The sequence below is a fragment of the Mixophyes fleayi genome, chromosome 12 (genome assembly GCF_038048845.1).
Source record: "Mixophyes fleayi isolate aMixFle1 chromosome 12, aMixFle1.hap1, whole genome shotgun sequence".
Taxonomy (NCBI): Eukaryota; Metazoa; Chordata; class Amphibia; order Anura; family Limnodynastidae; genus Mixophyes; species Mixophyes fleayi.
Window position 1 is genome coordinate 81,234,895 of NC_134413.1, and position 127,500 is coordinate 81,362,394.

At 41.8% G+C, this 127,500-nt stretch overlaps 5 protein-coding genes and 1 long non-coding RNA gene across 9 annotated transcripts in view; 1 reads left to right on the forward strand and 5 right to left on the reverse strand.

Moving 5' to 3' along the window:
* Nucleotides 1-9,998: 9,998 nt before the first annotated feature.
* Nucleotides 9,999-20,863, reverse strand: LOC142108555 (cocaine- and amphetamine-regulated transcript protein-like). Its single transcript, XM_075192303.1, has 3 exons — nucleotides 20,668-20,863; nucleotides 11,228-11,308; nucleotides 9,999-10,723 (listed from the first exon to the last, which is right to left on the reverse strand). Exons 1-3 carry the CDS (start codon nucleotides 20,824-20,826, stop codon nucleotides 10,616-10,618), a joined length of 348 nt encoding a protein of 115 aa, XP_075048404.1. The 5' UTR covers nucleotides 20,827-20,863; the 3' UTR covers nucleotides 9,999-10,615.
* Nucleotides 20,864-22,658: 1,795 nt separating this feature from the next.
* On the reverse strand, nucleotides 22,659-38,204 carry CREB3L4 (cAMP responsive element binding protein 3 like 4). 3 transcript variants are annotated; one of them, XM_075192302.1, is made up of 10 exons: nucleotides 38,149-38,204; nucleotides 28,708-28,912; nucleotides 26,834-27,101; nucleotides 25,784-25,923; nucleotides 25,618-25,704; nucleotides 24,803-24,909; nucleotides 24,645-24,713; nucleotides 23,946-24,030; nucleotides 23,768-23,867; nucleotides 22,659-23,330 (listed from the first exon to the last, which is right to left on the reverse strand). In XM_075192302.1, exons 2-10 carry the CDS (start codon nucleotides 28,876-28,878, stop codon nucleotides 23,014-23,016), a joined length of 1,344 nt encoding a protein of 447 aa, XP_075048403.1. In that variant the 5' UTR covers nucleotides 28,879-28,912; nucleotides 38,149-38,204; the 3' UTR covers nucleotides 22,659-23,013. The 3 variants fall into 3 exon arrangements, with proteins under 3 accessions (XP_075048403.1, XP_075048401.1, XP_075048402.1); XM_075192300.1 differs by lacking the exon at nucleotides 38,149-38,204 and adding an exon at nucleotides 32,146-32,220; XM_075192301.1 differs by lacking the exon at nucleotides 38,149-38,204 and adding an exon at nucleotides 29,464-29,578.
* Nucleotides 38,205-38,330: 126 nt separating this feature from the next.
* LOC142108443 (uncharacterized) lies at nucleotides 38,331-75,169 on the forward strand. 2 transcript variants are annotated; one of them, XR_012680150.1, is made up of 4 exons: nucleotides 38,331-38,377; nucleotides 40,598-40,679; nucleotides 54,434-54,642; nucleotides 75,092-75,169. It is a non-coding gene; the product is annotated as an uncharacterized LOC142108443 (long non-coding RNA). The 2 variants fall into 2 exon arrangements; XR_012680149.1 differs by lacking the exon at nucleotides 75,092-75,169 and adding an exon at nucleotides 59,650-60,623.
* LOC142108947 (uncharacterized) lies at nucleotides 47,903-54,162 on the reverse strand. The gene is made up of 3 exons (XM_075192919.1): nucleotides 54,156-54,162; nucleotides 53,334-53,363; nucleotides 47,903-49,776 (listed from the first exon to the last, which is right to left on the reverse strand). The coding sequence occupies exons 1-3, from the start codon at nucleotides 54,160-54,162 to the stop codon at nucleotides 47,903-47,905; spliced, it is 1,911 nt and encodes a 636-aa protein (XP_075049020.1).
* On the reverse strand, nucleotides 61,296-73,060 carry LOC142108425 (nuclear receptor ROR-alpha A-like). The gene is made up of 9 exons (XM_075192051.1): nucleotides 72,806-73,060; nucleotides 72,416-72,557; nucleotides 66,507-66,956; nucleotides 66,157-66,278; nucleotides 64,460-64,592; nucleotides 63,976-64,083; nucleotides 63,601-63,711; nucleotides 62,471-62,580; nucleotides 61,296-62,046 (listed from the first exon to the last, which is right to left on the reverse strand). The coding sequence occupies exons 1-9, from the start codon at nucleotides 72,938-72,940 to the stop codon at nucleotides 61,900-61,902; spliced, it is 1,458 nt and encodes a 485-aa protein (XP_075048152.1). The 5' UTR covers nucleotides 72,941-73,060; the 3' UTR covers nucleotides 61,296-61,899.
* Nucleotides 75,170-125,766: 50,597 nt separating the features above from the next.
* Nucleotides 125,767-127,500, reverse strand: part of LOC142109173 (C2 calcium-dependent domain-containing protein 4C-like) — a 15,602-nt gene continuing 13,868 nt past the window's right edge. The window contains exon 2 of the mRNA XM_075193258.1: nucleotides 125,767-127,500. This exon is cut by the window's right edge and continues 1,001 nt beyond it. Coding sequence (XP_075049359.1) covers nucleotides 127,335-127,500 — 166 coding nt within the window. The 3' untranslated portion in view covers nucleotides 125,767-127,334.

Here is a 127,500-nt window from a genome sequence, read left to right on the forward strand (position 1 = left end):
TTGGTTATATTTGATCTCCCACATGGAGCTCCTCTTAGACTGAAGTTTATCCAGAACGTCCTGTAGCTCCAGCAGCTGCAGAGAAGAGATATTACAGTCGGACACAATAAAAACACAAATACATTACTGTCCAATCTCTGGGACCTTTATAAGGACTGGTGCAAAGGGAAAAAGTTGCTGGTAACTATGGCAACCGTTCAGTGCACAAGCAAAATAAATACTCTAATTGGCTGCTATGACAACACCCCCATCTTCCTCTACACAAACGTTCCCCCACTGTCAGCCTATCACGTCCGGTACGCAGTCGTTTCATCATGGTAACGCCACATGCACTGCGCCATTCAGACGCATTAAAGGATTTTCCTACCTAAATATATCATTGTCTCTACCCCAACCATTAATAAGTTCCACCCCTATCCCCGTAATGGACATTATTTTGAGGGGGGTTTTACTGGGGTCTGAGTGTCTGCTGTACTAATTTTTTTGTTATCTCCTGTATGTCCGTGAGATAGAAATACCTAGTAGTCCATTAAATGATTGTAATGCTCACAGCGACACAGAGTATTTCAGGAGCCGGGCATCTTCTCAGACCTGTACATTGAGGATCTGCGTATAGCGAAGTTATGAACGTGTCTCCATAAAACTCACCAGCTCCCTCTCGCTGACTCTCTGGATCCCCGTATCAGACGTGACATCCCAGGAGTCCGCTTCCCATAGCGCCAGGGTGGTGAGGAGGGAGACTAGAAGGCACACGGAGGGGGGTGGCAGACAGCGAGCCATGGCAGGTCCTGTGGGCTGTGTGCTGGGCTCTGTCACTGACTTCTCCTCTTACTGGTGGAGATTATAAGTAATCTCTGATGTGTTAATTACTCAGCACAGGGGGGGTAATGAGGGTTCAACATCATTACTTGATCTCTATAAACCTCCTTCGCTCTCACCCCCTCCCATGCAAAAGTGAGACGGCGAAATATCTGCATTATTCATCATCAGGGATTATTCTCACGTTATTCTTCTACGCACAATCCACAAATCATTCTGCATAAAGGGTGTGATTTATATGTATAATAGAATAAAAAAAAAAGAGTGTAAGCTGTCGTGTTATTCGCTCTGTCAGCATAAAGCTGTATTTGTTCAACAGAAGGGATGACACAGTGGTTAGCATTGCTGGACCACAGCCCTGGGGTCGTGAGTTTGTGTATTGACTGTATATTCTCCCCACAATAATATTAATAATGCAATGGAACAGTGCCATCTAGTGGCCACGTTATGAATTTAATTTACTAATTAGCATATATATATATATATATATATATATATATATATATATATATATATATGTATGTGTGTGTGTGTGTATATATATGTGTGTATATATATATATATATATATATATATATATATATATCTCTATATATACAAGTTAACCCGTGCATGATACTCATGCATTCTAGTCAAATCAAGCTACTTAAGGTCTTAAAAAGGTTCTTGTCATGCATTTTGACCTAGCCCAGGCCTCCTCAGAGGAAGATCGTTACTCCCCGACGCAAGCACCCTTTTTAATGTGTGTTCATGAGGTAAAATTGCCTCACGAAAATGAGTTTGACCCCTCAACTCGTAAATTTAGCCTTTACTACCCCTCCCACGGGGGGAAGGGGGGATGATGGAAGTTAACTGACTTGACTATTCTAATTTTTTTGTCAAATAATGTCAGTATACCAAATTTCAGGTCAATTGGATGAGCCCTTTCTGAGAAAATAGTTTTTTCCACACACACACACACTAACGCACGCCTCTACACATGTGTGTTCATGAGGTAAAATTACCTCACGAAAATGAGTTTGAGCCCTACCAAATTTCAGCCCTTTTTGAATTTTTTTCCCCACACACACTACGAATTTAGTAGGTCAGTGTATAACTCTGCCCAGCAGGTGGCGCTGCAACTTGGTTTTTTTTTCTTTCACACACACACACACACACACACACAGACGCCACTAAGCATTTATATATTAGATATGTGTGTGTGTGTGTATATATATATATATATATATATATATATCCTGATTACTGAATGGAAGAGAAATACAACTTCTTTATCAAGGCATAAAGCTATTCGTAGCAAAACACGCGTTGGAGCTTCTCGCTTTGTTAGTCCTTAAACTCGATGCCGCTACACGTCTTACCTTATGTCGATATAACATACTAATATTCTAATGAAGGATTAGGGGGGACGCTAAAATTAAAGAATATCAGAGCCCCAAAATCACTATAGTCAGAGGCAAGAGAGTATACATAGATGTTTTATATTATAGATTATTATGTACTAGTTAATATTATAAATAGTTGTCAGAGGTACATTCAGTGTGATTGCTATAATGATACCATAATTATTGCAGGTCTCTGTACTGATTGTAATAAATGCAAGTAGATTGGAATCTGTAGGATTATAGGTCTCATATAAGAGTCTATACAGTGCAAACATCCTACAATCATTTCAGTAACTAGGGAGATTATATTTGATTCCATATTTTTAAATCCAATTCAGGGACGTGCAATAAGGTCTGTTAAAGGTGTCAAATTATAATCAGTATTAACAGTTCTGAATGTGAGATTGAAACATTGTATTTGCTGATATTAACTATAGCCTTTTATTCCCATTATCAGATAAATTAAGTGGATTTACAATCATCCAGGACAAAAAGCGCTAAAACATCATTATCCATTGATAATAAAAGTGAGTGTCAGACTGTACCCTAATGATATTGTATCTGTTAAGATAACTAAATGGATATTTTATGGTAAATAAATTCACGCTATTTGTTACACTGTATCCTGAAATTATCCAATTGGGACGTTATAAATAATTTTGTGAACTCCGGATAAAATAATTGGATTAAGGTAAACCTGGGAGTGCGGCTGTATGTTATTCAGCCTACGCCCCCTTATGATAATTATGATTAACAATTTAACTCTCACGATATAACAGTCAATTTAACCAAGTATAGAGACCTATTGATTATAGAGGGAGAGTGTATTGTGACCGAAATTCAGATTCCTTCATACAAACTCAAGGGATATGACCATTGTTCCCTTATAGATCATGACCTCCTATAAAAACATATTATAGAATTATTCACTATTAGTTTTCTTATAAGAGGATTCCTGTACTTGTAGTGGCGGATAAATACACAGTCATTATTGATACACAAATATAAGTATTTATTTCAATATAGATACAGACAACAGAGCACCGGAGTCGATGGCTGCAATTTTAATTCACTTTATTTAACTTTATTGCGCTGTCACAATATGTGTCCATCAATTTGTCTATATTTCGCTACCATTCTGTAATCGGGATATATGAATACATTAACAATAGCAAATACAAATTGTACATTTTATTATATAGAACATCAGAGAGAGCCCCGATAACACACATTCTATCGTCTCTTCTCTCTATAACTTGTACAGTTATATGTGAGCACCTCCCACATTAGTCAGATACTTAGGGGGGGGTGAAATCATTCTGACAATTCTGAAGGACGTTGGTTACTTGGTGATGTTGGGACCAACTGTTACTTTATGCTGTGATTAGTACCACAAACAGTGGTCCAAGGAAAGACATCTGGTGAATCGGTGACAGGGTCATGGGCGCCCAAGGCTCGAGGATTGAAGCCTAGCCCGTCTGGTCCAATCCTACAGAAGAGCTACTGTAGCACAAAGTGCTGATAAAGTTACTGCCGGCTATGATAGAAAGGTGTCAGAACACACAGAGCATCTCAGGTTGCTGTATATGGGGCTGCGTAGCCGCAGGCCGGTCAGAGTGCCCATGCTGACCTCTGTCCACTGCCGAAAGCACCTACAATGGGCACGTGAGCAGCAGAACTGGACCATGGAGCAATGGAAGAAGGTGGGCTGGTCTGATGAGTCACGTTTTCTTTTACATCATGTGGACGGCCAGGTGCGTGTGCATCGTTTATCTGATGTATAGATGGCACCAGGATGTACTATGGGAAGAAGACAAGCCGGCGGAGACAGTGTGATGTTCTGGGTAATGTTCTGCAGGGAAACCATGGGTCCTGGCATTCATGTGGATGTTACTTTGACACGTACCACCTACCTGAACAGACCAAGTACACCCCTTCATGGCAGCGGTATTCCCTGATAGCAGTGGCCTCTTTCAGCAGGATAATGCGTCCTGCCACACTGCAAACATTGTTCAGGAATGGTTTGAGGAACATGACAAAGAGATCAAGGTGTTGACTTGTCCTCCAAATTCCCCAGATCTCAATCTGATCTTTGGGATGTGCTGGAGATACAAGTCCGAGCCATGGAGGCCCCACATCGCTACTTATAGGACTTGTAGGATCTGCTGGTAACGTCTTGGTGCCAGATACCACAGGACACCTTCAGAGGTCTTGTGGAGTCCAAGCCTCGACGGGGCAGAGCTGTGTTGACGGCACAAGGGGAACCTACACAATATTAGGCAGGTGGTTGTAATGTTGTGGCTGATCGGTGTATATTTAGTCTATCATCATCATCGCCATTTATTTATATAGCGTCTATCATTTACATTACACCTGCCATGTCCCCATTTCCCCACAAAAAGTAATTTCTGGAGGCAGAACAATAACCACATTCAGTTTAAAACAACTGACACTTCATTATACACTTGTGGTTCCCCAGGATCTCTGGAAATAGTACGATATGACCATTTTAGTGTATGAGGCATCCACAAATAATCCAGTCACCCATAGGCCCTGTGACCCTCACCCGGGCCTCGTTCTGCTTATATTAAAAGAAAATGTCACCCCGAGATATCAGGACATTTCTTCTCCCACCTCCTCTGTGTTTCCTCTCTCAGGTTTCCATTTCTAACCCTCTGGAGAGAAGGACGTTTCACAGAAATGATAGAGCAGAGAGATATATTACATTTCTGTGGTAATTTTGTCCTGGCAGCGGCTGTCGCCTCTCTCATCGGTCATTTCCCATTAACGAGGACCTTTATTACGGCAGCGGATTGTATGGCTGAGTAAGATGGGAGCAGAGACCCGGCTGATTATTCTCATCTCATCAGATATCCGTCTATAGGAAGCGTCTCACATTTCTCGCTCAGCGTCTTATCTCCAACGCCGAGGATCTGATCTCCTCCGACATACGGTCCCTCACTTCTAGATAACGATATCATTTAATCCTATCTCAGCCCGGGGACAGATAGCTCACAGGGTTATATTGTCAGATACTTTCTGATTAGTGTCAGTGTCTCTGCAGTCACTGGCCGACGATGGGCCCTGGAACCGGCGTCCGGAATATGTAATCAGCCGAGAGACTTATTTAATAACGCCATGCTAATGGCAGAAATGTGCTGTAACCCCTGGCAACCAATCAGATGTCAGCTCGGACTACTGCGCCGTGCGATTCATGAGGGGAGATATCTGGTTGCAGCAGTTATGTCGTATGTGGACTTTGTTATTGAAGTATTTCAGCCCAAAACTAAACATTTGGGGTCTGATTCATCGTCAGACTTTGTGCGCTGTATCTTGCGTGAAACTGCTCTGTGCGCGCTCAGAAACGGTCCTAACGCCAGTGAACACAATTGCATCTAATTCATGTCCAGACGCTAATGACGCTTCCGACCGTTGACGGTTTGAAGCGCGAAACAGGGGCAGAGACACGTAGGTAGTGCACAGTGAGGGCGCGCTGAGGTTGTAGGCACGCGCATGTGGCAGATTCACGCTCTGGGCGTATCTTAGCAGTATCATGTGCACCAGTTGCAGGACAGGTGTAAGTACCGGCTGATAGTGATGGCTGACACGTATGTGTGCCACAACATGTGTGTGCAAGAAAGAGAAACAATAAAAATACATTTCACGTACAGTGGGCATTAAGAACATCCTGATATATGTATTTCATGAAAAAAAATAATTTTTTACAATGTATTTATATTAATGATTATACTTTTAGTAGTTGTTAATTCTTTCATCTATGATCTATTATTTATTTAATAGTTTTTTGGGTTTTTTTTTGCATGGATTTTGATGAGGCTTGAAATTGCATGTATGCATGCTCCTTCCACTATATAGCTCTCAGTCTGTGGCTTCCTGCTGCCTCCATTCCCCTTCTCACATCATGTCACTGTCCCTGTCACATGCAGCCCTGTCCTCACTAACACATCACTAATCTCCTGATATACTCTGTGCTGCTGGAGGACCCTGCTCCTTCCACTATATAACTCTCAGTCTGTGGCTTCCTGCTGCCCCCATTCCCCTTCTCACATCATGTCACTGCCCCTGTCACATGCAGTCCTGTCCTCACTATCACCCATCTCCTGATATACTCTGTGCTGCTGGGGGACCCTGCTCCTCCCACTATATAACTCTCAGTCTGTGGCTTCCTGCTGCCCCCATTCCCCTTCTCACATCATGTCACTGCCCCTGTCACATGCAGCCCTGTTCTCACTAACACATCACTCATCTCCCGATATACTCTGTGCTGCTGGGGACCCTGCTCCTTCCACTATATAGCTCTCAGCCTGTGGCTTCCTGCTGCCCCCATTCCCCTTCTCACATCATGTCACTGCCCCTGTCACATGCAGTCCTGTCCTCACTATCACCCATCTCCTGATATACTCTGTGCTGCTGGGGGACCCTGCTCCTCCCACTATATAACTCTCAGTCTGTGGCTTCCTGCTGCCCCCATTCCCCTTCTCACATCATGTCACTGCCCCTGTCACATGCAGCTCTGTCCTCACTAACACATCACTCATCTCCTGATACACTCTGTGCTGCTGGGGGACCTTGCTCCTTCCACTATATAACTCTCAGTCTGTGGCTTCCTGCTGTCTCCATTCCCCTTCTCACATCATGTCACTGCCCCTGTCACATGCAGCCCTGTTCTCACTAACACATCACTCATCTCCTGATATACTCTGTGCTGCTGGGGACCCTGCTCCTTGCACTATATAACTCTCATTCTGTGACTTCCTGCTGCCTCCATTCCCCTCCTCACAACATGTCACTGCCCCTGTCACATGCAGCCCTGTCCTCACTAACACATCACTCATCTACTGATATACTCTGTGCTGCTGGGGGATCCTGCTCCTTCCACTATATAACTCTCAGTCTGTGGCTTCTTGCTGCCCCCATTCCCCTTCTCACATCATGTCACTGCCCCTGTCACATGCAGTCCTGTCCTCACTAACACATCACTCATCTCCTGATATACTCTGTGCTGCTGGAGGATCCTGCTCCTTCCACTATATAACGCTCAGTCTGTGGCTTCCTGCTGCCTCCATTCCCCTCCTCACATCATGTCACTGCCCCTGTCACATGCAGCCCTGTCCTCACTAACACATCACTTATCTCCTGATATACTCTGTGCTGCTGGGGGACCCTGCTCCTTCCACTATATAACTCTCAGTCTGTGGCTTCCTGCTGCCTCAATTCCCCTCCTCACATCATGTCACTGCCCCTGTCACATGCAGCCCTGTCCTCACTAACACATCACTCATCTCCTGATATACTCTGTGCTGCTGGGGACCCTGCTCCTTCCACTATATAACTCTTAGGGCTAGATTTACTAAGCTGCGGGTTTGAAAAAGTGGGGATGTTGCCTATAGCAACCAATCAGATTCTAGCTGTAATTTTGTAGAAAGCACTAAATAAATGAAAGGTAGAATCTGATTGGTTGCTATAGGCAACATCCCCACTTTTTCAAACCCGCAGCTTAGTAAATCTAGCCCTCAGTCTGTGACTTCCTGCTGCCTCCAATCACATCATGTCACTGCCCCTGTCACAGCAAGCCCTGTCCTCACTAACACATCACTCATATACTGATATACTTTGCCCACTCAAGGAATAGATTTTAAACTGAGATTTTGCATATGATAACACAGATTAGATAGGTGCAGTGTACCGCTGTAGGGGGGAGGGGGGGCACTGATCTCCCTCCCGGACCCCTAATCCTTGTCTTTGGCTGTCACATCTTGACGTCACCGTGGGGGCATGAGAAGGTGACAGTTACATAAGGTTCTAAAAGGGAAGAACTCACCTGGCTGTACCCAGCTAATCACTGACACTGAGCCAGAGTTACATAAAGAGATTACACCCATTAGCCTCCAACTGTGCCTGCAATCTGCCTGGTTACTTGGGAGAATATAGAAGAAAGCGACACTCTCTCCACATAGCACCCATAAAGGTATTGTAGCGCACATACAGTATGACTGGCTACCTACGTGTCTCTCCACACTGTCCCTTACACCTTCACACCGGCTCTACACTGCCTCCTGCTGACATTGTCCTGTATTGCAACCCGGCACTGGGGATGAAAACTTTATCGATAGCTTTGAAATAAAATAAATGATTGTTTAAATCAGGCTCATTCAACAAGTAGCTGCCATTGGAGAATGTGATATAAAAGGGGCAGAGCCAGTTAAAGTGGGCACACACCTATGTAATCTTACTTCAGATGCAATTTCTATAACGATTTTACCAACGACTGAAAGTCCCGATGATAATGCTGATTCCTGTGTACACACCTACACGATTTACCGTCAGATCTGTGATCTCCATCTCTCATAACCATCTGCTGAAACGATGGTGACTCGCTAAAGATATCTGTCTACGCTGCTGGTGGTGAGTGTGTACACACTACCATATTTACCTGACATCGTTTCCATCATTGATGGTGATTTTTAGGAAGTTTATAAAACCAAATTAACAGATGCGATGTGTATTACTATGATCGAACATGATCGTGGGGGCGTACACACTAAAGCAATATCTGACCAGGGGGTGGTGAATTGTGTGACTGGTAACATTTCCGTTTAATCAGCGATATAACGACCTGCGTCCTCCACCCACTGTCTTTTGGCAACTTTTCTGTGCGGTTAGACCTGGTAAATGTCATGTGCTTCCTCCTGCCAGCTGAACAATTATATTGACCTAGTTTTACTGGTGTTTGACTATGAGAGAAAACAGAACCTGCCCAGTGTACACAAATATACGACATTTCCCCAAGCCGGAGACAACACAGAACAGTGTTACAATGTATCACGAGAAACTTCACGTTATTAGACGTCTCTTACTATATTATGTATAGTGGAGGTTCTTAGGAGCCATCTAAACACCCCTCTATCATCCTAATGAGTGCTCTGTCCGGGTAACCTCTAAGCAGAAACCATCGATCCATATCTTGCACTGATGAGACGTAATAAGTTGGAAACAGCTGTGTGCAGGTTGAATTCATGGCTAAGCATCTCCGGGCGTATTTATGCTAGTAAGTTAGAGGATCTGGATCCATATTTGGCCATAGAGGCGAGTAAGGAGCGATTTGTATATCTTAACCCACAATTCCTAGTGTAAAGCTTAGTTCTTTATTGTTTGGTTCTGGGGTTAATGCTAAACACCTTTTATTATAATTTTTATTACTGCATTTTTAGTGGGATGCTTATAATATATATATATATATATAGTCCCCCTGCTTGTATCACATCTACTCCATGGTGCGAATCCTGTTAATCTTATGGAGCGGATCAAACCTTTCAGTCGCAGTCACTCTCTTCTAATGGCCTGGCTGCCGTTTCATCCTGGACCTGACTATTCTACACGTTTGTGGAGAGGTCAGGGACCTAAATTGTGGGCAGCAGACCAATCCTGAAGACCATCCATGAGCCAAAGACCAAGCACAGACCTGGCAGGGCTGCCAGTCAGAGTAAGGTGTGCCGGCAGCCACACACTCCCGGAAATATGTGGGAGAGAGACTGAACAGTTTCTACGTGACTTAGCCAGTGTGTGGTACCAATATAGAGTCTCTCTGCTTATTACTAGTAAGACAGACAGTGGTCCTGCCCATTATAATCCAGACCGTCACCCAGATCTGGTCTGTAATAGACATTAGATGAGGATCATTGTACCAGTGAGAGCTGCTGGGGTCTATCGATCATCATATAAACAGATAACATATAATTCTTACACACTGCGACAATCACCACACACAGAGAATTAGGATACTTGTATCATTGTATTTTTTTCTTATCATACAAAGTGTAATATAAAACACATTGAGGACTTGTAGACTGGGGAGGGGGGGGGGGGGGGGGTAACATAAAAGTTATATTTGGGCGACATCTACCTCTATATATTAATCCAGAATTGAGATCATCGGGAATGTTGGGAATAGGAACCTATCACTGTCTTATTATATGTGGGATGGGGGGTTTAATGGATGGAGGAAATCTCTTGTCTCATTGGAATTGAATGCTTAAAATTATAGGATCCCTAGAAAATAAGATACTTGTAATGAGGGGTATATGAAGGGGGGAGAGAGGGGACATTATTTTGTCAGTAATTTAATTTTACTATAATGCAATTAAACGGATTAATAAAATAATTTAAAGCGGGTCATTATGTCTCAGCCAATGAGGCTCCTGTATCTCTGGACCGCAGTGCAGTATAACTACCTCTGGGGTAGGAGAGATACAGAGGAGGACTAAATACACCTGTGATACATATTATATTCTCCAGAGGGAGGGGGGGGGGGCGGTGCTACGTGTTCATCTGGGCACAAGACATGGCACAAGTCATATTAACAGATGTGGGGCCCCTTGGGGGCCCGCGGCCTAGTAACATCGCAGCATGAATGAATTGCAGGAAGCTCCTCGCAGGCAGTCGCACAGCTTCCCGATCCGCGGCCCGTGCTTCATGGCGCAGCGTTCTCCTACGTCGCACTGTCCGGAGAGAAGAAGAATGAGAGTCAGCTCTTTGGGCCAGGGGAACATTCATTTACTTTTGCTTTGCTTGGCACAGGTATTTCCTTAACTCCCTGCACTGTATGTATGTATGAGGTTTTCTGTGGCGTTGTAGAGCTTCCTCTTCTATCCGTCACCCACAAGTCTCTGTGTCATTACAGCACGTCCCCCACAGTAGTTACCAGCAGTAATTCCCCCATCCCTATAACACTCTTTCTCCAGCCCCCAATCCTATAATAGTGTGATATTGTAGCACCTGATCGTGTCCTGGTGATAGTATTATCCTCTGTCCCTTATCTCTCCCTATTCTAGTCTCTTATTACAAATCTGTTACTACGTATCCTCTCTTCTCCATCTATCACATCCGTCTTCACAATCTATCTACCCCCTAAGTCTGTGCACATACAATAACCCCCCCCATCTCTATAATGGATCTCACTCTAGTTCCATCCTTGTGACCTGGACCCACATCCCGCTCCTCACCCGGGGCACTTGGCTGGCCTTCTTCTCCAGACTGATGCCTCTGTCCTGATTGTACTCCAGCATTTCTCCGAGGGCCACAGCCTGGAACAAGACACCGGTGAGGAATGTGAGACACCACTTACAGTACAAAGGGGGATTTACCTACTCTCCCTAAATGTACCTAAAGTTCTGGAATCTCACCAGACCCCCAGGAGGACCAGACGTCTGGATCCTGACACTCTCTCCTCTGCTGCACGAGGAGGCGATTAGCGTTGTGGAGCATCACACCTCCTGGACTTCCTCTCCGGGGAAAGTACAATGTTACTAACATTGCTCAGAGGTGAAAGTCTGCACTAGCAACCAGACATCCGCATTGTCAAACATACACTGAAAGCTAATTGCTCATTGGCTGCTGTTTTGCACCTTTCAGCAATGTTAGTACAAAACCCTTACAGACCCCAAGGCAGACCCCCAGACAGACCCCCAGACAGATCCCCAGGTAGACCTCAGACAGACCCCCAGGCAGACACGAGAGAGACCCCCGGGCAGACCTCAGACAGACCCCCTTCAGACCTCAGACCCCCCCCCCCAGACAGACCCCAAGGCAGACCTCAGACAGACCCCCTTCAGACCTCAGACACCCCCCCAGACAGACCCGAGAGAGACCCCCAGACAGACCTCAGACAGACCCCCTTCAGACCTCAGACAGACCCCCTTCAGACCTCAGACAGACCCGAGAGAGACCTCAGACAGACCTCAGACAGACCCCCTTCAGACCTCAGACAGACCCCCAGAAAGACCCCCAGACAGACCCCAAGGCAGACCTCAGACAGATCCTCTTCAGAAATCAGACACCTCCCCCAGACAGACCCGAAAGAGAGACCCCCAGACAGACCTCAGACAGACCCCCAGACAGACCCTTAATACAGTGGAAGGAAGTGCACCACCTAGCTGTGGAAGCTGTAACAGACTACTTACTTGCGGATCAGAAATAATGACTAGATTGATTAATGACTAAATGATTTATACCTATAATTGGATTATGTGGGATTTGTTATTCCAGCAAATGAACCACATAATACAATACTGATAAGAAGAATTAATTTCACTTATTTTAACACTGATATAATGAGACTACAATCCTATAAGGTAAAAATAACTTGGAAATCTCATGAGAATTTCAGTTACTACTGGAAGTAACGGCACAAACATGAGTACATTAATAGCATCAATTTAATTAGCAGGAGCGAATTCCATTGAGAATGGCAGATCAGTCAGTTGAGAAAAGTAATTTGGAGCTTATCCACATTTTTACAAACAAGTAGTCTAATCTCAGTATCTATGTGTTGGGGTAGATGGGGCAGAGCAATGTTCTGCAGATCTCTAGAGAGGTCAGTAATGTAATAATCTGCAGAATATATCACTATGTATCTGTCAGGGGGTAGATGGGACAGAGCAATGTTCTGCAGATCTCTAGAGAGGTCAGTAATGTAATAATCTGCAGAATACATCACTATGTATCTGTCAGGGGGTAGATGAGACAGAGCAATGTTCTGCAGATCTCTAGAGAGGTCAGTAATGTAATAATCTGCAGAATATATCACTATGTATCTGTCAGGGGGTAGATGGGGCAGAGCAATGTTCTGCAGATCTCTAGAGAGGTCAGTAATGTAATAATCTGCAGAATATATCACTATGTATCTGTCAGGGGGTAGATGGGGCAGAGCAATGTTCTGCAGATCTCTAGAGAGGTCAGTAATGTAATAATCTGCAGAATATATCACTATGTATCTGTCAGGGGGTAGATGGGGCAGAGCAATGTTCTGCAGATCTCTAGAGAGCTCAGTAATGTAATAATCTGCAGAATATATCACTATGTATCTGTCAGGGGGTAGATGGGACAGAGCAATGTTCTGCAGATCTCTAGAGAGGTCAGTAATGTAATAATCTGCAGAATATATCACTATGTATCTGTCAGGGGGTAGATGGGGCAGAGCAATGTTCTGCAGATCTCTAGAGAGGTCAGTAATGTAATAATCTGCAGAATATATCACTATGTATCTGTCAGGGGGTAGATGGGGCAGAGCAATGTTCTGCAGATCTCTAGAGAGGTCACTAATGTAATAATCTGCAGAATATATCACTATGTATCTGTCAGGGGGTAGATGGGACAGAGCAATGTTCTGCAGATCTCTAGAGAGGTCAGTAATGTAATAATCTGCAGAATATATCACTATGTATCTGTCAGGGGGTAGATGGAACAGAGCAATGTTCTGCAGATCTCTAGAGAGGTCAGTAATGTAATAATCTGCAGAATATATCACTATGTATCTGTCAGGGGGTAGATGGGACAGAGCAATGTTCTGCAGATCTCTAGAGAGGTCAGTAATGTAATAATCTGCAGAATATATCACTATGTATCTGTCAGGAGGTAGATGGGACAGAGCAATGTTCTGCAGATCTCTAGAGAGGTCAGTAATGTAATAATCTGCAGAATATATCACTATGTATCTGTCAGGGGGTAGATGGAACAGAGCAATGTTCTGCAGATCTCTAGAGAGGTCAGTAATGTAATAATCTGCAGAATATATCACTATGTATCTGTCAGGGGGTAGATGGGACAGAGCAATGTTCTGCAGATCTCTAGAGAGGTCAGTAATGTAATAATCTGCAGAATATATCACTATGTATCTGTCAGGGGGTAGATGGGGCAGAGCAATGTTCTGCAGATCTCTAGAGAGGTCAGTAATGTAATAATCTGCAGAATATATCACTATGTATCTGTCAGGGGGTAGATGGGACAGAGCAATGTTCTGCAGATCTCTAGAGAGGTCAGTAATGTAATAATCTGCAGAATATATCACTATGTATCTGTCAGGGGGTAGATGGGACAGAGCAATGTTCTGCAGATCTCTAGAGAGGTCAGTAATGTAATAATCTGCAGAATATATCACTATGTATCTGTCAGGGGGTAGATGGGACAGAGCAATGTTCTGCAGATCTCTATAGAGGTCAGTAATGTAATAATCTGCAGAATATATCACTATGTATCTGTCGGGGTAGATGGGACAGAGCAATGTTCTGCAGATCTCTAGAGAGGTCAGTAATGTAATAATCTGCAGAATATATCACTGTATCTGTCAGGGGGTAGATGGGGCAGAGCAATGTTCTGCAGATCTGTAGAGAGGTCAGTAATGTAATAATCTGCAGAATATATCACTATGTATCTGTCAGGGGGTAGATGGGACAGAGCAATGTTCTGCAGATCTCTAGAGAGGTCAGTAATGTAATAATCTGCAGAATATATCACTATGTATCTGTCAGGGGGTGGATGGAGCAGATCGATGTTCTGCAGATCTCTAGAGAGGTCAGTAATGTAATAATCTGCAGAATATATCACTATGTATCTGTCAGGGGGTAGATGGGGCAGAGCAATGTTCTGCAGATCTCTAGAGAGGTCAGTAATGTAATAATCTGCAGAATATATCACTATGTATCTGTCAGGGGGTAGATGGGACAGAGCAATGTTCTGCAGATCTCTAGAGAGGTCAGTAATGTAATAATCTGCAGAATATATAACTATGTATCTGTCAGGGGGTAGATGGGGCAGAGCAATGTTCTGCAGATCTCTAGAGAGCTCAGTAATGTAATAATCTGCAGAATATATCACTATGTATCTGTCAGGGGGTAGATGGGGCAGAGCAATGTTCTGCAGATCTCTAGAGAGGTCAGTAATGTAATAATCTGCAGAATATATCACTATGTATCTGTCAGGGGGTAGATGGGACAGAGCAATGTTCTGCAGATCTCTAGAGAGGTCAGTAATGTAATAATCTGCAGAATATATCACTATGTATCTGTCAGGAGGTAGATGGGGCAGAGCAATGTTCTGCAGATCTCTAGAGAGGTCAGTAATGTAATAATCTGCAGAATATATCACTATGTATCTGTCAGGGGGTAGATGGGACAGAGCAATGTTCTGCAGATCTCTAGAGAGGTCAGTAATGTAATAATCTGCAGAATATATAACTATGTATCTGTCAGGGGGTAGATGGGGCAGAGCAATGTTCTGCAGATCTCTAGAGAGCTCAGTAATGTAATAATCTGCAGAATATATCAGTATGTATCTGTCAGGGGGTAGATGGGGCAGAGCAATGTTCTGCAGATCTCTAGAGAGGTCAGTAATGTAATAATCTGCAGAATATATCACTATGTATCTGTCAGGGGGTAGATGGGACAGAGCAATGTTCTGCAGATCTCTAGAGAGGTCAGTAATGTAATAATCTGCAGAATATATCACTATGTATCTGTCAGGGGGTGGATGGAGCAGAGCGATGTTCTGCAGATCTCTAGAGAGGTCAGTAATGTAATAATCTGCAGAATATATCACTATGTATCTGTCAGGGGGTAGATGGGGCAGAGCAATGTTCTGCAGATCTCTAGAGAGGTCAGTAATGTAATAATCTGCAGAATATATCACTATGTATCTGTCAGGGGGTAGATGGGACAGAGCAATGTTCTGCAGATCTCTAGAGAGGTCAGTAATGTAATAATCTGCAGAATATATAACTATGTATCTGTCAGGGGGTAGATGGGGCAGAGCAATGTTCTGCAGATCTCTAGAGAGCTCAGTAATGTAATAATCTGCAGAATATATCACTATGTATCTGTCAGGGGGTAGATGGGGCAGAGCAATGTTCTGCAGATCTCTAGAGAGGTCAGTAATGTAATAATCTGCAGAATATATCACTATGTATCTGTCAGGGGGTAGATGGGACAGAGCAATGTTCTGCAGATCTCTAGAGAGGTCAGAAATGTAATAATCTGCAGAATATATCACTATGTATCTGTCAGGAGGTAGATGGGGCAGAGCAATGTTCTGCAGATCTCTAGAGAGGTCAGTAATGTAATAATCTGCAGAATATATCACTATGTATCTGTCAGGGGGTAGATGGGACAGAGCAATGTTCTGCAGATCTCTAGAGAGGTCAGTAATGTAATAATCTGCAGAATATATCACTATGTATCTGTCAGGGGGTAGATGGGACAGAGCAATGTTCTGCAGATCTCTAGAGAGGTCAGTAATGTAATAATCTGCAGAATATATCACTGTATCTGTCAGGGGGTAGATGGGGCAGAGCAATGTTCTGCAGATCTCTAGAGAGGTCAGTAATGTAATAATCTGCAGAATATATCACTATGTATCTGTCAGGGGGTAGATGGGACAGAGCAATGTTCTGCAGATCTCTAGAGAGGTCAGTAATGTAATAATCTGCAGAATATATCACTATGTATCTGTCAGGGGGTGGATGGAGCAGAGCGATGTTCTGCAGATCTCTAGAGAGGTCAGTAATGTAATAATCTGCAGAATATATCACTATGTATCTGTCAGGGGGTAGATGGGGCAGAGCAATGTTCTGCAGATCTCTAGAGAGGTCAGTAATGTAATAATCTGCAGAATATATCACTATGTATCTGTCAGGGGGTAGATGGGACAGAGCAATGTTCTGCAGATCTCTAGAGAGGTCAGTAATGTAATAATCTGCAGAATATATAACTATGTATCTGTCAGGGGGTAGATGGGGCAGAGCAATGTTCTGCAGATCTCTAGAGAGCTCAGTAATGTAATAATCTGCAGAATATATCACTATGTATCTGTCAGGGGGTAGATGGGGCAGAGCAATGTTCTGCAGATCTCTAGAGAGGTCAGTAATGTAATAATCTGCAGAATATATCACTATGTATCTGTCAGGGGTAGATGGGACAGAGCAATGTTCTGCAGATCTCTAGAGAGGTCAGTAATGTAATAATCTGCAGAATATATCACTATGTATCTGTCAGGAGGTAGATGGGGCAGAGCAATGTTCTGCAGATCTCTAGAGAGGTCAGTAATGTAATAATCTGCAGAATATATCACTATGTATCTGTCAGGGGGTAGATGGGACAGAGCAATGTTCTGCAGATCTCTAGAGAGGTCAGTAATGTAATAATCTGCAGAATATATAACTATGTATCTGTCAGGGGGTAGATGGGGCAGAGCAATGTTCTGCAGATCTCTAGAGAGCTCAGTAATGTAATAATCTGCAGAATATATCACTATGTATCTGTCAGGGGGTAGATGGGGCAGAGCAATGTTCTGCAGATCTCTAGAGAGGTCAGTAATGTAATAATCTGCAGAATATATCACTATGTATCTGTCAGGGGGTAGATGGGACAGAGCAATGTTCTGCAGATCTCTAGAGAGGTCAGTAATGTAATAATCTGCAGAATATATCACTATGTATCTGTCAGGGGGTGGATGGAGCAGAGCGATGTTCTGCAGATCTCTAGAGAGGTCAGTAATGTAATAATCTGCAGAATATATCACTATGTATCTGTCAGGGGGTAGATGGGGCAGAGCAATGTTCTGCAGATCTCTAGAGAGGTCAGTAATGTAATAATCTGCAGAATATATCACTATGTATCTGTCAGGGGGTAGATGGGACAGAGCAATGTTCTGCAGATCTCTAGAGAGGTCAGTAATGTAATAATCTGCAGAATATATAACTATGTATCTGTCAGGGGGTAGATGGGGCAGAGCAATGTTCTGCAGATCTCTAGAGAGCTCAGTAATGTAATAATCTGCAGAATATATCACTATGTATCTGTCAGGGGGTAGATGGGGCAGAGCAATGTTCTGCAGATCTCTAGAGAGGTCAGTAATGTAATAATCTGCAGAATATATCACTATGTATCTGTCAGGGGGTAGATGGGACAGAGCAATGTTCTGCAGATCTCTAGAGAGGTCAGTAATGTAATAATCTGCAGAATATATCGCTATGTATCTGTCAGGGGTTAGATGGAACAGAGCAATGTTCTGCAGATCTCTAGAGAGGTCAGTAATGTAATAATCTGCAGAATATATCACTATGTATCTGTCAGGGGGTAGATGGAACAGAGCAATGTTCTGCAGATCTCTAGAGAGCTCAGTAATGTAATAATCTGCAGAATATATCACTGTATCTGTCAGGTGGTAGATGGAACAGAGCAATGTTCTGCAGATCTCTAGAGAGGTCAGTAATGTAATAATCTGCAGAATATATCACTATGTATCTGTCAGGGGGTAGATGGGACAGAGCAATGATCTGCAGATCTCTAGAGAGGTCAGTAATGTAATAATCTGCAGAATATATCACTATGTATCTGTCAGGGGGTAGATGGAACAGAGCAATGTTCTGCAGATCTCTAGAGAGCTCAGTAATGTAATAATCTGCAGAATATATCACTATGTATCTGTCAGGGGGTAGATGGGACAGAGCAATGTTCTGCAGATCTCTAGAGAGGTCAGTAATGTAATAATCTGCAGAATATATCACTATGTATCTGTCAGGGGGTAGATGGGACAGAGCAATGTTCTGCAGATCTCTAGAGAGGTCAGTAATGTAATAATCTGCAGAATATATCACTATGTATCTGTCAGGGGGTAGATGGGGCAGAGCAATGTTCTGCAGATCTCTAGAGAGGTCAGTAATGTAATAATCTGCAGAATATATCACTGTGTAGCTGTCAGGAGGTAGATGGAACAGAGCAATGTTCTGCAGATCTCTAGAGAGGTCAGTAATGTAATAATCTGCAGAATATATCACTATGTATCTGTCAGGAGGTAGATGGGGCAGAGCAATGTTCTGCAGATCTCTAGAGAGGTCAGTAATGTAATAATCTGCAGAATATATCACTATGTATCTGTCAGGGGGTAGATGGGACAGAGCAATGTTCTGCAGATCTCTAGAGAGGTCAGTAATGTAATAATCTGCAGAATATATAACTATGTATCTGTCAGGGGGTAGATGGGGCAGAGCAATGTTCTGCAGATCTCTAGAGAGCTCAGTAATGTAATAATCTGCAGAATATATCACTATGTATCTGTCAGGGGGTAGATGGGGCAGAGCAATGTTCTGCAGATCTCTAGAGAGGTCAGTAATGTAATAATCTGCAGAATATATCACTATGTATCTGTCAGGGGGTAGATGGGACAGAGCAATGTTCTGCAGATCTCTAGAGAGGTCAGTAATGTAATAATCTGCAGAATATATCGCTATGTATCTGTCAGGGGTTAGATGGAACAGAGCAATGTTCTGCAGATCTCTAGAGAGGTCAGTAATGTAATAATCTGCAGAATATATCACTATGTATCTGTCAGGGGGTAGATGGGACAGAACAATGTTCTGCAGATCTCTAGAGAGCTCAGTAATGTAATAATCTGCAGAATATATCACTGTATCTGTCAGGTGGTAGATGGAACAGAGCAATGTTCTGCAGATCTCTAGAGAGGTCAGTAATGTAATAATCTGCAGAATATATCACTATGTATCTGTCAGGGGGTAGATGGGACAGAGCAATGATCTGCAGATCTCTAGAGAGGTCAGTAATGTAATAATCTGCAGAATATATCACTATGTATCTGTCAGGGGGTAGATGGAACAGAGCAATGTTCTGCAGATCTCTAGAGAGCTCAGTAATGTAATAATCTGCAGAATATATCACTATGTATCTGTCAGGGGGTAGATGGGACAGAGCAATGTTCTGCAGATCTCTAGAGAGGTCAGTAATGTAATAATCTGCAGAATATATCACTATGTATCTGTCAGGGGGTAGATGGGACAGAGCAATGTTCTGCAGATCTCTAGAGAGGTCAGTAATGTAATAATCTGCAGAATATATCACTATGTATCTGTCAGGGGGTAGATGGGACAGAGCAATGTTCTGCAGATCTCTAGAGAGGTCAGTAATGTAATAATCTGCAGAATGTATCACTATATATCTGTCAGGGGGTAGATGGGACAGAGCAATGTTCTGCAGATCTGTAGATAGGTCAATAATGTAATAATCTGCAGAATATATCACTATGTATCTGTCAGGGGGTAGATGGAACAGAGCAATGTTCTGCAGATCTCTAGAGAGGTCAGTAATGTAATAATCTGCAGAATATATCACTATGTATCTGTCAGGGGGTAGATGGGACAGAGCAATGTTCTGCAGATCTCTAGAGAGGTCAGTAGTGTAATAATCTGCAGAATATATCACTATGTATCTGTCAGGGGGTAGATGGGACAGAGCAATGTTCTGCAGATCTCTAGAGAGCTCAGTAATGTAACAAGATTGAAGTCACAATATAATTACAGTGTGGTTCAGATTGTTCCACTTATTTTCCAACTGTTATAAAATCTGAATTAATTTATTACCTTTAAAGGCATTTTAACATAGTTGATATATTTCAGCCTCACTTGTTGCATTTGGACAATAAGTGAGACAAGCAGAAGAAGGACTTCTCTAACTGTGAAAATATCAGTCTAACAGGGATCAGATTGTTATAATGAAAAGTAAAGGCGATGACTGTTACAAGTGGTCACTGTGCACTGCTCCAAGTGTTTATAGTACAATATTACAGAAATGATTTAGAATATAGATTATATTATACTCACCAGGCTGTTAGATTGCAGGGGGATATCTTCCAGAGACGTTGCTAGTCTGGGGTCTTCCGCTTTCCCCGGCAGGATGAGTGTAGACAGGCAGAGAGCCAGCAGGAAGGCTGAGTGTCTGGGGGTCTGTGTGACAGAGGGGCATTGCCTCACTTTCTCCATAGTGCTGTCAGTGGGATGTATCAGACGGTGACTGAGCAGTGCAGGGCTCCTGGCTTATATCTCTGAGGGGAGGTCCCTGTCTGCATCCCCCCTCCCTGATCTACCCCATATTCACCGATAACAACTCATCTCCGGGCTTCAGACCACCAGAATCTACTATATCAGCATCCACGAGGGAACATGGATTATTAGTTTAGATTTAATATCATTCTCCTCCTTCACGTAAGCAGCATTTTGTATTTGGACCTTGGTATGTTTTGATGCACAGAACATAAATTGCGCAAGATCCGCGAGTGTTGTCTGCTGTGATCTATCGTCCAGGTGACTCTTGTGCGTTTGGAATCATGACAACTTATTAGATGACAACCGACTCTAAGTTAGGTGCAAGTGTTGCCCAGTTGCGTTGCAAATGGTGCACAATGGTGTAAAATTTTATTTTACAAGCAGGGCAAAGACTGCATGTCCTTGCACGCTGAGCACACATACACGCCAACTCTGTTGTTACAACTCTAAATCAGGTCCTACAGTCATAAGTGTGCAGGAGGTTAAGTAGGACCTTGGGCGTGCATAGTACCAAAATGCGTATTTTATGCAAAAGAAAAAGAAAAGATAAAATATGATTATGTCCAACTCTACATAAGTCCGGACAGATTTAGAGTTGAGATCTAGGAGTGTTCTAGATCAACTCTAAATCACAGTGTTCAAAAAAAAGCTGCCTGGCATTTGTGGGCTACATGCAAAAGCAGACAGGATAACCCCTGCATGTAGAAATAAAATTACATTTGTGCCTTTTGCATCGCGACACGGTTTGCCCGGGGGCAAATTTGCACCCTTTATGTGGATTTGCTCCTATCTGTAAATGAAGGACACAGGGTTAATACAGATCATGTGTAGTGGTCTGAGCAGGACTGAAAACAGAGGCCGAACTAGGGGTAGGAATGAGGCCCAGAGGCCGAGCCAGGGGTAGGAATGAGGGCCCGAGACGTGTAACCCCTTTAGGTGAAGCTTGTTAAGCTGGTAAGTTCCAGCTTAGGGTATGTACTCATGGTGGATTGCAGACTTTCCCGTGGTGGTACCCTGCACTACATACAGCATCCAGTAATACACTAGGAGACCTAGATTACCTGCCCTGAATGACATTGCTTAGATGAGAGGAGTTCCAGCATCGATAATGATCCCTCGTGCTGGTGGGGGCTCTTGGACAATCGGGAGAAGTGGATGGACTAAAGCTGGCTATACATGTTATAGTCCAGTCTTAAGATCACATTGTTTTTAATGGAATTGTAACAAAATCCAGACAAGTGTGAGCGACAATAGATTGAATACAATCCGGTGTCTAAATAGATTGGTAATACAATCTGGAATGGTGTAAAGTGGTGGAACTGAAGGTCTTAGAAGTTCCTGCAGTCTAATCACACCAGAGACGTTCTAACGTGTGAAGAGATCACGCCTTCATCATCGGATCCTTTCTCAATAAACATGTCAGCAACACGTGTGCTGAGAACGTATTAAAACAGATATTAAGCCAATTGCTCATTCTAAAACGTGACAAAAATTGTTGCGTCAATGGCCAGACTAAGTTACTGAGCCCCGATTGAGGGAAGACACTAATCTTACTTTCACTGAGTAACCAGACGGCTGGTGGACACGCCAACACCCAACACTATACTCAAGGCTTCTATGGATGGACGGCCAATTAATAAATGAAACATAAGCACAAGTCGGCTTACGTGTAACCGTACGGCTTATTGTCCACGCGCACACAACTCCATATTACACCTGGATAGGTACACACAGTCCTCTGCCATAATAACTCACTCTACTGGATCAAGAAAGATAAATACTAAATAGAATTTTTATTAAAATGTTTTACAAATCTCTTTTTTCTCCCAGGAGATATCATTTGAACCCCCCCTTTTCTAAAATATAATCATTCCATATATAAATATTATAAAACAATTCTCTGAATATCAGGAAGTTCCATTCGAGCAGGAGTAAAGTGGTAGTCGCAGCGAGAGGAGGTGGCAGTTTCTGTTGTGGGTCTGTATATATGAACCTGTGTGATCCCGCCGTTGTGGAGACACCTCCTCCACTCACCGCGCCGCGGACCAGGTCTAATTGTAACATCTCCAATCACAGTTTACGGCAAGTTTCACCGAAAGTTTTTGTGCGGGGCGTACGGAGCGGTCACATCTCATCCGTCCGCACGGACTTAGAGAGGTCCTTGGTGGCAGAGTTGTCCTGCTTCTGCAGGAGGTTTCCATTCTCTGTGAGGACAATGAATTTGGGGGGCACCCTTTCCTCTGAAGCCTGTCTCTCCAGGGAGATCACAGCACCCCGTTTGTCTGCATCCGTCTCGTCTTGCTCTGGGTTGTCCGGGGGTCCAATGAGAGGTTCTTGCATCTCCTCTTCCAACTGAGGTTCAGGGGAAGGCTTCTCTGATAGGACAGGGGTCTCCGTGACCTCCGCCAATTCACCTTTGTTCAGAATATTTCTAGAGATAACTGTAAATAGATTGCAAGCGTTAAAGGCTTTTCTCCCAAAGCAATTCATTCACTTAGAGCTCCAGAAGGGTATTTACCTGCTGTCTGGCATACACACCAGGCGACCCCCCCCCCCCCCCCCCCCATTTTCATACAGGCAACAGATTGGAAGCAACATCGTGTGAACAACAGATGTTAGAGGCCCTGCTGAATTCTATGGACGCCGAACCCCAGGTAATTATTCATCAGCCAAAATTTCATTTATCCATTGTCTTTATATATAATTTTATCTACATCTACATATTAAATGGATGCAAGAAATCCATCAATATCAGATTTGATATAATTAGTAAATCAGAGCAGTCATCCAACCAATAGGAAAGCTCCATGAACAATGCAGATTACCAGCAGTGTTTATTAATAAAGGCCAGCACAGTACATCCCTGTAGCTCTCTTACCTCCAGTAGGTGCGTAAATAGACCCATCGCTCAGGTTGGCTCCAGAGCGGAGTGGGTGGTAATTGGGGTAGATGAATAAAGCCAAGGAGAAGAAGAGGATCTGCAATATAGAGAGACACCGTAGTACACATGTTGTAAGACACAGGAAAGAGGACACGTGTAATGACACGGGACTCACCAGTACACAGGTACCAGTCTGAGCGGCTTTGTTTGACGTCTGCTTGATGAGGGTCTGCAGCTTGCGCAGTTGGGTGATCAGAGATCTGCAAGAGGGAGCAGAATAATTAGAAGTGACAATCTCCCTCCAATGTTTTCCTATCATCTTCATACAAATAAACCCCAGATAATTATATCACCTCATCGCACGCATTTCCCACACAGCTGCCATCTTACCTCCACCCCACGCATGTCCCACACAGCTGCCATCTTACCTCACCCCACGCATTTCACACACAGCTGCCATCTTACCTCCACCCCACGCATTTCACACACAGCTGCCATCTTACCTCCACCCCACGCATGTCCCATACAGCTGCCATCTTACCTCCACCCCACACAGCTGCCATCTTACCTCCACCCCACGCATGTCCCACACAGCTGCCATCTTACCTTACCCCACGCATTTCACACACAACTGCCATCTTACCTCCACCCCACGCATGTCCCACACAGCTGCCATCATATCTCTAACCCACGCATTTCACACACAGCTGCCATCATACCTCCACCCCACGCATTTCACACACAGCTGCCATCATACCTCCACCCCACGCATTTCACACACAGCTGCCATCATCACTCAACTCCACGCATTTCACACAGCTGCCATTTTGCCTTTAATCCAATTAGTCCCTCTTATTACCACTCCCCCACTCACACATTGTGCTTTTCCAACTCCACCACCTTTTTGTGCAGTTCCTGATTCTGTACAGAACAAGCCGTAACTCTGTAATTAAAGAGACAGAGCTAATTATTTTACATTGCACGGCCCACAGGAGACCCACCCCACCTAATGCCGGGACACATCTATCACACCTGCTTTCCAGCCCATCGATATATTCCTTCTTGCGTCTCCGGCTGTCCTGAGCGGACTGTTTATTCCTGATCTTCCTCCGCACTTTCTTCAGGATCCGTTCCTCGGCCTGCGAGATAGAGAAACAACTCGGATCACAGTTTGCAGAGGACAATTCTGGACCCAGCGCATTTCACAGAACACAGCAAGCACTTTCTTATGGTCTGAGAGCCCTTTGTCCAGAAAACACAGCTGCATTTTGTAACATTCTAATGGATAACGCATCAAATGATTTTTTTTTTGAATGCAGGGACCGGATGCTGGCGGGATTCCATCTTACACATATCAGCCATAAGAATTCTGATGCATCTTATAAGGCAACACATCTAATGCTCCAGAAACTCTGGTACTTGCTATAATTACAGTATGCTACAGTGCACCCTCCATATATCTCCTTACTTTGGAAAATTAACTTTCTCACCACAGACAGTAATTCTCATAAGGAAGGCGTCCAATCCGATGCCTGTTTCATGTGCGCTCACTGCAGTCTTATAACCCTGTCATTTGTACCAATCATCAATAGCCACAGGTCAGTCTGGAGCGAGGCTGACCCTTCTCCTTTACAGTTAGACCGCTACGGTCTTCTAAGGTGACTGGATGAAGCTGATCAGTAAAGAAAGTCACAAACCAGCTTCTTTGGCCATAATGAAGCCACGAACTCCGGAACATAAACCAGGACATGACCAATCATTAACTGGCTGAACAGATCCCAGCATTACTACAGTGCCCTCTGGCTGCTGCTGATGGTAAGTGCAGTTTATCGAGCAGAAGGCCGTACCTTTGTGAGCGGCAGGTTATTGGGTAACGCCACGCCCTCCTGCGACAGGAGCCTCTTCTCCTCGTCGGTCAGGTGTAGCTCTGGGTACTGCAGACAAAGAGGTGGATATAATGACAGAGGCCAGGACACAGACAGACAGAGCTATGGACAAGACACCGTTCCTCACCAGAGACTCCACGGAGAGCAGGTCCGGGGAGAGGCCACGGACGGGTAACGCTACGGGCTTACACATGCCCGCCTGCAAGGCTGGCAGCTCGCTCACGATACAGCTGTCAGGTATTAGCACAGACGAGTGCCAGTCCTCCCCTGGTGTAGAAAACATGGAATAGTCAACGCAATAATGACAGTTCTCCACCTGCAGACAACTTGGACTTTATTCTACTACCTTGTACGCGCCCTCCTGCAAATTGTATTACTAGATTTTTTTTAATTTGCCGCTTCCTGTGTCTTTAACCAAAGCCTTTATATCACCCAGGCAGAGTATGTCTGCTGCCTTTCACTCTATCTAGTATAAGTTGCAGTAGGGCGTGAACAAATGAATAAACTAAAGGTGGTCTTAAATTGGAAAACTCAATTAAAGTAATACGATTTACATTGACAGGAATCTGCAGCATCACTAGATTATCTCCTCAATAGATATGAGATATACGTTGATCGTTATCTGATGTGGATTAGGACAGACAAGCAGAGCTAAGGAGACCACTACCCTATAGGTGGGCTGGTTACCGTATATATCATAGTATAAGATCGATAAAAGGTAATGGTGTAGATTACCGTATATATCATAGTATAAGGTCGGTAAGAAGTAATGGTGCAGATTACCGTATATATCATAGTATAAGTTTGGTAACCGGTAATGGTGCAAATGACTGTATATATCACAGTACAAGGTTGGTAAGAAGTAGTGGTGTGAATTACAGTATATATCATAGTATAAGGTTGGTGAGGTAATGGTGTAGATTACCATATACATCATAGTATAAGGTCGGTAAGAGGTTATGGTGCAGATTACCGTATACATCATAGTATAAGGCCAGTAAACGGTAGTGGTGCGGATTACCGTATACATCATAGTATAAAGTTGGTCAGAGGTAGTGGTGTGGATTACCGTATACATCATAGTATACGGTCAGTGGGAGGTAGTGGTGCAGATTACCGTATACATAATAGTATAAGGTCGGTAGAAGGGAGAGGACAGGAGATGAGTGCTCGTTACCTAATTGAATTGATACAACGCCGTTCATGTCACTGTGCAGCTTCCGCTCCTCCAAGGACCCGATGTCATACACCAGCTCATACACCGGGGTAGGCGGCGGCAGCGGGGTGCCGGCGTCACAGTTGGTGGGGGTTTCGGGGCGGGGGTCATCCGAGAAGCCGCTGTCACTCTCGAGGGACTCGCTGGTGGCCGCCTCCGTGTTGTAGACGTCGTTGGGATTAATCATCATCTTCAGGAACTCGTCGGCGTCTTCTCTCTCGCTCAGACCCTGAAATCACCGGGAGGGCATAGTGTGGGTGGTCACACAGGAAGGAGAGAGTCATGTGTGCTGGGTGTCTGTACTGTAACCCAATAAACACAGGGTTATATGTACTGAGCAGATGTCCCTAACGCACAGTCATCCTGTCATCTTGCGGTACTTGTACGTGTATCAAAAACGGCAAAGGGCTTTTAAGCACTCTTTATGCAAATGCATGTAGAAATCTGTACACAACACAACCTGCAGAAACCAGAATCTTGTTCTGCTGACATCTGCAGACTGCAAAGCATCGTTTTACCAACTATAACTATGGCAAATGTTCTTTCTTCCTAGAAGATCGACAACACAACAATGCAAAGCTGCCGTATAGAAAAAGGCTCCGAATTACACAGACGTTTATGTAAAACATTCAGGAACTGGTCAGATCTGAGGATATCCGAGATATCACGGTGGACGTGGGGTGTGATTTTTCTCCTAGGCAGAGCGGACGACAAGCCTACCGGAGGACAGACAGCGGAATAAAACAATAGCTTACACTCGGCAACATGTATTTTTCAGCTTAGTGGTTTTTAAAGAAGTCTCTAGGAAACATTAGGATACATTCATGTCAAACAAGACTTTATTAAATGACATTTACATATCCTGTACTACAAGCCAGTGAGCGAAAGTATAAAGCTTTCTTTGTATGTTTGCTGGAGCCCGCTAATCTGTGTACACATCCTTACCCAGTGTGTATAAGTGGGCAGCCATGCACAAATCATATTGTTGTGAATGATGTTGACCACTGCCCAGGTAAACCCGTAATGAGCTTTATACAGCCGATAAAATCTAAAGCAAATAATTGCTTTTGGATTAGAAACATTTAAAAAACAAATGCATAATCACGTTTGTGATAAGCGTTAATGTATTAACCAAACACTAACAAGGATATAGCTGCGGTTACACAGTCGTGGGAAGAGAAAGTTTATTGTCCAATATAGGTCCAGCGTACAACAACACTGAATAGATTATAAGCAACCTGTTTGTGGGCTGTTGAGGAACTACAAGACCCAGCAGGCCAAGAGCTCTTTACTCCTTATGCGACTGACCTCATAAACCCACAGGTGTGCTATATAATATACCCAGCTAGAAATAAATGTATCCTCGAAGTAGCACATAGCAATTTTACAAAATAAGCTTTAAACAGCAAATATTGCAAAATGAAAAATTATATTTTTTTTTTAAAAGGGTTACTCTCCCTGTATTTAGGGATGTTCAATGCAGCATATAGGTTGCAGTAGTGCTTCACATGGACCCCTGTTTAAATGAATATCACCATTTAAGAATAATTCAATATTGAATTTTCTGTAGAAGCACCACCTAGTGGCTACATTAGGTAAACACATCAGAACATTTGATTAACATATAACAACATTTGGGGGTATATTTACTAAACTGCGGGTTTGGAAAAGTGGAGATGTTGCCTATAGCAACCAATCGGCTTTTAGCTGTCATTTTGTAGAATGTGCTAAATAAATGACAGCTAGAATCTGATTGTTTTCTATAGGCAACATCTCCACTTTTCCAAACCCGCAGTTTAGTAAATCTAGCCCTTGGACTTTTGATTACCACTTACCGTCCTTCCGCTGACCGGCCATTCTTCATACAGTTTGTCGCCTGGAAACACATGGGGCTCAGACAGAGGGAAATTGACGGCGTCGGTCCCTGGAAACCCCTCGGGATGGAATAGTTCCTCCTGCGACTCGAATATAGACCCAAGCAATAGTTCTGGTCTGGACAAGTCCATGTTCCCACAGGAGGGGTTGCAGCTTGCAGCGACACTGTGGATACACACAGCAAAGTTTTACCACCACTATATAATCTCCTATACTCTAATTACGATGATCACTGGCTTTTACAACCTAGTAAACACTCAGGTCACACTGAAAAGAATTTATAGCCTCTGTGTTATGATTATGCCTATATCATTACATACTGTATCTCTGCATCACCTCCTAATTACTATCTGCCAACTTTAGGTGGTCACAGCCTACTAGATTGCAAGCTCTTTGCCAACATTACTCAATATTCCAGAGCAATGCAATGACTCTTCCTAAACACTCCTAATTTGCATATAGAACATGCAAATTAGCATATATCTTTCTGGTCATTACACCTTACTGTGTGTGTCCTATGTAATAGGGGGGATAACTCACCGACTGCCAATACAACATACCTCCATTAGTACATATAAACTGTAAAGTAAGACAATTGTACACCCCAGACACACTGCATGCATAACTCAGAGCTAACCCTACTATATAAATCCCAAGTAGCATCTCCCTCTGACCCTGCAGCTCCCCAGCACAATGCTCCCCGCAGGTCTCCCTACCTAGCACCAGCGATGGGAACGGTCTGCTCTCCAGCCGCAGATTAGATCGCTGGCTTCCAGGATCTGCACATCCTGGATGGGGCAGCCGGCCGGGTCCACCCTCTAGTCTTAAAAGGGGAACGGAGCTGTTGTTTGTCAGGTTGAATGGGTGTGTCCCTCCCCCTTGCACCTGTCTCACAGGTTGGCTCTGCTAATGGTGACTGAGATTAGATAGGTGTGTCTGTAGGGTAGAGTCACTCTGCAGGAAGAGCAGTGACTGAATCACATACTGTACAGGCTGCAGAGATAAAGATGCAGTGTAGAGTTTATTCAACTCAAGGTGCCAACGTCAGAGGGAATCTGTGGATCAGGAAGTGGAAGGGTTAAAAAATTTCATAAATCTCCAGGCCTTTCTACCTTAATTTGATTATTTTGCATTGGTTTCTATGACGGATGTGACTTTTACTTTGCACCTCTACCAAACTGAATGCTTGGGGGTAATTAGGTAGATTTAAAGGCCAGCCATCCCTCGGTCATACTCAGTCCTGGTGGATGGACGAGACGGCGCATTACAATCCCACAACCCAGGAGTGTGATGGAACAGCAGAGACACAACGCGGCTACAGGAGTATCTGACAGTACTGCGCAGGGCCTGCAACAAGATATAGAAAATATTGTCTTCTTTTTAGTCTTTTGTGCAGTATCTGATAGATACTTAAAAAAAAACCCAAAAAACAACTTCAGTAAAATCCGAGACAAGTTTGAGACGCAGATTCTATTTTTTTATTTTTCATTCTCCGTTTACAGGTAGTAAGCTCTTGGGAACAGCGTCTTACTGTATAAATAATATATACTCCTCTGCTGTACAGCGCAGCGGAACATGTGGGTGCTATAATATTCCGACTGTATAATAGTACAGTGCAGTGTTATGTTGTGGCATGTCGATGTGCCGCACAACTAGTGAATGGTGAAGTGCGATTCCGTTGTTCTGGTTGCTAGGCGCAGATTGTCCCGTTGCTAGGCATAGATTGTCACGTTGCTAGGCGCAGATTGTCCCGTTGCTAGGCATAGATTGTTTCGGGTACTAAGGGCAGCACTGTATGAATGACGCATGTCCACAACCAGACATGTACTGTTAGTACAGGACATGATTTCGGAGCCTAGTCTGTGACGAGGGTCAGCATTTCCCTTCAGGGCTACCAAAAGGAATTTCGGGCCCCGGTACAGCAACTTCTTGGGGCCTCTTTCATAGCTCCTGAAGTGGGAGTGGCCATGCCAAGCTGGAAGCTCCTCCCACTACAGACAGGCCTGGACCCATTCCTTTGTACCTCCCCCCTGTCGCCCCTGCTTCCCATACAAATATTGTCTGCAAACCAGGAGTAGGGTACCATTTTTGAGGCGCCTCTCCCCGATTGGACGAACAGTGATGGGAGGCGGAGCAGATGAACTAGGTTGGAGGGAGGTTTGGCTGCTCTGAAATGCAAAACGTTGCAGTAGGTCATGTCATCTGACGACAGTAAACCACAATTGCTCTGGGTACACCAATACCCCCAAGCCAATCTCAAAATAGCAAATTTCAGTTTTCCATTCCAAATAATCCCTAAACTAGCATATTTCTGCTATATTTTCTTTCCACAATACACCCTCTTGCCGCTGATATATCAGAACATCGTCTGTTTCCCGTCCAACATTATGTTATAAGGGCGCCTGGAAAGGTAACAGGATGAGAAGCACCGATATAACATCTGTAGCTAAAGAAACTTTACGAGACAATAAAACTTCTTGGGGAGGAAGCAGAGAAAACGAAAAAAGAGTTAAAATAACAAGGAAACGCGTTTGTGCTCAAAGGTTGGGTCCTTTCTACTGTCACCAGGGTGCTGACTGACAATGATCTACTAGATAAACTACGGCATGGATTATATCGCTTATATAGCTTCATTGTGTGTGTTGAATGAAACAGGTATTTCTCTGTAGAGATTTCCTCCTGTCAGATCATTTTATGACCATGAAATAAAGCTGGTTCAGATGTAAGCAACAGACCAGGGGCTAAATGTATCAAGCTGAGAGTTTTCCGGCGGGTTTGAAAAGTGGAGATGTTGCCTATAGCAACCAATCAGATTCTAGCTATCATTTTGTAGAATGCACTAAATAAATGATAGCTAGAATCTGATTGGCTTTTCAAACCCGCCGGAAAACTCTCAGCTTGATACATTTACCCCCAGATGTACTCAACACTCAGTCCTCAAGATCTACCAACAGGTCATGTTTTCAGGATGTCTTTAATCACACACAGGTGAGTAAATCTATCCTTCAGGATCAGTAATTATCCCCCACTTGTTTCTACAGACAGAAATACTGAAAACATGACCAGTTGTTAGCTCTTGAGCAGTGGGTTTGACCATCATATTTGGGGTAACATAGGCAAACAATATATCAGCTCTTAATGCCAATAAACTTAACGATGCCAAAAACGAAGCTTCCCTTTGATGAACCACAGGCTCTGCTTAACATTTATAGGAGAATAAAGTGACAATAGCCGACGTATCAGTAGGTTATTTCCCTTTAAGACGGATTGGCCAACCAGATTTACTTTCGGGTGATTCATCAGCTATTTTAAGATGAACTTTAAGGTGAACCTGTCACTGATCCACCCGTACAAACAAGAATCTATACGTGTTATTGGTTTCAGAAAAGCTCACTTACCTGTTCATCTTTATGTATTACTGACCTGCCCACACAGGTACAGAGAGAAGACAGACCGAGCGGGCAGGCTGGTGGTATAACACAATGAGGAAGGGTGATGGTGCAGACTTGCATGAGCAAACGGTATAATCTATTACAAGGAGGATACAGAGAGGGGGTGATGGATATAAGGAACGGCCTTCGGAAATATTTTGAAATGGTCAGACAACACTTTGCAGCGGAAAGAAGTGTAACCTCACTGGCCGAAGAACCTGCAGGTTGGAAGCAAGAGGAGAGACAGCGTTTGGAGTTATTTATTGGAATACGACTATTGGGCAAGAAGCTGGGAGGGAGCGCTGGTGTTTATATTCCAATAATGAGATGTAATTCAGCACTTGTGACCATCCTATATGGCTGAAATGAAAGCGGATTCCATATAATCAGTAAATATGTTAAGGGAGGTTCCTCAGTGATTGGGTGGATGGGCGTCCAGCTTAATGAGCAGTCTGCCCGCGGTATACTAAGTACTGTATAAAGATGTCCCAGGGTCTAATATACAGGGCACAACCTACTGCCGGTGAGAACGCTGCAGAGCCCAGGAGACCGTCACAATGCATTCCTACGGGCATTGCCATTTTAAGAGACTGCCCATGGGAGGGTCGGAGACACCTGAGCTTCTTGTGGGAGGGGGCAGGGACTGACACAGGGCTGTCTGGATAGAACAGAGTCCTGTTAGTGTTGATTAGATTGCTAGCTCTGACGTCTAGCTGTGCAAGTGCAGTATTGCAGTGATGTCACTGTGACTCACATACTTACCAGTGGTCCCTAATTACACAGTGTGTCTATGGAGGCTTTTATCCTGGATAATGTTTATGTTTTTAACCTGACACAGTACCACTTCTTTCCTTGTGTATGGTGGGTGTAGCTCTCAGTATATATGAACAACAATACACAGTACCACTTCTTTCCTTGTGTATGGTGGGTGTAGCTCTCAGTATATATGAACACCAATACACAGTACAACTTCTTTCATTATGTATGGAGGGCGTAGCTCTCAGTATATATGAACAACAATACACAGTACCACGTCCTTCATTATGTATGGAGGGCGTAGCTCTCAGTATATATGAACAACAATACACAGTACCACTTCTTTCATTATGTATGGAGGGCGTAGCTCTCAGTATATATGCACAACAATACACAGTACCACTTCTTTCCTTATGTATGGTGGGTGTAGCTCTCAGTATATATGAACAACAATACACAGTACAACTTCTTTCCTTATGTATGGTGGGTGTAGCTCTCAGTATATATGCACAACAATGCACAGTACCACTTCTTTCCTTATGTATGGAGGGCGTAGCTCTCAGTATATATGAACAACAATACACAGTACCACTTCTTTCATTATGTATGGAGGGCGTAGCTCTCAGTATATATGAACAACAATACACAGTACCACTTCTTTCATTATGTATGGAGGGCGTAGCTCTCAGTATATATGAACAACAATACACAGTACCACGTCCTTCATTATGTATGGAGGACGTAGCTCTCAGTATATATGAACAACAATACACAGTACCACTTCTTTCATTATGTATGGAGGGCGTAGCTCTCAGTATATATGAACAACAATACACAGTACCACGTCCTTCATTATGTATGGAGGACGTAGCTCTCAGTATATATGAACAACAATACACAGTACCACTTCTTTCCTTATTTATGGAGGGCGTAGCTCTCAGTATATATGAACAACAATGCACAGTACAACTTCTTTCATTATGTATGGAGGACGTAGCTCTCAGTATATATGAACAACAATACACAGTACCACTTCTTTCCTTATGTATGGTGGGTGTAGCTCTCAGTATATATGAACAACAATACACAGTACAACTTCTTTCCTTATGTATGGTGGGTGTAGCTCTCAGTATATATGAACAACAATACACAGTACCACTTCTTTCCTTATGTATGGTGGGTGTAGCTCTCAGTATATATGAACAACAATACACAGTACAACTTCTTTCCTTATGTATGGAGGGCGTAGCTCTCAGTATATATGAACAACAATACACAGTACCACTTCTTTCCTTATGTATGGAGGACGTAGCTCTCAGTATATATGAACAACAATACACAGTACCACTTCTTTCCTTATGTATGGTGGGTGTAGCTCTCAGTATATATGAACAACAATACACAGTACCACTTCTTTCCTTATGTATGGTGGGTGTAGCTCTCAGTATATATGAACAACAATACACAGTACCACTTCTTTCCTTATGTATGGTGGGTGTAGCTCTCAGTATATATGAACAACAATACACAGTACCACTTCTTTCCTTATGTATGGTGGGTGTAGCTCTCAGTATATATGAACAACAATACACAGTACCACGTCCTTCATTATGTATGGAGGACGTAGCTCTCAGTATATATGAACAACAATACACAGTACCACTTCTTTCATTATGTATGGAGGGCGTAGCTCTCAGTATATATGAACAACAATACACAGTACCACGTCCTTCATTATGTATGGAGGACGTAGCTCTCAGTATATATGAACAACAATGCACAGTACAACTTCTTTCATTATGTATGGAGGACGTAGCTCTCAGTATATATGAACAACAATAGACAGTACCACTTCTTTCCTTATGTATGGTGGGTGTAGCTCTCAGTATATATGAACAACAATACACAGTACAACTTCTTTCCTTATGTATGGTGGGTGTAGCTCTCAGTATATATGAACAACAATACACAGTACCACTTCTTTCCTTATGTATGGTGGGCGTAGCTCTCAGTATATATGAACAACAATACACAGTACCACTTCTTTCCTTATGTATGGTGGGTGTAGCTCTCAGTATATATGAACAACAATACACAGTACAACTTCTTTCCTTATGTATGGAGGACGTAGCTCTCAGTATATATGAACAACAATACACAGTACCACTTCTTTCCTTATGTATGGAGGGCGTAGCTCTCAGTATATATGAACAACAATACACAGTACCACTTCTTTCCTTATGTATGGTGGGTGTAGCTCTCAGTATATATGAACAACAATACACAGTACCACTTCTTTCCTTATGTATGGTGGGCGTAGCTCTCAGTATATATGAACAACAATACACAGTACCACTTCTTTCCTTATGTATGGTGGGTGTAGCTCTCAGTATATATGAACAACAATACACAGTACCACTTCTTTCCTTATGTATGGAGGGCGTAGCTCTCAGTATATATGAACAACAATACACAGTACCACTTCTTTCCTTATGTATGGTGGGTGTAGAGACTCAGCTCAGCCTATTAGGAACATTTCAAAGGTAAATTAATGCAGGTGGCCCAGTGACCCAGCCCAAGGTGGCCCAGTGACCCAGCCTAAGGTGTCCCAGTGACCCAGCCCAAGGTGGCCCAGTGACCCAGCCCAAGGTGGCCCAGTGACCCAGCCCAAGGTGGCCCACTATGGGGCCGGCCCCTGACCTTCTGCGTCTGATCCATGTGTGTGACCCATTCAGGACACATAGAAGTATATCTGTGAACAAGTCCAGCAACAGAGTGATCTCATTATCCACCTGATGCTCATAGTGATCACACAATAGATTATCCCTCCAATCAAAGAATAGGGCGCTCATAGTGTAATACCTTAAACTCCATTAATAATTATCTGATTACAAGCATTACATGTATTACAGATATTCTGCTTATCTGTAGATGAACTCTTTACAGCCAATCTCTGTCTTTGTTGCACCAAGTGTAACCAGATAACGGTGTCTTTGTACTACAAGTAAACACAGACAGCCAACGCTATCACCATAGGACTGTGAGGAGACCACCCACAGACCACGCTGGTCCTCACAGATTTATGCTGATGAACCGGGAATATCTTCATTATTGTCCCGACACAAAGAGACTTCTCAATGGGATTCGGAGCCGCGTCCGGCACAGATATTTCTACCCATTGTAAGGGCTTGTAATTGGCATTTCAGTAATAAATACTGTTTGTAAGATTGTACACAAGTGTGGCTGGGTTATTATGGTCTGTTTTATTTGTAGGGTAAAGACATCGTTATCTGGTTCTACAAAGAGAGAACGGCACCTACAGATCAGGATAATGGGCCTGATCCATGAAGAGGCGCTTACTGCTCGCAAAGTGCGTTTGGTTTAAAACGCACGACAATCGGGTATACGTACCCCTGAGATATACAAGTAACAATAAGGCTGGGTACACACTGGAGCGTTTTCGTCCAATAATCGGGCAAATCAGCCGACATACGACCATTCGGTCGGAAGTCGGGTTAGTGTGTTTAGTGACACGATGGTCGAAAGTCGTCCCAAAGTGCCGATCACCGTTCCATTTGGTCGGTCGTACTGTTTAATATTTACCGACCAATCATGTAGTGTGTATACACTCATCATGGTCACGATCTCCATAGCGTTTACAGAGTCGGGCTCTTGTCAGCCGATGCTAGCGATGAATGTCCTGGTGAATAAATGCAGAGAGCGCTGTAGAAGGAATAATTCATTTGTTGGTTCTGAGACAGAATGTTCCGTTTCAGAGTTACAGAAGCTAACGAGATTCGTTAGGACATGTAGATGGCTATAGCAAGGCGATTATAGTTAGTGAGACTAAAGGACCAGATGAAGAGCACAGATCTCAGGGGCAAACGCAGGATTTGTAGAGGGGGGTTTCAACACCACGCCGCCAGTGGGCGTGACCAGCATACATGGGGGCGTGGCTATAATATTAGACAGTGCTTGGCTGCTCTCCAACTCTTCCTATCCCCATAATATACATGGACAATGCTGCGTGCACTACTGTTAGGTGCAGCTCTCCCTTTTCAAGCAGAGCCATGTGAAGCAGAGGCAGGTTCCAGCCCCCTCAATTATACAGTGCCCCAGGCTTGGAGGGGGGTTTCCAGGCACTAGAAAACCCCCTCGGTTTGCCTATGGATCGGAAGGTAAATCGTGTCAGTGTGTATGGATGAATCGTCAGACTGATCGGACCTTCAGTCCTAGGTACAATCGTTTGAGATAACACGTCGGTAACAAAATTCTTCAGTGTGTACCTAGCCTAAGCTATCAAGTCTTTCTGCGCTACATGAAAAAACAGACAGTATTTAACTTATGTGCAAAACAGAAAACTCATTTGCACCCCTTGCATTGTAACATGGTTTTGTCCAGGAGACTAATTATTTACTTTTTTACATACTTTTCCTTAAAAAGTTTGCCCCTGGTCTAATTGGACATCATTGTATTGAATGGGGTTATATATCTGGTAGTTTGACATTTTAGGGATTTATTGATATTACTAAATGCTTCTTTCTCAGGTAGTGAAAGGGTGACTTAAAGATGAGAAATAGAGCAGGACATTACCCCTCTTCAGGGGCAAACGCAGGATTTGTAGAGGGGGGTTTCCACACCACCAGTGGACGTGACCAGCATGCATGGGGTTGTGGCTATAATATTATACAGTGCTTGGCTGCTCTCCAACTCTTCCTATCCCCATAATATACATGGGCAATGCTGCGTGCACTACTGCTAGGTGCACGCAGCTCTCCCTTTTCAAGCAGAGCCGTGTGAAGAGGGAGCAGGGTCCAGCCACCTCAATTATACAGTGCCCCAGGCTTGGAGGGGGGTTTCCAGGGACTAGGAAACCCCCCTCGGTTTGCCTATGCTCTTATATCTGTATCTAGTGCTGCAAACTGTGCATTCATCATCATTACCATGACAAGGTGCAGAGCTGGTGTAGTCATGCAGGTTGAAGGAGGCTACTAAATGCACAGATTGCAGATATCTATATATAAATACATAATATTATTATTTGTGGGTGTCCTGTGTCACATACATCAGAGCCCCATGTCCAGCACTGCTAGTTAGGGCTCCATTGAGGCTGTGCCAGGCTGGGTATCTGGGGGGCATGTGGGCAACACTGCAGGGAACAGGGCTGAGCCCCCGTTGCTATGGGAACGCCTCCTGCCAGCACCACACACTCACCTTATACACTGTCTTTTCCCCCAGCCGGTCTGAGTGACGTCACGTCAGATGGATACACGACTCTGTGATTTCTGATTGGCGGAGAGGCGGTAAGCGCCGCCAATAGAGAGGGCCGCGGGCGTGGCTCCATCTGCCTGACAACCTGGCACATGAGGCGCGATGTGATTGGTTCCCGCTGCTGTCAGTCAGGAGATGTCACTTCTCAGCGCGGATTCAAACTGTTCTGATGGTATCTGACATAATATCTCAATATTACATAATATATCACTATTACCCGTTATACTGACATAATATATCACTATTACCCGTTATACTGACATAATATATCACTATTACCTGTTATACTGACATAATATATCACTATTACCTGTTATACTGACATCATATATCACTATTACCTGTTATACTGACATAATATATCACTATTACCTGTTATACTGACATAATATATCACTATTACCTGTTATACTGACAGAATATATCACTATTACATAATATATCACTATTACCTGTTATACTGACATAATATATCACTATTACCTGTTATACTGACAGAATATATCACTATTACATAATATATCACTATTACCTGTTATACTGACATCATATATCACTATTACCTGTTATACTGACAGAATATATCACTATTACATAATATATCACTATTACCTGTTATACTGACATAATATATCACTATTACCCGTTATACTGACATAATATATCACTATTACCCGTTATACTGACATCATATATCACTATTACCTGTTATACTGACATAATATATCACTATTACCTGTTATACTGACATAATATATCACTATTACCTGTTATACTGACATAATATATCACTATTACCTGTTATACTGACATCATATATCACTATTACCTGTTATACTGACATAATATATCACTATTACCTGTTATACTGACATCATATATCACTATTACCTGTTATACTGACAGAATATATCACTATTACCTGTTATACTGACATAATATATCACTATTACCTGTTATACTGACATAATATATCACTATTACCTGTTATACTGACATAATATATCACTATTACCTGTTATACTGACAGAATATATCACTATTACCCGTTATACTGACATCATATATCACTATTACCTGTTATACTGACATCATATATCACTATTACCTGTTATACTGACATAATATATCAGTATTACCTGTTATACTGACATAATATATCACTATTACCTGTTATACTGACATAATATATCACTATTACCTGTTATACTGACATAATATATCACTATTACCTGTTATACTGACAGAATATATCACTATTACCTGTTATACTGACAGAATATATCACTATTACCTGTTATACTGACATAATATATCACTATTACCTGTTATACTGACATAATATATCACTATTACCTGTTATACTGACATAATATATCACTATTACCTGTTATACTGACATAATATATCACTATTACCTGTTATACTGACATAATATATCACTATTACCTGTTATACTGACATAATATATCACTATTACCTGTTATACTGACATAATATATCACTATTACCTGTTATACTGACATAATATATCACTATTACCTGTTATACTGACATCATATATCACTATTACCTGTTATACTGACATAATATATCACTATTACCTGTTATACTGACATAATATATCACTATTACCCGTTATACTGACATAATATATCACTATTACCCGTTATACTGACATAATATATCACTATTACCTGTTATACTGACATAATATATCACTATTACCCGTTATACTGACATAATATATCACTATTACCCGTTATACTGACATAATATATCACTATTACCTGTTATACTGACATAATATATCACTGTTACCTGTTATACTGACATCATATATCACTATTACCTGTTATACTGACATAATATATCACTATTACCTGTTATACTGACATAATATATCACTATTACCTGTTATACTGACATAATATATCACTATTACCTGTTATACTGACATAATATATCACTATTACCTGTTATACTGACATAATATATCACTATTACCTGTTATACTGACATAATATATCACTATTACCTGTTATACTGACATAATATATCACTATTACCTGTTATACTGACAGAATATCTTAATTTTAGCTTTTACTGTAAATTTCTCAATATTAACCCCTTTATTGACAGAATTTATCAGAATTAATTGACCCTTTTAGTGACAGTATCTTTCTATTAACATTTTACTGACATAATATATCACTATTAACCGTTTTACTGACAATATCCCGATATTAACCCTTTACTGCCAAAATATCTCACTATTAACCCCTTTATCGACAGAATAGTCTCCATTAACCCTGTAACTGGCACAATATCACCATTAATATCACCATTAACCCCTTGTACTGACAGAATATCTCTCCACTATCTCTTCTAGTGATGCCCTGTGTGAAGGGGTCGGAAATCTTGGGAGAAGAGGAAGATTTGTGTTTTAGTGACACGTTTACCATCGTTTTCAGGTATCTCTGAGTATAACACAAGTCATCCATCTGCTATCTACAGATCTGGCGTTTAGCCTGTCCCTCTTCTCTGATAGCGTTTTATGGGATAATGCCTTTATACATCATCCCTGTTTTATTATCCTACTATGCTGTTTGAAGAATATTCATTTTCCTATTACTATTCAGGTACAGAATTTAAATGGCTCCTTCGGGCATATAAATCACGCTATATATGCATATACATTGATATTCAGAATTGTGGGGAGTTGACAGTTATCCCTAATTGATATAATAATATTTGCATAATTTGGAAAGGAGTATTCCAACGAAATCCAATATATGAGCTAATTTTGGTTTACGGTGCATTATTCTGACTATTAGAATCAATTACTATTGACTCGGTTATTTCTCTAGTCAACAAATTCAGTAATTCTTCAAATAAATTACATTATTACCGGCTCCCTTTAGGGGTCTATTTTATTTATCTTTGCACACCAATTTCTAATCTTTTGCACTTCTATATTCTTTTAATAAATTCGCCTAGTCTGATATCCGATATTTGCCTAATTTTTAATAAAAATTATTAATAAAGTTGATTTTATAAAACCTTCATGGACAGGAGGGCCCCACACACTACCTTTTTCAGTTGATGTCTATCATCAATTGATTACTTTTATGTTCTAGATTCGTCTAGTTTAGGGAGCACCCCCTCATATAACATATGATATCTATTGAGGTTTGTCCTTACCTTAGAGCGGATTGATCATCTTTTTTCTTTCTCTGGCATATAAATCACAACATATCTCAAGCGTCAGAGTGAGAGAGCGGTATGGAGTGTAATACACCGGCAACCGTGTACAGGCATACCGCAGATGTTTTGTTACAGAAGGACTATGATGTAACATATCCCATAGTTCTGTCTTGGAACCGATGCTGTTTCATTTCTTTATAAATTACACCTTAGGCAGAACACTAGAGCAGGTCTGGCCAACCTACGGCTCTCCTGGCGTTGTGAAACTACAAGTCCCAGCATGTCCTACCACCTATCGTCTGCATATCTACTGGCAAAGCATGCTGGGGCTTGTAGTTTTACAATACCTGGTGAGCCGCAGGTTGGCCAGGCCTGCACTATAGGATAAGATGGAGAAGAATCTGGGTATTATTATAGATTATAAATTTAGAAACCGCATATGAGGAAAACTGCGCCATCTGGGATATTAACTTGTATTAAATGGGGCATCGGCTTAAGAGAAAGGTATCATTCCACCCCATTTTTAAAACACTGATGAGGCATCGCCATAAATACGCAGAGGAGGGCATCTAAATTGATAAAGAGCTCACAAGGAAAGACTGTTGGAGATAGGTTTATTTACACTACATTAATGGCCAAAAGTTTTGAGAATGACACAAATATTATTTTTCACAGTCTGCTGCCTCAGTTTTTATGATGGCAATTTGCATATACTTCAGAATATAATAAAGAGTGATCAGATGAATTGCAATTAATTTCAAAGTCCCTCCTTGCCATGACAATGAACTTTATCCAAAAAACAACATTTCCACTGCATTTCAGCCCTGCCACAGAAGGACCAGCTGACCTCAGGTCAGTGATTCTCTTGTTAACACAGGTGAGAGTGTTGACGAGGACAAGGCTGGAGATCACTCTGTCATGCTGATTGAGTTACAATAACAGACTGGAAGCTTTAAAAGGAGATTGGTGCTTGAAATCATTGTTCTTTCTCTGTTAACCATGGTTATCTGCAAGGAAACATGCAGTCATCATTGCTTTGCACAAAAAGAGCTTCACAGGCAAGGATATTGCTGCTAGTAAGATTGCACCTAAATCAACCATTTATCGGATCATCAAGAACTTCAAGGAGAGAGGTTCAATAGTTGTGAAGAAGGCTTCGGGGTGCCCAAGAACGTCCAGCAAGCGCCTGGACCATCTCCTAAAGTTGATTCAGCTGTGGGATCAGGACACCACCAGTGCAGAGCTTGCTCAGGAATGGCAGCAGGCAGGTGTGAGTTCATCTGCACGCACAGTGAGGAGAAGACTTTTGGAGAATGGCCTGGTGTCAAGAAGGCCAGCAAAGTAGCCACTTCTCTCTAGAAAAAATAATGGCACAGACTGATATTCTGCAAAAGGTACAGGGATTGGACTGCTGAGGACCGGGGTAAAGTCATTTTCTCTGATGAATCCCCTTTCAGATTGTTTGGGGCATCTGGAAAAACGCTTGTCCACAGAAGGAAAGGTGAGCGCTACCATCAGTCCTGTGTCATGCCAACAGTAAAGCATCCTGAGACCATTCATGTGTGGGGTTGTGTCTCAGCCAAGGGAGTGGGCTCACTCACAATTTTGCCTAAGAACACAGCCATGAATAAAGAATGGCACCAAAACATCCTCCAAGAGCAACTTCTCCCAACCATCCAAGAACAGTTTGGTGATGAACAATGCTCTTTCCAGTATAATGGAGCACCTTGCCATAAGGCAAAAGTGATAACTAAGTGGCTCAGGGATCAAAACATTGAAATTTTGGGTCCATAGCCAGGAAATTCCCCAAATCTTAATCCCATTGAGAACTTGTGGTCAATCTTAATGAGGCAGCTGGACAAACAAAAACCCACAAATTCTGACATACTCTAAGCATTGATTAGGAAGAACGGGTGGCCATCAGCCAGTACGTGGCCCAGAAGTTGACAACATGCCAGGGCGAATTGCAGACGTCTTCAAAAAGAAGGGTCAACACAACAAATATTGACTCTTTGCATAAACTTATTGTGATTGTCAATAAAAGCCTTTGACACTTATGAAATGCTTGTAGTTTTACTTCAGTGTAACATAGCAACATCTGACAAAGAGGTCTAAAAACACTGAAGCAGTAAACTGTGAAAACCAATACTGTACAGATAAGGGTAAAGAATGACTAGAAAGTTGTTTTTGAACTAGGTGCACATGTTCTGAGACCAATTGAATATAGTTATTAAGTAATTGTCATAAATATTAAAATATAATTTTTATTAACTTCATTAAAAACAAAATAGGATAAAAATAGTGAAATATAAGTGTTTAGTGAATATAAGGGAAAAAAGGGTAATAATAAAAATCGCTGGATGCACGCGCTTTATAGGCCCTAAATACCAGTATGATTGAGGGTAGGTAGTCTATGTTAGAGAAGCTGGGTTGGGCTCCTTTCAAGCAACCAAATCCCTGTATTGTGATGAGCCGTTAATAACTAAAATATGCTCCTGTAAGGCAGTCTACTCCCTATATATATAGCTGTGAGCAGATCAACTTATCTTATTGCTGCCTATTTAGCATGCCAATTGCGGGGAGTGAATTGCTATCTGCTTCCTGATTGCTCCATACTAGCTCTGGACTTAAGGAGCCTTAGATTCTAACATCCCTCTAATTAGCTATGGATCCGGGTGCATGCAGCGATAATGTCAACCCGCGTTTCGCTATGCCTTCCATAGCTTATTATAGAGGGATTTATATGTTAGAATTTTAGGCTACCCTCAATCATACTGGTATTTAGGACCTATAAAGCGCGTGCATCCAGCGATTTTTATTATCACCCTTTTTTCACTTATATTCACTAAACACTTATATTTCGCTATTTTTATCCTATTTTGTTTTTAATGAAGTTAATAAAAATGATATTTTAATATTTATGACAATCACTTAATAACTATATTCAATTGGTCTCGGGAGAACATGTGCACCTAGTTTGAAAACAACTTTCTAGTCCTTCTTTACACATATTGAGTTTACGTTGTTCTTTGGTTACTTCTTGAATTAGAGGAATTTTGTAAAAAGTAAGAATTTGGGCAAACTCCCAGCAATCAGTGCGACGGAATTTTTCTTTCTTTGTACAGATAAGGGGACTGATTCATTAAGGCACACACAAAACGAACGTTTATTTCAGCTATGTGCACGTCCTAGAAGCGGATCTGAGGAAACGTCTCTTGTTGAATACGGGTGTTAGTACGCCCTGCATGCACATCACTTGCTGTATTAAGACAAACACAACACACTGCTGGATACATACAATACATATGTGGAATATAAAGTTTCAACAGATCGCACAGAGAAAAATTCAATTATTGTCATCTGTTAATAATATAGTCATTAATGAACAACATAAAAAATGAAAGATTTTTTAATTTTTTTTTTTAAAATGAAATACATAAATCAGAATGTTAGTATTACCTACTGTACATAAAATAAATTTTTACAGTCGCTCTTGATTGCAAACACATGTTATAGCATGCATACGGGACTGTCATCACTAGTAATCGGCACTTACACCCAACCCGTAGGTGGTACAAGTGATAGGACAGAAAAACACGTACCCTAGAGATGCCCAAAGCTTGAATCAGACGCCCTTACTGTACATTGACTACGTGCCTACGCCCAGTCCTCTCTCCGTTCCGCCCCTGAAATCATAGGCTGTCGGAAGTGTCCTTTGTGCTCGATGAGTTGCATACACTTGTGTACACTGGCGTATAGTCCATTTATGGGCATGCGCAGAGTAATTTAGTGCAAAATATGTCACGTATCTCCATTTATGTTCCTTAATGAATTGATGTGTATAAGGGGTATACAATCACTGAGTATAAGTAAATGCAGGACGTTCTCTGGCAACTTGTGAAGTATCAAGACTCTTGTGGGTGGAAGAGATTTAGAGGCTCGAGTCAATTTGGATACATTTACACCTCCACCATACGCAGGGACAGATGCAGATATGAAATGTGCAGTTATGTGCAAGTCGTATCTTCAATATAACATGTAATTATATAATAATATAAAGTAAATGAACTTGCAGGCCCAAGTACTTGAGTCACAGTTACGGGAACATGTCCTCACCTCCCCTTGGCTACACCTGCCCCGTTTCGCCTTCACAGTCATGAGGAGTCGTAAGCGAAAAATGCCCAGAAATCTGGAAATGCCTTTATGCATGCGTTGTTTGAGCTGAACGCACAGTACAAAAAGGAGTATATTGTGCAACTAAATCAGACATACGTCTCAACGAGCCTCTTGATTTTTGTCTCAGAAAGGATTCTTTAAAGTCAGAGCAGTGAAGCTGGGATTAATCCCACAAGAACTGTTCTCGACGGACACTGTAGGTAGATTCATGTTAGTTAAACAACATGCAGTGCTAATTGCATTAAAAACACACATGATAGCATGTTAGTGCAGGGAGTAGTCTGATTGCCAGTCATAAAGGGATTTTTTCTCTTAGAATAGATTGGACTACGCTTTATTGAGCCTGTTTGACTTTTTCTGGGTTAACTGGGATTTTCTGAGGATGAAAGGTTACACCTGATGGATATGTGTTTTTTTTTTACCTAAACAATTATATAGGCTCACTAAATGTTCACTCTTTGTATTTAATAATTAAATTAGATATTCCTCATTTTCTATGTCTATAACTGGAATGTTTGACAAACGATCATAAGCATTTGTCTTTACAATTCCATTCATAGAAATGGAGGGGTGCTTAAGATGTGCTCAAAAAGTGCACCTGGATCTGTAATGTTATGCAGAGTATCTCAGCATGAGTTATGGGTCTCTGGCTTGTCTTTCTATCTATAGTTGACCATCAGCTGGTACCATCTCATGTCCTGTTCTGGATGAGGACACATACACCCACCTGTTGGTGGATCTACCATTCCCGGCTTGTACTGTGAAATGCACAGTGTGACCTCTTTATGTAGAGACAGCCTGGTGCAGTGAGTGAATAGAGAAGACTGTGAAATAAATGTGAGAGGTAGTAAATATATTACACCAGGGGGTAAATGTATCAAGCTGAGAGCTTTCCGGTGGGTTTGAAAAGTGGAGATGTTGCCTATAGCAACCAATCAGATTCTAGCTGTCATTTTGTAGAATGTACTAAATAAATGATAACTAGAATCTGATTGGTTTTTCAAACCCGCCGGAAAACTCTCAGCTTGATACATTTACCCCCTGGAGTAAACGGCATAATGTACAAATTAGGGACACATCTCACATATGTTTAGAGCCGGATATACTTTTAGTTTGCTCCTCTCCTATTGGTCAGCCTAGACATCACCCTAAAGCACATTATCGCCTATTGGTTCATAATGAGCTTTGATACTGTTTCTACAGTGACATAGATGACTAGTTATTGGCTTTCTGCTTATGCAAGGCAAAGTCACATAGCTAAATAATGTCTGTCGTTCCTTGCTGCTGGGCCCCCCAAAGTGGCAGTCCTCCGACATGTGCCCTCATTGTCCCTCCCCATACTTTTACAGAACTTGTATATGAGTGTGAGCTATTCTTCCTTGTTACCAGCTATGTTTGGTTAACTACATTAACTATGTACATTAACTATGTTTGACTGACTTCATTGAGATTAGTGAAATAAAGTATGTTGTGGATAGAAAAGATGTCACAGACCATATATCAAATATCTTCAGTGTCCCCGAAACATTTACATATATATTGGAGAATGTATTGCTTCACAATCCTGGTCATATTATCTGGTGTTCTGGTCAATTCTGGTGTTATTATCAATATACATTTGATGTTTCCATACCATGCAGTTCAGCATTACAGAGGTATAACTAGAATTGGTTTTTTTTTGCCCAGGGCACGTTTTGTGATTTATAAATATACTGTAGGAGTTGTCTATACATTGTACATTGCCTGTGCCATTGTCGAACACATTACACAGACCACCATGCATTACCAAACAGCACCACTAGAGGAGTGTAGAGATCTGAATATTGTAGTTTTTTTTTTACCCAGGTTGTCATTAAAATAATGACATTATTTGTCTGCAGATGCTGTCAAGTGAGCAATAAGATACAAAATATATTAGGCTTGTCATTTGAAATCATTATTACCTTTAAAAACATTCTATACTGCCTGTCGGACACCAATATAATTTATCTAAATAACTGGTGCGATATCTGACTGATGCCACTAAGATCTTTCATCAGTGGATTTGTAAGTTGCATGCTTTGTCTTTTTACTGGGGAGCAATACGATTTAATTACATCAATAATGTGTCCAGAGAGTATTTGCATTATGGGCAACGAGCATCTTTACAAATTCCTCAGCTCTCCTACTTGGAGTCATATTATAGTGCTATTTCGGATAATAGGAATAACCACTTTAATCACGTGGGTCACTTTGCACCAGAAACCGCCCTTTGCTGCACATATTGAGTCTGGTAGAAAGTCATTGTATGGCCTTTATGCTGTGCGCTGACCTCTCAGATGAGTTTCATGGTGAATTTATTGTCCTCTGACGGAGATGATCTTCGGTTAGTCCTGGGGATATAGTCTATGTTTGCTGTGTGCTTGATATTCCCACGTCCACGGCTCCACAGGAAAATGAAGATGAAGCAGAGTGTGACAGAGCTGATGAAAGGCAGGATGCCCCCAGCAGTGATAACAACGAGAAGATGACTATGTAGTATAGGAAGTGGAGGCAAAAGGGCACTGCCATTAGATGGAGTTACTTCAAGGTGAATCCAGGCAGAGTCATTGCCGACCAAGTTACTGGCCAGACAGAGGTAATCCCCAGCATCCTTTGCTTCCACTGGGAGAAACTGAAGTGATCCTTCTGGTAGAACAGTGATCCTCCCCTCTACTCGTTCTGTAAACATCGTCATTACTGGTGCATTTATTGTCCTCCATTTCTGAGAGTCTGACCACACGGACTCCGTCACTTGCTCTGAGAAGATTGACTTATACTGAGGAAATTCTGTGGTTGTTGTTGTCTCTGCAATATCTTGCTCTGTTGGTTTGGTGCCTACTGGCCATGGTACTTGTGGCAGCACCCAGTTGGTGGAGGGCTCAGGTATGCCATGACTCTTGCAGCCGATAGTGAGACTGTCGCCTTCTGTCACTTTTACCTCTCGTGGTCCTTGTTCCACTATCCTGGGAGGTTGGCAGGTAAAGAGCTCTGGGCATAACAGCTGGGAATGATCTGGGATAATCATTCCTTGTAGAGATGCAGGAGCTGCACAGAACGGTGGCTTTCCTCCAAAATTAATTTTCTGATGCAGTAGCCAGCAAAGACGACAGTCACATGATAAATTAGTCCCAGAAAGCAACAGAGTCTCTAGGGCTCCTGGAGAAGGAAGGGCATCCTCTACTACCCAGTGAAGTGGATTATCTGAAAGGTCCAGCAGACGAAGGCAATCCAGACCATGGAAGGAACCTGAGGGTATAGAGCGGAGTCTTCCCCCAGATAATCGTAGCTCTTCTAAGTCTTTCAGAGCACTGAAACACCTTTCTGTAAGGTCAGAAATTGGATTCTGAGAGAGGTCCAATCTTCTGAGATGAATTTGAGATTGCAGTGCTTCCTCTGGTATCAAGCTTAGATTGCATTGGGTTAGTGACAAGGAGGAAAGGTTAAGTTCAGCTAGACTCAGTGGCCCAAGATTGGTAAGGGAGGGCCAATGGTCCATATCTAATACTCTCAGCAATGGCATCTCTGGAAATGAGTGATCTCGCAGCATCGTACAGGTGACCCCTCCCAGGCGTAGTTCAGAAAGTCGGGGAAGAGTAAAGAGGGCCTGAGAAGGCATACTCCCCAGTTTGGTTTTCTCCAAACCCAATCTTTGCAGCAATGGCATCCCTAGGAAAGCTCCCGGAGATATAAACAAAAGAGGGTTGTCTCCAACCTCCAAGTGTCTAAGCTCCTGCAGCCCCCGGAAAGTCTGATCCAGCAGAATGACCAACTGGTTTGCCCGCACATCTAGCCACGTCAGGTACGGCATACCTGAAAAGACTCCAGGAGGCAACAGTTTGAGCTGATTATGATGGAGTAATAGGATGCGCAGGTTTGGCAAATCGCTAAATGCTCCTGGATCTATACGGGATAGCTGGTTGTGGCTCAAGTCTAGCTCCTGCAGATCCTGCAGATGTGAAAAGGCTCTGTGCTGCACCATTCTGATCCGGTTATAACTAAGGTCCAAGAAATGGGATGAGAGGGGGATCTCTACTGGAACTACGCTGAGGAACCTGTGCTTGCACAAGGTGGTATTGTCATTGGGAGGGCAGTAACAGGGCGGAGGGCAACTGCAGCACAACATTCGGACTAAGATTCCAACAGACACAATCCAGACCGGTGGATTCAGTGATGGTTTTAGTCTCCTTGTTTCCATCTTCACAAAGAACAGAATGAAGGAGTTTTATCCGGAATGGTCATTCTGTACAGTTATCTTCTTCCAGTTCTATGTGAGACACAGACCTGTGAGTATAATTGTTATAGAGAATTAGATTCATGTCTGTTATACTTTCAGTTTATCTAAAAGCAGAAAAATTCACGTAAAGGTTTGTCAACAGATTAAAAGAAAGTTGTTTTACTTTGTGCTGTAATTTTTTTTCTTGAGATAATGCTGTTCATAATGTTCTGGTTTGTGCATGTTTGACTACTTGTAGAACAAGCATTTATCAGGTAAAGCCATTGTGTTTTCACAAGAGAATGGCACAAACAAGTTACACTTTCATGAGAGAGAGGCAGAAATAAGTATATGTATGGAGAACTCTAGATCAGTGTAGACAGAACAGAACCTATGTACATGATTTTCATCTACAGTATTAAACACTCATTTAGTTGTTTAGAGCACTTAATTCAAACCCTGTGCCAAACTAAACAGTGCAGCCTATCCATTCACTAGGAACCAGTGACATCGCTGAGCTCTGCAGCCTATCCATTCACTAGCGACCAGTGACATCACTGAGAGTGCAGCCTATCCATTCACTAGGAACCAGTGACATCGCTGAGCTCTGCAGCCTATCCATTCACTAGCGACCAGTGACATCACTGAGAGTGCAGTCTATCCAGTCACTAGGGACCAGTGACATCACTGAGAGTGCAGCCTATCCAGTCACTAGGAACCAGTGACATCACTGAGAGTGCAGCCTATCCAGTCACTAGGGACCAGTGACATCACTGAGCATGCAGCCTATCCAGTCACTAGGAACCAGTGACGTCACTGAGAGTGCAACCTATCCAGTCACTAGGGACCAGTGACATCACTGAGAGTGCAGCCTATCCAGTCACTAGGAACCAGTGACATCACTGAGAGTGCAGCCTATCCATTCTCTGCAGCATATCCATTCACTAGGGACCAGTGACATCACTGAGAGCTCTGCAGCCTATCCAGTCACTAGGAACAAGTGACATCACTGAGAGCTCTGCAGCCTATCCAGTCACTAGGAACCAGTGACATCGCTGAGCTCTGCAGCCTATCCATTCACTAGCGACCAGTGACATCACTGAGAATGCAGTCTATCCAGTCACTAGGAACCAGTCACGTCACTGAGAGTGCAACCTATCCAGTCACTAGGAACCAATGACGTTACTGAGAGTGCAACCTATCCATTCTCTGCAGCCTATCCATTCACTAGGGACCAGTGACATCACTGAAAATGCAGCCTATCCAGTCACTAGGAACTAGTGACATCACTGAGAGCTCTGCAGCCTATCCAGTCACTAGGAACCAGTGACGTCACTGAGAATGCAGCCTATCCAGTCACAAGGAACTAGTGACATCACTGACAATGCAGCCTTTCCATTCACTAAGACCCAGTGACATCACTGAGAATACAACCTATCCAGTCACTAAGACCCAGTGACATCACTGAGAATACAACCTTACCAGTGACATCACTGAGAATACAGCCCATCCATTCACATCACCGTTGCGCTCCCATGCTTACGGTATTGTCCACGGAAGTGTCTTATGGAACAGAGGTTTGGTTTCAATCAACTTTATTGTTCCAAGAAAACAAAGTTCTCTTAGGTCTCTAAGTGTACAATGACCTATGTATACACACATCTTTCTATTCTCTGTAGATCACCATGCTTCCGTTATTCTATAATATATAAATATAAACCAAAATTAATGAGCACATAACGCACATATCATATGAAAATGTATGCACAATGATGTGTATACATTGATCTTACATCGGGCTATTCAATTTTAGATAAAAGTACATTATACCATAGAAGACATAGTCATTAACCTATATAAAAGTATGTTCTACCACAAGTTATATTATATTATAGGAACCATTTAATCTCAAAATCTGCATTTAACCCTTCAGGGGTTAATGCCCTTACGTTATATATCGATACAGGAGATACATACAGAAAGTTGAAAAATTATCCAACAGTTTCTATCATTAGTGGGCTGAGAACGCTTGTGACTAAGTATGTGAATGAGGATGTGTTAGAAAAACATTTGTTGGACTTCAATATGATTCCGTATCCCGAAACTCCTGTCCTGTATATGTTGCCCAAGATCCACAAAGATAGGCGGAAACCCCCGGATAGGCTTATCTCGGGCACAGGGGGTCGGCCACAGTTCATTTTGTCCGAAATTATTGATCATTATTTACAGCCGCTAGCTCAATCAAGTAGGTCATATCTCCGAGACACCAAATGTTTTTTAGAGAAATTGTCCAGAATTGAATGGCAGTCAAATTTGATGTTGGTGACGGCCGATGTAAAATTCCTCTATACCATTATAGAACATTATTTGGGAGTGGAGGCCATATCCAAGTCATTGGAAAAATCCACATATTCAGAGGGCCTGAAAAGTTTCCTTAAAGAGGGGATCAACTTTTATTTTGTTCTATAGTTATTTCAGGTTTCAAGGGCAGTACTACGCTCAGTGTGTTGGCACGACCATGGGCACCAGGTTCGCCCTGAGCTATGCCGATATATTTATGGCCCAATGGGAGGAGTTAAGTGTATGGGGCATGATTTTGGGGCCAACCTGGTGGCCTGGTACAGATACATTGATGATGTATTTTTTGTCTAGAAGGGGACAGAGGAAGAGCTCCATAAGTTTTGTCATCATTTAAATAGCAATACCTTGAATATAGAGCTGACTTTTGACTTTAGTTGAGTACATGTCAATTTCTTAGACATAACAGTGTATGTGAAGGAAAGAGTTATTCAAACAAAATCGTCTGAAAAACCCACGTACACAGTCAGCTACATCCAACGTGATAGTAATCACCATGGGATATGGTTGGAAAATATTCCCCCTAGGTCAAATGAAGAGAGTGAAGAGGAATTGTTCAGAACATGTATGTAAGACTCAAATCTTAGAAATGAAGGTTAGATTTAAAGAGAAGAGTACAGTGCTGAAAGTGTTAATAAGGCAGAAGAGAGGGTTATGCAGTTGGATAGAAAAAACATTCTTACCTCTGGGGAGGACTTTAAAAATAGGCGATTGTGCAATTTTGAGTGAGCCTTTGTAGCACGATTTTCGAAAGATCACAAACAGGTAGAGAAGATATTGCAAAATATTGAGATTTATTAAAAAGGGGATACTGTGATTGGAGGCATCATTCCGGAAAAGCCGTTTTTTATTTATAGAAAGGCTCCAAATATAATATCCAAGGATACAATGGTACGAAGCAGTCTACCAGAGGACACAAGGAGATCTATAAGAACGATTCCATAGTTGTGGCATGTGTATGGCATGTACAGTATGTAAATAAGCTACCAATAAAACTACTCTATTGGAAATTAATGGGTATAGGTTTAAAATTGATCAATTTATGACGTGTAATAGCAGGAATGTAATCTATATTATACAATGTACATGTGGAAAAATCTATGTGGGCAAGACCACACGTCCCCTAAAAGTTAGATTAAGGGAACATGTTTATAATATAAGGAAGGGATTGGAGACTCATTCTCTATCCCACCATTTTAAGATGGTACATTCCTGCAAAGCAGAACAAATTAAACACTTTTGGGGGATACAATTGGTCGAGGAATCTTGGAAAATTAGAGATATGACCAGCACCTTGGCTAGAGCTGAGATGAGATGGATACTAAATTAATGCACAAGGTCACTTTCCTCTTTGCATTTCTCCTTTGCTTTATGTATGGATGGGAGAATTTGATATCAAGGAACTTGTGAGAAAACTGCACCCATAAGGAGATTTGAGAAGGCGCATGATTCTATGGATGGCTGTAAGCATATACCCTGTAGGGGATTAGCGGAAATTAGAATCACCTGGTGTGTCTTGATCTACACTTTTAATTTACACAGAGAAAAGAGGAAGGCATCTGCCATATGGTGGTGGACTTATTGTCATTCATTTCTTCAGGACATATTGCACTATGTTGTATATTGTGTTTTTTGTGTCCTAAAAAGGACATGGGATTTCACTCATTTGAGAAAAAGCTAGAACTCAAGTTGAGGATTATTCCAATGTCCAAAAAAAAAGAGGAGCGCAAGTGTATGTATTAGTTTGGACAATGAGTTCACCTTTTTTGATAGATTGTCTCCTTGGTCTGGTGTGCACAGGAGTAACCTCATTCCCCTTACACTTCTCTTATATAGTTCCCAACTGGTCCTAATTTACAGGGATAGTCCCACATTTTAAAGAGAATTTTTATCCCTGAAAATATCGCCAGTTGTCAATATTGGTTATCTGTGGAATTCAATTATTTATTTTCTGCATGTTAAATGCAAATCTCACCATGCATTCTTATTCTCTAGCCTTTATAAGTTAATATGTATTGAACAACAGTATTTGCAATATAAAATCATGCTATGAAAGTCCATAATCCTATCATGATCGGAATTGTAGTGCCCCAGGAACCTCAGAGACAATATCACTCATCCCAAAGGGTCTTTGGAATCTCTCTTAGAATGTAGGCAACAACACCAGGGGCAATTTCTATCACTTGTTGTCTTAACTTGAGGTTAATAGCTTGTTTTACCCACTAACGACAAATGATCCCTTTTGTTTCACAGAAGCCGCAGAGAAAGTCCCAGAAATCCTCTTGTCAGCCGAGTTCCTGATGCCATGGGAGTGAAATCTTAGCGTGCCTCCTGCTGAATATTTAATCTGCTAATTTTATGGTATCCTGGCTAGCGGGTGGAGATGGCCTGCCACACGAGAGGACTGTACCCAGGAAAATATGAAAAGAGTAGATGAGGTTTCCAGCATGCTCGCATGAGCGGTGAGTAAGAATCAGCCGACCATATGTCTGATTGTCAGAGCTGCCACACACAATTATACCAGGGAGAGAGACTGCGTCATTACAAAGGCTGTTTAATAACTAATGCAAGGTGCCACTCAAATGGCAATATACCATGGACACAGGCCTTGAAGGAAAGTGTCTCCAGAAAACTTGTACTAAATAGTTACATAGAATACACACACAGACGCTACGCCATGCAGTATTGCAGAACAATTACTGAAAGTAACATGCATATAACTAGTGGATGATGGACACAGGGCCAGGTGCTAAGAGGTTGTCTGCCAAGCACTCAGCCTAGAAAGCAGATTTCTCCCTGGAAAGGAGACGGGGAGTCAGGCAGAGGTCTGGAGTATCATTTCAACTCTCAGTACAAGGAGACATCCGAGTGGTGTGCCTTTCATTAGACACAACAAGAACTCGGAGTGTTTCATTAGACACCACAACAGCTTGGTGTGTTGTGGAGGAAAACGACAAGTCCTGTGACAGATCTGTTATATGATTGGCTGTGTGATGTCTCCGACATCTCTAGATAAGTGCGTCTATGTAACATACAGGACTCGTCTCCTCAATTCCAGGTTCATCCATTTCTTTACTAGTATCTGGTAGAATTGGGAGCAGTGATTGAGCAGAGACCAGTCACAGCAGCCAGAAAGACTGCAATATATCATTATTATTATTGTTATTGACATTTATTTATATAGCGTCAGCATATTCAGTATTCCATATATACACTTTTCATGCAGTGATACTACTGTGACACTTTTAGTTATCTGTTGAGCTTCTAAACTTCACATGATTGTGTCCTCACTGGCTATAATTGAACTGTGATTGCCCAAAAATATATTGAAAACAGCTGTTTTCTACGGAAAATGATTATTGCAGGTGTTTTCTTTATTTATCAAGGGGTTAACATAGGAGCAAGCTGCTGGTTGTGAGTGCGTACACACTTCAGAATTTGCTCTACATCTTTCCATTGTTTATAGATAGTTTTAGTCCGGTTATAAAATCAAATCAAATGATACAATGTCCTTTAGTACGATACAACATGATCGTGGGAGCGTACAACCTAGCGGTCGTTTATCGTATGATTGGCCCAGTAATCAGGTGAAAAACCTGTAGTGTGTCCCAGCTTAAGTCACTCTCCATTATATACATGTGTTTCATATTTATATCAACACATAGAGTTTGAATATTTCGTGCCCAGAATGCATTTGCATCAATGTGAAAAATGTCCATTGTGCGTGAAAAGAGGACAGTGCGAAAAGTGGTGTGTCTATTCAATATGCTGTTAACCTTCACATCCCTTCATATCCATCAACATCCGATTACATCCCTTCTTATCCCTCCACATCCCTTCTTATCCCTCCACATCCCTTCTTGTCCATCAACATCCTAATACATCCCTTCTTATCCCTCCACATCCCTTCTTGTCCATCAACATCCTAATACATCCCTTCTTATCCCTCCACATCCCTTCAAATCAATCAACATCCTATTACATCCCTTTTTATCCTTCCACATCCCTTCTTGTCCATCAACATCCTAATACATCCCTTCTTATCCCTCCACATCCCTTCTTATCCCTCCACATCCCTTCTTATCCCTCCACATCCCTTCTTATCGCTCCAGATCCCTTTATATGAATCAACTTCCTAATACATCCCTTCTTATCCCTCCACATCCCTTCTTATCCCTCCAGATCCCTTCTTATACCTCCAGATCCCTTCTTATCCCTCCAGATCCCTTCTTATCCCTCCACATCCCTTCTTATCCCTCCACATCCCTTCTTATCCCTCCACATCCCTTCTTATACCTCCAGATCCCTTCTTATACCTCCAGATCCCTTCTTATCCCTCCAGATCCCTTCTTATCCCTCCACATCCCTTCTTATCCCTCCACATCCCTTCTTATCCCTCCACATCCCTTCTTATACCTCCAGATCCCTTCTTATACCTCCAGATCCCTTCTTATCCCTCCAGATCCCTTCTTATCCCTCCACATCCCTTTTTATCCCCCCACATCCCTTCTTATCCCTCCACATCCCTTCTTATACCTCCAGATCCCTTCTTATCCCTCCACATCCCTTCATATGAATCAACATCCTAATACATCCCTTCTTATCCCTCCACATCCCTTCTTATCCCTCCACATCCCTTCTTATCCATCAACATCCTAATACATCCCTTCTTATCCCTCCACATCCCTTCTTATCCCTCCACCTCCCTTCTTATCCCTCCACCTCCCTTCTTATACCTCCAGATCCCTTCTTATACCTCCAGATCCCTTCTTATCCCTCCACCTCCCTTCTTATACCTCCAGATCCCTTCTTATACCTCCAGATCCCTTCTTATCCCTCCAGATCCCTTCTTATCCCTCCAGATCCCTTCTTATCCCTCCACATCCCTTTTTATCCCCCCACATCCCTTCTTATCCCTCCACATCCCTTCTTATACCTCCAGATCCCTTCTTATCCCTCCACATCCCTTCTTATACCTCCAGATCCCTTCTTATCCCTCCACATCCCTTCATATGAATCAACATCCTAATACATCCCTTCTTATCCCTATACATCCCTTCTTATCCCTCCACATCCCTTCTTGTCCATCAACATCCTAATACATCCCTTCTTATCCCTCCACATCCCTTCAAATCAATCAACATCCTATTACATCCCTTTTTATCCCCCCACATCCCTTCTTATCCCTCCACATCCCTTCTTATCCCTCCACATCCCTTCTTATCGCTCCAGATCCCTTTATATGAATCAACTTCCTAATACATCCCTTCTTATCCCTCCACATCCCTTCTTATCCCTCCAGATCCCTTCTTATACCTCCAGATCCCTTCTTATCCCTCCAGATCCCTTCTTATCCCTCCACATCCCTTCTTATCCCTCCACATCCCTTCTTATCCCTCCACATCCCTTCTTATACCTCCAGATCCCTTCTTATCCCTCCAGATCCCTTCATATGAATCAACATCCTAATACATCCCTTCTTATCCCTATACATCCCTTCTTATCCCTTCACATCCCTTTTTATCTTTTCACATCCCATCATATCCATCAACATCCTAATACATCATTCTTATCCCTCCACATCCCTTCTTATCCCTCCAGATCCCTCTGAATCAATCAACATCCTAATACATCATTCTTATCCCTTGACATCCATTCTTATCCCTCCACATCCCTTCATATGAATCAACATCCTATTACATCCCTTTTCATCCTTCCACATCCCTTCTTTTCCATCAACATCCTAATACATCCCTTCTTATCTCTCCACCTCCCTTTTTATCCTTCCACATCCCTTCTTATCCATCAACATCCTATTACATCCCTTCTTATCCCTCCACATCCCTTCTTATCCCTCCAGATCCCTTCATATGAATCAACATCCTATTACATCCCTTTTTATCCTTCCACATCCCTTCTTATCCATCAACATCCTATTACATCCCTTCTTATCCCTCTAGATCCCTCTAGATCCCTTCATATCCCCCCTCCACATACCTTCTTATACCTTCTTATACCTCCACATCCCTTCAGATCATGGTTCCCTAAGTATTCATTGAGAACCAGAGGTGTTGTACTCTTGTAACCATTCCATCCCTGAGTGATATTTCTTAGGCATATAGTACACACAGTAAATGCCACCCCGGTCTTGACAAATATGTCTCTGGTTACATTCTATGGAAGCAGAAGGACAAGATGGAAGAGCACCCAGAGGTGGAACAAGTTATTAAAAACTAAAGTATATTAGCTGCTAGTTCAGTGACAATAGTGACACGCAGTCTTTATATGGATAGTCAGGACGTCTGAGAAGTAATATCTCTGCACCTTTGCCCTGTCCTTGTGCTTTTAAATACAAGACATCATACAAAAATATATCTAATGGCTCTGTTTAATAGCCTTGGGGCTCAGAGTCTATAGCAGTGCACAGCGGGATATCTGTAGTGTGCAGAGATCACAGGCAAGGAACAACATACAGCTAATAATATTTGCACTGTTCTACTAGACAACACCTGAAATAAAAAACTAGTTTACCCCAGGGAATGTTAATCCCAATATCTCATGGTCTATATTGCTCAGCCACCCAGTCATGATATCCAGGGTTTACACTTAAGCTTTGTCTACCGTACATTTTAACATTTAGCATTTCAGAGTAATATTTATAATGTGTTCCCTACATAGCTCTAGAGATTATTCCTAACATGTGGATATGAACCAATGATCTGCAGAGAGGTAGTAGAACAGTTTATCTTTGTTTGCCTGGATTTGGGGAAAAATTTAGTAAATATTAACTGGAAATAGCTCTGAAACTCATGTTCCTGCAACACAGAGACTCAGCTTGGACACTGTATTTCTTCTTCCTTATATCATGGCGGAATTTAGCTCCTATAACATTACATATACGTGTGTTACTTAGAGGTGTAGGGAATATAAATCTCTGTGGGTTTTTTTTTGTTTTTTTTTCATTTTAGTTGTTTACAAATTCCTGTATAGCTTGAGCTAATTATTGTCTCTGTTTCCAGGAAGTTTTGTTCAGTTAAGTATATTTTCAGTTGATCTTATGTTCAATAGTGAGTCCAAGATTAATCAAGACACAATAACGTGTTTCCCAAGTGAAGGATAGTATTAAATAAACTGAGAATAACCAGGCCCACCAATCTAGGTGAGAAAGACCACAATTTAAATAGTCAATGAGCGCAAAGTATAGAAACAGCGTCATAGCGCCATTTTTAGCGCCTTATTAAGGTTAATGTAGGGATTTTAAAATCTATTGTGATGGGTACAGGCTTAATGTTGTAAAGATAAATTTGAAGCATGTATTCCTACTGCTGATCAGTGCTGCCGTCTGTAGGTATCTGCAGACCCAGATGTTTGTCACCCACACATAATGTACTTGATGTGCCCTACCTGTGCAGTGGCGTCCTCGCTGCCTCTCTGTCTTCATCCTGGGGGTCGACTTTATGTATTTGCAGGATGGTGATTAGTGCCAGAAAGAGCTCGTGGGAGACATCTGGAGAGCAGGCTTCATACTGAGACAGACACGCTACACCTATAAGTCCTTAATATTTAATGTGCTCTGCCCTTACTGAAAGGGGAAGACATGCATAGGGACCACACCGAGATTCAGTGATGTGCGACCTGACATCTAAACACTGGAGACAAGACCCGGTCTGATCCCTGTCCTGGCTCTATATTCTGTATGTAAATCCTGGGACCGCTGCAAGAAGCTTCTGTGACTGATAGTAATCAGAGTGATTTCCTCTATATTGGGTGGATATTATGTGTCTTACAGTTTTTATTCATTATTGAGAGGAGAGATAATTGTAACCCATTGGCACCTACTTTTCTTTAATGTTCAGGAGACTCTGTGTGACTTCCCAGACTCCAGTTTACCTGTTTGCAGGGTGGGTGGTGTGGTGCCATGATCACACCCATGTTAGTGAACACTAAGCGGGGAAAGGCATGCTTAGCATCATCATACGTCGTGCTTCAGGTACTTATTGACGCAAATGGCGTCATCAGACCACGCCCACCGCTTCTTTTCGTACCTCGCCTCCGCAAGGGAAGTGTAAGAACCGGGCACGTATAGTTTAACCTCCTGCCTGCTTCTTTCTACACCTCTGAAAGCATCGCTCCTTAGATCATTGACTTATTCAGATTCAAAGCTGGGCTACAAAGGTCACTTTTACCTACAACCACAGATTAAAACCAAGTTCTTCCCAGTTGGCAAAACTTAACACAGAACAAGGGCATACGAGGTTGAGCGAGGAGGCAGAGGGCAGAGAGGGCAGAGAAGGCCCGGCTCGTGAGAGCTTTCAGTCTTAGACACACAAGTGCCAATGTAGAAACAAATGAAAGTTTACAAATGTGACCCATGTGTAAAGGAATCGCAGGCGCAGTAATGGCACCGAAGAATGATAAGGGAGGATGGTCGCTAGGGAGCCCGTGGCAGGTGGCATGAAGAAGGGGGGGGGGGGGCAGATAACGAAGTCCGTCCTACTTTGTTACACCTGAGCAGTGCAGGTAGCCACTCAGGAACAGGAGGCAGGACAAGGTGAGGGTAGTTACAGGAGAGGGGGAAGAAAGTTTTATCCCTTCACTTTCATGACTTACTGAGGACATAAGGCTCTAGCAAGTAGTATTTTATGAGAAAAATGTCAATGTTGTTCTGTGGACAGATGTGATAATAGGTAGGACTCAGTCCTGCAAATGGCTGTGCAAAGTGTTTGCACGGAAACACTCTATGCACTATTGTATGTAGAATGTACCCAAATAAGCTGCATATAGTGAACTATGCTTTGTGCACATGTTTTGCAGATTCTAAATGAAGTATTATCATGTTGCATGTTGAGATACAGAATACTGATTGCAGATAAACACCATTGTGACAAGTTCTGATGTATGCAATAAGTACATGTGTCTGTAATGTTCTTCACTGACTCTATATAATTGGATGTACGTCTTGTAAACACCTTGCTGTTATAGGTCTTATTATTGTCAATATTACAGATGCCTTTGATAGTGTAACTGCATCCAAATCTGCTGTGTGTGATACATCGTTTTAAAGAAATATATTTCAGTGAGAAAAGAATCCTGCTCACGTGACTTGTACATGAAATTCATTTTATTATAAAAATAAAGGAAGACAAAATAGGACACATATAGCTTATTGTCAGACAGCCAAATAAAATAGTGGCAGCAAATGTGCAATGACATATGTGAAATTATACCAGCCTACAAGGCGGGGGTGATACTCTGACCCCTCACACTCTCCAGTATCCCGGTCAGGGTCCCTCTGCCATTATTGCTTTATCATTCCACTACTTTTTGTAAGGCCGCTCTGGTTACCTGGTTAATGCTTTAAGCACCAGTAGAATCTAAGATCCTAGAAATGTCCGGCAGTAACTATTAAAGCCACCTGGCTCCTATCCAGCCCTGTACTAGACTGTAATATACTCCCCTCAGATTGTAGCTTCTGCCAACTCTTCTTAGCCCAATGGTTAATGCCAGTATTTGAAAGTTTACATAAAAAAAACATCTTTTTACTGGATAGGTGGGAAAGGGATGGAGAAGAGTTTAAGAGCTCTTCCTGTTTGACACAAGTTTTCTCTAAGGATGGGTATTCCCCGGTACAAGATGTCACGTAGGGACAAACTGAAGGACTCTGTGACTGGAGAGACGGCAGGTGGCTAGATGTCAGCCGGATGGGATGTCCAGGTCAATCAGGAATTTTCAGGCTCTAAAATAAATAGTTCCTTGTAGAGCGGGGGGAACCTCTCCCAGGCAACGCCCAGGTACATCTGTCTGAAGATGTTCAGTTTCTCCATGTGTAACTGGCAGATGGCGGATAATCTTTCCTTTTGTGGAAGCTGGAAACAAATGGGAAACATTAAACATGTTCATCTAATGATTATCCTGTGACATTGTAATGCAGAGCATGCTACAAATTCTTGCACTCACAAGAAGAGACCTAGAAAACTTTTGGGGCAGTAAACGCCAATTGTCTCTTGTTAATGTGGAACAAATACCTATACCTTTTCCTTTTGTTTGTAACTCAGTCTTGTACAGTGCTATGTACACTGTCGGTGCTATATAACTTATGAGGTTTGGAAACCAATGTACACATGGAGAATATACGTGAAGCTTTTACATATACTGATGTTTGTACATTTTAAGTTGAAAGAGAACATTTGAAATGTGTATTAAGTCATCATTCTTAGGACTATCAATGTAGATGTTTTGAGATGTGATGATGATTTGATTATCAACAATTTTATCATGCGATTCTCTGACCTTGGTTAATATGCCCTCCCGATGGGTCCTCCGAAGTAGGTGTCTGAAGGCCAAGTGTAACTTCCTATGAAGGGTCTCCACTTTCTGCTTCTCCTGTAGCCAGGGGCGGCCTGAGGAAAGGGGGATATTTGTTATGGAGTTTTCTAAGGAATGTACAGCAAAATATTATAATACTGTGTGTGTATATATATATATATATATATATATATATATATATATATATATATATATATATATATATATATATTATTCTGATGGTCTTTATGTTGCACACATACATGTATATATCCTGCATTGTGTTCTGTCTATCTGCATACAGCAAGTGAGGAAGAACTGGGAATGCTGCTTTAAGCATCCAACTTTATAGGCTGCAGTAACCCTTGTCTGTCACAAGGTGGAAGCTGAGATGGATATAACGCAAGGGGAACTTTTGCCTTACACCAAAACTAGCACACTTTTCTGTGCACAACATTCTACTTACTGCTACTGATGTTTCACCCAATTGAATGCCGGACCTCTATTGAAAACAGTTGATTGAGCAGGAAAGTTGGATGCAAAACTTCAAGTTTCATACCCACTATAAAATAAATGCTGCCGCTATTGTAGAACTACATGTTCCAGCAGGCACTGACAGTCAATGACTGGAACATGTGGTGCCAAAATACATAAAAATAAATAAAAATTAATGTATTGAATAAGAATTGAATAAAATACTCACAGAAAAATCTTGTTCACCTTTGTAGTATGAATATAATTTTCTCTTTTTGTTTTTTGTTGTAATATGGGAAATTCATTGGTCTTTGGAATCAAAATCCACTACAACTCACTGTGAAGGCCCTAGCGCTGAATGACTGTGACCTGAAGCCAGGACTTCCTTTAGCTGGTGGCCAATAACAAGCAGCCAGTATTGAAAAACACTTGTGATTGGCTGCGCTGTTAATGCCACACAGCGGGCACTTGTAGTGAGCAGTTGTATTGGCTTCTGTGGGGGTTTTTTTTCCTCACATTGTATTACAAAGACAGAAAAATGTCATGCTGGAGGACTTGGGCAATGTCTTATTTAAATTAACTTTATTTGAAAATGTTGTCATAACTTTCAATTAGTGTATTCTCCTATGGTATAAACTTACTGGGATCGAGCAGGGTCATGGCGCTGAAGATGGCCATTTCGTGTTCAGAGAGGTTGAGAGCACACAGAGACTGGCACAGGTCGAACATGGAATTGATGAGGTCATCGCACCCTGCAAGCACAATGGAAGCCCTTTAGTGCACCACACTTTCCTCAAGTTTATCTTCCCACTTTCTTTTAGCCCGCGGTTTTCAAATACATTGCCCCCAATTTATGAAGGTCTGTCCTGTGATACTGATCCAATATAGCTCTAAACTCCTTCACATTATCTAGATGCTACATCACTTTATCCAAGGCTATAGCAACAATGCAATGTTTCTTCAGCACCTAGTGTCCTAGAAAGTACACACAATCCTAGCTACCTGCCCTGTCTTACCCAAGGCATGGAAGACCTCCAGTTGGGCATATTTGCCATCAAAAAAGATGGTGTTATTGTAACAGTTAAAGGCCCGGCTCATCCTGATTAGCAGCAACTCCATCGCACCTAGAAAATATAAATGAGATGTCAGCAGGAATAATAACATGACTATAAATGTGATAATGAGGTTTAAAATGTCTGCACACTTGAAGAGATCTGTGACATGTATGATTTATATAGTTCTGTACATGTAAAGGAGAGACCTGTGAGGTTTATATAGTGCTGAACATATGAAGAAGAGTCCTGTGAGGATTATACAACAATGGTTTTACACCTGTGATATAATACTCGGAGACAACACATTAGCAGTATGTTTAGTTCCTGTACTTGTGATGCACACTGACTAGTACATAAAGGCCATTATTGTAATGCGTTTATCTAAGTGCCCCCCCCCCCTCTTCAGTCTCATCTGTTGGCACCGTGACAATGGGGCCTCTGTTACCTGCTTTCAGAAGTACAATCTGGTCATTGGGATTCAGGTCCATAAAGCCACTGAGACGCTTTGCAAATTCCACAATGTACTGAATGGCATTCGTAACGTGACACACGCAACGTTCCCACATCTGGTCCATGGGCTGCAGAAAGACAGACATGCTAGTAACTACCTGTTTGGTATCTGCGGAGATCTGTGCTCCAATATGTGAGTGTCTCAGACCTGACATACACAAATAATTCTTGCAGGTTCACTAATTATCTCCAAAACAAATAAACTCTACCCTTGGGCTGTATACAACTAGTAGTACATATACCGATGCAGAACTATCTTCATTCTTCTCTTTGTGCCCCATTCTGATTGCTCAAGATGAACCAGATGGAAGAGATTGATGATGGCATTGCCAGGTTCCTCTGCAGGGAAACCGCTCAAACATGCTGTGGGTTTCTGAGTCATAGGTGCCCTGGATTTGTACAATTCTTTTGACCCTAGAGTGGTCCATCCTGGACAGATGTGGTTTTGTCTCAAATTCTTCTAAGTCTCCTTACAGACTCCTGTATAAACCCCTATGGCCTGTATGTGGTCTGACATGTTGGCTCCTTCTTCTCCTCAGAGAGGCACTTATTGCTTTCTCACTCTCTACACTGCCTTCTGCACTGGGATTTGAACTGCTCACCATATTGGTCAGATTCTTTCAGCATATAGCAGGTATAAAGTAGGTAACGCTGCTTCTAAATGCAAACGTTGATCATCGCACCCTTTCTCTGGTCTTTCAATTTTTTGGGTAAATGATGTACCTTCCTAATACAGTTTGGCAGATCCAACCTGCAGTTTCAGTGGGACTCCCCAAGCTTATACTATACTATCTTAGACCTGAACTGGCGTACATGAATTGGTTGGTTCATCCAGATGTGGATAATCCCGCTGTGGAATTAGAAGCTGTAGAAGCAAAATCCTTTGGGGGTTTAGCCAATTCCTTTAAATCTGCTTTATTTTCAGTATCCGAGCACTAATACTGCTAATTAATTATAATTAATCTTTAGCAAATTGCTTCTTCCCCATCTCCCCCCCTCCTCCTTTTTTCCAAATGCTCCTTCATGGTTCAGGGATTTGCTCAGTGCCTGACATCCTAGGTGCAACATGGTGTCAGATATATCTGGCAACTGTTTTCGGAAACGTTTTTTCTGTCATTCAACGACCAAGACAGATTTACCGTGGCTCCATCTGCGTTCCACATGTATTCATACATCATGCTCTGGCAGCACAATTTAGTTTCATACAGGGATCACCAATCTAACAAAAGGAAACTGGATGTTCCTTCTTTGACTGAGGAGGTCTAGGAGGGAATGCTGGATAAGCTGATTCATATTAGGTACCTGTACAGTTTATTATTCACCATTTAAATTTATTTCATTTGACATTTATGGACTCTATATTCCAGTTCCTCTTTATTTATACCCATAGGTTTGCTGACAGTGATTAATGACTTTGTGGAGATGAAGTATTCTGGAGCGTTGTAATATTTGTGTTGTTATATGCAAGGAAAGCAATTTCACAACAATGGCATCAGCAAGCGCAAAAATACTGATTATGAAGGGATTGTGAAGTCACGTTTTTCTCTTTAAGATGTTTTATACTTATGTTACTGTTATGCATTTTGAAAACCATGCATAGAAATCTCTAAAAGAAACGTGTTTAGCGGTTACCTTTTGGTGGAAGTTAGCCAGCTCTTCTGGTGAAAACGTTTCCCATCGCAATACTTGCAGGTTCTCTTGACGGAACTGGCATGTCTCCTGGTGCGCAAACACCACGTTCTGCATCAGAAGCTCTGAGGATAAGAGAGATAAAGATAATAGCAGGAAAGACTTAACTGTGCGAGGTCGAAGAGGACCTGCTGGGTGAAATTCAGCAAAGTTCTATATATATATATATATATATATATATATATATATATATATATATATATATATATATATATATATATATACTGAGTATATTTGTGAGACTGAGGAAAGTGTGACATTGGAAGTTTCTCGTTGGGCTCAAACCCACTCACCCAGCTCTGCCGCTGATACCATACATTCTGGAGGAAGACAGCTGCTAAAGTTTAGGCTGCAGTACGGTTCCAAACTCTGGAGCACATTTGGTCTCACATGCTCCGTATGAAGCTGCTGAACTCTGAGATAACTCTTCCTAAGCGTGGCTTCTGTCTGTGTATTTTCTGGCATGTGAGGGTGAAGAACAATTGGGTTCCTCTGTAACTGCATTCTGGGCATTGAGCAAGGACAAGAGGAGCAGGAAGATTCCCATCTACCGTGGCCGGTCCATGCGGAATGCTGAATGGTGTGAGGCAGCTCAGGGGATGTAGAGGACGGTTGTTCAACCTGGGGTTCAGGGCTTCTCTGACTGGCGGAAACCTCAGCCTTTTGCTCCCTCAGGCGAAGTTTCTGCACTTCAGCTTGCAGAATATCCCTCTGCTTCTTAGACATGCGACCAAACTTTACAGCTGCAGGGAAAATAGACAGGGACAACAGCAAGGAAAGAATATTTATAAAATGTATGGATTTCTTTTAATTATTTATTATCATTGGCCACCCAAACTCACATCTGATTGCCGTCTCATTGATTAACAGACCTGACTCCCTTTGTATTCCCTTTTGCAAGTTATTTAGTTTATTGGGTTCTCTTTATCTATTTTTATGAACTAGAGGAAGATCTGAAAACATTTCAGTTTACATTTTTGCAGGAATTCAGTAAATACTAAAGGGTTCACAAACTTTCTAGCACCACTGGACTGCTGATTATATTCCATAAACATGTATTTTGTTTTAATTGTGAAGTGTTGGATTTGATGGAGTTTTGTTTTTCTTTTTACTTCAGTGTAATGAAAAGACTAATGCTGATAATTTATTATCTGACGCACATTTAGTAAGAAGGTTATGGTGTGACTGTAAGAGATTGCAGCACTATGGTATAGACCCTAAAGGCATGTGGCCTCTGCTACTAGATACAGAGGATGCGCCCACTAGTGGTAGTGATGCCGTATAGCAAATAGATGGTAAAAGCAGACCAGTACACAAGGGTAAATTGTATAGTCCAGCGATCTGCAACGATGGAGATCACGTAGGTAATAGTAGTGCCTGATTTCTGGTTTTGTTAGCGGGCGTAGGTGCAACCTATTGAGCAAATGTTACAACATAGGCGTAAGCTTGATATGAACATAGTGAAGCAACAGAGAGGAGATTGGCATCCGGATACAATGTAACAACTAATGCAGCAGTCGGCAGTGTATAACTAAAGTCACATGAAGCAGCATTAAGGATTTTCAGTCAGAGGCTTAGACATAGAAACACAGCTATTTCCAGCACTTAGCTATCACAAAGTCAGAGGTCAAAATCCCACTTAATATCCACTTTACAGGAACAACAGCATCAATCAGAATTCCATGCTGAAGTCTGATATTATATAAGTATCTTGATAAGTAGCAGTCAACTTCAGAGCTAATTCATGTATCTGAGCAGGATGCAATCAGCAGATGTATTCACAGCCAATGTTTGAATCACAGGCAATGGCAAGTATACACAACAGGCAAGCCGAGGTCAGGTACACAAATGCAGAATAACCCAATAATCTAGCAGCTTGTGCTTGCAGTTGTCAGATATTTGTAGGCACAGGTGAATGTCCAGCACCTATGATAACATTACTCCTTATCAGGGAACCTTCTGTTAACCTGAACCAACCTGGAAGATCATGCAATAAAGGTGTCCAACTTATACCTTCTGGACAGGTTTCTGTAGAGACTGGTCTTACCCACACCAGTAGCCCTATGCCGTTGTACATGAGCTGTAGCTGCTACTTCCATGGCTTGTGACAGAGACTTGGGGTTTGATGGCCTGGGATATAATCATTCCCCTGTGCCGTTCACACATTAGCATCTGCCGTCTGTGGGGCACATTCTGTGCCCATTTAGAGATCTATTTGTGTGGCTATGTGGTCAGTTTATGGACAGATTGGTGACCCACTTTCTCTCAGTTTCCACCCACCAGACAAAGTATTTACAAATGGGCCTTCACGATGGTTCCATGAGCCAACCGGATGTGTCCTAATTTATGTAGGTTTTTGAGGTTAGTGAAAGAATATATGCTGGTCAACAGATACACTGTTACTAGAGGACATGAAGAGAAAAGTCTTGTCAGTGTTGTCTGTTTTCTGGCTTGTGTATTAACTAGTCAGGGGTGAATCTTTCTGAGGAGGTTAGAAGAAAATATTGACCCATCTGTTTAACAAAGGAAAGTAAACGCTATAAACTTAAAATACAATACCTGTATAAATGTAAAAACTAGATAGACACACAGTAGTGTAGTCGATTTATAAAAGTCAAGATCTTAATGCCAATTAAAACTATACATAGATATCAGATGTGTTCACATAGCTGGTGAATCACCACTGGGAGCGAACCTTGGTGCTACTTCACTCTGGGACTTCTCTGATCAGACCTCAGTCCAGGACATGCAATGCTCAATGCGATCTTTGTTTTGGTTATTGGCTGTCTGTACATGTATGAACTGGAGAACACCTCCGACGCATTTCATCCAACGTGTTTCATCGGGGAAATTCATTGCTATGACTGGACATTGCACTTCCTGGTCAGAGAAGTCCTAGCATGGAGCCGAGCCAGGGAACGATGACCTGATGATCTACCTATTAAAAGGAACATTATGGTGTGATATTCATCAAATAGTTGATTAAGGGTTTATAAGAACATTTTTGAGCTTCCTTTTTCCTTCCTTCCTTTTTAATTTCCATATTTTCAGCAACAACTCGTCAGTGACATACAGAAGTGTAAAGTTTACCCAGAATTTACTGATCTCCACAATTCTACAAAATAAAAACAGAGGGTGCTTCCATGGTGTTGAAGTTGACAACAATTATTAATAAAACGTATTGATGAAAATGTACCAGAAATTGTATCAAAACACGGATAAGTAAATACTGTATGTTTGTCATTTTTGTGAAATATATATATTGTGGTAACAGGCCAGGTGACATGGAAGATAAAACCACCAGATTAGGGAAAGAGGATCTTGAAGGTGTGACTAAGACCCTGCTCGGATCATGGAATCATGAATGACCTCCTCCCACAGTCGCTCACCCCAGTGGTTGTGAGCTGTGGAGGGGGTGTGGGGTAATAAGATGCTCTAGTTAGCCACCTGTTCAGGCCTGGGGGTGCCGGGCCTACCCCCACAGAATTCAAACAATTCCCAAGTACAGACCTACAAGTGGCAGGCAAGGAGCTCGAAGAGTGCAGAGGGTCTAGTGTGAGGCTGTAGTGTGACCTCACATAGAAACCAAAGAGTCTGTCTTACGAGGGACCCCAGCAGTATACAGACTATGTTTTGTGGTGTTATAAGCCACTTCAGAGAAAGTATAAAGCGTCCTATCTGCGCACTTCATAGTGAGGGTTCAAGAAGTGAGTCAGCAAACAGACGATTAATGTTTACAAGACAGAAATGTTGGAAACAAACATAAACGAGAAATATTGCCTACAGGTATATCAATGTCTTCATGTGGAGAAATACAAAACCAAGACTGAAGTCTGACCCTTTATAATGTGCTGAGACGCCAAGTGTTGTTTCCGAGAAAACAAACATTTAAACCACAAAATTAAAATTAATCTAAAAAATGTTGTGGTCACTTAAAAGTGTGGTACTGGTTCTGTCTGGAGTGGACTGTGTAACAATGGAAGAGTTTGTTCTGATTTAAAGACTTTTGTGGTATTCGGAGTAAACCCAAATGCTTGAAAAGAATACAACTGGCCTTTATTGACCAAGTACATTGAGAAATGTGAAACATTGAACTGAACCAGTGGTTCCCAAACTGTGCGCCTGGGCTCCCTGGGGTGCCTTGGCCAGGGCCAGTGGTAAGCAAGACGGGAGACTACTTGGTAATTATTTTGGCTTAGGGGTGCCTTGAAAAAATTTTGGAGACCCCAAGGCTGCCTTGAACTGAAAAAGTTTGTAATCCACTGAACTATACTGTAGAAAGTTATATGAACATGAAATGCTAACACTAAGAGAATATATAAAGGGACATCAGAGCGCAACAGAGTGTGCATGGGAGAAAGTGGTCCATCAAACTCTAATGTTAAAAGAAAAAAGAATCTATAATCGAATCTTTACAAGCACAACTTGTGGATTATGAGTTAGAGAAAAGTCATATGACCCTGAACATTAAAGAACATGACATAATGAAAAAAATTGTGGTAAAGAGGACAAAAACTATGGCCTTGGCCTGCTGCCTATCGGAGACATTGTGGAACTAGAAAGACTCAACAAGCAACTGTCTCAGGAGCTTCGGGATGAGAAGTATAAAGTTATTGAAAATAAGGAGCCAAAAGTGTTGCAACTCAGGCAAAGCTGCTCATCCGAGAACAAATACTGCTGTAAACAATGATCAGAAAGCCAGATAGGATTGTCCAGAAGCAAGTATAGCCTCGGAGGCTCAGAACAGGTATGAGCGTGAATTAATGCTTCATGCAGCTGATATTGAAGCTCTCCAGGTTGCCAAGGAGCAGTTGGCCAATGCTACCACCAGACATATCAAAACAGAAGAGGCAGCACAGAAGTTGGAATCCCAACTTCAAGGACAAGGTGTCCAAGAGCCAGTCACATTGAGAAGACTTGGACAAGCAGTTGTTGTATGACCAGATAGAACCCCTCAATTAAAAGATGGTAAGTTCTGTTCAAGAGGGAGCTCTCAATGTGAAGAATTGAGGTCTTGGGAGCAAGACATTGAAACTTTCAAAATTGTGAGACAGGAGGAATAAATTGCTGTAAACAAGATTTGAAGTTGCGCAAGTGGAATATTTGCGGTACCGACAGCATAAAGATCTTTTAGAGATATGAAGCTCTAGTCCAGGAGATCGAACAAAAATATTTAAAAGATTTTGAGAACCTGTCTGAGCAGCTGGACCACACAAATCGGAGAAAAGAGAACTTGGAGAACGTCAAAGAGGCTCTGGAAAATAAGAGTTATGAGAATTAGAGAACAAGATGGCGGCTTCCGGGAAACTTATTCTTCTCACGAAACTTCCACAGACAAACGTGTGTTTGCCAAAACATTCTACAGTGTAGATAAATCTGATGATGAGTTTTCAGATGGGCAGAATCTCCAAAATGTATCGATGAAGAACTGTACACTGAGACAAGTATCCTCTGGATACCACAGTGTGTGTGAGGACATGCAGAAGAAGATGGACAGAGTTTAACTTGTTTAGGAATCAGGTTGATAGTCTGTTTTACCTCTGGTCATGCATCTGGTAAAGTGGTGGCAATTTCCATAAATCAATAAGCTGTTAAGAGGAAAAGAGCAGATCCAGAGAAAGTCTGCATAATAGAACAAAACAAGAAAGTTTCACAACCTGATGGAGAAATCAGCAGGAAAGATACATAAAGATTTATAAAAATGAAGCAGCGGTGCAATGATGCTGGGAAATAAAAGTGGATCAGCAAAATGGTGTCATAAAGATGGATTTGAAGGTGCGGGAAGGATGACACTGGTCAAGTAATGAATAAAGTCTGCATTTACCATGTAGATACCATTATATATATATATTGAAACTGAGGATATTTGGAATAAAGCCTTGATCATGGTGGTTTTCCCTTGACGACAGGCTTTTTTGGTGGCCTACAGGAGAGAGTCATTGGGGACTTGGAATAGCTAATTACAGAGGATAATAACAAGTGACATAACAGTAGATGTGAAATATATTTAATCCTATAATGAAATGGGAACTTTTATATTCTGCATGTACATATAGATTTGCTATATAGTTATCCTAAAGAGAGTTAATAAGTCAGTGTCCTGGTATATGTGTGTTAGGTAAAGGGGTCACTCTGCCCATCTCTCCCCCTCTCCATGTAATGCTGACACTACACGCTACGTTTCCCCCGCGGTGTGTCTCACCATCACGTGACATGCCCAGGGACAGACACTTCTGCAGACGGCAATGCTGGCAGCGGTTCCTACTGGAACGGTCAATCTGACAACTCTGTTGCTGACTGCAAGAATAGATCGATTTCCCCTGTTGGCTTCTGCGGAAAAATCCCTGAGGAATACAGAGACATTCGTTAACTTTTACATTCCCCCCCTCCCTATTCACTACATCATAACTTTTCACCCAGGGCTACTGTTATTGTTTTATATATTACTTTGTTTTAACAATGTATCAGCTCTCTGACATAACCAGTAATGCTTAGAGAAGGTGCTGTATCTCCTGTATCAAGTAGAGGCCTTGGATGGCACTTAGTAACCCAGAGAGCTGACAGATCTTATATATAGTCCCCAATCTCTCACCTTACATCCTTCACACGTTATAACACCGTAGTGGATTCCGGAGGACTTGTCTCCGCAGATTTTACATGGGATGATTTCAATCTGGGCTGGAGGAGGGAAAGAAACAGGAGAGGCAGTCACACGCTTTGCTAACATTTCCACTGACGCCGGTGAGAAGCCACTTCAAGAGGGTCACTCCCACGGTCTATCACAGTCTCAGGCTGCAGCCAGTAACACTGCTGACTGGGCACTTTTCACATATGGAAATTACCTTCTTTTTACCTGGTGTGGTAAGATTGAAAGTGTCAACCAATACTACATAATACGACAGGAAACAAAATACTGATAAACCAGCCAAAACACCTCAGACATCCGGTTTAGGCTTTATTCATCATCGTCAGGTCTGAAGGCGGTCGCAGTATTTGCATAAACTTGTTTCCTACATATTGATCCCTGGGCAATAGTACTAATCATAATAATAAACTAACAGTCTACTTGGTACTTGTGTCTGATTTCACCACTAGGGGAACAAGTAGAAAAGTACAGAGCACTTCATGGGAACGGGTATTGTTTTGTTTCCAAGGTCATTTACTCTTTTACTTCTTCAACAAGGTACAAACTATGCATATATCAAAATCATAATATATATATATATATTACTGTTATCACCATATTCCGCACCGCTCTACAGAGAATATTTACCATGCATATAAGTACCTGTGCCATTGGAGCTTACAGTCTAAATTCCCTACCACGCACACACACTAGGGTCTGTTTTGTCAGAAGATGATTATACTACTAGTATGATTTTGAAGTGTGAGAGGAATCCCGAGCACCCGACGGAATCCCACGCATACACGGGGAGAACATACAGACTATACCAGAATTTTTAATTGTAAAGTGATACTTACACTTTAATTGACTTTGGTAGAACTCCGTAATGCCTTTAAACTACCTTATTATATTTTGCTGTTGGAGTCTAAGCACAGTCCATATTTGGGCCCATACACAGTCCAATTTCAAGGGTGGATTTATCAAATCATCTTTTAAAAAAAAGTGGGGGTGTTGCCCATAGCAACCAGTCAGGCTCTAACTATCATCTAACTACTACATTCTAAAAAATAATAGCTAGAATTTGATTGGTTGCTATGGGCAACACCTCCAATTTTCTTTTATAGAAGGTTTGATAAATCTACCACCAGATGTTAACCACAGGACAAGAAAATCTCCTCCAGAAGATATAGAGCAGGCCTGTCCAACCTGCGACCCTCCAGGTGTTGTGAAACTACAAGTCCCAGCATGCCCTTTCAGCTATCAACTGGTTGTCTACCGGCAAAGCATGCTGGGGCTTATAGTTTCACAACACCTGAAGGGCCACAGGTTGGACAGGCCTGATATAAAGCTTCTGTCTACTTATGACGGCAATGGGCAATATCATCACTAATCACCTCCAAAGTGCCCCTTGTGCAGTCTATGAGCCAAGCTTTATATAGAGAAGTATTGGAGGTGTCATTACACCCTCTCCTGTTATAACATAACAGTATCAGAGGGAGATCTGAAATGCATGATTGTAGATACCACACTACAGAACAGGCTCTCGGAATGTACTATGCTGACACTTCTTATCAGGACGTCTATAGATGAGCTTCTCTAAGACTATGTCACCTGGGGGCAGCTTGGAACCTGCCATTATCTATACAATTGCCATATTTAAACATAATTTAAATATGTCCCATAGATTGTAAGCTTGTGAACAGGGCCCTCTTACCTCTCTGTCTGTTTGTATTACCCAGTATTGTTTTATAAATGTTTGTTCCCAATTGTATAGCACTAAGGAATTTGCTGGCGCTATATAAATAAATGTTGATAATGATATGTACATGTCTTCAAGCCCTCACAGCATCTCCTGAGGACTGCCAGTGTAAACACACAGCTTATGTGTGTAGGTGATCATTTGCAATGATTGATTTACATGCTGTTTGTTGCATCTCCCAAATTTCCCCTTCGATCCTTTACTACACCTCTTGTTTTCTTCCTCTCTTGGTTTGTCAATTGTTTTTGTGTTGCACGCTGAACATTTCCTAATAAATACGGAGTGTATAAAAAATGGATGCCGGCATCGTTAGGAAAACAATTCTTTAACGGCGTTTTCGCAGCTTTGCAGAACAAAGCGTTTTTGTGTTTCTATTTTCGGAGTATTCAGTTGTGCTGCATTGATACAGTATGAACTTGTGTTTGATCATGTCTAATCCATGTTGTTTGTGTCCTGTGGTCTGACACTAACACAAGCTCGTACGTTGGCTCCAGGTGCTGAAATGTTTTACAAATTGAGATAGGACGTTGAAGATCAGAAGAATGAGTTTATTTACAGCACTTTGTAGCGGTAGGTTTTTTTTTCTTCTATATTTGTATCCAGTCTTTCTTAAAACACTTGTCTGTAACTAACGATCATTTGTAAGTGAATAGATCTGTGTAATACGCAGTCCTCTCCACATTAGTTAGGCTGTAATAATGTACAAAGTATTTGGTGAATTTAGTTTAATTTGTTAGCTTATTTTTCCTTTTATTCCACAATCTAATTAGACTTTCTTTACCAGTCCCCTCCTGTACATGTGTGTGTCTATCTGACTGATTGTATTACCTGCTTACTTAACATTTGCTCTGTAAGGCTGATTGTCATCTAGTCTCTGGCAGTCTTGTAATTCAGTACTGCTTCGGCCTGACTGAGATAGAGGATAGAACTTAGTAGCCCATCACCACATTCTACAGTACTTGATTATGTATATCATTCCACAGCACAGCTATTTGCTGTTGAAAAATGTGATGCGTATATTTGTACTTAATATTACCCCCAGCCGATGTAATTATATATGCTGTCAGTCAGGAGAGACAGAATTAGCAGGAAGTCCTGGCCACAAACATCATCAAATGCTGCCTCCTGACCAAGAACACTTGTATCCTCTCCTGGGCTCAGGGCCTGATTAATGGTTCAGACCACCCTAGGCCACTACGCTCATAGTACCCCCGCACCTTTCACGCAAGGCTGCAACTCTGTAGGTACAAACAAACCCGTCCTTAATGTAAAATCCACCTTCCTTCACCCCTCCAGATCACAATCAATGTTTATGTTCCCGAGTTTTTGGAAACTTAGCTCTTTAAAATGTCATGAGCACTCATACGTACATTCTGAGACATGCACTTCTTATATTTATATAGGAGTACAGACTCGCGTCTTCCGCGCTCCTTTAAGCTAGAATTCCCTACCATAGGGGTCATGGGCACAACTTGTCCTTCTCATACATACATAAAATCCACGATGTTAGTGGTGCACATTTATTCTACAGAGGGTATCAGATGATAAATCTGGGGCAATGTGAATATTTTTCCAACATAAGCTTATATATATATATATAGAGAGAGAGATAGAGGGAGATATAGATATATAGTTAGATATAGATGTATACTAGTATTTCCAATCAGTATGTAGAAAAACAGTCCCTGGACAGGATATTTCACAACTTCACCACCCTCAACAACAGTTGTGTAAGTCTAGGTTTTTTCTGTGGGCGTCAAAGCACCAAAGTGAGAGAGAATAGATCTGAATCTGAGTCAGTAGAGCAGACTGGCGACCAGATATTAGTCAGGAGTCGCTGACAGCCTGGGCTGACGGTAACTCTCCCTTTTATCTGCTTTGTCCTGACTGTAATATGAACCCCCACGAAAGGTCAGATTGACCCCAGCCACCAATGCCAGACAATGTGCCCAGGTACACCCCCTAGAACAGGCACACCAGGTCATTTGTCTCAGGAGACTCACCTGTTACACTAAGGTAGACAAAAAAAATAAAATATTTTTCATGTTTTCCTTTCTTTGCCCCGACAGATCATTGTGTACTCAAACCCCTCCATCCTCAATGTTTCCCACCAGTAAAGTGTGTAATGTTTCCAGTGTAGTGATCTACTGCTATTTTCTGTCCAGCGGCTTTAATGTATTTTTAATGTATACACTTAAGGGCTGTGCAGAATTAGATATGCACCAGTTTGCATAGCGTATATCTGCGCCTATGCAGATTCTGGTAGTTATGCCCGCTGGTTTATGACGGATCCACTTCTGTGCGCAGCACGTGTCATGTCAGCACTTACGCTGCTGATATGGATGCTTCCGAGGTGTGTGTGCCTCTGCGTGTGGACTGGTTTTTTATGCCCATTTATTCAGTCCTTTAGGCTACAACTATATATACAAACAAGCTGAAGTTACTGAAAAGGAATTATGTTTCATCCCTCTCACTGACGTTAAGACAAATGTTTTTTCCTATGAATGTCACATTACTTGAATAAATTGTTTTGTTCTATTTTAATTGAATTTGCTATTACAACTTGTTGAAGTATATATGTTCATTTTAAGACAAGTTCATATGATCATAGTTCCAAAATATGGAAATTCTTCATATTGTTGTTCCACAAATTCAACGCTAACAATAGCAGAGAAATCTCAGGGAGATGCTTACATTACATTACAATACAAACTAAGCAAGCAGATAGCTGCGAGCATATTTGTCATGACATCACTATATCTACTGACAGAAAGGAGGGAATTCAATTGGCCGCGTATTAACGTCGCCTCGATTTCCAGCAGCGCACATTGCCAGCCAATACAGTACAGAATCTCCGCTCATTGTTCCACACATCTCTATGAGCGGAGATTTTAGTGAAAATTCTGATGCGATGTGTCTCCGCGGAGTGTTCCGGAGCAACATTGCGTCACCTCGCGGCCAATCAAATTTACCCCAATGATTGCGGAAGTAAGTTGCTGATTTTCTAACCCAAGTCTTTGTCACTGATCACTGCCATCTCCAACCAGACGAGTTCTGTGTCTGGGGAATAATGCTGCCTATCAGAGTGTGTATGCACTACACTACGGGCGTCCAGGTGGAGGATATAGAGGTTCTCTGGTTGTCAGTGATCAGTTGTATATGTTGTATGGATGGCAGCTGACATCAAGAAGAGGCTCATAACCTAACGTGCAAAAGTGCAAAATGCTGTTTTATGCTCTAACAACTTTCGGACAAATGCACCCGTTGTTACAGGGAGGCTCATAGATTTGCAGGTCAGTATGTGGGATGCTGACGGTAGAAGTTGGATGCATTGAGAAAGGGGTGCAGGAGGCGCACTTAGGGGGTTGTTCCCTGCTTTGCATCCTTTTCCTGAAAGTTGATCAATCCCCCACCTCTGACAAGCTGCAGTTTGTGCCTTCAAGTTGCACCTTTGTGGATAAGCTTGTTTCTAGCCACAGTTCAAACGATATAATGATTGAAATATACAAAAGAGCAGCATGTAAAAAAGACAGTCCTGATGTCTCCTCACTCTCTTGGTTAATTTAATCCATAAATGAGATAAACTGAGCAGTATATTAGGATAAATGTGTAAAAGTTCAAGTAAATGAAGGGGGTGGTTCAAAAACAGAACTAGCAGAAATAGTTTGTGCTTTTCAGGGGGATCAAAAAGTGGGCGTGCACCCTGAAATAGTCCTTCTGGCTAATTTACTTGTGCAAATAAAGATGCAGCGAGGATCTGAGCCTTATTGATCGATGATCCAGTTTTTTCACTGATGACCTTTAGAATGTGCTTTATTGGATAGGTCTTTCGTGTGATACCTGCTACTCAATATTTACAGCTAGGAGTAAAGTAGTGAAAATGAGGGGGGTTATGAGTAATACATTTATGTACATAACGGGTATCAACAAGGCTCAGGTTTTAAACATAAACAGAATTCTAGATAAGGTGGTAGAGAGGGGGGCTCAGGAATAATGCTTGTACTTAATTCACCACAATATCAGGAAGAGGCTGGGATCACTCTTACTATACAAATACATCTTCCATTATTTTGCAAGGACTGAATGGTTTTTAAGTCATGACAAATCACCTGACACTCAGCCTCAGAAACAGCAGAAATCGCCAAGTCATCTTGACACAATTATTATTATTATTATTATTATCATTTATTTGTTAGGCGCCACAAGGTATCCGCAGCGCCGCACACAGTACTAACAGTAGACTATACATACAGAACCATACAGAACAATGAACAAAAAGTACCAATACTTCAGAAACTCCGGCCAGTCATGTGCAGTAAAGACAGAGCGGAAGAACCGGTGAGGAGACAGGAGGGGAGGGGCCCTGCTCATACGAGCTTACATCCTAAGGGAGGGTAAACAGACCAGGCACAAGAGGAGCCAGTTGAGGCTAGAGGAGAGAAGGGAGGACGAGCTAAAGGGAGGAGATGGGGGTTAAGTAGATGTATCGATGCACAGCATGCTTGCTCTTCATATATTAACTCCACTGATTACATCATTGGAAATAGTTTCAATTTGTTTTTCTGTTAAGTTTGGGTTATTGGATAAATAATATTTGATAGGAATTTTACATCTGTGTAGGCAGGGTACCATTCATGCATGTAACAATGTAAGTACCAGGTTTAAAGGATTGATATCTGGAAATGTCCCAGATTGGTCAAATATGTGATAATCATTTCACCACTTCTAGTTTTGTATGCTGGATGCAATTTTCAGTATATTGCAAGCTGGAACCCTGAACGATGTTGTGGGGCCCCTGTAAAATATGCAATACACTCTGTTGGGGGCCTCCGCTTCAGGGGTCCCAGAACAATGACACACTGACACTGGGGGTCCCAGAACAATGACACACTGACACTGGGGGTCCCAGAACAATGACACACTGACACTGGGGGTCCCAGAACAATGACACACTGACACTGGGGGTCCCAGAACAATGACACACTGACACTGGGGGTCCCAGAACAATGACACACTGACACTGGGGGTCACAGAACAATGACACACTGACACTGGGGGTCCCGGAACAATGACACACTGACACTGGGGGACACAGAACAATGACACACTGACACTGGGGGTCCCAGAACAATGACACACTGATACTGGGGTCCCAGAACAATGGCACACTGACACTTGGGGTCCCAGAACAATGACACACTGACACTTGGGGTCCCAGAACAATGACACACTGACACTGGGGGTCACAGAACAATGACACACTGACACTGGGGGTCACAGAACAATGACACACTGACACTTGGGGTCACAGAACAATGACACACTGACACTTGGGGGGTCCCAGAACAATGACACACTGACACTTGGGGTCACAGAACAATGACACACTGACAGTGGGGGTCCCAGAACAATGACACACTGACTCTGGGGGTCCCAGAACAATGACACACTGACACTGGGGGTCCCAGAACAATGACACACTGACACTGGGGGACACAGAACAATGACACACTGACACTGGGGGTCCCAGGACAATGACACACTGATACTGGGGTCCCAGAACAATGACACACTGATACTGGGGTCCTAGAACAATGACACACTGACACTTGGGGTCACAGAACAATGACACACTGACACTTGGGGTCACAGAACAATGACACACTGACACTTGGGGTCACAGAACAATGACACACTGACACTGGGGGTCCCAGAACAATGACACACTGACACTTGGGGTCACAGAACAATGACACACTGACACTGGGGGTCCCAGAACAATGACACACTGACACTGGGGGTCCCAGAACAATGACACACTGACACTTGGGGTCACAGAACAATGACACACTGACACTTGGGGTCACAGAACAATGACACACTGACACGGGGGGTCCCAGAACAATGACACACTGACACTTGGGGTCACAGAACAATGACACACTGACACTGGGGGTCCCAGAACAATGACACACTGACACTGGGGGTCCCAGAACAATGACACACTGACACTTGGGGTCACAGAACAATGACACAATGACACTGGGGGACACAGAACAATGACACACTGACACTAGTGGTCCCAGAACAATGACACACTGACACTGGAGGTCCCAGAACAATGACACACTGACACTGGGGGACACAGAACAATGACACACTGACACTGGGGGTCACAGAACAATGACACACTGACACTGGGGGTCCCAGAACAATGACACAATGACACTGGGGGACACAGAACAATGACACACTGACACTAGTGGTCCCAGAACAATGACACACTGACACTGGAGGTCCCAGAACAATGACACACTGACACTGGGGGACACAGAACAATGACACACTGACACTGGGGGTCACAGAACAATGACACACTGACACTTGGGGTCACAGAACAATGACACACTGACACTGGGGGACACAGAACAATGACACACTGACACTGGAGGTCCCAGAACAATGACACACTGACACTTGGGGTCACAGAACAATGACACACTGACACTTGTGGTCACAGAACAATGACACACTGACACTGGGGGTCCCAGAACAATGACACACTGACACTGGAGGTCCCAGAACAATGACACACTGACACTGGGGGTCCCAGAACAATGACACACTGACACTGGAGGTCACAGAACAATGACACACTGACACTGGGGGTCACAGAACAATGACACACTGACACTGGGGGTCACAGAACAATGACACACCGACACTGGAGGTCACAGAACAATGACACACTGACACTTGGGGTTAGAGTACAACATTTATTTGTTTTGAACCTACTCAGGTTATGTTGTCTGGTCTAGTACATTATATCCATCTATTTCCATTTATTTATATCTGAAATGTATAAAATCTTCTGACAAGCAGTAAATTGTACCTGCAAATTGTATTCCAATCTTGGCACCCACATTACCCATCTCCTGTGTAACTCGCTCAGGTCTCCCGAAGCAGGTGCTGAAATTTAACTGTTTGATGCCTGGCATTCAGCATCGATCTTCTAGCCAGATAACCGGCCACATCCCACATCAAACACACAGGTGACACATGTTATACAAAGTCAGTATGACTGACACATGTACACTCAGCATGTGCGAGTAACCAGTGAGTGATCAGTCCAACTGCATCTGCCCATCTTACACGTCACGCTTTATACCCTATTTTGGACACAGCATTTAGAATAGTCTTCGATATAACCTTGAACAGTCACAGGCTGATTAATTAGACACATGACTGTTCCCATCAAAAGTCATAAAGGTTTTTAATTCCTTACTCGCACAATTTGAATATTTACTGGAGAATGTGCAGATGAATGTTCAGAATAGATGTCAGGTAAAGCACATTTATCATCCCACAACAAGGGTTGTTTACTGTTGTTTACCTACTTTACTGCACTGTCCCTTCCTCTTCCTCCTCTTTTAATATTCTTTATATAGAAAGATGAACAGAAGGGATCATTTCACATTACAGTTATGTGCAAATACATTAAGTGGCTCATTTAGAGGTGGGCACATTTGTGTTCCGGGAAGAGAAATAAAGAGCCATGTAAAAGAGATTACTTACATCTATGTGATGAGGCGGACACATCTCTAGACGTGTCCAGCACGGAAACTGTAGTGTTTACACCAGACATACATCAGGCGTACAAGTGTGTATACGTACGCCCCACTGCAACGTAGAGATGTGGCCTCACATTCCTAGTAGTAAATGTACCCTATTTGTACACAACATAAGCTTGTCATAAAGTATCATACACATGAGACAGCGTCATGACTTCTATTAGTACATGAGAAAGGTGCATTTTCAACATAACATTTTATTAAATACAAATATAACATGCACATAAAATAAATAATATCTCATATCTATCTATCTATCTATCTATCTATCTATCTATCTATCTATCTATCTATCTATCTATCTATCTATCCAGCAGTTTTCTAAAATAGACCTACTCCCTGTCAGATTATACAAATAACTTGTCTATATCTACTTTTAAGTAATGTTTCTTTGAAGAACAAAACTGAATCCTAATGTTGGTTTGTAAATATTTATACAAACATGTGAAACACTGAATAGAAACTGAAAACACTTTCTTAAAAGTGCAGAAAATCACCCGTTTTCAGACATACTGTGCATCTACATACATACATACATACATACATAGATACATACACAGGTCATTAATGAAATATCATACATATACATACATACATAGATACATACACAGGTCATTAATGAAATATCATACATATACATACATACATACATACATACATACATACACAGGCCATTAATACATTTCTGTACATCTACATACATACATAGTTACATTGATATACAGGTCATTGATGACATACCGTACACATACATACACACAGAGATCATTGATGAATACCGTACACATACATACACACAGAGATCATTGATGAAATACTGTACACATACATACACACAGAGATCATTGATGACATACCCTACACATACATACACAGAGATCATTGATGACATACCGTACACATACATACACACAGAGATCATTGATGAATACCGTACACACACATACAGACAGAGATCATTGATGACATACCGTACACATACATACACACAGAGATCCTTGATGACATACCGTACACATACATACACACAGAGATCATTGATGAATACCGTACACATACATACACACAGAGATCATTGATGACATACCGTACACATACATACACACAGAGATCATTGATGACATACCGTACACATACATACACACAGAGATCATTGATGACATACCGTACACATACATACACAGAGATCATTGATGACATACCGTACACATACATACACACAGTGATCATTGATGACATACCGTACACATACATACACAGAGATCATTGATGACATACCGTACACATACATACACACAGTGATCATTGATGACATACCGTACACATACATACACACAGTGATCATTGATGACATACCGTACACATACATACACACAGTGATCACTGATGACATACCGTACACATACATACACACAGAGTTCATTGATGAATACCGTACATCATACATACACACAGTGATCACTGATGACATACCGTACACATACATACACACAGTGATCATTGATGACATACCGTACACATACATACACACAGTGATCATTGATGACATACCGTACACATACATACACACAGTGATCATTGATGACATACCGTACACATACATACACACAGTGATCACTGATGACATACCGTACACATACATACACAGTGATCACTGATGACATACCGTACACATACATACACACAGAGATCATTGATGACATACCGTACACATACATACACACAGAGATCATTGATGACATACCGTACACATACATACACACAGAGATCATTGATGACATACCGTACACATACATACACACAGAGTTCATTGATGAATACTGTACACATACATACACACAGAGATCATTGATGACATACCGTACACATACATACACACAGTGATCATTGATGACATACCGTACACATACATACACACAGTGATCATTGATGACATACCGTACACATACATACACAGTGATCACTGATGACATACCGTACACATACATACACACAGAGATCATTGATGACATACCGTACACATACATACACACAGAGATCATTGATGACATACCGTACACATACATACACACAGAGATCATTGATGACATACCGTACACATACATACACAGAGATCATTGATGACATACCGTACACATACATACACAGAGATCATTGATGACATACCGTACACATACATACATACACAGAGATCATTGATGACATACCGTACACATACATACATACACAGAGATCACTGATGACATACCGTACACATACATACACACAGAGATCATTGATGAATACCGTACACACACATACACACAGAGATCATTGATGGATACTGTACACATACATACACACAGATCATTGATGACATACCGTACACATACATACACACAGATCATTGATGACATACCGTACACATACATACACACAGATCATTGATGACATACCGTACACATACATACACACAGATCATTGATGACATACCGTACACATACATACACACAGATCATTGATGACATACCGTACACATACATACACACAGATCATTGATGACATACCGTACACATACATACACACAGATCATTGATGACATACCGTACACATACATACACACAGTGATCACTGATGACATACCGTACACATACATACACACAGAGATCACTGATGGATACCGTACACATACATACACACAGAGCTCTATGTGCGGTGCGATGCCGCTGTCCTCTGACAGAACGTAGACAGGCGCTCTGCTAGGACAGAATGATGGCCCCTGATTGGTATTTCATAGCAATCAATATCAAGTCTGTACCACAATGTGGGGATGGTGGTTCCATATAGGATTGTCACAGATCAGTTCTGTCATATCCTGACATTGCCCCTTCAAAATATAACACTTCATAAATAAAGGAAGGCCAAAATATGGTCACTATATCCCTCCCTGCCCCCTCCCAAGGCAGATGGATGCTATGTGATATAACCTGCGTCACATCTTATTCTCCCTATACTCTAGGGATTGGGGAACATCTCTGGGGCTGCTCCAGTTATCTAAAGTTAGTTTTGGGTAAAATTACCCAAAATAAAAATTACTTTTGCTTATTTTTCGCTTTTAAAGCCCATATGATAAAAACTATCCCAATATGATACACAAAAGCCATATATGTCCTTTAAAAGTGTATGAAATGTATTTGTATAGACTAAAAAATAGTAATTGTTGTTTCCAGCAAAACTGAGGAATCAACCAACAAATTGGTCTTATCCGTAAAGGGTGGAAACCATCAGGTGACTGAGCCGCTTCTGTTCTCAATGAGCTATCAATACAAATAATAACTATTGTGTGTCATCCCTATTTATTTAGTATAACAGAATAGCATTTCCAAATCTCTATAGAGAGGTGGTACAAAGTTCTGTATAAGTACAAATAATAAGAAATAACAGTGTGGTGGGAAGGGAGGGAGACATTCTCCTACCAATAACATATATTTCTCTAATTAGTGCCTTAAAAAAGCTTTAGGTTATACAACATCTTGGTTTTGGATAATAAGTCATGTGATAAAGCCATTGACATAAAGGAAAACTGTCTATGTTTCCTTACTTGTCTTAAACATCTCTCTTCTATTATGTTTATTAAGTTGCTTTGTAACAGGATTGTCCGGCATATGATTGCTGTTATTATTAGTTATTAACCGTTATTATTTTAAGTTGAAATTAATTTGGATTATCTGTCCGAAGCCGACAGTAATGTCTTTCATTTCTTATACACGGAAATTCTCCTACACCAATAATGAGATCATATATATTTTACTATAGATGTTTTAGTAATAAAATTATATATCAAATTTTTATATTTTTTTATATTAAATTACACATGAATTATTGATATATTTATATATTATATACCATTTACTTATATGTTAGTATTGGCTGGTATTTCATACGGAATGCCATATTTAATGTTTTTCACATACTTCTTTTTTTATTTTCATTTATTTCAGTTTTTTATGAAATAAATTAATGTCATTAACCTTTGTTTTCCCACAACCCATAACATGTGCGTGCATAGGGTTTGCAATGAATATTAACACAACTCCATTTATCTGCTTTCCAGTTATAAACAAATTATGTATATTATCATTAAAATCATCAACACGCTATTAGATCCTTGTACAAGAATTTCATTATGCCATGATGAGTGCATTATATATTATTAGTTTTGACGTTATATATTATTAGTTCGCATTACACTATAGGGTTATATGACCTGTGGAAGAATGGATTGACAACCCCATGTTTTTAGGTTATGAACCCCAGATTTATATTATAATCTACTGGTAATTTTGTAATGACGTAAAATATTAAATATCTTGTAAAAATTTGGCACCAATCTAAGAATATTGAAGAAATTGTGCAATTTCCTATAGTAAATGGCCATTTCCTATTACTAATTAAAAATGCTTCTGTTTACACTAAGACTAATGCGTAGAAGTCATCACATGAAACACTGATAATACTGTTTATAGTAATCATTATGTCACACGTGAATATTAGTTACGGCAGAGAAGAAACAGTGTTTTTCCGATTTGTGGACATGAATTTACATGTAGGCCTCTATCGATGTATATGGGCAGGGTCTCATATCACGTAATGCACTGAAAGAAACCTAACTCATAGCCTTTACTTAGTAGTGAGTGTAAAATTCTACAATTAAAAGGAACTTGTTATAATAGCAAAAATAAGGACAGCTATTGAGACGTGAGGCTGAGCCCACAGTTGTAGTTTAGTCCGGGCGGCACGTAAGGAAACAGCCTCAGACCATTGTCTGTTTCACATTATAAATGGAAGATAGTAAACAGCACATTGAGGTCAGACAGATTCCTCACTGCTCACAGATCTGCGTTAATTTATCTTCTTATATTCTTATATTTCACAGACGGCCCCCTGTCACTAAAGCGGACTAAACGCTGTTTTTAGTTTTGTCTTGTTTGCCTTAAAAGGATAGGTTAAAAAGTAGTGTAAAAATGGACTGAAACCACACTTGTCTTTATGAATATATGTTTATAACTTTACTCCAGTTATTACTGACACTCACCGCCTACACTGACTGAACATTGATGGTCGTATTGAGCATTATTTAGGAAACTTAGTGAATGTGAAGGAAAGCAGTAAATATGAATACGCAGTCGTAAAGTATTAGATAGATGTGTAAATGTGACTTAGTATTAATCTTAAATTTGAAAGCCAGGATGTTCCTTATACATATTATAATTATCTTCACAAGTACAAGATAATTGAGCTTATTTAAGTGGTTTTAAAGTATATCCGTCAGGGCCTACATAATTTTTTATCATGGTAATGTGAGTTTTGCACTAAAGACTCTGGTCTGAATTTAGCTCATTGGTTTAGTTTAGTTACTGTAGTTTATTCTGACAACACTTTTTTAGTTTCATTGAAATCCCATATAAATGTATATATTTATTACATTGTTATAAATATTTTTATTATTATTGGTGTTGATTTGTAAGGTGACACAGTGCTCTGCAGACAGTGGGGAAAGTAGAGCATACATAAACCAGGGTCGTACAAGGTGCACAAAACTGCCACCGTTAAAACAACGGGTAGGGCTGGCCCTGGTCGTGAAAGCTTACAATCTAGTCAGATAAGGCACATTGTAATGATTTACAGATAAACTGATTAGGATAGATCTGCCCAAGGAGCTTGCAATCTAACAACACAAACCTCCCAAATCTTATGAGAACCTGCACTTTGGGGTACCTGTGAGTTATTTAACCGGCATTGATATTATGATTTTTGTATTGTACATTAGGGTTCTATGTAACCTTTTCATTTATATTACGTTTCAATATTTTTTTTTATATTCCCTTCTAGTCTATGCTGACTCGTATTATTTAAAAAAAGTATTGTTTTTGTTTTCAATGCAGGGTTCACAGGTAGAAGTTTGAGGTATAATATTGTACAATAACATGGATATCTTGCCCCCATAGAAAACTTGTCTTTCCTGGTGCGTTATGTAACAGTTTTGTTTCACATAATATTGTCTACAGCCCCATTTGTAACGTCATACATGCAGGTTATATTTGAAACTGAACAATTGTTTGAAATAGTAGAATATATAAATCTAGACTAAATGACATTTATAGATCTAGAGAGTTATATAAAATAGACACAAGGTATATATAATATAGATATATAATAATATAATATACATAAAGAATGACTAGTATAATATGCACTTTGTATAAGTGGGGTACATACCTCTCATGGCTGATCTAGTCCGCTAGTCTTGTACCCACAGCATCCAAACTTGTGTGGTCCTCAGATTAAAGATGATATCCTCTTGTGACACTGGGTGGGCAGCCAATAGTATTCAGGGGCAGGAACTCACCACCACAAACATCCAATGTCTAATGCAATTCTAACCTTTAGCTGTAAAGCTTTGCTGCAATGTCATACCTGTGACAGACTCTGTGCCCCCTACAGGTGGTACGTTGCTGTCACACAAGGCCCATCGTCAGGACAGACTGAGATGGGTAAATATAGTCCTTAACAGGGGTTGGCACAGCTGTACAGGATCTCATAACCCCCAATGTAACATGAAACAAACCAATGTGACAGTGAGATGTACAGACAGTAGAATGCACCTGCAGGCACAGTAATATTCCTGTGTATACACACACACACACACACACACACACTTACGAAAGTAGCCAACACAAATACACACATAGTTTATGGACTCATGTCGGTAATTTTTCTTCAGTGGTTGCGGGTGGGTTGTGTGTTACATGTTTCTTTACTGATATTTGTCAGTCAAAAAAATGAGTCAACAAGTGCAAATATGTAAAAGAGTCCGTGTTCTGAAGTGTGTGCCCCGTGAGTTTGTTGTTGGCTTATACCGTCATTTAATAGAGGTTTTAAAGTGCTAATTGTAAATCAAAGTCCAGTAAGTTTGCATTCATTTCATAGATAATGCCCCAAAGACCCCTGGACTTAAGTGGCAGCTGGAGTTCAAAGATTTGCTGCTCTGAGCCGGAGGGGAAAAGCTACCGATTATCTGGCGATAAAATTATTCTGTGTCACCCAGAAAGTACAAGCAGCATATATCAGTAGCACATGTAGCACATTAACTGCACCTAGGCATGAAGAACACAGACGTTACATAGTAACTTCAGCACAGAATACGCACACAGTGGTATGTACAGCACAGTATTCAGAACACACGCAGCATAGTCACACAATACTTAGTATGCTCCATGCAGGTTCCTTCCCACATCTGTCTCATGAAGCATCTTTTATACAGATGTTACTGATACCCAGGAGGGAGTCCCCACAGCCCAGCACACTGCCCGCCTCGTGCCCATGCTGCTCCAGCACAGGTGCTGGGATGATTCACTAGCTATGCAATACTTCACACCTTGTAACGTGTTAACCACAGTACACTGAAATACAGACCCCGGCCTAACCACAGTTGTACTTTGAAAAAGCTTACAAAGCAAAGACAGCAAAACTCAGTATAGTGCAACAGAAAGGGAGCAAGGTGACAGTGACACAGAACAATAGAAAGCACTGTGCGGAGCAATAGAAAGTGCAGACAAAGCAATACTGAAGAGATTATTATTATTATTATTATTATTATCTTTGACTTATAAGGCGCCACAAAGGGTCCGCAGCGCCGTACATTACATATACAGAAAACAGAACCAAGACACAACATGAGACACAAATATATACAAACACAGGTGACAGGGTAAAGCAAATCAGATTCTATCTGACAGATAGTGAAAGGGATGGTAGAAATCAGCAGGAAGAAGGCCGAAGCTTAATAAAACATGGAAAACAGGGCTAGCGAAGCAGGCCAAGAAGTACAGAAGGTGAAGGAACAGGTGAAGGAGCACACAAGGAAAGAGGGCCCTGCTCATGAGAGCTAACAACCTAAAGGGAAGGGGGAGACACAAAAAAGGGTGGTACTAACTAGGGGAGAGAGCCAGGACAAGAGAGTTAGGAGGACTGATAGACTTGAATAAAGAAATGAGTCTTAAGGGCACGCTTGAAGCCTTTGAGAGTAGATGCTAACCTGATGGAACGTGGAAGATCGTTCCACAGCAGGGGAGCAGCCCGGGCAAAGTCCTGAAGACGAGAGTGAGAGGAGGTGATCAGTGAAGTAGTGAGGCGGCGGTCAGAGGCAGAGCGGAGGGGGCGGGTAGGAGTGTAGGTAGAGATGAGATTGGAGATGTAGGGAGGGGAAGATTGACTAAGAGCTTTAAAGGTGAGGGTGAGGAGTTTAAATTTAATTCTGTAGGGTATGGGGAGCCAATGTAGTGACTGTTGGAGGGAGACCGCAGCGATAGAGCGGCGGGAGAGAAAATGAGGCGGGCAGCAGCATTGAGGATAGACTTAAGAGGATCAAGGCGAGAATCAGGTAGGCCAGAGAGAAGAAGGTTACAGTAGTCAAGGCGAGAGATAATAAGCGAGTGAACAAGGGTTTTCGTGGCTTCCGTGGTGAGAAAGGGACGTATCTTAGAAATATTCCGAAGGTGGAAGTAACAGGATTTAGAGAGGGACAGAATGTGAGGCATAGATGAGAGGGAGGAATCAAGGATGACCCCAAGGCATCGGACTTGGGGGACAGAAACGAGGGTAGTGTTATTAACAGAAATAGAGAGGGGGGGAGGTGGGAGAGTCCTGGCAGGGGGGAAGACTATAAGCTCGGTCTTGGAAATATTGAGTTTAAGGAAGCATTGGGACATCCAAGATGAGATGGCCGAGAGACAGGAGGAGACATGAGACAGAAGGGAAGGGGAGAGGTCAGGGGATGAAAGATAGATTTGGGTATCATCAGCATATAGGTGGTACTGGAGGACACCAAGGGAGGAGGTGTAGAGGGAGAAAAGCAGGGGGCCAAGAACGGAGCCTTGAGGAACGCCAAAGGGTAGGGGACGAGGGGGTGATGTAGAATCATGAGTAGAGACTGAGAAGGAGCGGTTGGTGAGGTAAGAGGAAAACCAGGAGATGACAGTGTTACATAGGCCTAAAGATTTGAGAGTTAGCAAAAGGTGTGCGTGGTCAACGGTATCGAAGGCAGCAGAGAGGTTAAGAAGGGAGTAGTGCCTATTGGATTTAGCGAGGAGAAGGTCATTAGTGACCTTAGTGAGGGCAGTTTCAGTGGAGTGGAGGGGGCGAAAACCAAATTGGAGCGGGTCAAGTAGTGAGTGAGAGGAAAGAAAGGAGGTGAGACGGTTGTAGACAACCCGTTCAAGGAGTTTGGAGGCAAAAGGGAGGAGCGAAATAGGGCGGTAATTAGAGAGAGAGGCGGGATCAAGGGACGGTTTCTTGACTATGGGGGAGACAAGAGCATGTTTAAAAGAGGAGGGGAAGATTCCAGAGGAGAGGGAGAGGTTGAGGTGTGCAAGGTGGGAGCAGGCTTTAGGAGGGAGGGAGCGGAGGAGGTGGGAGGGGATTGGGTCCTGTGTGCAAGTGGAGGGGGGAGAGGAAGAGAGAAGGGTATGGACTTCATCTGCAGATACCGGAGTGAAGGAAGAGAAGGAGGGTGAGCTAGCTGGAGGGGAGGGGAGAAAGGAGATAGCAGCAGCAGAGGAGGGTGAGAAGGGGGACAGAATGGGCATGGAGGGGGGAGAGGGTGGGGTAAGAACGGACTGCTGGGAGATGTCATGACGTATAGACTCAATCTTGGAGGAGAAGTGGGTAGCAAAGTCGACAGCAGAGAGTGTGGGGGGGAGGGGAGAGGAGGGAGTTGAAGGTGGCAAAAAGCCGACGGGGGTTGGAGGATTAGGAAGAAATGAGAGCTTTGAAGAAAGATTGTTTAGAGAGGGAAAGGGCCGAACTATAAGAGGCAAGCATGAACTTGAAGTGGAGGAAGTCAGCATGAGTGCGTGACTTTCTCCAAAGCCGTTCTGCACTGCAGGAGCATTTTTGAAGATAGCGGGTAAGTTTAGTTGTGGCGGGGACCGACGAAGCTTGACGGTGACAGCTGGGGCGACAGAGTCAAGTGCAGCGGTAAGAGTGCGTTTGTAGAAGGAGACAGCTTTATCGGGGCAAGAAAGAGTGGTGATGGAGAGGAGCGAGCCCAGGGAGGAGGAGAAACTGGTAGGATCAACTGTGTCAAGATTACGCCTGGTGAGAGTAACCTTGGGGGCCGGGGACGATGAGAGGGGTGGAGAGATGCTAAAAGAGAGGAGATGGTGGTCTGAGAGAGGAAAAGGTGAATGAATGAGGTCAGAGACAGTACCGAGGTGTGAAAAAAACAGATCTAGGGAGTGGCCACTGCGGTGGGAGGGAGAGGAGGTCCATTGAGAGAGACCAAGGGAGGAGGAGAGGGAGAGAAGTTTGGAGGCAGCAGGGTCTGAGGGATTATCTATAGGGATATTAAAATCCCCCAAGATCAGGGAGGGAAGGTCAGAGGAGAGAAAGTGAGGGAGCCAGGTGGCAAAGTGATCAAGAAATTGGGAGACAGGACCAGGAGGACGGTAGATAACAGCAACACGAAGGTGGACTGGGTGGAATAGGCGGATAGAGTGTACCTCAAAGGAGGAAAAAGAGAGGGTGATATAGGGTAATATAGAGCACTGGAGGGAGGAGGGTGATATAGAGCACTGAAGAGATGAGGGTAATATAGAGCACTGGAGAGAGGAGGATGATATAGAGCACCGGAGAGAGGAGGGTGATATAGAGCACCGGAGAGAGGAGGGTGATATAGAGCACCGGAAAGAGGAGGGTGATATAGAGCACCGGAGAGAGGAGGGTGATATAGAGCACCGGAGAGAGGAGGGTGATATAGGGCACCGGAGAGAGGAGGGTGATGTAGGGCACTGGAGAGAGGAGGGTGATGTAGGGCACTGGAGAGAGGAGGGTGATGTAGGGCACTGGAGAGAGAAGGGTGATATAGGGCACTTGAGAGAGGAGGATGATATAGAGCACTGGAGAGAGGAGGGTGATGTAGAGCACTGTAGAGAGGAGAGTGATGTAGAGCACTGTAGAGAGGAGAGTGATATAGGGCACTGGAGAGAGGAGGGTGATAAAGGGCACTGGAGGAAGGAGGGTGATATAGAGCACTGGAGAGAGGAGGATGATATAGAGTACTGGAAAAAAGAGGATGATATAGAGCACTGGAGAGATAAGGGTGAAATAGAGCACTGGAGAGAGGAGGGTGATATAGGGCACTGGAGAGAGGAGGGTGATATAGGGCACTGAAGAGAGGAGGGTGATATAGGGCACTGGAGAGAGGAGGGTGTTATAGGGCACTGGAGAGAGGAGGGTGATATAGAGCACTGGAGAGAGGAGGGTGATATAGGGCACTGGAGAGAGAAGGGCGTTATAGGGCACTGGAGAGAAGAGGGCGATATAGGGAACTGGAGAGAGGAGGGTGATGTAGGGCACTGGAGATCGGAGGGTGATATAGGGCACTGGAGAGAGGAGGGTGATGTAGGGCACTGAAGACAGAAGTATGATATAGAGCACTGGAGAGAGGAGGGTGATATAGGGCACTGGAGAGAGGAGGGTGATGTAGGGCACTGGAGAGAGGAGGGTGATGTAGGGCACTGAAGATAGAAGGATGATATAGAGCACTGGAGAGAGGAGGGTGATGTAGGGCACTGAAGACAGAAGTATGATATAGAGCACTGGAGAGAGGAGGGTGATATAGGGCACTGGAGAGAGGAGGGTGATGTAGGGCACTGGAGAGAGGAGGGTGATGTAGGGCACTGAAGATAGAAGGATGATATAGAGCACTGGAGAGAGGAGGGTGATATAGGGCACTGGAGAGAAGAGGGTGATATTGGGCACTGAAGAAAGAAGGGTGATATAGAGCAATGTAGAGAGGAGAATGATATAGAGCACTGGAGAGAGGAGGGTTATGTAGGGCACTGGAGAGAGGAGGGTGATGTAGCGCACTGAAGATAGAAGGATGATATAGAGAACTGGAGAGAGGAGGGTGATATAGGGCACTGGAGAGAGGAGGTTGATGTAGAGCACTGGAGAGAGGAGGGTGATATAGGGCACTGGAGAGAGGAGAATGATATAGAGCACTGGAAAGAGGAGGGTGATATAGAGCACTGGAGACAGGAGGGTGATATAGGGCACTGGAGAGAAGAGGGTGATATAGAGCACTAGAGAGAGGAGGGTGATATAGAGCACTGTAGAGAGGAGAATGATATAGAGCACTAGAGAGAGGAGGGTGATATAGAGCACTGTAGGGAGGAGAATGATATAGAGCACTGGAAAGAGGAGGGTGATATAGAGCACTGGAGACAGGAGGATAATATAGAGCACTGTAGAGAGGAGAATGATATAGGGCGCTGGAAAGAGGAGGGCGATATAGGGCACTGGAGAGATGAGGATGATATAGAGCACTGGAAAGAGGAGGGTAATATAGAGCACTGGAGAGAGGAGAATGATATAGAGCATTGGAGAGATGAGGATGATATAGAGCACTGGAAAGAGGAGGGTAATATAGAGCCCTGGAGAGAGGAGGGTGATATTGGGCACTGAAGATAGAAGGGTAATATAGTGCACTGGAGAGAAGATGGTGATATAGAGCACTGGAAAGAGGAGGGTGATATAGAGCACTGGAGAGATGAGGATGATATAGAGCACTGGAGACAGGAGGGTAATATAGAGCACTGGAGAGATGAAGATGATATAGAGCACTGGAGAGAGGAGGGTGATATAGAGCACTGTAGAGAGGAGAATGATATAGAGCACTGGAAAGAGGAGGGTAATATAGAGCCCTGGAGAGAGGAGGGTGATATTGGGCACTGAAGATAGAAAGGTAATATAGTGCACTGGAGAGAAGATGGTGATATAGAGCACTGTAGAGAGGAGAATGATATAGAGCACTGGAAAGAGGAGGGTGATATAGAGCACTGGAGAGAGGAGGGTGATATAGAGCACTGGAGAGAGGAGGGTAATATAGGGCATTGGAGAGTGGAGGGTGATATAGAGCACTGTAGAGAGGAGAATGATATAGAGCACTGGAAAGAGAAGGGTGATATAGAGCACTGGAGAGAGAAGGGTATTATAGAGCACTGGAGAGAGGAGGGTGATATAGAGCACTGGAGAGAGGAGGGTAATATAGGGCATTGGAGAGTGGAGGGTGATATAGAGCACTAGAGAGAGGAGGGTAATATAGAGCAGTTGAGGGTGATATAGGACACTGGAGAGAAGGGGTATGTTGAGCAGTAGAGAGAGGAGGGCAATATGAATGGCTGGAGCGAGCAGTGTAAGCTAGGTGGCATATATAAAGGTGTGAAGAAGCACTAGAGAGAAGGGAAGAGAGTGAGATGGGACTACAGGTTAGTAAATGGTCTGTGATCCAATCATCATTATATATGATATATATAATGATGTATATTATCATTATTTGTTTGCTTGGATTTTCTTGGAAGAATGAAGCAAAATAAATTTGTTTTGTGTGCAATATCCTAAATCAATTATGCTATTTGTTATTGTATTATTATTATTATTATTATTATTATAGATTACTTAGGCTCCACAGTGCACCTAACAGGATAAAACAGGGACATACAAGGAAGACACAACAAATGCAGACATGAAAGCCGAGGGTATGGAGGGCCCTGCTCATTAGAGAGCTTACAGGTGGAAGAGGGCACAAGAGGAGGAGTGGAGATTGGGACGGTTGTCACGGTGCATTAGTTTGGGTAGTTGTGGGGATGCTCTAATGAAAAGATCACGGGAGCATTTAAAGATTTGAAGGTTGTGGGAGAATCTGATTGGGTGTGGTAGATAACTTCATAAGTGGGAAACGGCATGACAAACATCTTGTAGGTGGAAGTGAGAGGTGGTTACCTGAGACGAGGTGCAGGCCAGAGGTAGATCTAAGAGGGTGGGAGGGAGAATATTTTGGTATGAGATTTGAAATGTATTCAGGAGTCTTGTTGTTGAGGGCTTTGTAGATAAGGGTGAGTAATTTGAATTGGATTCTGGAGGACACTGGGAGCCAGTGTAGGGATTTGCAAAGTGGGTCAGCAGATGTGGAGCGGTGAGAGAGGAAGTCTTGATGCAGAATATAAGATGGACTGAAGAGGATAAATTGGTGAGGGGAATCCACATAGGTTTTAAGTCATCCTTTCATATTCCACTGATACAAAGAGAAGATGAAAACTATAAATAAATGAATAACCTGTGTTGCACTCACGGGCATTCATTTTTTTTACTTATTAGTAGATAGGGTAGATATATATGGACTTGGGTACAGCATACCCATGACAGACAATATAAATGGTTACCATACATTCTCAGTGTATTAAAAATCTTCAATATCAATATCACACTCATGGAAAACTTTAAAGACTGACAGGAGCACTGGGAAAGTGGTAAATTGCAGAGGTATATGTCCCAGGCATTCTGTCTTGTATGCTCTAAAACCACAGGGAGATTGTCTTGTATGGGCAGGTGCTTCCCAAAAAGTGAATTCAGCTTCAGGAAAGGATAGTAAAGGTTCCTGGGGTTATGTATGGAGAGAGAGGGATGGGCTCCTTGCATAAGGCCCAGTCCGTTTCTACTGATCTCCCAGTCTCACAGCAGACTAATCAGGAGTTACACCTGCAAGGTGCTATTAAAAGGCTGCCAGGCAGTTTCCTCTGTTTCTCACAATCTGGGGAGGAGGTTGGATTTCTCCTGAGAGACACTGCAAACAGGGACCAGTAAGTCTTGTATTTTATATGTGTGTGGGACACTCGAGAGAGAGTGTTCCTGTATGTTTAGTAAGTGCCGGTCAGGCAAGGATTTTGTTTCTGTTTGTTTCTTTTTATGACTGGAAAATAAAACTAGCCGTGGCTAGTCAAGCCAAAACAATTGACATTGTGTGATAATCTTGGCTGGTGTCTAGAACTCAGGAGAGAGTGATAGAACTTTCTGCTATTAATGTGCATTTCTGTAATATAGTAAGAGGGGGCTGGAAATCTTTGGCTTGGGGTACAGGCAATAGTAAGTTCTCTTAGATGCACCAGTACCATTGCCCATGGTTACAATAATATGTCATTATGGGAAGGATCCCTGATAGTAGCCACAGCTGTTATTATTTCCTTTCCCGAAATCTTATGGAAAAATATTCTGTATGTCTGCTTGGGCCAGTGAGGGTCATGTACACAATCACCTAGAGTCTATTTATGTCTGCTGAGTGAAATCACAATTCTCAGCATCAGTTCTCATTGCTTCCCCCCACACACCTTCCAGCTCTCAGCAATGTTATTGTAAAGCAGCAATGAAATAATGTCCTTTGCACAAATCTTGCTCTGTCTGTCTAAAGTTATTTGTATGTAATAAGACGACTAGAATTCCATGTGGCTGCATTGCTTCATGTCTTTCCACTGTGACACAGGCTTTGTTTAGCAGCCTCTTACAGTAACTGTTTAACAGTCTAGATAGGGGAATCCCCCATGTACCTCAACCTGAGCAAAAACAAAACTTGTCCATGTAGAGCATGGTGCTCAGCAGACCTACTCTACATGTATAAACATATGTGTTCTATCACTCAACCACGTAACTTGTCAGGGTGGGTGCTACTATAGGGCCTGTAGCAGAGGGGTCCCACAGATGTCTGGTTACTCCCCTGCTGTCACTCACGTGTGCTTATCTAATGTTGTCTGCTTTAATAAGGTATAAATGTGCCCGTTTTCCAGCTGCCAGCAATAGCTCCTAGACACTCTGAGCCTGATTCATTACGGTACGTAAGCTGCAATTTTGTGCATACAATCCGCAAAATCAGTCTGCGCATGTCCAAACCGGACCATATGCCAGAGAACGCAGCAGCGTCCAATTCACTAGTGGTGGCGGCTGTGTATGCATGATATTACATGTGTTTGCATCAGGAGCAACTGTAAACCGTTATTTTTATTTACAGTAGAGATTAATTACATCATAGAAATGTATTTCATAGAATAAAAACATTTTTATATTTTAATATTTAGTCATTGATGATCTTATTAACATAGAACATCAATTGAATATTTATTTTACATTTTCTGTGTGTTCATTTGTGAGTTTATATTCTGCATATGTAATGAGCGTATCCTGCAGTGTCCTGACTAGTAGAGCAGAGCGGACCTAGTCCCGTAATCATCACCACACGTATCTGCACATCCGCTTCTTGTTGAATTTGGACGTGCGTTTTAAAGCAAAAGCTCATTGCGCTCATTATGCATCCCTTAATGAATCAATCCCTCTCTCACCTTTGTGTGTGAGTAAAAGTAAAGATGACTATTTAATAACACGAATCACAAAATCTTAAAAGGAATTTACAAGCGTGCAAAAGTGACAGAGAAAAAAAAGGAGTACACAAAATATTGTTATTTTTATAAATATTAATCATTTTATGTACTCTTTTTTTCTTTATGTATTTTGAACTTATATGCATCAATGTTCTAAACCTGGTGGAACTTATCAACATTTGAAAATTATATAGAACAACAAATAATTCCAAGGGTTTTGAAACCTAAGATCTGTTGTATGATCTAATGATGGTGGATTTCATATTAGAATGAGAATCAGCCTTAAACAAATGCCCCCATGAACTTATGCTGATAAAACATAACAATTTAGTTCTGGAACAGACATAAAAAGAGATAATGTTAATCTTTGAGAAATACAAAAAAACAACTTGACTCATTCGAACAAAGTAATTGAACAAAAAAAGACAAAATTTCTGCGGAATAAGAGAGATTTTGCAATGGGGAATGTTTTAAGATGGCACAACAAATATAAACCATTTAATGCCTACAGGAATCCCCTGAAGAATTATACCGCCTCAGAATATGGAATGTTCAGTACTGAGGATGAATCAGATATTGTTAGAGGTAGAGAAATGATACAAGGACAGATAAGAGATTTTTTAGAACCACTCATAAAAAATCAGGAGGGGCAGTAAGAAACCCAAGGAGAAAGGAACAAACTCCTAATAACACTTAGGGCTAGATTTACTAAGCTGCGAGTTTGAAAAAGTGGGGATGTTGCCTATAGCAACCAATCAGATTCTAGCTGTCATTTTGTAGAAAGCACTAAATAAATGAAAGCTAGAATCTGATTGGTTGCTATAGGCAACATCCCCACTTTTTCAAACCCGCAGCTTAGTAAATCTAGCCCTATGTCTTCTACGCCTGTTACTAACTTGTCAAAATTAGGAAACAATAGCACTGAGATCTTCTTATAGAAAATTAAATATCAAAATACGAAGATCCACAAATTCAGGAATCAAGGCCAATATGCAAAAGGAAGTTAGAATTCTACCCACAAGAGAGCGCTTGTCATCGGGTAGGAATCTTTATGGACCTTGTCTGACAGGACCTGAATAAATTATATCTCTGTATCAGATGTAAAACTGTGAAAAATGATATGATAACCTCAATAACGAAGAGAGGAAAATGTTGGACGATATGAAAACCTGGGATGTTGTTATTAAACCCTTAGAGAAAGGTGGCGACGTAATCAACTGGTCTAAGGATAAATACACCCCAGAAGCTTACAAACAACTTAGAGATCAAAGATGTTATCAACAATTATTATTCAATCCGATAGAAAATTTCAAACAGATGTATAGATAGAGCTTTTAATCAAGAGACTATTACTAAAACTAAATATGAGTTCCTAAAAGTAGAAAATCCGGTCATACCAACTTTCTATGTACTTCCCAAAGTTCATAAAAATGAAAAGACACCATCATGTAAGTCTATATTATGTGGCATCAATAGACTAAATGAACAAACCAATATTTTCCTGGATACACAGCTGAGAAAATATGGGACTTGTCTACTGTCCTACATCTAATATATTCCTGATATTTTCCAGAGAATCCTTTCCTTGAATGAAGATACTCTGATAGCTACTTGTGATGTATAATCATGGCATACTAGCATTTGTCATGATACAGGTGTATCACCAGTGAAATATTTCTTACAGATAGAGAGCATAACTGATTTTGGAACTCTTCAACTTCATTCTGACTAAAAATGATTTTACCTTTGAGAACACATTTTATTTCCCGACAAGAGGCACTGCAATGGGCACAACTTGCGCACCAACCGATGCAAACATCTATTTATGTTGGTGGGAGAGGCAGACAGTCTCAACAAGAAATATATGAAACATCTCTGTTATGGCTTTTTGTGTTATAAACGATATGTTTTTCATATGGGAAGGCACAAGAGAAATGATTCATCGAGCTTATGAGTAATATTAATAAAAAGATCTCAATTTATGCCATACAGATGGCATTAGCGACAAAGAGATCATCTTCCTAGACTTGACAATTTTCAGAGGAAAGAATGGCAATCTCATGACAGATCTATATCTAAAAGCACACACAGCTACGAACAGTGTTTTAAAAAGAAACAGCATGTACTTCCCCCCAGTACTTAGGGCATAGCATGAGGACTTTTCCCCAGACTTAGGAGAAATTGTTCCAATGAGGACAAGTTACATCATGGACAGAAGAGCTGTCAATAAGACTAAGAGAAAGAGGCTATAGTAATAGATCTATTAAGTGATCCAAATATGAAGCCAATAAAATAGAATATCCCTTATTTATTACCTGAAAAAGCACAATGATAGTGACACTATACAGTTTATTGACAGATTCTATGAAGAATGGAAGGATTATTAAAGATCATACAGAACCGTTAGCACATACTACTAAGGTGTATCTGAAGTGTTGGGAACACGTGTCTCTAAGTGACGGAGGAGATCTTATATGACAAATTATTTCACAGTCATTGTACAAGTAATAACAAAAGCAAACCCAGAATTACTGGCTGTAGCAATTGTAACAGTAAGGCATGGCAAGTAACGGAACGGACTATGGTTATCAATGACAAATTTGTCAATAAACATCCAATCAGACATTATATTACACCACAGGAATAGTCTACTGTAATATATGCCCACGCGGATTAAAATATGTGGGCGTGATGTTACACAACGCCTGCATGAACACATGGGCACGATTAGAAACGCAAGGGCCGACTTTACAAAACTAAGACAACTTACCTCAATAGCAAAACATTTCCTTGTCTGACGTGGGGGAAACTTGAGATCTGTGAACATCCACCTAGGAGATTATACTCGGGAATTACTTCACCAAAAGGGTAAATGGATATGGGTGTTTCCTTTACTAATAGACCTGTACAAAAATAATAACATCATATATCCTAATAAAATATAAGCTATATAAATAATGATAAAATATAAGAGAATATCATTGGAGGGTCTGATCTCTATTAAGTATCTCTCCATAGGAAGATTGCCTAATTAACCTTGGTTAGTTTTAACTCGTATTCCCTTTGTCGCATTCACAAATATTTATTCTATATTATGTATTATTTTTATACTATAAATATATAACTATATATATAACTATATGTCCATATATGAACCATCCATAGACAGGATTATATATGGTAACTCTCACACTTATATATAGTATTTAAACCAATCATTGGCATATCATTCTGGAGCAACATTGGTCACTGTCCTTGATTAATATATATCTAAATGTTTAATCATTTTGTACTGCTTTTTGTAAATGTTTGATATCATACAACTATGTATATCATGCCCTAAGATTTGTTCTATATACATGATTCCAATTGTACATAGGTATTGCTGAGAGATATACAATAATTGTTACATGAACACCATCTTATGTTTATTTATAGGGATTGGTCAGCAATGTGGACATACATAGTCTATGCGTTTTATACATTGCGAGTTTATGACACACTCTAACCTAAGAATATGTCTGCACTATAGTATAATGATCCTGTAGGTTTTATTTAAATATACGAGTGCTCCACATCATTATTCCTTTTAGGGCTTACGATCACTGGAGGTCTATGTGGAGACAATTTTGTGTATCGATGGGCCAACATAGCTGTCAGTTAAATCATTCAATGATTAGGGATGGAGTCACACAAAGAGGACTCTGTACGGTTCCCAAATATGTCAGTCATTATTGAGGAAGAACGATTGGTTCCCCTCTTCTTTATAAAGCAAAGATTTTAACATGGTGGGTTCTCCCCTTGAAAAAGGGCCAACAAAACATTTGTTGGGTGCAGGCTTTCCTGGCATGTTTGTGGTTAATGGGTGCAGTGATTGTAATATTCACCTAGGAGAACCTATCTGTTACCAATACAATTAGTATCTTGTAGTATCCGTATAGAAGGGGAGGTCACTGATTATAATGGAACAAAAACTGTGAAACAGAATTTCCCAGCACTGCTATTGCCCATAAATAGTTTTGTATTGAATAGGCACTATTAGTTATGTATTGAAGAGGTAATAATTGGTGGGCATAATGACTATTTTTAGGGGATACCGAGATGTGCGATACAGTGCAGTTTTTTACTCTGCTATTATAGCGATGACATTCTACTTTATGTGAAAGTTTTGCAGATATTGTGTTACTTTAGTGCCTCAACATTGAGTGTGATGAGTTGCTGATGGCACTTGATCAAGGACTGTTTCTAGGGTTTGGTTATGATGTGATTCTGCCATATCAGGAGAGGAGAATATAGACATTGGGGAGAGATTCTGCGGGTATAAGGAGGCTAGGTAGAGTTTGACAGCAGAGACGCAGTGAGAGCTTGTAGCTAATAAGGTGATGATCTGAGAGGGGAAAGGGAGTGATAAGTAAATCAGAAACTGAGCATAGTCTAGAGGAAACACCATCAAGGCAGTGCCCATCCCCATGAGTAGAGGTTTAGAGATTGTCTAATACTAATATTATTTAGTTACCTCTAAATACCTTTAGAATGGTGCAACATAGAGTAAAAATACAGTCATGTACTAAGCTGGACCCTCGTTGGCGTTCTTGTTGGCTGATATAAAGACATTTGTCTCAAAAAAGCTTTGCCTACGACTTTCCATGGTGACCGTGAATGATAAACATTTGATTTTACTCATTCCTGGTAGAAATAAAGTCATCAGCTGACCCCTCCGGCTACGACTCAGGGGATCTGTTAAACCGGCCTGACCACTGAGCAACAGGTTATCTAATTAGGCCACCAAGATTTATACCATTGCCATTGGCGAGCCAGAGGCGGTGACCGAAATGGCTCATTCCTTATAAACACTGCCATAAATATCTGTATGTCAGATGTGAAGACAAATATTGTAACCTGTAAGCATTATCAGATCTACCAATAAGAAAACTGGCATTTTGTGAAACTAATTGCCTTAATTTGGCTGCTAGAGACAGCTGCTTCATTATAAGCCTAGACCTGTTGCGCACAAACTTTGGGCTGTAGACTATCGTTCCTCCTCCTCATCAAGCATAAGTGTCATTACTGTCATTTATAATAACAATCTGCATCTTCAATGTACTATATTATTTAATGTTTATAGGCATTAGCATTAATCACTAATTAAATTAGGATTAATAACTTCCCATTCCTGTGGTTAACTGTTTGTTTGCAAAGCAAGTCCTCCAACAACAAGATTGTAGGTGTGCTGAGTTGTATTCCTGCCTCAGTGGGATGGTGTTTTTAGATGTATGTTTTTTTCATCTGTTTCTCAATTTAGAGCTTTGTTAAATGATCTTTGTGGCAAAAGCCACAGGCTTTCTTCTTGTAAGAACAGCCCGTGATGTGTTGCTTAACTGTTAATTCGCAGCACTTGACAGCAGTTAAGCTGTTGATACATACTGAAATTCTCTGCAAATCTCAGTGTGTATGGGCCTAAAGAGATCTTTGCCCGAGATATATTAGATGTTGATCCAGACACATGTAATATGGGCACCTGACTACATGCGTAGCCTTAGTATGATGACACAATTTGTATTCTTTCTGGTTTGTTCACATACATGATCATTAGATATCAGAACTGGCCACCTGGAAGAGTTTTGTTAGCCGCATATGTTGGTGTCAAAATTGGATAAGATCCGGCCATTTCGTTGCATTGGCCAAGTGTGTGTGATCCCTCCTGGTGTCACTGGGGCCTGTACATGTAATGTGAAGATGAGGGCACACAGTCCGATATAAGCCATCTATTGTAGCAGCATGAACAGATGACAGAGAGGGCGCTACAAGCTCTGTGGGTGCTTACCATCCTCTGAAGTGGCGAGCCCCCACTAACACCCCCCTTACCTACTCTATTTCTTACCATAGCAGACTGGAGGTGGGGGCGGCATCCTCTGCTCCTCAGACTGGGAGTGTGGAGCTGGCCTATGACTCACTCCCAGAGGGGGGCATTAAAATCCCTGGGTGAGTGATATTATGTCACTCATTCAGTGGTTTAGGCACCCCTAACAATTGGAGGACTAGATGGCTGCTTAGGTTAACTTAATGATAGCATTGACCCTGATAACAGGTAAAACACAAACCCAACACCTGGGGCAAATGTATCAAGCTGCGGACTACAAGGGGGTTTGAAAAGTGGAGATGTTGTCTATAGTAACCAATCAGATTCTAGCTGTCATTTTGTAGAATGTACTAAATAATTGATAGCTAGAATCTGATTGCTATAGGCAACATCACCACTAACTGCATAGTACCACTTTTCTTGTACTGCATTGCTGGGATTTTCTGTGTATATGGACAACTGCTGAGAATCACTGGTTATGGATGGTGAACCTAAGCCGCTGTGTATGTTCTTACTCTGTATATATCTCTTGTTCTACATGCTTCACACTACCTATCCTTATTATTATGTAATGTGTGGACACCTGCTCTGTCCTACTTGTTTTCAATGCTAGATGCATTTCTCAATATATGTTTATATTCTGTGTGTTATGGCTACATGCACAGGATATATATATTTTATTCATAGTGCAGCACCAATGTGCACAGAATTTTGATAGTAATAGTACTATTTTTTTTAGCATTAATAGTAGTAGTGGATCTAACATTTTTAAAAAATATTATTTAATAGTGTTTTAAAAATGAAAAACACTAATTTTTGATGCAAACCTTCAATGTAATCAGCAAACCTTGAACTGCAAATGGTGATCGTGGACATGAGCCTCAAATTTTGACCAACATATTTGAATGGAGGTCTATTGACAATTGTACCACGTACACATGACCATCCAAACAGTGAATTTATTTTGTTTTCAAGCATCTATTATTTTAGTACCTTTTCTACTCTGTTCATATTGCATAGTACTACTTCTCTTGTCCTGGAAGCTGGATATAAGTTTCAGTATCCTTTAATACAGTATTTATGCTGTGTAAACTAAGATTTATAAAAATCCTTTATTTATATAGTGCCAACACGGTGGCTCAGTGGTTAGCACTTCTGCCTCACAGCACTGGGGCCATGAGTTCAATTCCCAACCATGGCCTTATCTGTGTCTAGTTTGTATGTTCTCCCCGTGCTTGCGTGGTTTCCTCCGGGTGCTGCAGTTTCCTCCCACAATCCAAGAACATACTGGTAGGTTAATTGGCTGCTGTCAAATTGACCCTAGTCTGTGTGTCTGTGAGTGTGTGTGTCTGTGTGTGTGTGTGTGTGTCTGTGAGTGTCTCTGTGTCTGTGTGTCTGTGAGTGTGTGTGTGTGTGTGTGTGTGTCTGTGAGTGTGTGTGTGTCTGTGTGTTAGGGAATTTAGACTTTAAGCTCCACTGTAGCAGGGACTGGTGTGAGTGAGTTATCTGTACAGCACTGTGGAATTAGTGGTGCTATATAAATAAATGGTGATGATGAAATGATGATATTACTATCAAGGACCAGTCGTATTCGAAAACTATTTTAAAGATAATATTATAATGTGAAACACCAAGAAGAAATTATAAGTTTCTATCCGTATACTCAGATAGTCATATACTGTAGACTGTTAGTCTAGAAGCGATGATGCCGATGAGTTTACCCAGCAGCAGAATGCCCCTATAAACTGACCACTAGTGGTTTCTGTTAGGATGGAGGCCTTGTCACTTCCATCCGCCTGATCGCACAGTGCCTCTATGACACTTGTGACACTTGAGGTGGTGGCAGCCCCCCCCCCCCTGTAAGGACATGTTTGTGTGTGTAGTATGCAGGTCACTTCTCCTGTGGTAGGAAGGGAGAGTGATTGAGGCCAGAGATGAGAGCGGCAGTTATTGTGGTCAGCCGTGATATTGTGTATCCAGCTCGGACAGGTTAGCTGGGTAGCCAAGACACCGTATCAATTACTCAACACTGCACACCTCCTGGCTGTTTTCCCAGCATCTGACCTGCACAGTGCAGCTTCCTCTGAGCAAACCGCATGACCTGCGCTCCATGTCTAACCTGCATTGCATAAACATCCCTTGTAGTAGAGACACTGTCCACAGGATGTATCCTGCTCACAACCTCTGAGCAACTGAACTGATAAGTAACTGCCTGACAGACCTCCCCTAGAAGAGAGCTTAACCCACTGACTGCCAATGTCTGTACTGTGTTATACTGCAGTGCCTGAAGGCAAAAACTGGGCAGTGAATGTATGCACTAGGGAAATCTGTGCTCACTGGTCCTTCTGGGATATAGATGTGGGGGGAGCAGCTCAAGTCTAGAGGTGTCCAAACTCTTTGTCACTTATTATATACAGAAAAAACCATGTGGTGTACTCATATCAGTGAGAAAATTAAAATTCAAAATAATAGACTCTTCAAAAACAATTACATACAAGTCCATTTGCCAGTGTTTAATATGCACAGATTAGGAGCTTCAACACTTGGCATGGAAGAACAATTAGATGTTGCCTAGAATTAGATGGCTCGTGTCTTAGAGGGTGATGAATGCTTACACTAGGACTTGTGTTGTAAGCATGTGTTGCTCTCTGGTTCTCCAGTGACTCTGTGAATACATGTGTGAATGTTATAAGTGAACAAAACTCTGAACTCCTCTACAAAATTGCAAATCTTGGTACATAAATTGTATAGTCCAAAATGACCTACTCTGAGTATCAGAGTGGCAGCCTATTGATAGTGTCTCCATGCTTTCCACCGTGGAGTATAAAGTGGCTTCTGAGTCTGCTTCAATTCAGATCATGGGTGACCCAACGTGTTTAAACAAGGATTGCTTATGAATTAACACTCTTGTAAATTGGAGGAGTTCTTAATGGGTCCAGGGACTGAATTCGGTCAATGATTGATGTAACTGGAATATCTCTGATTGGTTCTACTTGTGGTCACATGATCAGTGTAATTTCTTGTTGAGATGTTGCCTCTTGCTTTGTAGTAAAAGGATTCTAAACCTATCCAGCTGACCTCTAGATAGGGTGTGCACTATTAATTTAATGGTCCCAGAATCTCTTTAGTAAGAGTGACGTTACAGACGGAACTACTGCTTGGTTGTTGGACCTATTCTACTGGACATTTTTGCACCACGGATAGACACAGCAGTTGCCACCAGCAACAGCTCCAGTTGCCAGTTACTGCTCCATTCACCCTTAACAAATGCACCTTAACCACATGACAGTTGCAAACACTCACAGATACTGTACCCTGACAGAAACAAGTTCCATTGAGCTTGGCCAAAAGCTGGCTCCAGACCACTTCATTCTTCCATGACCTTTCTGGTCATTTTAATATGGTAACGATAATGTTTCACACCAACTGTAGCCACCCCCGGCTTATACAGACAGACACTACCCATTGAAGTAACTCTGCAAGTAAAATTCAGAAGGCCGAATAAGGACTGAAACTCAGCACTGACATGGCTATCAAGGTGTTACAGTCCATCATCTTCTTCCCTGGCTTCTGTATCTACTGTTTCTTGCTTGATTCCTAAGAAGGATAAATAGGTAATAAACCTCACTGCTTTCTTGCTGATGATAGGACTACCCATATTAGTACAAATTGAACACAACAATCTTCTGTATTGCTTAGAGCCATTAGTTAGTAACAAGTGCAATCATCCAGGTAATGCAGACATGAATGGAATCTACACACACTGCAAGCTGCCTAGTCAGTCAACAAACTAAACCTTTTACTGAATGGACAGGACACAGAACAACCTATAGACAAAGCTTATCAACCAAGTAATGCGGCACTAATTCCGTACTCCTAGTTCTATGGCCTGATCGATGGGCCGATAACCAGCCATACAACTTAATGCTAACTCCTTTTCAGGACTCTGGGAGGCTGATCTGAGATTCTGATGCCTGACGAACTCAATAACTTGAATGCAATAGGGATAAAATATCTAAAACCATTAACATTAAAATTAACTTTGCCACCCGTGGGGAGAGATTGGAACCAGTAAACTAGACTTTCAGGTTTGACTGGGGGAACTTGCCTTTTCCTACTATAGGTTTGCAGTTGCTTACATTAGTTGAAAAGACTGCATTCATTCTACGTATGGGTGCCTCCATTATCATATTATGCAGAAGTGGTACAAAGTCCCCCCTCTGTTCTTATTATACTGCCAGCAAACCCTAAGAGGGGCATGGTCTGATGAATAGTAAAATTAATAGCCTTCAAACTGAGATTGTACTAGCTAGCTGTCACGTCCGGGCCAGTGTATTCTGTAATAAAGCAGCCAACTGAGCCACATGTCCTTACTTCCCGAGTCAGATCTATTCATTCTTATGGATAATAGGGTACCGACAACTTGAGTAAGGAACGATAAGACTGAAGAGCGCAGCAACCACACAGTGAATTAGATAAGGGGTCTAGGAAGGTATTAATATTGATGATAATAGGCATGGTAAGAGTCGGGAAGGTTCAGCAGCAGATCTGACAATAAAGTACAAAATTACGTTTAACAGAGTAGCCAATAGACAAGGATAAAGGTCAGTATACAGACAAGAGGTCAAAACACAGCAGATCGGACGTCACACCTAGGAATCCACTTATCCACAATGCCAGGCCTTATGTGGAAGCTGCTGGTGCCTGGTTGCTTTTGCCCTGGAAGAGTGCTGAGAAGCAGAGGTGCAGGCAGTTCATGTGAACAGAAGTTTTGCTGTTTTTAAAGGCACACTACCCCCATTTAAATCTTTTACCTGATTGACATAAAGAAATACATTTATCTAAACATTCCGGGCTTGATTCAAGTCAGGTCGTATGCAATAATATGATTTTGCTCTGCCCATGCCCAGAAACCTAAATTACATAACCCCACGCAAATGCACGCAATTCATATCTGCATGCACCTCACACTTACAACTCGAGAGGTTTAACGGGGGGGAGAAAGGGTGGACTGACCTAGGACATGTCCAGTAAGGGTGTGTTCATGCAGATGCGGCTAGTTCAAGTGTACTTAGAGGAAGTGCACTTATTTACACTCATATATTTTGCATCAACTACAGGGCAGGTGTAAATGCCGGATAATAGGATAACTGACACGGCAATGTCTTTGTTTCCTACCTTTCATGCAATGCGTCTCAGTAGCTAGCACAGTACTACTGTACACGTGGACGATTTTCTTATTGAGTTAGTTATTTTACAATAATAATAGATAAAATAAAGCAAAAAACAATTAAGAAATATATGGATAATATTGAAAATAAATTATAGTTACATTTGTTCTTGTTTCTTTTTTGTTGGTTTGTTATTATATTGTTATCAGTTGTAATTGTAATTTATGATCATATAAAAATCATGTGCGCTCTGATGTGAATTCATTGTAAATACGAAGGTAGTACAGCAAACGCTCATAAGCCATACTTCAGCCTGTATGCGTGTCTACACTTACCGAAAGTACGTACTGTTTATACAGAGCGTATTGCAACTGCTATTCATATCGTCATGTATCTTAAGTATGTATGGGTTTGAATTCGGGTGGAACTATGCAAATGATGCGTAGTTCAGCTGACGCGTAAGAACTATGCAGATAGAAGCACGTTTTTGTCAGAAATTTGACTGATGGGAGGGAGAAGAGAAGGGAGCAGGATGGGTTGCCTGGGGTCACTAATAGCTGACTGCTTTGTGTAAGCAAACTCCTTTTTAGTGACTAAGTACAATATTTTGTGTTTTATTGTTAGTCACTGATCATTATCAAGAACCTGTCAGCGTGAGGGCAGTGTGGGTTCATGATAAATGTCAACTAATACTCTAATATATCTAGTATAATGTTTGTTAAACAAGAATACATTTCCTTCTCTTCCAGATCAAATGTATCAACAGCACTGTAATTAGTATGCATCCGTATTTATAACTAGTAGCAATTACTTTACACAAGTGCTGGAAATCTATCCACCACCTCCACGCTGGCGTTCCTGGCATCCTTAGGAAGAGAGGGCACACAGCTTGCCAGTTTAATGCAGCATGTCTGCAATCTGCAACACGACTACCCCTCACTAATTTATTGCATGCGGGTAGAGTGGTAAACATGTACAGGAAGTGATTGACAATCGTGCTGTCAGCCTGACAGGCTATAGGGGAGGTTTCTGACCCGGCAGTTTTTCTCTGAGGGAAACCTGTCTTTAAAAATACACTTTTTGTTGAAGAGATAAAATGAGGAGGCAGCTGTGCAGTGAGGAAAGCCACAGATTTACTGTGATAACAGGGAAGAGAGACAAGCTGACAGCTCCCCACATCCTCTGAGTCAGTGTGTCATTACTGAGTGAGTGTGTAACACCGCTACATCATTCCCTTCAGTCAGGGAAGACTTGGGAGCGCATCAATGTGTGTCATGGACATCAAGCTAATGTCATTTTATATCCACCTGTCCTGAGACACTTTCCATTGCAATGTCAGTGGTACCTTTCACCCTAATGCCAGTGGTATCTTTCACCCTAATGCCAGTGGCACAATCCACCCTAATTCCAGTGGCACCTTCACCCTAATGCCAGTGGTACCTTTCTCCTTAATGCCAGTGGTTCCTTTCACCCTTATGCCAGTGGTACCTTTCTCCCTAATGCCAGTGGCACAATCCACCCTAATGCCAGTGGCACCTTCCACCCTAATACCAGTGGCACAATCCACCCTAATACCAGTGGCACAATCCACCCTAATGCCAGTGGCACCTTCCACCCTAATACCAGTGGCACAATCCACCCTAATACCAGTGGCACAATCCACCCTAATACCAGTTGCACAATCCACCCTAATTCCAGTGGCACCTTCCACCCTAATACCAGTGGCACCTTCACCCTAATGCCAGTGGCACCTTCCACCCTAATACCAGTGGCACCTTCACCCTAATACCAGTGGCACCTTCACCCTAATACCAGTGGCACAATCCACCCTAATACCAGTGGCTTCTTCCACCCTTATGCCAGTGGTACCTTTCTCCCTAATGCCAGTGGTTCCTTTCACCCTTATGCCAGTGGTTCCTTTCACCCTAATACCAGTGGCACAATCCACCCTAATGCCAGTGGCACCTTCCACCCTAATACCAGTGGCACAATCCACCCTAATACCAGTGGCACAATCCACCCTAATGCCAGTGGCACAATCCACCCTAATGCCAGTGGCACCTTCCACCCTAATACCAGTGGCACAATCCACCCTAATACCAGTGGCACAATCCTCCCTAATTCCAGTGGCACCTTCCACCCTAATTCCAGTGGCACCTTCCACCCTAATACCAGTGGCACCTTCACCCTAATGCCAGTGGCACAATCCACCCTAATACCAGTGGCACATTCACCCTAATGCCAGTGGCACAATCCACCCTAATACCAGTGGCACGTTCCACCCTAATGTCAGTGGCACAATCCACGCTAATACCAGTGGCACCTTCCACCCTAATGCCAGTGGTACCTTTCACCCTAATGCCAGTGGTACCTTTCACCCTAATTCCAGTGGCACCTTTCACCCTAATGCCAGTAGTACCTTTCACCCTAATTCCAGTGGTACCTTCCACCCTAATACCAGTGGCACCTTCCACCCTAATGTCAGTGGCACAATCCACGCTAATACCAGTGGCACCTTCCACCCTAATGCCAGTGGTACCTTTCACCCTAATTCCAGTGGCACCTTTCACCCTAATGCCAGTAGTACCTTTCACCCTAATTCCAGTGGCACCTTCCACCCTAATACCAGTGGCACCTTCCACCCTAATGTCAGTGGCACAATCCACGCTAATACCAGTGGTACCTTCCACCCTAATACCAGTGGCACCTTCCACCCTAATGTCAGTGGCACAATCCACGCTAATACCAGTGGCACCTTCCACCCTAATGCCAGTGGTACCTTTCACCCCAATGCCAGTGGCACCTTTCACCCTAATGCCAGTGGCACCTTCCACCATAATGCCAGTGGATCCCAACCCTTAGTTATCCAATACCATGCCATGGCTTGCTGATTATCAACTAGAAGTGACAGAAGAGCCTTAAAATAATAATATGACTTCAATGATAATATCCACCGAAGGGTAAGAATCACATTAAAAAAGCCCTGTTTTGGTGGGAATATTGGACCCTGAAAGGGGTGTGGCCTCTTGGGAAGTGGGTGTGACTTTGTAGGAATACAGGTGTGGTTGGTTTGCTATGGGCAGGGTTTGATGTGAGGTGTGATTTGGGTAGATCACGGGCAGGACTTATAGATCCTGGCTTTTTACATTTTTGAGGAGTATGCTGTAGGAAACTGTCTCTTCTGGGGTCCCAGAGCACTAACTGGTAAAACTGGTAAAAAAAAACATAGTTGTACATTGCTGATATTAAACTGTTATAAAGCTCTTTCGTCCTTGAGCTTTATACTAAACGACTAAGGGATGTGAGGGGAGATGACTGAACTGGCAGATGTATAAAACTCACAGCTCTTTGTGTACCCACAATGCATCTTTCTCAGGGGAGAATGTCCCCATAGCTGCTGTTATTGTAACCAGAGTGCTTCGCTGGCAATCACAGCACTGTACGGAAATATTATCTGCGTTATCCAGCAATTAATTAAGAGTTCACTTGGATGCACCGCTGTTTTATCTGCTTCTGTTAATTGAGATTCTTGTAACCGATCTGCAATATCAACATGTACACAACACTTGATAGCCTCCGTTATAGTATCTGCTCGGTGAGACTGATCTTTAGAAAGACGGGAAAGTGCTTCTCTATGGAAAGGGCAGTGTGTCCGTAGCACGGCCTCCTTGTGTAACTGATAGATGGATGTCATCCAGTTAGTGAAGCTTATCACTGCTGACGACACAGTTAGTCTAATAACAGGTCACCGATGAAGGGGTCTATTTATGAATAGAAGAAAACCCCTATATCTAGGAATTAAGGATTTTTCCTATTTTAAAAGATAGTAGGATCTCTGAGAGCTCACCGCGAGACATCACTGCCACAGACATGAAGATAAGGAGAACACAATCACATGAATGGATCCCACAAGATCAGCACAGTAGCCTTCTGAAACACTCTGTGCTGTCAGAGCACTCTGACGATCTGATTAGCTTAAGTCAATGGGCACACACAGACATGTGGGGAAATAAAGATTGACTAAAACAAGGTGCTCAGATCATAGTTAAATGCACCTAAGAAACAATTGAGTGGGAAAGTCAGATTTGTGCTGATGGAAGCAATGTATTTTCTGTAAATGATGGCTGCGAAGTTCTTGGGTTACCTGCGGGCACTAGACAAGCCTCAGAAGATCCAGCTCAAATGCCATCTGTTAGCTGAGACGTGAGCGCCTCCATGGTGTTACAGAATTAGGTCAGAGAGAGACGCTGTGATTGTGCCATTGGGACCCATCTCTGATTCATTCTGAGACACCCAGTGACATTAATCATTACCCATCTGATGTCATGGAACATACAGCAGACATCAAGTGCATTTTTATTTCATTTTAAACATAACAGGCCACATTTTTAACATGCAGATATTGAAACAGGACGGCTCCAGACCAGTATTACTAGGTCATTTATCTTGGCCCACAAAACAAATTGTCGTCTTTGCATGTGGGTACAAAATGTGACCCATAGGTGCACCTCGCCAGCAGTTTATTATGGATGCCCCCCATTCTCCCAGCTCCTCAGATCAGAGGAGGTACAATGCTGTACCCCTGCAGACACCCCCATCTTGGCCCTTGTCCTATGCGCTTCTCCATATACATGGACGCAGCCGTGCATCTTATGTGAGGTGACAGCTGTACATCTGCAGTTTACTTTTTACTTTCTATTTTTATATGGTAGCTGTAAACTCACGGTGCAGGAATAAATGTGAAGCAAAATACCTCACAAGGGCGCACACGATAGAAACATGAGACTGCAGTATTATGTTTTTGTTGATAAACACTGGAACAGAATAAACAATTAGTAGCCTACTGTCACAATTACAAGAATAACCACTTTACTAGTAAAGTCAATATAAGAATATTGCTGATTTTATTATACTATTATACTATGTATTGTAACGTGTACGTTGTAGGGCCACTGTGTATTGTAATACATTTGCTGTGTGTGCTATTGCTTTACTGTAGTTTACACAGCATATATGAGGTATGACCTAGTTACATACATACAATGGGGATCTGAGTAGGGATAACCAGGAACATATATAATTATTCTGCTCCAGCCACTGAAATCAAGCCTCTCGTCTCTTAGGTTAGTCCCACCTACCTTGGCATATAATGCAATCTGTTTACCGATACATGCTAGAAATGAGTATGTTTAATACATTATTATTCCCCCATCATTTTGTGTCTGTCTGTTCTGCAGTTTGTATAAATGAGCTGTCATTGTAAAGTGCTACGAAATATGTTGGCGCTATATAAATAAATGATGATGATGGGATCATCTCTGTGCTCTAGAAAGCGGACTAGTGTCAACATCTGACCCTTGGAAGATCACACCACTAAGGTTCTCTTAGACTGACTCTGGTTGATGGGATCTAAGTTGGTGTCTCTGGAGGTTGGTCAAGGGTCCGATGGTGAAGATGGCAGGTCTTCCTCTGCAGGCCATCAGTCCTCTGTCTCTATTCCAATATCAACTTGTGGCTACTCCTACTAATCTCTATGATCTGTTCTAGTGATCACTTAAGTTTGAGGCAGTGAGCTCACTTCACCTGCACAGACAGGTTTTGAAGTGGTACCCTGAAGCTCTAGCTGGCTGCTGATTAGTCTGTTATGGGGACTAGTGGTGGGCCCCCTACTCATACATAATCTGCCATCTGAACTTAAGGCACCAGGCATTGATTGGCTTCTATGCTGTTACCATGGTAACCTATGTGCAGCCAACAATAAAGAATATTGTGTTATCATGAAAACAATCATGTACCAACTCCCTACGGTCCCTAACATTAACCCCTTCTAGAAATTCACCGTTCAATGTTACCCTGATAGTCCACTGCAGCTCTGTTATAAAGTAACGTATAGTCCCCACTCCATTATAGACAGCTGAAGCTCCTTCCATGTCACTAGGACAGTGTTGTAATGGGATATGGTACAGGTCAAAGAGCTGAGACAGCATCTCTGACCCATGCATTCCTGCATAGCTACTCTGCCAAGCTGGCAGTCTAACACACAGAGAGCGACTTTATATACTTTCTAAGATTATTTTACATTCTCAGGATAAATAAGATTATGTTGGTCATAATAAACTGGCATGCACACCCTTGTATAGACAACACTTGGGAGTCACACTATGAAACCCAGTAGAGTGCTGCACATAATGTATATAATTATTTTGTAAATACTCATCAACAATAAAACTGTAGTATCCGGAATAATAGAAGTGGTACTGTGCAATCATCTATACAGAATGAGCAAGAGAATTACAGCACACCACATGAGTAGAGGTCATGTACAATTATTTGCTGATACAAAATAAGAACAGACAACTATAATACCACACAGAAAGAGAAGTGGTATTGCAAACTTATGCATGGAGTACAAGCAAACTGAACCCAGTATGCACACCAAGAGAAGTGGTACTGAGTAGATAGCTGTGAATACAAAATTAGTTTAATTTCCAACCTGGGCAATCTGTGCAGAGTTTGTATGTTCTCCCCGTGTTTGCGTGTTTCTTATGGGAGCTCTGGTTTCCTCCCACACGGTCCAAAATCATAGGTTAATTGGCATCTGACTGATGTGGTCCCTAGTCTGTGTTAGAGAATTTAGACTGTAAGCTCCTATGGAGCAGGGACTGATGTGAATGACAATTATTCTCTGTATAGTGCTGTGGAATATGGTGATTCTATAGTAATAAACAATAATAAATTATATATTTACATACACACTAGTGTGCAAAATTTGGCAATCGCTAAGATATTTCTTGTTTTATAAAGAGCAATGCACCCTTTTGAAGTACTTTTTTTTTTTTACTCAAGATACCATTATCTTAATTTAAAAATATAGTTAAGACATTAGTGATTTTGCAGGTGACTCTAATTACTTGATTTAGAATTTATTATTTACCGATTATTCACATAGAACTGCAGAGCCCCATTTTCTGCAGCCATTACTTCAGTGTCCTAACTCTGGGTTAAAAAATGGGCAACACAAAATAACTTTCTCGAGAAACGCGTCAGTCTATTTTTGTCTTGAGAAATGAAGTCTATTCTAAGCTTCAGATTGGCAAGAATCTGAAGATTCCATATAAAGGTGTGCACTACTGTCTTAAGGGAGGATGGCAAACTAAGTGGAAGGCCCAGATGTACAACTACAGATGAGGATAAGTTCATCAGAGTCTGCAGTTTGCCAAACAGACTTCTTTCAAGTTCTGAGTTGTCGGCTTCCTTAAATAGTACTCGCCAAACACCAGCGTCATCTGCAGGAGCAAAAAAGACGACTCCGAGATGTTGGCCTTATAGGCAGAGTTGCAATGAAAAAAGCCATATTTGAAACTGGCAAATAGGAAACAAAGGATAATATGGTCAAAAGAACACAGACATTGGGCAGTGGATGACTGGAAAAGAGTAATATGGATGGATGAGTCTAAGTTTGAGTGTTTGGCATACAGAAGGACAACAATCCTAGGCATACTTCAAACCTATGCAAAATCTATTTGGTGGAGAAGCGGAGGAGAAGTACTGTCTATGAAGGATTGGCCGGTACAATTGTTAGTTCTCGACCCTATAGAGCTCTTGTGGGAAGTGTTTGACCGTAAAGTCAGAGAAAAATGTCCTACAAGCCAGTCGCACCTCTGGGAAGAGCTACAGAAGTCGTGGGTGCAAATGTCCCATGAAAATCTTCAATAACTGACAGCTAGACGCCAATCGTCTGCAAAGCAGTTGCTGCAAATGGAAACTGGTTGCATGAAATAAAAATAATAGGTTATGACATTGACAATGTATTGCCTATTTGATTTTAAAAAAATAATTCACAAACCAAGAAATGTCTTAGTGATTCCGAACTTTTGCACGCTACCGTGTATATACATAAATATTTAAAATAACAATTTCATTTACTGGAATGCGTGGCACTCCTGCATTTTTGTTGTGGGACATAATAATGTGGGACTATTTGTACATAAGCAGAAGACAGTCTGCCTGTCCGCTGACCGTTGTGTTACACACACACGCTTTACACACTCAGACACAAGCTCTTATCTTATCACCCATCTCTCTGCTCCTCCGTGTGAAGCAAGACGGAAAAAGAGCGCTGCAGTGGGCTGTCAGTACCACAGACACTGTCGCACGGCTCGAGGGAAACCACACTCACATTTCCCCCCCTCCACTTCTCAGTCTCTCATATAGACTTTCCCCCTTCCTAAGCACAATCATGTCCCCAGGAAACCCGGACTATTAGAGTGAGACGATCAACACTAGAAAGCTGCCAAATTATTTCTTGGTTTTTAATCTGATGATCTATACACAATCTAGTGACACACGTGTGGAACATTAGAAAGGTTAACAGTGGGTGTTCCTGGGAAAGATAAGCAAGCCCAAACATTCAAATTCTCATATGCAAATGATGAAGGCATTGTTCAGTCTAACCCTGACTTTCCATCTGTGTTTCTGTAAGAAGTAAAGTGTGATGGTGTATTTCCTCCCATCTCTACCATAAGCAGCAAATCAGTATTCTTAAAGTCTGGTGCCATGGAAATAAAGTATTACAGAGGTGGACAAAAGGCTGCAGCCAGGACATATCAGCTTTCAGCAAAGCAGTCGCTCAGTGGTGTCACGTTTACCAAGTGACTGAAACACTGAATGAGGTCGCCCTCCTGGGTGCTGGGACAGATGACACCATTCACATCGGCCCTGCAGTTCAGCCTTTCCACCCCTTTATGTGATTTGAATAAACTCGTTCTGCAAATTGAAATATCATATTTGCACTGATCTGGAAAACTAGGTGCACCTGTGTACCTACACTCTACGTAGCAAGAAACATCCTCACTCCGGCAAACTGCTCCTATTGGCCAGTGCAAACATCGGCACCGCCACAAACGCCACCATCTTACTTCTTAAATCCATGCAATTTTGTAAAAATCTGGCCACAGAACAAAGCAGACCGGTGTAATAAAGTGTTTTCATCATATTTGCTCCATATTCTTAAAGTAACTGTCACAATTATCCTGATTATAGCACAGATTTGTCACAAGAATATGGTGTATCTAGACAAGCCTTTATGATTCAGGTTACCGGCTAGGACTCTTCACAGTAACATCTCAGCTTGTAACCAGGTAAGTAGTAGGAATGCTGGAGGGAAGTAGTAGGGAATTAATTGCAAACACAATAATAGATTTCAAACTCATTTTGCCAATAATTTTGCTCACAGTGCAATTGAATGTTTTGTGACATCATGCATCTATTTTGCACAAAAGTGCTCCTTACAGAAAGCGCATTTACTTTACACGACATCTACATGGATGCAAAATGGTAGAAGCTGGATGGATCTTGGGCGCTGATAACTAAATGCAGGCTAGGTGCACTGGTTAACCTCATTTTCCTACCAAATGCAATAAAATCTGCATTCAGTTTAGTGGGGCGAAATATTTAAATTAGATTCAATGGTAGAAAAGGCGTATTTATGGGGTTTGTTTCCGGTTTTATGGATTTCTACCGTATATTATTCTACCACTTCACCCTTTACACCTTCTCAGTTTGTAAAAATCAGCCCATACTATTATTTTATACCTTCCAGGTGTGATAGTGATACGTGTAACTGGGACAGTCCCAAAGTGATCTAAATCTCCTCATTTATATAAGACACAAATCAGGCTAAACCGAGCATTATGGAAACGTTTTATTAAGGAAAGGGTCTCGTCCCACAGTGATAGCAGGATGGAATCTGTAGTCACCTTATTACTGTTCTCACCATACACCTCTTAGTCCCACAGAACAAAGGATCAGACTGATTTTACAAGGGCAGTTTCAAGAACCCAAATGTGAGTGTTCTTGTGATGTGCGAGGTGACGATTAGGTGTGTTTGTGAAGATGACCTATTCCGTAAGCTGTGCCAGGCATCCTATCTCATGTGTTATACTGGAGCAGCCATCTACTGGACATACATTGTATAACAGTACTTTCCCTTCTCATTTCTACAGTAGTTGTACCTTATTTTTTAGTATTATTATTAATAATAATAATAATAATAATAAACTCTACAGCTCTTTACAACTGGGAACAAACACGGTCACAAAATAAGTATTAGCAAACAGACGAAGAGGTAAGTGGAAGGAATCTCTGCTCATTTTTCCTCGCACCCTTTAGCAGAGATTCCTAACGTAATGGCTGGCAATGTACGGTACATTGCCAGCAATAGAATCTCACCCTATAGGTCTATAGACAAATAGGAGTTTGATACACGAGGTTAAGTGCTGCAGATTGCTTATTGGTCCAGCCAGATTGGGGGACAGTGTTTAGTGGAGTTACATGGTCAAGTTGGTTTGAGGGACCATCAGTTATTTGAGTATAGAAATCAAATAAATAAGTGTTAACTGTGTAGAGGGTTCGTTATTGGGTAGAATAAAAAGGTGGCTTAAGGTTTTGTTACATTTACTTAAGTAGTTGAGGTTTAAGGGAACACTTGAAAGTTTGGAAGCTAAGGGAACATATTGTACGAGGTAGAGAATTCTCCTTCACTTCTATTCTTTGAATTTAGTAGGGTTACCTCTGCTAATTACCCTGGTAGCTACTCGGGTATCTCTGGAGTAGGAGTAGTGGCTGTGAATGGAAGCCACCTGCTGGTTGGAGCAGATTATTATTGAGCATGTTGGTAATTTCGGTTGGAAGATGTCATCTATCTATAATTTGAGCACAATTTTTAATATATGTGAAAAATCCCTAAGATATAAAGCACAGTGTTCTTCATCTTCTAATCACACTAACTAGCTCCAGTGATGCTGCGAGAGATACAGATTATCACCTGGGTCCAGTCCACTTTGGCCATGTTAAAGTTTAATAATTGGACGAAGGTGGTAATTAATAATTTCTGTACACTACAATTAATTGTTATGCAATTCATGTACAATGTAATTGTCACAACATATAAATATATTTCATGTATCTTTTGATATAAAAATATAAAGTGGTAAAGAGGCTGATTAATGTTTCCAACATCTAAATTAGATTGAGTTTGGTATAATTTTGCAATTGCATGAGAACGTTTCCGGTATTATTTGTGTAGCGTTCGCACTTTGCGAATGCTAGTTTTAAATAATATTTTTTCATAAACCAAATAGCCAGTTCACAGGCATCATAAAAATCAGTTTATATACAGTCAAGTCCATAAATATTGGGACATGGACACAATTCTCATATTTTGGGCTGTATACACCACCACAGTGGATTTGAAATGGAACTAACAAGATGTGCTTTAACTGCAGACTTTCAGCTTTAATTTAAGTGTATTTACATCCAAATTAGGTGAACGGTGTAGGAATTACAACAGTTTCTATATGTGCCTCCCACTTTTTAAGGGACCAAAAGTAATGGGACAAACTAAACAATCCTACATCAAACTTTCACTTTTTAATACTTTGTTGCAAATCCTTTGCAGTCAATTACAGCCTGAAGTCTGGAACGCATAGACATCACCAGACGCTGGGTTTCATCCCTGATGATGCTCTACCAGGCCTCTACTGCAAATGTCTTCAGGTTCCTGCTTGTTCTTGGGGCATTTTCCCTTCAGTTTTGTCTTCATCAAGTGAAATGTATGTTCAATCGGATTCAGGTCAGGTGATTGACTTGGCCATTGCATAACATTCCACTTGTTAGCCTTAAAAACTCTTTGGTTGCTTTTGCAGGATGCTTCAGGTCATTGTCCATCTGCACTGTGAAGCGCCGTCCAATGAGTTCTGAAGCATTTGACTGAATATGAGCAGATAATATTGTCCGAAACACTTCAGAATTCATCCTGCTGCTTTTGTCAGCAGTCACATCATCAATAAATACAAGGGAACCAGTTCCATTGGCAGCCATACATGCCCACGCCATGACACTACCACCACCATGCTTCACTGATGAGGTGGTATGTTTTGGATCATGAGCAGTTCCTTTCCTTCTCCATACTCTTCTCTTCCCATCACTCTGGTACAAGTTGATCTTTGTCTAATTTGTCCATAGGATGTTCTTCCAGAACTGTAATGGCTTTTTTAGATGTTGTTTGGCAAACTCTGATCTGGTCTTCCTGTTTTTGTGGCTCACAAATGGTTTCCGTCTTGTGGTGAACCCTCTATATTCACTCTTGTGAAGTCTTCTCTTGATTGTTGACTTTGACACATATACACCTACCTCCTGGAGAGTCTTCTTGATTTGGCCAACTGTTGTGAAGGGGTTTTTCTATTTACCAGGGAAAAAATTCTTCTGTCATCCACCACAGTGGTTTTTCCGTGGTCTCCCGGGTCTTTTGGAGTTGCTGAGCTCTCTGGTGCGTTCTTTCTTTTTAAGAATGTTCCAAACAGTTGATTTGGCCACACCTAATGTTTTTGCTATCTCTCTGATGGGTTTGTTTTGATTTTTCAGCCTAATGATGGCTTGCTTCACTGATAGTGACAGCTCTTTGGATCTCATATTGAGAGTCGACAGCAACAGATTCTAAATGCAAATTTCACACCTAGGGCTAGATTTACTAAGCTGCGGGTTTGAAAAAGTGGGGATGTTGCCTATAGCAACCAATCAGATTCTAGCTGTTATTTTGTAGAAGGTACTGTTAGAAACCCCTCCAGCTGATACAACAACCCGGAGTCTGCTCTGCCAGTCAGGTGTTCACTGGAGCCCCTAGTAGTGGGGACAGACTTGGCCGCAGACTGACAGAGGGTCATGAAGTGTGTACCGGCTGGGGAGAACCCAGGTAAGCGTAGTGGAGTCCAAGCAAGGGTCAAGGGCCGGCAGCAGATAGCAGATCCAGTAAACAAGCCGAAGGTCGGGGTCACAGGCACGGTAGCAAGATCCAAGTTACAGGCTGAAAGGTCAAGGGTCACTGGCAGGCAGGGTCAAAGTCCAGGCAGGGATCATACACGGGTAGTCAAATCCAAAGGTTAATCACCAAGAAGGCAGAGGAGCAGGCTAGCTGACAGCAACTGAACGCTATAACCGGCAGGGAGGCTAAGCCCTCCCTGCCTTAAATACAGACTTTGACCATTTAGGGCTTAGCCCTGAACTGCATCACAGGTAGCTTCACTGGGATTAATTAGCCCGCAGGCTATCTTAGCGCATGCGCCCGGCTGCCTCACTTGCCGGGGCGCACCGCTTGCTATACTCAGCGGTAACGGTCGGGCCCGAGAAACCGGAAGTGACGCCCCGGTCGTCATGGAGACGGCCGGGACGTTCACTGCAGGAGGAAGTGACAGGTACTAAATAAATGAAAGCTAGAATCTGATTGGTTGCTATAGGCAACATCCCCACTTTTTCAAACCCGCAGCTTAGTAAATCTAGCCCCTAGAATCAACTCCAGACCTTTTACCTGCTTAATTGATGATGCAATAATGAGAGAATAGCCCACACATGTTCATGAAATAGCTTTTGAATCGATTATCCCATTACTTTGGGTCCCTTAAAAAGAGGCACATATAGAAACCGTTGTACTTCCTACACCGTTCACCTGATTTGGATGTAAATACCCTCAAATTAAAGATAAAAGTCTGCAGTTAAAGCACATCATGTTAGTTTCATTTCAAATCCATTGTGGTGGTGTATAGAGCCCAAAATATGAGAATTGTGTCGATGTCCCAATATTTATGGACTTGACTGTAGGTGTAGAGGCGGGAGCCTGAGGTAAGGACACCTGGCAATCTCAAAGAACAATGACCAGAGGAATCCCCCAATGCCACGGCAAGTTCTTGGGAAGTCAAGACCCTTCAACCTATGAATGAAGACCTTAATACTGTAATTGTATGTCTTTGTGATGTCACTGCTTTTACATCTGTATAAATTGTTCAGCCCTGGCATTGGAAACCAGAGTCTTCTGATAGAAGCTTGTGTTAATGCAAACAGCGCAAGAGTATGCATTCCAAACTTTGTCTTGTTATACTATTGCAAATAAAACCTTTGTGCATTGGAACCACAGTGATCGCACTAAAGAATCTTTATTGGTGACAATAGTTACGGATGTAACAGCCACCGCATTAAAAAATTCCTGTAACCGGGAATGGGAGAAAGTAATGAGTATTGGAAGATATTTTGAGACAAGTAAATAAATGAATGTTGGTGCAGTTTTGTTAAAGGCTTTATATATTTTTAAAAGTATTTTATATTGAATTCTGTGACAATACAGACGGCCAATGCAGGGACTGGTAGGGCAGAGTAACAGCAGAATGTTTTGCAAGGAGAATAAGTCTATCTGCTGGGTTCAAATTAGATGAGGTGAAAGTTTGACTAGGGGAAGAACAATAAGAAGGGAAATGCAGTAGTCAATGTGGAATGATGAGTGCATGAATTAAAGTTTTTGAGGTCGGTATTCTGGAAATCTTTCTTAGCTGTATGTAGCAGAATTTGGATGTGGGGAACAAAAACCAGTTTTGCGTCAAAGAGGACACCTAGGCAGCAAGCTTGAGGGGTAAGGTTAACTGTTGTGTTGTCAACAGAAATAGATTTGTCTCGTAGGTAGTATCTATTGACTGGTGAGAAGATTATTAGCCCAGTTTTATGATAAAATGAAATCCAAGCTGAAATGTCAGGAAGAGATTCAGTAGCACGGGCCAACGCAGATGGTAAATTTGTGTGTCATGTGCACAGAGGCAGACCTTTTATTTGTTTTCCAAGAGAAGTGGTAAAGTCAGAAGAGCAGATGGCCTAGGACAGAGTCTTGAAGTACTCCAACTAATAGCTCAAGCGGAGAGGAGCTGGATACAGACAAACGGACATGGCCCTTGTGTGGTCAAAGACCGGGATCTGCTAAACAATTTTCTGAGATTAGACGTATTCCCCCAGTTTTCAGACTTAATTAACCGTTTTGGTTTCTCAAAGGCACAGTTCCACCAGTATCTGCAGATAAGATGTGTCTACCAAGCTGTCGAAAACCTTATCTCTGCAGTAGAAATCTTCTGTCTCCGCAGTCCCTCCCACCTCTACCAGTCAGAGGTCACTAAGTGGGAACTTCACTTAGTCCAAACCATAGTCCCAGAGGATTGGTCCAACATATGAAAGGGAGTTCCTAAAACCTCAATTAACATCTGTATTAAAGAAAACTCATACAAATTACTATTCAAATTGTACTATGTACCAAATAGGCTCTGTACCATCTTCCCCAATACTTTACACACCTGCTGGAGAGACTGGGGGCAAGTAGGGTCTTTCCTGCACATCTGGTGGAACTGCCCAAACTCCAACCACTGTGGACAGAGATCACAGGTCTGAATTTCATCATCAGATCTGTGATCTGATCCTATCCTTCATGAACTAAAATGTATTTATTTCTCCTATAAATACCAAACTGCCCTAAACACTCTCAATTGCTGTCCCAACCCTGCCGTTGTCCCGAGGCCTTCCATCTCCCTCCTCTACATCCATATCCCTTTGCTGGTTATCCTAGAGTAAAGTTAAACATTTGGTGTTATCGTATACATAGATCTTTGCTCATTTTTTTCTTTACTGTTGACACATTTTGCCATCACTTGTATCACTTTCGACTCCTTTAATAATCAGTTTTTGGGGAAAAAATGACCATCCTTCTGGCTGGCAGATATCCATAGGCTACAAAGATTTAATGGAGGTGTCTTATTTCCACTGGTCAGAAAGAGTGTATGGGAAAGACATAGTTGGGTCATGGACACCTCTGTAATGGGGAAACCGGGTGTGGGAGTCATTAATGTCAGAGTGCCAGGAGTTGTATGAATTGCAGTCTTATAAAATGGTTAATTTATAGTGTCTCTACCAGCTGAGAATCCAGCGTAAAACACAGCTACTGAGGCTGGTGTTATTGGGACTTCACTACCAGCTCCTCTTTCAGTCTACATACCAGAGGAGGGGAAGCCAGGACCCCATGCTGGAGGACTCCTGTCACTGAGTCCTGCAGTGATATTATAGCGGCTGCAGAGCTAATAAAGTTCGATGAGCAGCGTCCTGCAACGCCAATGACTTCATTCCCCTGTCCCTGTGCCCATCCATAGATCAGCAGAGAAGCAGGACCTGTGTGAGGTCACATAGCTGGGAATGTAGAAACTGTAGCTCTGTACAGCCAGGGGAGTAGGGGGTTGGGGTATGAACCAACCAATTTCCTTCTCTCGGCATCATCATATTCCCTCACTTTATACCATGTTATGCGGAGTGACAGGAAAAGCTATAGAGAGGAATTATATGGAGCAATAAGAAATTAAATATAAAACTTTATTAGAAGTTATATAATAAGGAAAAGGAGACTCATTGAGTGAAGCAATAACTTTATGATTCATAAAGTCCATTAAGGTATCATTTGGACGTGTACATACATTTATTTTGTATCAAAATACATTGGAAAACACAATAAATAGAATACTTCTACAACATTACTATTAACTTCAGTGCCACCTCCATTTTAGGCTGTCCCAGTCCCATGTGCCACTACTCCAACTGGGATTATCCGCTTTCATCCATAACCTTCACCCCAAATCCTAATTGTTCCTTTTGTCTCAGCACTCCCCCCCTCCCTCTAGATTATAAGATTATAAAATCAAGGCCTTCTGTTTTACATCTGTTCTGGTCTTGTCCATCTTGTTAGTAATAAGGGCTGTTTTATTGCATAACTTATTTTCTTGTTCTAGCTGTGTTTATGACTAATTTGTTTTTTATGCTTTGTTTCTATGTATTTTTTATGTTTGCAAGTAGTATATGGATACTTTGTGGATCAATGAATAAATATGATGATGAGGTGGAGGATGATGATGTGATGGTGAATAATCAGCCAGAAGTGTCATTATTGTGCATAGTGGCTGTCATTTATCATACATCATTACCAGTTTAGAGTTTACTGTGTCTCAAAACTGTTGTAAGAGAAAATGAAACTTCCTTGTGGGAGGAAAAGCCGGAGATGAGGCCCGTAGGACGTAGTGCAGGCCTGGCCAACCTGTGGCTCTCCAGGTGTTGTGGAACTACAAGTCCCAGCATGCCCTGTCAGCTATCTATTGGCAAAGCATGCTGGGTGCTGTAGTTTCACAACACCTGGAGAGCCACAAGTTGGCCATATAGGTTATCAGTCATTCATCTACATAAAGTCCTAATGTTTCACTATTGTTTATTGCCTCCTCTGTGGCGTGTGATGTAAAGATCTTTTTGTAGGAGCACAGGATGATGAATTACTAGTATAGGTCGATATATATCACATTGACTCAATCAATGATCAATCCACCTGCTAACAGGAGATTCACATTGTTTGCACATATATGGGGCTTGAGGTCAACCTTCAAAATCACTGAACTGAAGGTTTGGAGCCATGGAGATCAGTGGATGAACAAGGGATGTGTATGTGTGACATGGAGGGGTTCTGTGGTACTTGGAACCTGCAGGCAGTGGATCAGATGAATGGAGAGTTGTGCACTGAATCTAGGGAACACTGTAGGAAATAGTTATATTGAGGAGAAGCTTCAGAAGCGTAAATGAAAATTGTTACATTACACAAAATTTAAAGCTTATAACTTGGGGCACAAGACAAAGCTACAAGAATGAGATTCATGGATGAAAGTGGATATGCTTTAGAGAAAGGGTTTAATTTGTGAGTTGATGCCGTAGAAACTGAATTGAATCATATAAATAGAAGTGACCTCTACAAGTGAAGTTACCCTTTCTGTAGATATAATTGCACATACAAACCCCAAAATTCACACCAAGACAACAAAGCAGCATATGTTATTTCAAACATGAAAATGTTATCTCCCTAATATTTGAAATTAATTTGCAATTAATTCAATGTCCATCCAAATCCCCTCACCCCCTTCCACCCTAATTTTGTATTTTTTTTACTGGGGTAGAATTGTAGAAAGGCTGAGTTCTTTGTATCCTAGCACATGGTCACGCTTCATGCCGGTCCCTCTGTTTATGACTTTCACCTTCAGACTGAGATTGTCTAGATCCCCTTTCTCAACACCCTCAAAGTAAAAGTCTTCGTTAAAAATGGGGTTCCTG

Coding starts and splice junctions, on each gene's coding strand:
- LOC142108555 (XM_075192303.1), bottom strand. CDS start 20,826: ATGGAGAAAGTGAGGCAATGCCCCTCTGTCACACAGACCCCCAGACAC. Junction 11,309..20,667: donor CCCTGCAATCTAACAGCCTG/GTGAGTATAATA, acceptor GTCTTGTTCCAG/GCTGTGGCCCTCGGAGAAAT. Junction 10,724..11,227: donor AGGCCAGCCAAGTGCCCCGG/GTGAGGAGCGGG, acceptor CTCTCCGGACAG/TGCGACGTAGGAGAACGCTG.
- CREB3L4 (XM_075192300.1), bottom strand. Junction 24,910..25,617: donor ATAACCTGCCGCTCACAAAG/GTACGGCCTTCT, acceptor TCTATCTCGCAG/GCCGAGGAACGGATCCTGAA. Junction 23,331..23,767: donor TATTTACGCACCTACTGGAG/GTAAGAGAGCTA, acceptor ATCTATTTACAG/TTATCTCTAGAAATATTCTG.
- LOC142108947 (XM_075192919.1), bottom strand. Junction 49,777..53,333: donor TCCAATCCCTTCCTTATATT/ATAAACATGTTC, acceptor TAAAACCATCAC/TGAATCCACCGGTCTGGATT.
- LOC142108425 (XM_075192051.1), bottom strand. CDS start 72,940: ATGTTAGCAAAGCGTGTGACTGCCTCTCCTGTTTCTTTCCCTCCTCCA. Junction 66,957..72,415: donor CCTGGGCATGTCACGTGATG/GTGAGACACACC, acceptor TTTTCCCTGCAG/CTGTAAAGTTTGGTCGCATG. Junction 63,712..63,975: donor GGAGGTCTTCCATGCCTTGG/GTAAGACAGGGC, acceptor TTGTGCTTGCAG/GGTGCGATGACCTCATCAAT.